General features: G+C 42.7%; 1 protein-coding gene across 1 annotated transcript; it reads right to left on the bottom strand.

Annotated features, from left to right (window-relative positions):
- Positions 1–8,834: 8,834 nt before the first annotated feature.
- man1a1 (mannosidase, alpha, class 1A, member 1) lies at positions 8,835–114,412 on the bottom strand. Its single transcript, XM_072362789.1, has 12 exons — positions 113,666–114,412; positions 90,215–90,311; positions 75,753–75,868; positions 70,789–70,869; positions 41,526–41,620; positions 27,738–27,861; positions 26,876–26,969; positions 21,653–21,768; positions 19,927–20,146; positions 18,319–18,491; positions 17,996–18,111; positions 8,835–12,970 (listed from the first exon to the last, which is right to left on the bottom strand). The coding sequence occupies exons 1-12, from the start codon at positions 114,161–114,163 to the stop codon at positions 12,841–12,843; spliced, it is 1,860 nt and encodes a 619-aa protein (XP_072218890.1). The 5' UTR covers positions 114,164–114,412; the 3' UTR covers positions 8,835–12,840.
- Positions 114,413–130,123: the final 15,711 nt, after the last annotated feature.

Below are 130,123 nucleotides of genomic sequence, written 5' to 3'. Positions count from 1 at the left end.
AATCAGGCTTTCTAATCTCTGTGCTTCACTGAGCCACAAAGACAGTGATAACAGTTACATAATGAATAATCTATGAAATGGATGATAATCTGGAGTCAACACAGTGTTTAGGGAACACACACACAGTCCGACACATCAGTGAAACCATTAAACTGTAAACATGGAGATTCATTTCCACGTAGAGCACTTTACAAAGTTAGAAACTCGAACCCTGGAAGCTGATTGGTTGCACTGTGACAGAAAATATTTAGTCTTTGAGGACGTGAAAGTAGTCAAAAGAATACACAAAGAAGCCTGAAGGCAGCGTCATTCAACCCCTCCGACTGAAGACTGAAGCAAACCCACAACTTAACCACAGCGGTGCAGATGAGGGGATGAGGGGAAGGTGTTTTGGCTCACGATTAATCAGGAAGTCAGCAGGAAAGTGCACCACACAGGCGCTGCCTCCTGATCCCATCTCTCAGTCTTCGATCAGTGCTTTAGTTGCTTCCACCAGAGGTGCAATCAAAGGAAACATTTATCGAATATTAAATCAAGTCAGCTGCATCATACCCCGATTATTTGCTCAGATGAGCCTTTAGATCAAACTTTCAAGGGGAGACTGATGTCTCACACCCTCTTTATGTGTCACAGATGTAGAAAAGTCCTCATCTGCAGCTCATTCGGTGAGCCTGGTCTCTCCTTTAGATGAAAGGTTGCAAACTGGGTAAAAAACCCCGGAAATATTTAAGTGGCAGCCGTGATAACAGCTGATTGAATAAGCTTAAAGTACATAATTATGTCTTTAAGTATAAGACGCACTGCAAACTTAAAGCACAGCTTATTGTAAGTGTGGTCAGATTCTTCATCTGAACAATAAACCAGTTCCTTTTCTGTTTTTAATATTCCCTTTTCTTTCACTTTCTTTGCTTTCTGACACTCTGCCACTGAAGTTTTTATGATATGGGTTAAAAAAAAAGAAGCATGAGCTTAATTTGGGGTTTAAAAGCTGAGCCGATCAGATAAAAAGAGAAAAACAGGGAAAGCAGCACATTTTTCTTTATGAGAAGACAAAACACAATCAAGGCTCTACATTTGATCCATCTATGTGTCTGCAATGAGATTGAATTCAGACCAAGTAGCAGCGTGTTATTGTGCAGAATATGGGCAACATGCACACCTCGTCATCCATCAAACTGTTTACAAGAACACTTTTTCAATGAAAACCCAGAGCCTGAATATGAGAAACCCCCAAAGTCTTCCTTGGCTCTGTTCTATAAAAGATGAGGACAAGAGAGAACAACGGCTCCTCCTTCAGGGTTAACGTGGCTCAGCAGATTCACTCTTAGTCCTTTGTCTCGACACATAGACACACAGATGCTGTGGTTGCGTCTTCTGCTGTTGTGTAATCTGCTGCTGAGTGAAAGTTGTTTACTATTTAAAGCTGTGCTCCATTCTTCTAGTTCAAACCGAGCGTAATCTGTGGGCTCAGCTGTTCTGCAGGTAGAAAAAAGCACGGCTCAGCTGAGTCTCGTCACGGGGATGTTTTTAGATCTGGAAGCAGAGTTATCATCAAGAGGGTCACTGTGGCCTGTTTTCATCTCTTTATACCTGCCACAAGACAAAGTCATTCACAGAGAACTGAGCAGCAGGCCTGCACAGTCCAAAACCTCCCAGAATGCAGTCTGTCTCACATGCAGTGAGTCACATTACTGGGCATATGTTCCAACATTGAGCTGAGCATCACACCTCCCCCCCGTGTAGGAGCACAGGGCAAAGGAAACATCCAACAGACCAACTCCCTCCCAATGTTCTGGGACTGTTCCACTGCAAGGACAATCACTCCTTCTGGTTCCACCCACCTTCATTCTCAGAATTGTGACTTCACAAACATAAATATAGATACAGAATATGAGGCAAAAACAGAGTTTCTAAGCAGCTTTAAAGTGAACATCTGGTCTGAGCTTTCTGTCATTTCTTTAAGGAGTCTTCAGGAATAGTTCTCCAGGCTTCTTGAAGGACATCCCAAAGCTCTTCTTTGGATGTGGGCTGCCTTTTGTTCCGTTCTCTGTCAGATGATCCCACACTGCTTCAATAATGTTGAGGTCCGGGCTCTGGGGAGGATTCATCCCTCCATAAGACCTGTTGCCACTGATTTTCAGTCCACTTCTTGTGTCATTTGGCATAGCTCAGCCTTTTCTCCCTGTTTCCCTTCCTTAAGAATGGCTTCTTGACAGCCACCCTTCCATGGAGACCATTTCTGATGAGGCTTGGGCCAACAGTAGATGGATCAGCTGAAGGTCCAGATGCATCTCTCAGGTCCTGTCAGGTCACAGCTGGATTTTTTCCTCTTTCTTAAGGACATCACTTTCAGATCCTGTTCATCTGCTGTAGATAGTTTTTTAGGCCTGACACTTCTTCTTTTGTCCTCCACTTGTCCAGTTTCCTCAAATGTTTTAAGGACACACTGCACACCATGCTGAGATATGCCAAGTTTTCAGCTAATAGCTCTTTGGGAATCACCTTGTTGCTGCAGAAATCCTATTTTCTGTCTGTCAAACTGTGTTATCTTTGCTGTTTTTCATAGATGCAACTAAAGAAATGGGAACAAATGATGTGACAGGCTGCTAGTAACAAAGTGCCTAAAGATGCTATTGAAAATTGGTTCTTTAAGTTGTCTGTTATGTGTCGATACAACTCTGGGTCATTCCTTGAGTTAGGAGCCTTTTTCTTAAATGTTAAATGTCTTTAAAAAAACTACTGGACTGACAATGAGTGAAAAAGCAGAAAATGTTCAAAGAAAAACTTTAAAAGACCTTCAGAAAGTCTGAAGAACAAATGCTTATGGCCACCTTAAAATATTACAAGAGTCTGGCTGCTTGGGAGGAAAATATAAATAAATGACGGCTGTCTCAGGACTTTTCCACAGTGTTGCATTAAGCCTTTTTCACAAGCTGACAATTTCATGATGTCCTCATGAATATCTGTGACATCCTCCTTCATGTTGACCTGTTTTAAGGAGGAGAATGACTCATTTCCTCCTCTTCAACCCTCTTTTCTGAGATTGGTAACACTCAGTAACCCTTGAAGCCCATTATTACCATAAGACAGTAAATAACCTGAACATTAGTGCACACACAGCTCAGACGACACTCCACCAGACTGATGGAAAAACACTCGTGTTCAGAGACACCTGATGGGCTCAACAGCTGGCAGATCATCTCTTTACATCTGGAAAACAAAAAGACAGACTGCAGGTGAGTCCCGGAGGGCCGCTCCAGTGCTGAGCCGAGTCCTGGGTTTGTCACAGTGATGTTGACAGCTGGATGGATGATGTTGGCCCTCACGACGATGAACAAATCAAAGACTCTGAATGGACTTCAGATAAATTGCTTCTGGATCCTCGGATGAGGGTTTTATTGAGAAACTTATGAGCAGCTTCAGAAAAACACACAGCGAGATGGACAAGGTCAAAGCTTTACTTTAGCCGTCTCCATGACAACAAGAAATACTGCAGTCCTGTAGAAGTGTATTATGCATCGGAAAGTCTTCCTTTGTTCACCCTTCGGTGCTGAAATGTTAAAACCACGGATCGGAACTCATTTTTTTTGCACCAATTCACAATACGTGTCATCTTAAGGTCAATTTAAAGTCCAGCCAAAGACGCCAACGGGTCACATCAAATCCTCAGTTTGATTCTTTTCCACCCTGAGCCTGGTGGCCACCATGAAGCGAGCCATTTGAATTCTGTAAATGCTAAGGAAAGGAGCTTAATTACATCTACATTTATGGCGACACGGTTGTTTTTTACATAGTTACGCTAACTGACATTCACTGGGTTTCCCACATCTGTACAGCCTGCATGAAATAACACGACGGCAGCTCGCAGAGTGACTTATTCAAGTTTAAAATAGTTGTAGTTTTGAGCGTGGTTTGTTTCTTCAGAGCTCACCAACAGCTCCACATAGATCAAAGCCAGTTTTCCCTCAGTTTAACCATGTTTCTGCCTCTGTCCGTGGTCCTGAAACCCAGTTCCTCTGCCTCTGTCCGTGGTGCTGAAATAGGATCCTTTTTTCTTTCTCCTTTAGCCTAACAAACACCGGACCGTCTTCTATGAAAGACAATGAGATGATTCTGTCCCATGATAACTTGCGGCCGTACCCCTCATCCTGGAGCTCGTCTCTTAGGGGTTTTTCCTCCCTCGTTGAGCAGATTCCTTTTAGATTGTTGTACATTTCTTAGTGCTTGTTAAGTGTGAGTACAGTCAGATACTTCTTCCATCTTTCCTAAACCTCATGACATTGGCCAACAATGTCAAATAGAAGTGCTCAGGAAGGTAATATATAGAACATTAGAAACAGCCCCAATGCTAAAAACGCAGTTAACAGGTTATTACAATACAGATCATGAGCAAAATCATTGAGGATTTCTGCTCTGAAGCACCAACTGAAGCCAAAGAAAGAATAACACAGTATTTATTCAGGAAAACAGTGAAATGAGGTGCAATTGAAGGCGAATAAGATGGAGTTCTAATTTGGCTTCCTCTTCTTGAGAATCTCGCTCCGGTTCCAACATTTATGGCTGAATTTATTCAATATTAGAAGTGTTAAACAGAGCGTAGCGTAAACAGAGTGGGCCCCTGTCATCTGCTGGCAGGTGGTGATGTCGGTGGGGCCAGATTAACATAACTAAAGACCACATTTAATACATTCATTTCAAGACAGTTTTCAGGGCAAAAACTTGACATTTTCAGAACAATCATGAGTTTTTAGGCAGTCATTAACAGCTTAAATGGGCATGGAAGTGTGTTATTCTATGTTAATGAGTCAGTCTGACTGCTTCACTTCAAACCTTTGTGCTGATGTACTGACACACAAATTATTGAACTTGTGTCACAGTCAAATACCTTTGGATCCTTCTCTCTTATTGTCCCAGCATTTGAAATCAAAGCAGATTGTTCCTGAAACAGTCCGACATGCACTCACCGGCCACTTTGTCAGGTACACCTGTTCAATTGCTCGTTAACACAAACGGCTAATCAGCCAATCGCATGGCAGCAACTCAATGCATTTAGGCATGTGGAGGCGGTCCAGACAACCTGCTGAAGCTCAAACCGAGCATCAGAAAGGGAAAGAACGGGGATTTAAGTGACTTTGAACGTAGCATGGTTGTTGGTGCCAGACGGGCTGGTCTGAGTGTGTCAGAAACAGCTGATCTGCTGGGATTTTCACCCACAACCATCTCTGGGTTTACAGAGAATGGTCCGAAAAAGAGAAAATATCCAGAGAAAATGCCTTGTTGATGTGAGAGGTCAGAGGAGAATGAGCAGACTGGTTCAGATGATACGAAGGCAACAGGAACTCAAATAAGCGCTCGTTCCAACCGAGGAATGCAGAAAAACCATCTCTGAACGCACAACACGTGGAACCCTGAAGAAGATGGGCTGCAGCAGCAGAAGACCACACCGGGTGCCTCCTGTCAGCAAACAGCAGGAAACTGAGGCTATAATTCACACAGGCTCACCAGAACTGGACAGTAGAAGACTGGAAAAACGTCTGGTCTGACGAGTCTCAGCAGCCCATTTCAGCTGCGACGTTCAGGCGCGTCGAATTAGTGGCGGAACAGAAAAATTCAATTTCCACTAACGGGTTAATTTGTTTTGATTTTGAAACCCCAAAATTAAAGCAAATTAACTGAAATTTAACCTTTTAACGCAAAATTAGCTTTTTAGGCAAGAATAATGTGCGCACAGTCTATAAATATGTCAATTCTATCTATAATTTTATATATATATCCCCATCTTCTGATGGCTGCTTCCAGCAGGATAATGCACCATGTCACAAAGGTCATATCATCTCAAACTGGTTTCTTGAACATGGAAATGAGTTCCCTGCACTCCAGTGGCCTCCTCAGTCACCAGATCTCAATCCAACAGAGCACCTTTGGGAGATTGGCATCATAGATGTGCAGCCGACACATCTGCAGCAGCTGCATGATGCTGTCATGTCAGTATGGACCCAAATCTCTGAGGAATGTTTCCAACGCCTTGTTAAAAGTACGCCACGAAGAATGAATGCAGTTCTGAAGGCAAAAGGGAGTCCAGCCTTTTACTAGCAGGTGTACCTAATGAAGTGAGTGTTTACTGCAGCAGCAGGGCTGTGAGATGCAAACAAACACACAACCCAGTGGCTGAAACGGGAACATCTGTGAACAATATGGGTCAGAAGTGCCCAACTCCCGATGGGACACCTCTCTGAAAGTGGATCCTGTGGGACTTCCAGTTTCAGACTAACAAGCAGCTGTTGGACAGCAAACCAGCTATAGTGGCTCATGAGGAGCAGGAGACACAGCAATCCCACCTGAACACCAGGCCCCAGCAGGTTCAGGCTTCAACATCTGATGAATCTGCCAAAAAGGGCAGGAAGAGACACTGCTCGGACCCAAAGGACCCAAAGGAAAGCGACCTAGAAAGATGGAAAAACCCTTCACACAGCAAGATGCATCACAGTAAAACACAGTCAGAATCTCTTTGATCAGAGACATCACTTACAATCGATCAGCAAACTGTCAAGGGAAATATGTCCCGATTTATAGGAGGATCCAAACACAAACCGCCTGACAGGCAGGAGCAGTTCAGTGGTTTTTGTTTGGGAGACGGCTGAAGCCTGCAGGACGCTTTGGAATCTGTTCACTAAACCTCTTTGACTGACATCAAAGTGGGAGATGAGGGCTTTAAAAACCTTCAAATATGTCCTTAAGTCTCATCTTCTTCACCACAGAAACAAACGCCCTCCATGCTTTAAGTAATCAGGTGCCGAGCTCAGACTTCTCTGGGCTTCAGTGGTGATGCTGGCAGAGGGCCCTCCCTCTTCGTACATGCAGAGAAGGTCGTCTCAGAGCCCGAGACGAGGCCGACTGAAGACGTTTGTGTGCTGAAGCAGAGCGTGAAAGTCATGAAATGCACAACATGTCATCAGGGGAAAGATTTCAGGTGATAACAGAATCAGAAGCGTTTGACTCACATCCTTGTGGTCCTCTGCTGCCCTCTGGTGGCTTTGGCAGGAAATTACACCAAACAAATGCACTCTGAAACCAAAGGCATTAACAGATGGTTTTCTCCACTCTTCTCTCAATACCTGAGCCCGGTGGTGTGGAGTTCTGATGATCTAAATTCAGGTCTGGGTGTAGATTTCCCGTCTCCTTCTGTGGATGAACCATAGACTGCATCCACATGTCTGAACCAGGAGGAAGTGCTCAGCGCTCTGCTTTTATTCCACCAAAGTTGCTTCACAATGAGAGCAAAACAAGATAATAAAGAAGACACGATAAAGAAGTAAGTGCAAAACTCATAAAAGTGACTTTTAATGTCTCTTTTTGTTTGTCTGATCTCCTTCATGGACGTCCAGGTGCTTCGGGTTCTGTTTTCTGACTGCATCCCTCCACAGCTCTGAGGTTCAGACTGAAGGTCGCCGAACAGCAGGAGCCCTGGTCGACGTGGATTTGGGATGTTCGGCTGTACGCTATGAGAACGACTGCCTTGACTTTTCAGCCATGACCTCAGAACACGCAGAAGTTGCTGCTCTTCAGACCAGAGGTGCCTCCTACTGTGTCTTATATGTCAAAAATGATTAATTCAAGAGGAGAAATGTTGAGAGCCAGCAGAGAGAATCTAAAACTGGTGAGATGTGTGATCTCTGCTGAAGAGAAGCACAATTAAACTCACTGACCAGATGCACCAGTGCCATCGGTTTTTCTTTCATATGTGGGTTTTATTTGGTTTGTGTATTTCTTATTTAACCAAATAAGTCCCAGTGAAGGGAAGGTGGCACATTTTGACAAGATGGAAACCTTTTTTCTCCTAAAAATATGACAAAAGAGTGATGCTGAATCTGTGAAATGCTCTTTTTGGTGGGACAATGCTTCAAAAAGTGGACCTAAAAAAGCTGCTCTGACATCAGAACTTTAATCTGAGTCTTAATATTTCACCATAAGTGTCTCTGATGTGTTCTTATCCAAACTTTGTGAGATGTTGAAGCTGGTTTTTGATGCAATCGGTGTGAACTGGGACCAGTGCTCATCTTAAAGAGTCCTGCGCCGGACTGTTTTCTTCATCCCGCAAAACATTTTACGAATTTATTCCCGCACAATAACAGAAATGCATTGATTTTGTGTCATTTTATAGGCTTTTAATAAAGAGATTAATGTGTTTTTTGTTTCGTTTTCATGTCTTTTGACGCACTGGTCAGTAAAAGCACTCCTATTTCATTGTTTTAATTGAGTTTTTAATTAAGTAAAGGCTGTTTCACATTCTATTCTCCTCCTCTGTATTTGATTTATTTTTTTCTAACTTTATATATTGTATGAGACTCTTTCCCGGCGACGAAGTCCTATGGCCGCATGTCTATCAGCACACTTCCACGCATTTCTCACTAGTTTCTTGTTTAATGTGTGCAGGGAGAAGTCGTTTATTCTTTAAAACATCTTGCTTTAACTGTGGAGAACAGAGCAGGCGTGTCGCCTCAGCCCAGAGGAGCCGGATTTGTGTCTGTTGGAGACTATATTTTTGGACATTTGTAACAACTAACAAAGTCCAGTTCGTTCCCATCTTGGTCACAGACAGTTGAGCAACTTCTCCAAATGTCAGACTTTGTGCTGCAAAGCTTCCTTTCCACTTCATTTATCAACATCCTGTCGCTCGGCTACATCCCGATCCCGCAGTGTTTTTTTTTTTTTTTAGCCGCCTGCTCTCGCGATATTTGAGTTGGTCAAATCTCGCGGGACCCGGCGGGATCCAATCCCAATGCAGCCCTCTTCTCTGCAGGTTGAAAACACAACACCGATCCAAACACACCACATATTAAAAGATGTTTTATTCACAATAGAAGTGTAACAAATATAGTTTATTAAAAAGTCTGCTGCTCATTAATATCATTTTAACCCATAAGCTCAGAAGATTTTATATAAATGTCACACGGCTCATCTGCCGCAGCTGAATATTTACAGTTCATCTCAATAATAACATTAACACAATAAAACTAATTTCCCCACAAAATTAAAATATTGCATTAAATGCAAACTATGTGCAATGGAATGATTATCAGCAACTTTTTTGTACAGATACATCTCCCAGGTTGGTTTAGATCTTCTAAAGGAGAATGCCAACCAGAACTGATGTCAGCGTGGCGCCGATCTCCTCAAACAGGTGGCGTTCTCCTTTAGGCGTCAACACAACATCAGAAAATCACCACAGACGGTCCAACCTTTTCATGAAAATAATTCAAAGAGAGTCTGAACATGAGAAGGAGTCGTGTCGGCGCTGAAGCTGGCGTCAGCAACCGAATACATTCTGCGCTTCTCTGTGTTCAGGCAGTGAAACGACCGGATCAGTGTCACGTGTGGAGGAAAACCGACCAAACGCACGGCTTAAACAGAACTTCTTCCAACTGGGAGTTGACGAACCTTTACACATCAGGTAAAATCACGTTTTAAATTAGAGAATTACATCAGCAAACCCCATTCATTCATTCATTCATTCATTCATTCATTCATTCATTCATTCATTCATTCATTCATTCATTCATTCATATGTCCATTAATTATTCTAATAAAAAGACTCAAATCTGCTGCAGGTAAAAATGTACAACTCCTATATCTGTAAAATGATTTCTGAATCTTCTGAATAAACGTATGAAAGCAGGTCTAAGCTGCAACTGTTCCTTCCCGCTGCTCTGTAGCCTGAAATAGACGTTTTTTTTAAATATGATCACAGTAACAGCATCAGTTGTTGCGGCGGATACTGCGTCCACTGTTTATTCTCAGCTTCAACCCAACGTGTAAACTTAATATCTTTGGAGTTCAAAGGACAAACTGAGCGGAGCAGAAAGATCCAGACAACAACTGAAGGGTCTTTGCAGGCAGAGAATACACGAAACTGCATGAAAACACTGCGATAATTTGGCTGACAGCGTGCCGAGCTGAAAGAGAGGCATGTAAACTTATCCAAAACCACGTAACCATGACGACTGGTTCAGCTGCCGCCTTGACGACGAAAGTCATAGTTTGGCTAGTTTGACACCACCTCGTTCCGAACGTTTCTGCCCAATGAGGTGAGAGGATGTGACGAAGCGGAATGATGTCACTCTGTGGTGATGGGACTGACGTTTCTGCACGTTTCACTCATCAGGTGGACAAACCACACCATAAAACATAAATGTACAGCTGGCCGATGCGCCTCATGTGACACGTTAGAGCCGGCGCTCAGGTGAACAGTCGCCTGCACGCATGGCTTTAACTTTTTGTGCTTTTAGAGATAAAAGAAAAGCTAAATTAAACACACTTCACATTGGATGGTACATTCATAGTTCTTTCCTCCATAAGGTCGTTTTAACAGCTGTAAACCACTGCTCAGGTGTGACACAGCATCTGTGGGCCTGAGCAGAGCAGAGCCTCTTCTTCTCTGACAGGTGGAGTGAACACACAGCGCCACCTTCAGGTCAGCTCCTGCAACCTGCTTGTCTGCCACCAAATAAATGAAGACAATCAGAAGAATCAGCTGCTATATCAGCACATGTAAATAAATGCTAAGCTAAAGAACACAACAGGAAGGCCGACCGAGCGATACCTCAGCGTTGGTGAAAACGACCGTTTTTAGCTTCTGCTAGTCTGTAAAAAGCTAACTAACTGATCCTAAAACGTGGCAAAAGATGAAACCTTTTCAATAACTGCTCCTTTATTTAGTATTTCAGTTAATTCATTAACCTGCTCTGTGAAAGCTGGACCAAACATCTGTGAAAGCCGGGGCAAACATCTGTCTCCACGTTAAACTGCGGCTCTGCTGAGTCGTTGGTTCTGGTCGCCAGAGGCCACAAGAGGGGAAAACTTAGGGTATTCTTTAAAAATAATAACCTAAATGTGTGCAGTTAAGTTAATGAAAGTGGAAAATGTACAGAAAGCAGATAAATCAATAAATACCTCAGCTTTTTAACGCATGTATGAACTGCAGTAATGGTCTTCCTGTGGGTAATTGGGATAAAACAACATAATCACCATCCTAATAGCACACTTTGTGTTTCAATCCGCTCTGTCAGAGCACCGTGAGACATAAAGACTAAAACTGATTCTTTCCTCATGTTTTTCACCTCACAGCCGGCTCCTGTGGGCTGTAATACGACCCCCCACCACTAGGTGTCACTGTAATAAAGGAAATAACTGGAACTTGTGGTGGTCTCAAATCTTTCTGACTCAGACAGGAAACAACAGGTAAGGAGGACTTCCAACTTTCACTCTGAGCTTTGTTTTATGACGTCTTTTGACGGACCTTCAGTGGTCTGATGTCTCACTTATCGTTACTTTTAACACTTCTTTTGTACTTTTCGAGCCAAAGATATGCTGAATAAAAATCAAAAAGTAGACATAATCCTTTAATCCACGTCTAGTTTTGGTTTAATCCTCACGAGAAGCCTGGGAACCAACATAAAGCTGCGTGACTACTCTTAAAACTCATGTGAGTTTGAGCTGCTTCTCCCTCTACAGTGAAGGCACTAGATCGAGGTCTAAACTGGATTAAATCTGGCTGCGGTTGTCGGCGGCGACGGGAGAAAATAAAAGCAAACTAAAGAGCAAATGAGCACAACTTTGATCACAAACCGCAGAAGCAGCAACACGGTCGTGTTTGAGTGTGTGAAGAATGAGGAAATAAAGTTTAAAGCTGTGTTGCATCAGTATGGCTCAGTGTGTGGAGGTGAAATAATAAAGCAAAGTTGAGTGTCTGGATGTCCTCACAGAGGAGAGACGATCCAGCAGCCGCCCGATGCTGGACCGGGACGACTGACACAAGAAGAGGTGACAGCGAAGCTTCAATCTGATCAGATCAGAGTCCTTTCTACTGATAACAGTCAGCATCAAGAACAAATGTTTTAATGCAGCTGTGAGGATCTGCTTTTTAAAATGTAACCAAACAACAAAAGCAGGACACACGGCAACAAAGAAGTAAATAAATTTGGTCAAAATACAAAGTCTGCTCACTTGCTCTTTCCTCAAACGCCTCTCGGTGATCTGTTAAAACTTTGCTTTTAAAAACCTGCGAATGAAACGAGGAAAACAGGCAAATTCAGCCGGAAAACAGCTGCTCTGGTGGAACCGTGGTGTGAATGTGAGAAAGATGCCTGTGAAAGAAGGTCAGAAGAAGAATGGCAGCGGTGTGTAAACGCTGTGGGGCAGAAGTCTTAACTCAGGCGGGAGCAGAGGCTTAAAAGTTCAGGGCGTTTATAAAACACACGTCTTTAGAAAAGCAAATCTTCTTTTTTTCAAACAACACGGCAAATCGAGGTGTGACGACAAGAAAAACGGTTCCTATTCAGATACTGAAGCAGCACAGCGGAAGAAGACAGACGTGAACTCAGCGTCCTTCAGTTCATGGCGTCAGCCTCATCGTGCTCAGCTGAGAGGGTTTTATTCCCAGAGTCTGGGGAGGTGGCTGGTTTCTCCATCACGGAAAAACAGATAACAGAGTCGTACCTTTAAAAAGAACTGATGAAAGCTGCTCAGTCTGAATGAGCAGGAAATTAAATAAAGACACCCAGAAGCAGCCTGATTATCACAAGGTTAGGAACCCAAACCCAAGGTTTTGGATGAGCTAAGAAAAATGTTGATCCAGATCAGCATTTGGACTCAACCAGAGGAGAGTGTTTGAAAAGAAAGAAATCAAAAGCAAAAAAAAAGGATCTACTGTTCCGATCCTGTCGAAAATACAAAGTAAATCCCATCAGGAGGCATCTGTAACCACTGGAGGATCCACAGACAGACAGCTGGAGGCTCAGATATACAGGATCAGAGGTTCTCACACTGGTTTCTGGGTGTCCACTACTCCACTTCGTTTGGTCTGTTGTCTGTTTTATCCTTCCTGATGACCGGCAGAGGGTGAGCCTCGGTGTTGAAGACCCAGTGGTCGAACGGCAGGTGGTCGTCATCAGAGAAGAGCAGGTAGAGATACCTGCAGGACACAAAGAAACAGACCGTAACACACTGGATATCCCAGCAAACATCACGGTTAATGCATCAGAAAGCCCTGCCAATAAGGTTTGGGAAGTCAAAATTCAAGATTTGAGCTTCTGGCTTACAGAGAGGGAGCCAGCCACAGAGGTCTGGTGAGTTCATTTCTTTTTAGACTTCACGCCCCCAGATTTCCCTCCGTGCAGATTTTCTACCATTAGCAGCGACACTTCTCAAGGCCTGTAAACGCAGCTATTCAATCGTCATCTGCTGGCTCATCGGGCTCCACTGGACTGGATAGTGTAGTGGTATGATTGCCACCTCTCCTGTGGAAGACCTGGGTTCAAATCCCCTGCATGAAATACCTCCAGTAGGTGTCCTTAGGCAAGACCTCCTTATCCCATCTGCCTGCCTGTAAGTTGCTTTGGATAAAAGCGTCTGCTAAAGGCATAAACATAACACTGCGACCGCATCCTGGTTTGTGTGGGTCACCACACCCCCTGGTGTGTTTCTTGTGTGTTTGGTGTAGTTTTGCTACACCTACATGAGCAGAAATAACAAAATATTTGGACACACCCACACAGTCCAACAGCTAAAGAACAAATGTTGGAACAGTGCTGCGTGTCAGGTCAGAGCTGCACCTCGGTCTGCCTTCAGTTTACAGCCGAATTAACTGGATGTTATCCAAAATAAAGCTGGAATTGTTAATCTGCTGCATGTTCTACTTGATTATTTGTTTCCAAGTAGATAAAATGCTTCAATAAATGGTTGAAAAATTAAAAAAAGGGATCCACCAATTAATTGGCCAGTTATCACATTTTTCCAGGAAGTGAATGTACCATGTGCATTATATAGAAAATTCAGATTTCCTGCCCTTTTTTGGACTGTGAACGCACCACGCACATAGAGAGCACCTCCACCCAAAGCTATCCACCTGTAACACCTATAAGGGGTACATTTTTATGTTTATTTTGGTTGGAAATGTGGTAAAACATGTGGGAAATGAAAAATAACAAAGACCATCTGCTGATGAGACAGAAATGCTTCTGTTTGGGAAGAGAAACGATGTTAAAAATGACCGACATCCTAAAGCTAGCTTCGCATTCCTCTACTTTTATTCCCTGCTACATTAGTTTTTGCTTTCATTTCTACGATGGTACAAACACAGCAGTTATCTGATGCTCCTTTATATCTAGAGATGATAAAAAAAGAGAGAAAACGATGTAATAAATGGAGATATAATCATTTTCTGTTGGATCCAGTGACAGAGAAGGCACTGTACCCTGGAGCAAGTACAACATACTGTTTAAAAAGGGCTAGAGACTGAAGCTTAAGCTCAAATTTAAGGCAGCTCCTCATATTCCTCCAGATGAATATTAAAACAAAGACTGGCCGGCTGCAGGAGGTCATCAGTATGTGTTGTAGAAGGTGATTTTGAGACCTCAGAAGTGTTTTAGCCCATTTCCAACAGCCACATCTGAAGAAGAAACACCCTGAATTATCTAATAAAAACCACTCACATCCATTCTGGTCATATTTTACAGCTTCTCCAACCAATGCTTTCATGTAGATCTGTTAAAATGGTTCTGTCTCTAATCTCATGATGCAACCTTGTGCTTTTTTACGATAAACTGAATCTTGGATTTCCTCACAAACATGACGCATTAGTTCAACTGCAAGTGTTTAGACACTGTTTCCAGATGTGTTCAACTTTTGCAATATTTACTGGTGTCCGTGCCAAGAAGACGGATGTCGAGCCAAAAGAGGAGGATGGGTGCGGCTTGTGCTCGGAGCAGTTTATGAAACCTCAAGTGTTGAAATGCTGCAACTAAAGATGGATTCAGGTAACGGTTAGAAAGGTGTAATCAGTTCGGATTTAATCCTGGGGGGTTAGGGGAAAACAGATCAATAAATACAAAGCAAATACGTCATCTAAGGGTTGTTTTTATGGGCAATGGTTGTCCATGAGGCCTCCAACCTCCTCCCTCTCCTCACAACCAGGCAGCAGTGAAGTATGGCTGTGTCCTTGGCAGCGGGGGGAAGATGAATACTGGAAGTGGTTGTATATGATGCCAAGATCCCCGAGGAGCATTAGCACGATTGCACTTATGGGTTTACAGCTAAATGGGATTGATATTTTCAGAGACTAGTTCAGTCTGTTTCTGGTAACATGGATGTAATAAAGCCTGACTGATGTGGTAACTGTTGTGTTAATATCCAGGTTTGAGGTGAGCAGCAGTTATTTTTCCTCTGGTTCTCCACGGGGGGCTTTCATGATGTTCTAATCTTCTTCTTTTTTTGTTCCTCTTCCAATGAAAAGCTTCCATCATGCCAATAAAAAATCGACTGAAAATAAACTGATTCCTAAAATAAATGCTGTGCTGAAGTCCCATATCTGGTGTGTGTGATGTAGTAGGAAGTTTAGGTGTTTGGCACGAGGCCCTCTGCGAGGTTCACCTTGACTTCCTGTCAACAGCTGGCTGACGGGCAGAAAAGCAGCACAAGGATGGTGTGAGAAAGGGGATGTAGGAGTGGTTGGTGAAATGTAAGCGAAGCTAAAGGAAACAGTAACATGAATTTATAAGGAACTCAACTGGGAACGTGAGGTTTTGAGGCTGAACTGATGAACTGTTGAGCTATTCAATGAACTGAAATCATGTGACATCATCTAACTGATTTCAAAGGGAATGATGATATTCTGCATGCTACTAATAGACATGCCAATGTTGTAGATCTGCTGCTGTGTTTGGGATCATTGTCCCGTTGATGAGGCAGTTTCAGCCCAGCTTTAGCTGTGGGACAGATGGCCTCACATTTGACTCTAGAATACTTTGGTATCCAGAGGAGTTCATGGTGGACTCAATGACTGCAAGGTGCCCAGGTCCTGTGGCTGCAGAACCAGCCCAGATCATCAGCCCTCCACCACCGTGCTTGACAGCTGGTATGAGGTGTTTGTGCTGATATGCTGTGTTTGGTTTCCTCCAAACGTGCTGCTGTGCATTAGGACCAAACATCTCCACTTTGCTCTGGTCTGTCCAAAGGACATTGTTCCAGAAGTCTTGTGCTTTGTTCAGATGCAGCTTTGCAAACCTAAGCTGTGCTGCCATGTTCTCTTTAGAGAGAAGAGGCTTTCTCCTGCAGCCCTTCCAAACAAGCCATCCTCGTTCAGTCTTTTTCTAACTGTGCTGTCATGAACTTTAACCTTTAACATGCTAACTGAGGCCTGTAGAGTCTGAGATGTAGCTCTGGGCTTCTTCACCTTGGGGTGAACTTGCTGGGACGTCCACTCCTGGGAAGATTGACAGCTGTCCTGAATGTTTTCCACTTGTGAATAATCTTTCTCTCTGTAGAATGATGGACTCCAGATAGTTTGGAAATGGCCTTATAACCCTTCCCAGACTGATGGGCAGCAACAGCTGCTTCTCTAAGATCATTGCTGATGTCTTTCCTCCTTGGCATCATGTTAACACACACCTGAAAACTGACAGAACTCCTGCTTTTATAGAGCTGCTCACACTGACTGATGATCAGTTAATCAGAGCATTGATCAGCAGCTCCTGGCTGCTACTTACCCTCTTTCCTCCTCTGGAAGCACTAAAGGTGTTTTACTCACAGTAACTCTGTATTTTGGCTTAATTTTTGTTTAATGACAGTGTCAGAACCACGTGATATTTCTTTACTTTGTCCAGTTACATAAAACCTTTTTTTTTAATAACTATACGATCATTTTAGGCCTTTCCTGTGCTCTGGGTTTAAAATCCCGATCGCAGTTTCACCAAACAGTGCAGCTGGGATTTTCCCCCTTTAAATGGACACTGTTGGAGAACCTAATAGCCAGACAGCAGCGTACTGTGTGGTTGATGGAAGATTTAACCAACCATTTGTGCTTTCACATCCACAGAAACATTGACACACACGTACTGAGACTTGCACCGAATGGCGGTGATGTAAAAATAACTGACGACTATTAAGAGGAAGTGAGAAATAGTAGCTGTGAGTCGTGTTGGAACGCAACATTTTTCACAGTTTCTGTCTTTCTGCTGATTTCCCTTTTTATCAGATTTTTCCAAGCAGGGGTTTTCCCTGTAAAATAGAGTCTGTTGTTGAATATAAAGGTTCTCACTCGATGCGAACATGTTCTCATACCTCCCACAGGAGCCATCATTCTACTTTACTGCCGGGAGATTTTCTCATAAAAAAGTGTCAAACAGAAATAAAAATGAGAGTGGTTTTAAGATACAATCTTATGATTTACCCTGTTGATGTTACATTACCTTCAAAGATGCACCTGGGAGGTTCCAGCTGGTTTCTACGGCCTATAACAGTGTTCTATGTATCATAAGAAAACACATTGTTCTCAACACTAAGAATATTTGACCAAAAAAGTCTTTGTTTAGACCCTTTTCACATCAGCCTGCAGCCATATTCTGCTTGTTCACTGATCTATTCTCAGTTCATTTGGGTATAAACCGTTGCCATCTGCACAGGTACACCCTCAAGCGTTTAGGAGCAAAATACTGAACAACCAAAACGGTGGAGAAATAAATCAACAGGTCACTGTTAACTGCAGTTAAACTGTTTTCACTTCTCCCAAAATGATGCTTTTCTACTACACGATACAGCTGGACTTAATTGATTTTTTCCCTGGCTTTTAATTGCATTTACTCTCTGGTATCGGGTGTTTTTTTTAGTACTACTTGAACTGTGACTCAACAGGGATGTGAAAAACCTTGCAGTTCACTAACGGCATTCAGTTTACAAACCTGAAGGTCAGTGAATTTGCACAAATTGTGTTTTTGAAGGACTTTTCCCTCCTGTTCCTGCAGTTTGGGTAGTTCAAACTGCAGGTGCTCAACATTGTTCCATCACATCGAGTCAAAGTGGGAGCCTGTTTGAGGTAACTTTGCTGTTAATCTCGGCCTCTTTCTGAAGCTCATCCCTGTCAGTTCAGGGCTGCAGGGTCTCGGGCCCTCAGTGAAGAGCCCTCACAGGCTGTGTGCATAAAGCTGTTTGGTTTGGGTCTTACTTCAGCGTCTCGGCCAAGTAGAAGCTCTGCTGCACGTCGTCGTGGTTTGGAGCTGAAGCGTAGACGTCTCTGATGCCGCTGTAGCCTGCTTCTACTCTACAGTGCTGCTCCAAGGCCTGATGGAGAGACGGCAGCAGGAAGAGAGGCAGATGTAACACGCGTCCAGCTCTTTAAGTACTTAACATATCAACCTTGGGGCTTATATTATTAAAATGAAGTCAAATATGCTGAGCCTGTGGAACTTTCTTCCTACATTCTTTATTTTCTGGAGGATGTGGACATCCAACAAGAAGCTATTCTCTTTTTGCTGAGCGATATCTTACCTGGACAGCCTCCCAGCCCCACTCTCTGTATTTGGGGTCGTGGGTGAACCTCCACATGTACATGTAGGTCTCGATGACTTCGGGGCGGAGGATGTAATATTTCTCGTTCTGTCGGGTGGCGATGGCCTCGACGCCGCCGTCGAAACGAAACGCTTCCGGACCAAGCTTCAAAGCTACAAGGAGGGAACAAATATCAAAGATATAAAGACACATATTGGATATTTTAACCCAGCTAGTGACTCACAACATGACTTGAAGATGGAGGCTGAACGTTTATGGTTCATTTTGAGGCAATAACAGGACAACTGATTGAAATATTACAAAGAAAATAAAAACTGACACAAAATACTGTGCTAAAATTCTTCAGCCACCCCTCATTTCATTATATGTTGCCAGGAAAGTGAGAGAAAGGTGCAGAGATTTACTGAAACATGGAAACAGAAATGTAAATACAGCATATATGAGGTAAAACCAGAGTTTGTTCAGTTCTAAGCAGCTTTAAAGTGAATATCTGGTCTGAGCTCCTTTATTCTCCAACACAGCCTGAACCCTCTGAGACAAGCTTTCTGTCATTTCTTTAAGGAGTCTTCAGGAATAGTTCTCCAGGCTTCTTGAAGGACATCCCAAAGCTCTTCTTTGGATGTCGGCTGCCTTTTGTTCCGTTCTCTGTCAGATGATCCCACACTGCTTCAATAATGTTGAGGTCCGGGCTCTGGGGAGGATTCATCCCTCCATAAGACCTGTTGCCACTGATTTTCAGTCCACTTCTTGTGTCCTTTGGCATAGCTCAGCCTTTTCTCCCTGTTTCCCTTCCTTAAGAAGGGCTTCTTGACAGCCACCCTTCCATGGAGACCATTTCTGATGAGGCTTGGGCCAACAGTAGATGGATCAGCTGAAGGTCCAGATGCATCTCTCAGGTCCTGTCAGGTCACAGCTGGATTTTTTCCTCTTTCTTAAGGACATCACTTTCAGATCCTGTTCATCTGCTGTAGATAGTTTTTTAGGCCTGACACTTCTTCTTTTGTCCTCCACTTGTCCAGTTTCCTCAAATGTTTTAAGGACACACTGCACACCATGCTGAGATATGCCAAGTTTTCAGCTAATAGCTCTTTGGGAATCACCTTGTTGCTGCAGAAATCCTATTTTCTGTCTGTCAAACTGTGTTATCTTTGCTGTTTTTCATAGATGCAACTAAAGAAATGGGAACAAATGATGTGTCTCTGTGACAGGCTGCTGGTAACAAAGTGCCTAAAGACACCATTTAAAATGGCTTCTTAATGCGTCGACACAACACTGGTCTCTTTGTATGCTTGAATGATTTATAGATCAGAGTTAAGTGGCTTCACAAACATGAAACACATTCCTCTGAAAATGTTCTGGACCGGACTGAAAACGAGTGAAAAAGCAGCCGAAGTCCAAAGAAATACCTTAGAACACCTGCCTGAAGAACTATTGATCAAGACCACTTTAAAAGATTACAAGAAAGTCTGGCTGCTTGGACTCAAAGTATAAAGAAATGAGGGCTGTTGCACAGTATTTTATGTCAGAGAGCTTGGCTGGAAAGAGGAAAGCCTGCTTTCCTCCTCACATATGCCCGTGTATATTTACCGGTCCTGGCGTAAGACTCGTGACAGGTGCGGGCGATCTCTGCTGCCTGCTCCATCTGGTGGCCCGTCTTGTCGCTGGGAGCCCCGTCAGCACCCAGAGCGATCATGCCACCTGCAAAGCACGTCAGGTGCCCCATCTTATGCTCCAGCAGCCCCCCCTTCCACTCAGCTATGTAAGTCAGCCCATTGCTCGATTTCCTGATCAGATTAGTTTCTATGGCCTGAAAGACAGACAGGATTTAGAAGTGTTAGCTTTGGCTTTTTCAGATTAATGCAGATTAAAACAACAGCAATAGGACCTTTTCTGCAACTGCATTTTACAGTTATTTCTCTGAACTTTGACCTGCAGTCGCTAACAGAAGAGCAGCTGATCTGTTATCCATTTTAATTCCACAAAGCTGAGGGACAGCTTACACGAGAAAAACAATAAAAATGTGACCATAACTCAAGAAAAAAGCAACAAGAACAACTGAAAACATTTAAGATCTAATTGTGTAAAAGTATGACCACTTTTTAAAAGCAGATGCTGATAAATTTTCTGCTCTTTTGTTCACTGAGTGAATGTTTTTGGCTGGATAATTTGCAGGATTATTCATGTATTTTGTATGTAGCGGCTCTTCACATCATACAAAAATTATCATTTTACCGTCATGCTGGGCTCCAGATAGACATCCTGCTGCTTCTCTTTCACAAATAAAATAAGAATGACTTTAATCCTCGCAGATCAACAGGGATTATTGATATGCTGAACTCTGTATTACAGCCGCCTTGTGATATATTTGCTCCCCAGTGTGCTGCAGAGAGGCAGACGAACAACCGGCTGAGACGCGTGGTTTGTCACCAGAAATTAAGTTGACAGCTTAAGTGTGTTTCAATGTCTTTTGACTTTGGGAGGGATGCTGCTACTCTACGATTCATCTGCTCCTCGTCTTTGTGTTGTTATTCACATGTGAGCCTCAGTATGAGGCTGCTTGCAAGGTTATTTGAGTGACTGGACTTCTATAATGTTGTCTGCGGGCAGAAATAAATACCACAGCAAGACCACTTTCTATTATCCAGAGCTGACCTCGCTTTTGATGCCCCTATCACCCGACAACCATTTATTATGACTCAGAGAGCGCATGAGGGATGTAAAACCCTGTGGAGTAAACCTGCACACTTCATCAGCTGGAAACAAACACCTGTGCTGTCCGTTTAGTGAGAACAACCTCTACTAAAGCTCACACGCTGTGCTTTGTCTGGAATATCCTCACAGTTTTCCAGAAGTTAACCACATATAGCTGCTGATACAACTTATCAGAGGCTTTGTGCACATGTGCAGCGATATTCCGACACGAACCCATCACACAAATAGGAGGATATTCTGATAATGATTTATATGAGAGTTACAGATGCCGTTCATGTCTGTTTACATGTTGCAGAGAATAGTCAGATTAATGACTTACCACAACTTCGATAACTGCGTCGTACTTATACCCAAAGCATGGCGCACCACTGGGGTTTCCCTCTCAGCTTTACTGCATTCTTCCTGCTGTGCACAGATCTCTGTCGCACCAACTCTGGTCCAGACCAAACATCTACTGACTGAGAACCAGCACCAGCTGTTCGAAACACTGATTCCACCTCAGTTTGCCTCTCTCTCAAAGTTTCGGAGTGAAATTCATGTGACGTTTCACTCACGAATCTTCGGCTGCGTGCATGTGCTGCCGGCAGCGTTTGAGTCTTACCTGCAGGGCATCGTAGTACATCTTCTTTGCTTCGTCGTCAGTCTTGTCAGACATCAGCCAGGCCTTGAGCAGGTACTCATAGAAACTGTCACCCAGGCCACCCACAGACACGTGATCTGCAGCACACAGATAACCAAAGGTGGATAAATCACACAAAGGCCTCCTATACGCTTCCAAGGTAAGATTACAGATGCTATCCAGTCTCAAGACACAAGGCGGTGTGTGTGTTTGCAGTCTGTGATCTCCTATAGCATTGTGTGTGATTCTACGTGAGCAGAGTTGTTTTTTAGTGTTTGTCCTAGTCAGCGAAGCCTCATCCATATGCATGTGTCATTAACAGAGTCCAGCCCTGTTTGTAGACTGCAGAGATTAAATGTCAGCTGTGATCATCCTGAAGTGAGGAGGAGAAGGGAGGCTGGTGATGAAGATGGTTTGGTGTTGAGCCAGAGAAACAACAACAAGGCCTTCTACGAGTTATGTGTTAGACCAGGAGCCAGAGCCCCAGCCAACAGGAGATGACAGGCTTAAACAAAGCATCAGCGATCTGCCAAAGAATATTTCAACAGTGTGTTCATGGTAAATTTGCGCAAACAGGCTTCGAATACATCTTCAGAAATAAGGACAGATTGGAAACTACGGCTCAACCGTTTGGATAAAACACAAACGCTGCACACAGAAAATGTGGTTTTATGTGGATAATATATCAAAACTATAAAGAAAACCAAGGATAACATCTCAGGGCACCAAACATCTATTCAAGAAAAGCCACTACTGCATCATTTCTGCAGAGATGAACCCTGCCCTCACTGAAAAGTATAAAAGCCTTTTTCTATGACTATTTTCCTGTGTTTCTTTTTAAAGCAGCTGTAATTGTTTTCATGAAATACCTACATGAAACACTGGTTAAAAGTGCCTCTTAAATGCCAATACTTATATCTGGATGTGCTTTCAGTAGTTTTACTCAATATTTTGGTGCATCGGGTAATAAAAGCAGGTAGACCAGAGTTTCAGATCCATATTCATCCATCAGAGATACCAGCAGACCTTCAATAAAAGAGCGGAGTGGCCAAATAATAAGTCAAATAAAAGCTGAAAACATGTCAGTGGACATTAAAACAAAACAATTAAACTGAATTAAAAGCCACATATTTCCAAACACGTTACCGTTAAAAGGTAAATTGGGTGCTAGAATACTCAGCATGAAAAATAATTAGTTAATTAAACTAATTAATGCTTTTCTAGTGGGCTACAGATCCCACTTCAACCATTGCAGCCTCCGGAGATTTCAATCATCCTTTCATCTTCTGCGAGCATCCTTACCCGCTGATTCAGACGCCACAGTCTCTTACTCTACTATTCTATGAAGAACGCGATGTTTCAAACAAAAGTTCACATCCTTTACTGGTGTAAATTGCAGATAATTTGCTAAAATACAAATGCAGCAGGTTAAAGGACAGTCTCTCTGCTTTTGTTGGTGTGTTTAATGCCTGAAGCTCCAACTTTCCTGCTTGAATTTATACAATAAACTGATACTATACAATACGTAAAGAGCTGTATATTGTATATGAGGCTAAGGCCACGAGATGGTTCACCTGAAGCAGCTTTAGGACTGACAATAGGGGGATGTAGCACATCTAAACTTACGAATTACCATTAAAAGTATTCGATGTGTAACTGTATGCGTTGGACTTTGTCTCTTTCCTTTTCAAACCCGGACTGATGCAGCTTTGTTGAGCATCGCCTCAATCGAGGTCGATCTGCTGCTGAAACGCACGCCGCTACCCAGCAGTGCTGTAGTCACTCAGCTGATTGCGCAATGTTGGTATAACGGGTGAAACGACACAGTGATGCGGGGCTGATCCGCCTCACTGTGGCATATGTGAACAACGGCGGGTTAACAAAGCCGAAAAGTCCTATGAGTGGCCAGAAAATGTTGATCTAAAACACAGCAGGGAGCCACAAACACTGAGCACAAGAGAGGCCAGTGTCTACCACACCAGACAGGGCCCCAGGTGCAAAGAGGCTTTGGGTAACAAGTCCTCAAGGCAAAGTGGGAAATACCTCCAAAGGTGGTGGAGAATAGCCAAGCTAAGATCTAGACTAAACTAAAGAGGAAGGCAGTAGTGATAGATGTATCAATTCCAACTGACAGCATCAAGAAAAGGGAACATGAGAGGCTTGAAAAGTACCACGGGCTGAAGGAGGAAGTTGAAAAGATGTGGGAAGTGATGCAAGAGTGATACCAGAGGTAACCTCTCATCATCAGTTACCTCGATGTAAACAAGCAGAAGCGGCCATTTAACCACAGGCGAAGATCGAGGTGTAACAAGAGGAATAAAAGAGGAACAGTCAAACCTCCAACTGCCGAAAACAAGGGGGCGAAAAGAGTTCATCACAATGAAGAGATTACACAGTAATAGCAGCATCTGTCTCCTGGCTGTAGCATCCTCTCAGCAAACTCTACATCTATGTCTCTTAGCTCTTCCTCAAATCTGACCTCTATCATTACCGTCATTACCTGCTCAGCTACTCGGTTTGAAGAGTCTGCTAATGGATCTAAAATTACACCCCATAAGAAATGTAAGCGTGTGAATGGATGCGTGCACACACTGGGGCGAGTATAAAAATACTGGACAATGACAGAGTAAATAGTGGGATCCAGGAATGTAAAGTGAGTCAACAAGGCTCAGTGTTGGCTCATTCTGTCATTTAACTTCCATAAGCCACAAATTAAATGCTTTTCAAACAACTGTGTTATTCCAGCTTTATAAAATGTACAAATATTGGGTCAATTCATCTTCAGCTTCAGTGAGCAAGTTTCAGTTCCTCTAAAATAACAAATTAACTCATTTTTACAGTCACTTTTCATAAATAAAACTGGATTAGAGAGGAATAAGGTAGGAGTGGAGCAATTTAACAGTCCGAGCAGCAGTAATAGTAGTAAAAGCTGATGAAAGGGTCATGTTTTCAGTTCAATTCTTATAGAGACTGATACATAAATGAAGCCTTTCGCCCTCTGGCAGCTTTTATGTGACTGTGGAGATACACAGGAAGCAGGTAGGCAGATAACATGCCGCAACTGGAAGGAATGGGAATATCCCTGTTTTAAAACCACTTACATTTTCCATCACAAAGCCTGGAGGTATGAGCAGTTATTTAAAACTCAAGGACAGAAAGTTCCCCCCCTCCCCTGCTGGTTAATGCAAGCTGCCAGCCGGCTGTGTACAAAGACTGAAGGAGAAGACCCGTCAAACCTTTCCACCCAGTTGGAAAAATGACTAAGGAAGCTGTTTGGGGGAAAAACACGAGGCTTTGGAGGAGGAAGGTAATCTGACACACAAGGAGGAGAAAACACTCGTGATTTCCTGTCTGCAAGAGCACCTCCTATCACTCTTTGTCAAATTCAAGGTAAAATAACCCCTGATGAGAGTTAATGTCTCCAGTATTGTGAAATAAACTAAACTACTAAGGCTGGTAATTGACAAATAAACCAGCCGACAGCAGCTTAACAGAACTGACGGTACTCCATTTTCAGTTAAATTAGTTAAAGGGGAACTCCAGTATTTTTTAAACCTGGACCTTATTTCTGGCATGAAATACGTTAATTTACTCACCGAGAACAGTTTGGTGAAAGTCGGCGTCCTTTGGAAGATATTTAGATAACTGGAGATCCATATAACGGAGTGAACGGGGCTTAGAGGATGCAGCCTCTAAATAAGGCATTATCTGTCTTTATTTCACCAATACTTTAAGAAGAATGAATGAATGAACGTGTTCTATAGCTCTGCCGCCGTCATTTATCAGCCGCCGCTGCAGCACAGTTTATTCACTCCTTGCTCGGTGACAGTCGGCTAACTTCACATGTAGTTTGCTGCTGATAGTTTTGTGCAACATGGCAGGATTTTTATCAGGTTTTGACGGAGAGAATGAGCTGTGCTGCAGCGGCAGCGTTGATGACATCATCCCAGTAGACGAGTGTGTAGAAAGCCCTCTATAAGCCCCCCGATAGCCGCCAATAACAACAACACAGGAGCTATGAGCTAACAGAGCTATAGCACACGTTCATTCATTCATTCTTCTTAAAGTATTGGTGAAATAAAGACAGATAATGCCTTATTTAGAGGCTGCATCGTCTAAGCCCCGTTCACTCCGTTATATGGATCTGGAGGAATCTAAATACCTTCTGAAGGACGCCAACTTTCACCAAACTGTTCTCTATGAGTAGATGAACGTATTTCATGCCAGAAATAAGGTCTAGATTTAAAAATACCGGAGTTCCCCTTTAAAATCAGTTAGGCCTCATTCTGCATATCAGCTTCCAGATCTGGATCCTGGTCTGATAAACAAAATGAGGTCAATGTGCGTAAAGAGTTTGTGGAAAAGGACCATTTACACCCACCAACTGCAGGCTTCTTCACAGACAAATGAAGCCATAATTAACACCGGTGACATTTTCAGTTTGAGATGGAGACAGAGTAAAGAGTTCACTGTGAACCCTCCTGATTTCAACCGGTGCAAATTGCAGGTGAAAAACTGTAATCTGTGAAAGATGGGCGTAATGTGCCCTGCTGTAATCTAGACAAGTTGCAATTTGCATGCATTAGTGTTCCAGTGTCACCTTGGATTAAAAGGGCCTACGCTTGGTGACAGTTGTCAAGTGAAGAATATCAGACTCTCTGTCCTCATAATTAGTAACTCGGTGAATTTTTTACTTTTATTACACTCTGAAGTTCTCAGTTTATGCATCAGATGCACCTTTTAATATGTAAATATGAGAAAAAAGTCTCGAGAGATTCGTGAAACAATGTTACTAAACCCAAATTACCAGGAAAATGAGCCAAATGGTAGAGGCACATAGAGAGAAATGTTTACCGGTTTCAGCTGTGGAGGATCAGAAAGGATCAACAACTTGTTTATAAAGATGATCCACTTTACAAAGCTGCAAAAACTCAGATTTCCAACAAGATTTTTTAATTGCATTTAATAGTTTATATCTGTGACTTGGGTACATTTATGTCAGCTAAGAAACATCTGGCATATCTTTTAGTACCTGGCGATTTACCCAGATATCTGAATCATTACTGTAGAAGCTGGCTTAACCAGTCGTTAAATTCGATTATAACAACAAATTAAGCTACAACTGTGTGTGCAGGAGTGTGTAAAAGCAAAAGGAAGAGACGGAGGACAATAAGGGATGAGACTAATGTGTAAGGGACGACTTACGTTGGCCCCACTGGCCGCTGTTGGGATTCAGGTAGTTGGGATAGAGGCCCTGAGGTTTGTCCAGGCGGTTAAGAACCTTCCTGATGTTCATCACCTGAAGATAAAAGAAACAGAAATTAAGCTTTATGCAGATGTTGAGCTGGACTTTTTCTCTGTCCGTCAAAATGGCCGACAGTAGATGTTATCACCTGACATTTCCCTCAGCTCCCTCGAAGCAACTAATACAGAAGAAATGTGTATATGAGGCACTCTCAGGGTCATAAGAGGCACTTTTTATGTCGACACCACACGACGCAGATGAAGGATTTTCCCCTTTTCCCGTAGTGACAGCGCAGGGGTTAAAAAACACTAAAGTCCTTATGGGTAAAAAGGCAAATACGAACATGAACAAATAAACTAAAAACAAAGTGAGACTAACTGAATGGATCTGTTGCAGCTTCAGCTGAACTGAACCTATGAAGGTGGACTGCTGTGAGGATTTGGATCAGACAGATGCCTCAACATGGCTCTTTTAATCAAGTTTAAGTCAGTTCCTGCTCTGCTGCCAAACTGGAGACAGGAAATAGCAGCACCGCTTCAGCCAGTGTTTTTAAATCAGGTTGCTTTTCTCTCACAGACTCCAGATTTAAGAGTCCCCTCTTAAAATCCCACAGCTGTGACCGGCAGTGATCACAGACGTGATCCTGGCCTCCGGGCCACTTATTAGCTAATTATTAACGCACACTCTGCCCCGGGTGGACACAGAACTCTGGTTCACTCAACATTATGATGCAGAGAATCACCAAATGTTCGGCTAATATAACCGAAGACTGTTTAACCATTTAAGCATATGATTACGCAGTATTTCCAAGACTCCTGTTACCTTTTGTTCAAACTCTGGATTTCCTGAGAGTTTGCTGAGGTGCATGAACTCCAAATGCAGGGTGCCATATTCTGCCAGGATGCTGCTACCACCTGATGCCCACGGCCAGTTTCTACCAACACCGCTGGAAAAAGACAGGAGCAGAGGGAGAGGAGGAAGTTTAAAAACAACAAGAGAGGGGAAAACTTTACACTAAAGCCACATTTCCAAATAATCAATTTTACATACTTGGTCAGATTTAAAAAACAAGTTCACGGTTCAGGAGGTTATTTACAGGCACACAGTCAGTGGGTCTACATGCTGAGATTAACTGGATTATAGCTATAGTTATTCCTCCTTATCTGAGGGCAATTATCCTTTGTTTCATGGTAGTGAATGAATTGAATCACTGGCACAAAGCATGTCAGACCCCGGTCCAATAGGTGGCGCTGTCCCCATTTCAGCTATCGCTAATAGAGCCACTTCCTGTTGACGTCTTCACCACCAACAACAACAAACTCAGGCATTCAGAAAGATGGCGAACGCAGAGCGAGATGAAGCTGCGTCCCTCTCCATCTGTGCTGAGCTGGTTATGGCACAGACGATGCCCAACGGCGCATTCTCCATCGCCTTGTTTGTTTCTTTCTGACGGCGGCGACAACAACAGTAATATCGTCTCCTTCGACTTCCGGGTGACGATCGCGGAGAAACATCTTGAGCATGCGCAGAACGCTCGATCTCAGGGTCTTAACCCGATCCGATCCGGTTTTAGTCAGATTAAGGTGTCTACATGAGCTGAATAACTCAGTCTTATTGTTATTTAGCCATTAATCCGACCCGATGGCACTCATCTAACCGCACTGAGTGAAACCTGAAAAAAATATCTCCTGAGATTCAGGTGTTATTTCAGAGAGTTTTTGCTTCTATGACATTCAAAAACAGATTCTTACAATGGATGAAAAATGAGGTTGATTAATGAGGCTAAAAGGAAACCAAAGTTGACTCTTTTTTTGTTAAAGTTATGGATGTGTTTGTTTTGTTCCTCTCAGGACTTGCTGGGGAACCTTCCCCTCATCGGAGGCTGTGACATCCGAGTTTACCAACCCTGAAACGCCTGACAAGGACAGAGGAGCCTGCAACGGTCTGTCTGCTGGATCATTAGAGGTACTGATGAATCGATTCAAGGCCAAGGACTGATGACTCTGATGGCGACGCTTCAAATAACTACTCATGAACACACAAGGACTGCTCACCATGTACAGGAGCCACAGAGACACGTACACACAGGAAGCTGAAGCAGGGAAAACATCCAAATAGGAAAAAGCAAGAAGAGAAGTGTGAATTGGGAGAAGCGCCACACAAACACATCTTTTTAAAGAGGTGGATAAACATACTAATTACCCTCCCCCTTCAACTCATCATGCTGCACAAGCCATAATTTGTTTCCCATTACAGCATGGATTTAATCAAGTCAGCCAAACACAGCGAGGACCACGGCAGCATCAGGCAGTGAGCGAAGAGACACATCAGGGTCACTGCTGAGATAAAACCTCATCAAGGCAGAACCTCATTAATTTAGGTGCTGTGTGCTTGTTAGCTTCAGGTTAAATTAAAGGCAAAAGTTCAACGTAGGCACAGGCACAAGGCTTACATATTACACTGTCAGTTTTATTCCAAACTACATGGTGTTGAAGTGTTCCACCTTCTCTCAGAAGAACGCCGTCCCCCCCCCCCCCCCCCCGCTGCCTCCATCTTCCCCTGTTATCTGCAGACTTGCCTGCCTGTCCATCTTTTTCCAATCCTTTTTATGAACCCTGTGATGAACAATAAATCGCTCCGCTTGGTAGGGCGGGGATGCAGCACACACCTTTCAAGCTCACCCCTGTCAATTCCAATCCCCCCCAAAGCCCTTCTGCTGAGAAACACTAAACCCCTGATAAGACACAGACCGCTGGGGAGGCTGATGTGTAAACCAAACGGACACATACCATTATGATATACAAAGGATCCTGGAGGCAGACAGATGAGAGCATGTTTGGGATAGTTGGAAGTCTGAATATAATCAGGAAGGAAAACAAATGTTTTAAGGTTTTATAGAATAAGATATATAAAAAAAAATCATCAAGAAAAAGTAAATAAACTTCAGATGAACAACACATGACATGTTACACTGTGTCATTATGTACTGAACAGGAACTAAACCAAAACACAGAAGCAGTGTGTGAAAAACTAAGTGAACCCCCCCATGTAGAAGCAGCTTCAGCAGCTTCAGCAGCAGTGAGCTGCAGTAATGGTTTCCTGTGTGACGTAATCAGTCTAACATGGTTGTGGAGGAATCTCGGCCACTCTTCTCTCCAGCGGTGCTTCAGCTCATTGAGGTTTGCAGCATTGGTTTCTGCACAGCTCTCTTAAGGTCCCACCACAGCATTTCAGTCAGGCTGGGGTCTGGACTTTGGCTGGACCATTGCAACACCTTGATTCTTTTCTTTTCCACACATTCTGCTGTAGATCTGCTGCTGTGTTTGGGATCTTTGTCCTGTTGATGAGCCAGTTTCAGCCCAGCTTTAGCTGTGGGACAGATGGCCTCACATCTGACTCTAGAATACTTTGGTATCCAGAGGAGTTCATGGTGGACTCAATGACTGCAAGGTGCCCAGGTCCTGTGGCTGCAGAACCAGCCCAGATCATCAGCCCTCCACCACCGTGCTTGACAGCTGGTATGAGGTGTTTGTGCTGATATGCTGTGTTTGGTTTCCTCCAAACGTGCTGCTGTGCATTAGGACCAAACATCTCCACTTTGCTCTGCTCTGTCCAAAGGACATTGTTCCAGAAGTCTTGTGCTTTGTTCAGATGCAGCTTTGCAAACCTAAGCTGTGCTGCCATGTTCTTTTTAGAGAGAAGAGGCTTTCTCCTGCAGCCCTTCCAAACAAGCCATCCTTGTTCAGTCTTTTTCTAACTGTGCTGTCATGACCTTTAACCTTTAACATGCTAACTGAGGCCTGTAGAGTCTGAGATGTAGCTCTGGGCTTTTTCACCTTGGGGTGAACTTGCTGGGACGTCCACTCCTGGGAAGATTGACAGCTGTCCTGAATGTTTCCCACTTGTGAATAATCTTTCTCTCTGTAGAATGATGGACTCCAGATAGTTTGGAAATGGCCTTATAACCCTTCCCAGATTGATGGGCAGCAACAGTTGCTTCTCTGAGATCATTGCTGATGTCTTTCCTCCTTGGCATCGTGTTAAAACACACCTGAATGCTGCAGAACTTCTGCTTTTATAGAGCTGCTCACACTGACTGATGATCAGTTAATCAGAGCATTGATCAGCAGCTGCTACTTAATTCCTGTGGAAGAGTTAGTTTTTCCACACACTGCTTCTGCATCTTGTCTTAGTTTCTGTTCAGTAAATAATGACACACTGTAATGTGTCATGTGTTGCTGTTCATCTGAGGCTGTATTTGCCACATCCTAAGAGCTGGTGAGGACCAAAGAATAATGAGAAACTGCGAGAGAAGTTCAGCTTTCAGTTCAGTTCCAGCCTCATGTCATCTAGCAAGGCCAGAAGGTTTAAGTGGGTAACACAGCTGTTACATTTAATTTCTGCAGAAGAAGAATCCCATACTGTATAAGCAGAGAATTATTCTGTAATGTAGTTTAAAGGCAGACTGAACCAGTTTCTTAATTGTGAATACAAATATACTGTATTACAGACTGCCGAAAATTAAATAGAAACACGCTAATCGACCTAAGTCTGACCCCTCCCTGTGGCTGCTTATGTAACAGTGGGGGAATAAGGGTTGAATTGAGGCATTAATGCAGATAAATCCAATAACTCGAGTCAGAGAGCTGCTTCTGTTCCACTTCGGACTAAACGAACCAATAGGTACTGATGGATAATCGTGTTGGTGATCTAATGGAAGCTCATTGTTGGCCCAGTCACCTCCTGTGCTGGACTGGAAAATTACATTAATCCACTGGCATTCCAAACAAAAGAACCGCATTAGTCTGCTGTTGTGTTTGACCGCCGATGCTCACGGCCCGGTGGCCCAGTTTCCGGAGCCCTGCTAACAACTGCCTGCTCTTTCTCACATGGAATGCAATGAGACTTATTAGCTCACAGCCTCAAAAGATATCATTTGGTTTTTGACCTGTTGCACTTGAGATTAATGCGGCCATATAATGCAAATACTCGTCACTACTCCTCTTGAAGCCTAAATTGGCTTTCTTTCCAGTATTTTGGAACTTATAGTATCTCACAATCTAATGAACTTTGGCTAAAATGAGAACACCTGACATAGGAAATCCTAAAAGCCTCAGTTATAGCAGCGATTCTCACTCCTCCGACGCCATGTTTACCTGCTGAGCCAAGCCTTTTAACAGTATTAATGCTATACAGCACGATGAAAAGATCTATTAATTCTCTTTGGAAGCCAGACTGGAAATATTAATCAAATGCTGCAGTGACCTGGAACCAGAGGACATTTAAGAGATTACGATGGAGCTTACACTTGCGTATCAAAGTTGATACTGAACTTTCATTATGAATGAGGGGATCGGCCGACATTATCCACCTCTGATAGAAGTGATATGATGAGGGTTGTTGGGCCAACAGCAGCGCTTTGTGATAGATTTGGATGCATTTGTTAAGCCTGCCTTTTGTTGTGTTTCACAATCATAATCATGCATATATTAGGTCAGGACATTGAGGGTTTTATCCCAGTGATATTTTTCTGTTTTAATATAATCTCAAATAGGTTATCTCAGTCTGAACACTGTATGCTCAGTCTGTGATAATCTCTAACCATCCTGGAAGCTCCAGGGTATCTGCTGCATGGTCAGTGTCATCTTCCTCCGTCAGCTTGTTTAATTGAGGTCAGTAATAATCTTTAAGTCCCTACATGCATTTTTTTCAACCTATACATACACTGCCTGGATTTAAGGAAGCTAATAGGCACCAGCCTCCAAATGGAAACATACTGTCATGATTAATGCGTTTCAGCAGTCAATTTATGATCCATCTATGATTATTTAACCCCAACTGAAGCAGTGAGTATGTCTGAAAACACGTGCTGTGGTCATGGAAACGATGTTTCTCTGTTTCAGAAAGCAAATATAACAACCAGGAGAATGATTAAACTGCTAAAGTTGGGTTAAAAACTGTCCAATGCAATCATTAAACACCGGAAGGATGGAGGTGAAACGCCATCTTTGATTAAATGAAATAGTTGGAAGACAATCTTGACAGTAACTGGAGATCATTTAAACAACCAATCCAATCCATTAAAACTAAAATGAAATTAAATGAAAAAATATGTTTAAAAGTGAAAGTAAGAGCATTTAGGTAGAATTTAAAGAGAAGTAGAGGGTGCTGGGACTCATAAGTGAAGGTAATGAAAGAAGGAAAAAGGATTCAATTTGCCAGGGAGGAGCAAAGATTGGACTGGGAACAATGGAAAGGTGATGTGGTCTGATGAGTTCAGGGTTACTCTGCTCCAGGGTGATGGGAGCACGAGGGTAAGAAGAGTGGAGGATGAAGTCATTACGCCTACTGTACAAGCCTGTGAAGGGGGCCATTATGATCTTTAGTTGCTCCAGCTGATCAGGCTGGAGTTCAGATAGATTACGACCAGGTTTTTCCCCCCATCGACAGACTTTTTTTCCCTCTCGGATGGCCATGGGTGCACTCAAAGATGACAATCTGAGGACTCAAACGGGGGCGTTTCAGGGAGCCTGAGACATAATTTTCACGCATGGATTGGCCACAGAGTCCAGAGCTTAACCCCACTGAGAGACCCCCCCTTCCCTCCACTTTCCTCTCATCACTACAAGATTGTGGTGAAAAATGAATGCAAGTCATGATGGAAACGAATGTTGTTACATTGCATTAGTTCATGGAAACGATACCATGGTGAACGTAGGCTGTAATCTAACGAAAGAGGGCTTTATTTTAGATAATATCAGCCACTAAGATTCACATATTTTACACTGAGTAAACAAAGGGGTCAAGAGGTTCCTTTGATGAAACGGATGCAAAGCTGGGTCATCACACACTGACACCACCGTGCTCTGCCTTGGAGGATATGTTGCCCCCCTCTGGGTGTTTTGCAGCCCCTTTTGTCCAATCTTTTTATCACGCAACTCTCTCACACCCACAGCCATTTCCCTGCCAGCTGTAAGACAACAAATCCCAGCCTGCTACTTTCATACCCTCCAGTACATTTTGCAGAGCCAACAACAGCAATTTTAGCTCTGTGGTGCCAACCAGTAACCTGGGGAAAAAGAAAAAGAAAGGCTTTTCATCTCCATAACTTATATTTATCGTGTCACATCCGGTCGTACCCTCTCAGGCTCCTCAAAGATATTGCCAGGCAGCAGTCTTCAAATTCATTTCTGCTCTGCGGCTGGTTCAGACCTATTTTAAGGCCCAATTCTCCTTTTTGTTCCCGACGACATCACCTCCACCGTCCTCTGGCCCGACCAAGCCGTGACCCCTCTTTTCCACTACTTGAATCTCTTCCTCCCCGTCCTAAAATCCATTGCACTTCTCCTCCTCCAGGCACAGAGAAAATGTGAATTGTGATAGTGTCACAGTTAGCAACTTAATTAGAGGCCTTAAATCATGGCTGCCTTCCACTGCCTTAGGTTACTGCTGCTCTGAGAGGGCGAGTGTGCGTTTGTGTGGTGTGTTCTTTAAAACAAATCTGTTTACCCTGAAAGTCTGGCTTTTCTTTGTTTCAAACAGTGCCTGAGGGCTGGGATTCTATGTTGCTAGCAATATCACATTTGTCTGGCTGCTGCATGTGTCTATTCATAACTGTCGCCATGGTAAAAAAATACTCCCCTTGTTCATCAGTAAGACCCCCAGAAACAGTCTTAGCTCCACATATCCAATCTAAGAATAATGTTTCGTCTCACTATTCCAACGATAAACCACAAATAATGACCACAGAGCAGGTTTACGGTTTTCAGGACCTCTTGTAACGCTTCAACCTGGAAAGTGAGTGGTTTATGAAGAGTTCTTGCTTAAAGGAAACTGTTTGCATTATCCAAAAAAGTCTTCACTTTTGTATGTAAACAGCCAGCGATGGCTTGTGCTGTGATGCAAGATGTGTCAGATTAAATCTGGACACCATAATTATCAGAATCTGCTTTTACGTGTTTGACTTCTATCTGTGAAAACATCAATTCTAAACAGAAAAGAACACTTGTGTCCATTCACTGGCTTTTTTGTGAGCTAAATCTCTTGATCTTGGTTGTTTACAAGTTCTTCAGCTTTGCTGTTACTGGCCAGCTTTGCTTCATACATTCCTGTTAGCTTCCAGATTAGTTATGATTAATGTAAACAGTGCACATGCACGACTGCAACGATCCAACTCCCACACTGATCAGTGTTTGTATACACAACATTTGTGCCAAATCCAGCTGATGCAGTCCATAAAGCTAACATTTCAACTGAGTAGCACTTAATTCGACTTTGGCTTGGACAACCGATCCATTTATCCGTTTTTAAATCTTTGTCATGCATGAGAGCAAACGTCTGCCCGTGCAAATATCTGAAGAGACGTTGTGTTAGAGTTAGCTCGGATGTCTGATGTTAGAGGTTTAAAAAACGCCCACTGCTTCAGCCTCATTAGTCTGCAGAATAAAACCATTCTCCATCTAAACCTTTAACCAAACTCCAACTTCTGTTTGAGAGTTTGTGGCTGACGAAGCAAATTTGCATCAAACTGACAACTTAAAAGCGTTCTCTCTGGGATAAAGAAGCAGAGCAGGGAGGGCAAAAGTGGGAGTTTAGTCCTTTTGCAGTTTCATGAAGATGATGACATCCGTTTATTCTCCGAATCTGGTGACAGCAGGTGATGACGGAGGAGTTAATGTAGCTTTTAAATCAGAATAAGTCAATAAAAGAGAAAAGAAACCGCATCCAAGAGGAGCAACTCTGACTCTGAATAGGCTGAACACTTTAAAAGGTTCCCATAAATTCAAACTGCACCAATAAACATCTGACTCAGATGTATCACTTAACCTTTCAAAGTGTTTTCTTTGCTCTTTGCCATTTTCAGATGTTCTTTCGCTACTTTAAGCAGCAGCAAACATTTATCCAATGCTTTATTGGCGCTTCAAAGGAAATAATTAGATGCATGTATGCAAGCGTGCACGGGATACAGTCATCGTCATGGTGGCTGCAGAGAGGACTGAACAGATAATCTTAGGGTGGAGCACAGGTTCAGACAGCTCAACAAACCCATTCACACTATGCCTGATCCCATTAAGGCCAGTCGGCATGGAGTGTGGTGGGAGCGATTTGCAAGGGCTTTATCAGTCTGAATGTTAATAGAAGAGCTGTGGGAAGCTGTGGCCAAAGCAGATAATAACGACTGGGTAACTAGTGTGTGTGTGTGTGTCAGAGGGGAAGAAAGTGTCTCAGGAATCAGAGGTCAGTAAAGTTCTTAGTACTCACAGCCATATTTACACTATACTACCAAGAGTATGGGCATTTATTAAGGATAAACTATGTTCAAAGACGTCTCTTACTTTTTATAATTAAGTTAGAGCAACGGCAAAAAGGCCAAACTGGGTTTCACTTGCATATGCGTCAATATTTTTCTTAATTTACAGATTTTTATGGAAGCTGGACTGAAACACTTCTGATACGAGGGACTTTGCTAAAAACCATTAAATCATCTTTATTGAATTACTGAGAGGCAGGAAAAAACCACAAATCCATTTCCGGGCTTTACTTGAATAAAAAAAAAAAGCTTTTACTTGGCTAATATTGATTGTTGTTCTTTGTAATTTCTTATGCTTTCTAATTAGAGTCCTTTCACTGGAACCAAAGACGTTCTTCTTTTCCATAAGTCTGTGATAAAACTTTGGAAATAAGTCAGCTTTCATTCAGGAAAAACCACAGAAAACGCTCCCTCGCAGTGTTTATTCGGCAGAAGCAACAAATCGGCCATCCCAGAAATGCAATTTTCAACATTTGGAGCACCCTGAATCGACTATTTAAAGCTTAAATCTAGCGACTCCAGTGCCACTCGATCTGCTATAATGAGACTCAATCTCTTGCAGATCAGCTGAATAAATCAAGTGGATCTCAGCAGCATTTTCCGCTCAGTTAGTGGCAATTAACGGGTTTATGCACACAGAGAGGGAGGAGGAAGTCAGGCAGGGGAAGAGAGTGAAGGTCCGGCGGATCTGTGAGGACAGGGCTGACAAATGAACCTTTACGAGGCTTTCCTGATTTATTGGTCCCCGAGTCTCGAGGATAAATTTAAAGTACATGAAAGGGGGTGAGATTTCCCTCCATAATGAGTAATACCATAACATGTTCTTTCTTACTTCCACAGCTAATTTAAATAGGCTTCCTGTGTAGCTTCTTAACACTGTAAGTGCCACCATGTGACAAGGTCTTTTCCACACTGAGCTGCCAGAATATTTCTGTTTTAGCCTGTTTTTGAGCTTATTCGAGTGTTTCCTACAGAAAAAATAGTGATGCGTACAGTATAGTGCACCATGGACTGGTGACGTCCCCGTTTGGTGCATCGGAGCTCATTTCAGATGCAAAACAAGCTTGAAAGCTTCGACCACAGAGTGCAAAAGAACACTTGTCTACTCTTTAAAGATCCAACAGGCGGTTAAAGTAGCGAATTTAAGCTGCTAATCACATGGGATGTTGCATTTCCATACTGCTGGAAAACAAGAACGCGGTGAAAGGGTCTGTTGACAGGCACAAAGGTGTCATCTTTAGAGTTGTATCAGAAACAGAAAAGACACTTTGGGACTTAATTTGGGTGGAAAACTACAAACCCGTAATTCCACTGGGAAAAGTGGCCCAGACGTGAGAGAAGGAAAGGCATTTATCTTGCAGGCAGGTTCACTTGTTGCCGGAGCAATAACACGTTTTAAACTGTGGCCTTATTTCTTGTTGCTCAGATTCTGCAGACAGCCGCAGGGCAGAGTGATGACACACGACCAAAAGGGAATAAAGGTAACCAGGCCACGGAGTGGAGTGGACTGAGAGTACCGAGCCCTGAAACAGCGGGAGACGACACTCAAGTTAAGATGGATGGAGTGAGCAAGGACAAAAGGAAGTGCACGAAAGTAGGAAAAAGTGAAAAAATGACCCAGAATGAAGGAAGTTAAAGTAAAGAAGTAACAGGGGATGACGGAAGATACGATGATCGCGATCGAGTGTTCAATATGGGTCAAGGTTACACAGGCAGCTCCAAACGGTCCTGTTCAAAAGAACTTCTCATCTCAACTTTTCAGTAAATTGATTTGATCTCCTCTCTCTCTCTCTCTGGTTCAGTCCTGACTGCACCTACTGTTGTAAATAAATTATATTCAGGAAGCCAACTGAAGGCCAAACAGAGGTTTTTCCCCATTGTAACTGAAAGCAACCCCTCATTATTGAAACGTGTACCCACATAATTATAAATACAGCATATATGAGGTAAAAACAGAGTTTGAACTACTCTAATGAGCTTTAAAGTGAATATCTGGTCTGAGCTCCTTTATTCTCCAACTCAGCCTGAACCCTCTGAGACAAGCTTTCTGTCATTTCTTTAAGGAGTCTTCAGGAATAGTTCTCCAGGCTTCTTGAAGGACATCCCAAAGCTCTTCTTTGGATGTGGGCTGCCTTTTGTTCCGTTCTCTGTCAGATGATCCCACACTGCTTCAATAATGTTGAGGTCCGGGCTCTGGGGAGGATTCATCCCTCCATAAGACCTGTTGCCACTGATTTTCAGTCCACTTCTTGTGTCATTTGGCACAGCTCAGCCTTTTCTCCCTGTTTCCCTTCCTTAAGAATGGCTTCTTGACAGCCACCCTTCCATGGAGACCATTTCTGATGAGGCTTGGGCCAACAGTAGATGGATCAGCTGAAGGTCCAGATGCATCTCTCAGGTCCTGTCAGGTCACAGCTGGATTTTTTCCTCTTTCTTAAGGACATCACTTTCAGATCCTGTTCATCTGCTGTAGATAGTTTTTTAGGCCTGACACTTCTTCTTTTGTCCTCCACTTGTCCAGTTTCCTCAAATGTTTTAAGGACACACTGCACACCATGCTGAGATATGCCAAGTTTTCAGCTAATAGCTCTTTGGGAATCACCTTGTTGCTGCAGAAATCCTATTTTCTGTCTGTCAAACTGTGTTATCTTTGCTGTTTTTCATAGATGCAACTAAAGAAATGGGAACAAATGATGCGATGAATCTATGCTAATTTGTCTGGTATTATCTACCCAAAACACTGATTCATCCCTTGAGTTAGGAGCCTTTTTTAATACTTGAATGTTTCATAGGTCAGAGTTAAAAACACATTTCTCTAAAAATGCTCAGGTACAAGAACTGGACTACAAATGAGTGAAAAAGCAGAAAATGTCCAAAGAAAAACTCTGAAACACCTTCAGAAAGCCTGGAGAACTACTGATCAAGGCCAATTTAAAAGATTACAAGAAAGTCAGGAAAATATAAAGAAATGAGGGGATTTCACAGGTGCCATGGTTGGGTTTATTTAGAAGGCAAATCTTAGCATCTTTAAGTTTCCCGTCCCCAGCTGCTGCGTTCGCATGCTCTTGTGTAATTTGCATTTGCTTCAAAGCTATCCCAGCTCAGCCATGCAGGTAAAGTCGTCACCGGCAGCAATCTGCTGGGTCTCTGGGGAACAGGTGAACACACAAGCACTGTCTTCTCCCCTGGGGGGGGCATGCTCACCCCAGGGAGAAGGACAAAGAGGTGAGGGCGATGGTTTCATTCATACAGATGGAAAGAAAATTAATTTGTCACAGAATTTATCGTCATGACAACCTGTCTTCTCATTAAAAGCTGACAGACAGCAGCGTGGAGTTCCTCTGGGGAGAGAGATGGAGGGAAAAGCTCCACCAGAATCTTTTTATCATGCATCCTAACGGCTGATACTTTATATGCCAGCTATGTATATCATTAAAATGAGTCATTCCTGTTTGGTAAACGGTCTACACTTATATAGCTCCCTTTTAATCTGATCAAATCATTTATTTTAACGGTGATCCAGTCAAGAAGGGAATAACATCTATTTAAATTTAGCTTAAATTGCTACTAAATTCCTCCTGGTGGATGAAAGTTATTTTGGAGGCGTGTTTGTTGGAGCTTCTTGAATTCTAATTTTTCCCTCCATTGCACATGCACTATATTGCCAAAAGTATTGGCTCATCTGCCTTTACATGCATAGGAACTTCAGTGACATCCCATTCTTAATCCATTGGGTTTAACATGACGTTGGCCCACACTTTGCAGCTATAACAGCTTCAACTCTTCTGGACAAGCTTTCCACAAGGTTTAGGAGGGTGTTTGTGGGAATTTTTGACCATTCTTCCAGAAGCCTGGCTCACAGTCTCCGCTCTAATTCATCCCAAAGGTGTTCTATCGGGTTGAGGTCTGGACTCTGTGCAGGACAGTCAGGTTCTTCCACACCAAACTGGCTCATCCATGTCTTTATGGACCTTGCTTTGGAACATGTTGGAACAGGAAGGGTCCATCCCCAAACTGTTTCCACAGAGTTGGGAGCTTGAAATGGTCCAAAATCTCTTGGTATCCTGAAGCATTCAGAGTTTATTTCACTGGAACTAAGGGGGCAAGCCCAGCTCCTGAAGAACAACCCCACACCATAATCCCCCCTCCACCAAACTTTACACTTGGCCCAACGCAGTCAGACAAGTACTGTTCCCCTGGCAACCGCCAAACCCAGACTCCTCCATCAGATTGCCGGATGGAGAAGCGCGATTCGTCACTCCAGAGAACGCGTCTCCACTGCTCTAGAGTCCGGTGGCGGCGTGCTTTACACCGCTGCATCCGACGCTTTGCATTGCACTTGGTGATGTATGGCTTGGATGCAGTTACCATGGAAACCCATTCCCTGAAGCTCTCAACGCACTGTTCTTGAGCTAATCTGAAGGCCACATGCCTGTCACGGGACCACGCTGGAATTCCCTGAGCTCCTGAGATCTTTCACAGATGTTTGTGGAAGCAGTCTGCATGCCTAGGTGCTTGGATTTATACAGCTGTGGCCATGGAAGTGATTGGAGCACCTGATTTTAATTATTTGGATGGGTGAGTGAATACTTTTGGCAGCATAGTGTTTATCAAATATTTTTCTTGGGATTAGTATCTTTAGAAACAGTCAATGTCTGGTTCCACTTAATTAACTAAAAGTTAAAGAAAAGTCAAACCAGCACAGAAGACAGAAGTTCAACTTTCATCATCTCATAATTGTTTATGTTTCTTGGACCGTTGATCAGCCAAAAACACAACTGTAAAGATGCCAATTTGAGGTAGTTACAGACAGACTGAATAAATCTATAATCCTCAGTACTACACACAACATGAGCCAGTGTTTAAGGCCTCCAGTGCAGCCAGAGTGTAACTGGGTAACGATATCAGGCAAAGACCTGCGATGTGCAGACGTCTGCTCATAGAGAATATATTACATAAATAAACATACTGATGCCACTCAGAACATCCAATATATCAGTGGGGGGAGGACCTTTAACAAAAGACGGTGTTACATCTCCCTCTCAAACATCGTGGGAACCCCTGACGGTGCGTCATAAAGGCTGACGTAGGTTTATACTCGAGGAAAATACTGATCCTGTCTGGCCAGTATTTTCTGTCATATTAAAGCATCTCAGCATGTGAGCGCTTGTGCTCGTCTGGCACAAACCGAGCCGCAGACCACAGCGCTCTTTAAAGCATGAGAGCATCAAAACAGACGTGCTGCCTCAAATACAGCCAGAGCGGTCGAGAAGACGGGTGCATGTGTGTGAGTGTTGTACCTCTTGAGGTTGAGCAGAGCCCAGGGGATGCCGGTGGGGGTTTTGAAGGCTGGCAGCAGCTTCTCACCCAACTCCACCGCCTTTTTACGGAACACCTGAGAGAAAAAGAGGGCGTCTCATTATAAAGGTTGAGCCACAAGAGGAATCCTTGAGAAAGACAATCCAAGGCATAAAAATAGTGAAATACCCCAAACAACGAGGTAAAAAAATGTATCGTACAAAGCGTCCACTTGTATATAATTAGAATACATCCTTAAAAACCCTAAAATAATACTGTAGTGGGATACTGGACCTGGAAATAAAGAAGATACAACAACACAAACATCTTAAGATCAGTTTAAACTGACAAAAAAGGACTAAAGTAGAGAGAAAACAGTCTGGAGAATCATCTTACATATGATTAAAAAAAACAGTCATCTTGTGTTCACTTAATTGACGAACTGCATGCATCCTGCAGAGGTTTGTCTTTCACATCTACGTCAATCATTGCAGCCAGAAAAGGAAAATCACCTCAAGGAAAGCATGATTTTTAAAGTTTGAATTATTCCGGGGTCACACAGTGAGTCAGCCCTCCATCCAAAGAAAGCTGGACTCACTCAAGTTTGATCTTCTTCATCCCTTTGCTGCGTTTTATGATAAAACATCACAAGCTGAGCTGGTAAACACGAGCCCCTGGTGTTTATTTAAGAGTTCTGAGAGCAGTTTGCACACTTTTAAAGTGCCCGAGTTCAATTTTCCATCGCAAGTAACCTTCAGCTCGATTTGGAGCCAAGTGCGCGGGCCTGGTGTTGCTTTAAATAACTTCATGAATATTCAATCTGAAAACGAAAACGAGAGCAAATATTCCTAAAAACTGGGACCAGCACAGATGTAGGTGGAGGGGTCCTCCAAGAGGGAACCTGTTACTGTGTGTTACGACTTTCAACTGCTCTGAATGGGTTTAATCACCAAGGTTTCCCTCAAATAAAATAAGATAAAAAAGTAGGTTTTTTACCACCTTTACTGAGTGATTTTAAAGGAATAATCACACTATTCTGATTAAGCATTTGTCATCTGTGGAATGAGGCTAACTTCTTTCCTCGGCCTGATGTTCAGCTGTTTTTCTCCACACATCTGTGTGCTTTTTTCCTCCCAAACTCATATACACAGAAGAAGAGTATCGAGGTCAGAGCCAATGAAAGGCAGGGAAGGGGAGGGTTTTTACCTTTAGACAGCTCTCTGAGAGCGATACATGCTATCTGCTCGTAAAACAAAGACACACGACAGCCGGTGGAGACTCAAAATCATTACTCATTACTTGAATTCATTCATTCATTCTTCTTAAAGTATTGGTGAAATAAAGACAGATAAAGCCTTATTTAGAGGCTGCATCGTCTAAGCCCCGTTCACTCCGTTATATGGATCTGGAGGAATCTAAATATCTTCTGAAGGACGCCGACTTTCACCAAACTGTTCTCGGTGAGTAGATGAACGTATTTCATGCCAGAAATAAGGTCTAGGTTTAAAAATACTGGAGTTCCCCTTTAAAACCTCAGTGGAAGTAACAGTAAAACCATCCTTCTACCCCAACCTTGTAAAATGGCTAAAAGCTGGTCGAACAACGGAAGTAACTCAGTCTCTCTGGCTCAGGTACAACGAAATGTTTAATATATGCTCAGCTTCTGTTGCAAAGAACGTTTTTCGCTCCCAGAGCCTCAATTTTCAGAACCAAATGGCTTAAAAAAAACAAGCGTATGTTGCGATATCTGTGTGACCGACAGCTGCATTTCAGCCTCAGGCAGCAGCAAACGGAAACAGTGAAATTAATGTAGGTAACAAATCCTCTCCAAACAGAACAGGTTTCATGTATTTACAAAGCAACCCTTCAAACGTATGGTGGCACCATAAAAAGGGAAAAATATAGCTGCACCTACATGTTGTGGGGTTGCATCTAAAACAAAAACCACTTCTGATCACCTGCTGCTGCTCACGTTTGCACATCCCCATCTTTTACAATCAAAGCCCGAATAGGAACAGGTTTCTAGCCAGAAAAATTCAAGATGGGGCTTTAATCTGACATGGAGCAGGTGGTGTTAAGTGTGTAGTAACAGCTTGTCAAGCTAGTCGTATGTTAGCCTGTTGGCTACTTTGTTGATCCAACTACTTTGGCACATCTCTCTCTGCAATCCACTGCAAAGGTTTGACTTTTTTTTACTCAGAGGGGAGAAGGCGAGTTTCCCTCAACTGTCGGAGAGACTGTTCCAGATTTCATTTTGAGGTATGAAGCATTGTAGAAAAACAAGTCATACAGATAATAAAGAAAATTTGAAATAAAGGCCCGTGTCTTATTAAGGCCCGAGGCCCAAAACAACTGCTGTAAATAAAGTCCTCAGCCTTTATTTGAGGAGAAATTCTTTAAACAGATAGCATATAGGATGCAGGCAGCTCTGCATCCCTGGGATGTACCACTCAGCAGAGTGAGAGAGTCGAAGCCAGCAGGGAGGACAAGATTTTCAGAAAAGAAAATCTCTAGAGGCTACTTGTCAAAACAATGTGGCAACTCTTCTAGAATTCCTTCAAAACTCAGAGGTTACTGTGAGCTGAACTGGGCAGAGGGAACAGAAGTGTGGGATTTATGTCTCCTGTTGGATGAATTCTGTATGAAAGCAGCCTGAAGATTGTTTTTCCTTCCACGCCTGACACATACGGTGTACTTGGGTATCTAAAAAAACACGATCAACTCCACCACACGAGTTTAGGGTTAGCTTCCGTAACCCCTTCATGTTTTCCAGTCAACACAGAACTGAAGGCTGACTGTTGGCTAAACAAATACTGTTTTGCAACAGTGAAAGAACGTCTTCCACTGGTTGATGCATGACTTCAGTCTTAGTATTTTTAAAAACAACCATTAAAACATCTTCTTTGGGGACAACGTAAGTAAACACCTTGAACTAACGAAGGTTACAAACTGTGTGGCGTCATCTAAACGAGGCGAAGCTTCACCAGGCCAAATACAATCATGGAAAACTCAAGGAAGAGTTGACCGTGAATCATACTGCAACTTATCCAGCATCACTACCAGTTAAAGGGGAACTCCAGTATTTTTAAACCTAGACCTTATTTCTGGCATGAAATACGTTCATCTACTCACCGAGAACAGTGTGGTGAAAGTCGGCGTCCTTCAGAAGATATTTAGATAACTCCAGATCCATATAACGGAGTGAACGGGGCTTAGACGATGCAGCCTCTAAATAAGGCATTATCTGTCTTTATTTCACCAATACTTTAAGAAGAATGAATGAACGAACGTGTGCTATAGCTCTGTTAGCTCATAGCTGCTGTTGTGTGGCTACTTGCAGCTATAGGAGAGCTAATGGAGGGATTTCTACACAGGAGCTCTACTGGGACCACGTCATCCACACGCCCCCCGCAGCACAGTTTATTTACTCCGTGCTCTGTGACAGTCGGCTAACTTCACACGGAGTTTGCTGCTGATAGTTTTGTGCAACATGGCAGGATATTTATCCGGTTTTGACAATGTGAACAACGACTTTGAGTAATATGGACGTTCTTAGCTTTCGAAGGACACCGACTTTCGCCAAACTGTTCTCGGTGAGTAAATTAACTTATTTCATGCCAGAAATAAGGTCCAGATGTAAAAATACTGGAGTTCCCCTTTAAAGGAAACCCATAATCCTCTATATTCTTAAAGGTTAACTTGTTGGTGGTGGTCAACAGAGCACCATGGGGATGATCCATTCCTTCACACGTGCCGGGCCTCTGTAGAACCTTTAAAGATGCCGTCATTTAAAGCAACCGCACTGCTGGCACCAGCTTGTGAGTGAGTGCGTTTTGTGCTGCTCTGTGGAGGCTTGAGTGTGTCGTAACAAGGCATCAGATGAAGAGATTAATGCCTTTAATAATGCTAGAAGCATGCTGAGGGAAAGAATAAAAACACTCCCAGGGACGCACAGACGGGTGAATTAAACACAGCCTGTGTCCTGAGCCATCAAGCAAACTGACAACAAGCTTTAATAAACAACTCGAGCACACGAAACCTAAAGAACACACCCACAGAACTCGGGGCTGTTGTCATTAGTGAAGGCTGATGTTGATATTTCACACCTTGGTACCTCTGACAAAATATCCACCAGGAAGATTTACTGCCAAACGTGCGTTTGTTTGGGTTTGTTAATCCTGGTAAGTAGATAAACCAGATAGCGGTATCTGAAAACTCACAAAGTCTTACATATTTACCACAGCTCTGGTTTTCTTAAGAGGCTGAGACTTGTTGAATGACTAAAATGCAACAAAAAATCAGTAGAAAAACAGTCTACAGCAATAGTTCCTCTGAGCTTTTCTTTGGACATTCGCTGCTTTTTCACTCATTTTCAGTCCAGTTCTTGTTGGATGTTGTGTCACTTAACTTTGAGCTATGAGATCCAATCAGAAAAAAGGATCCTAACTCAAGGGATGAACCAGTGTCGACACATAACAGACAACTTAGCAAAGATGTAGTTTTAAATTGGATCTTTAGGCACTTTGTTACTAGCAGCCTGTCACAAAGACACATAATTTGTTCCAATTTCTTTAGTTTCTTCTATGAAAAACAGCAAAGAAAACACAGTTTGACAGACAGAAAATAGGATTTTTGCACCTTTAAGGTGATTCCCAAAGAGCTATTAGCTGAAAACTTGGCATAATTATTCACAAATAGTACATTAAGATCAGGAAACTATGGCTAAAAAAGGTCTACTGAGGCGCTTTAAACCAAATCACATTGCACTCATCCCTGAAAGAGTCTCATCTTTCATGGAAATGCAAATGTTTTGAGTCGAGTCTGACTCTAAAGTCAAACTCCAAGTACCAGCTTGTTTGGGAGTTTTTAACTCGATTACACAGTAAAGAGGTCGGTGTTTAGTTGTTGTTTCATGGGTTCAAAGTCAACCCATGTGTGATATTTACAGCTTCTGTGGTGGAGCTCAAAGATTGTAAAAGATGCAAAGCTCGGTTTGGGATCAACTTTACAATTAAACTGTTTGAATAAGGTACGTAATCCAGCCTGAAGCTCTACTGATTATCAGGTTTATTTCCATCTTAGTCGTGCCCATAAGGAGTTAATCTACAGCTTAGTTTTTCTGTTGTAATGGTGGCTGACGTGTGTAAACATGTACACAAGTGTAAAGAAGCCACACAAATGAATAAATCAAGTCTCAGATCAGGGTTAAATGACATGTTAGGTTAAGACTTGTTAAAGGTGAGGAGATGGCAGCGGAAGGTCCAGACGAAAAGTCATAAAATATTTAGTTTGTGTGTTCAAGCTCCACTGTTCTGACTCGAAATGTTGGAGCTGTGTGTGATTATGTGTTGCAGTCCACAGAGAGTTGGCTGGACAGCTCCCTAACTAAGATGAATCACTCGGCCTGGCCTCTGTGTGACCAGCAGGCCCCAGATTACAGCAGCCTCTGTGGGACGCAGCGAGCCGCATGCTGACACCTCAACTGCCTGCAGGGTCCTGACTCGCTGCCCCTTCATCACACTCCTCCCCTCTGGTCACAATCAACCCCCCTTCCTTCCTCATTTCACCCACACTCCCCATCACTCCTCAGGACCCCCTGAAAGGGGTTTATTCTGTTAGCTCGGCTTATAAAACTACTATTTCATATCCACAATTCATCTTTATTAGCTTCAACACACAAATCTGTGGTCAACATTGTTGTGTTCTGCTGAAATGTGTGTAGCTGAGTGAGACGGGCAGGTTTCTATTAACGCCTGCTGCTCGGTATTCTTGGAGGAGCCTTGTTCGGATGAAGGTCACCCTGCTACAACCTGAGCATTAATGATCTGTATCTGGTTGAAGGAAAGAAACCTGCGAATGCAGAATGTAAATGCGCAACAGATCATGATCAGAATGCAGCTGGCGACGGTTTGGTTGCATTAACAGTGCGAGGTGTGAAAGAAATCTGCTCGGCGTGACCACATTCGTGAAAACAAGATCCCTACAGTCTGCTGAAAGGTCACCTGACCCCACACAGTCATGCCTGATGCCACAGTTACCACAGCAGCAGCAGACATCTTATTTCTGTGAGTGTAAACACACCAACGAGTGCATTTACATTCGGTCCTTCATGGCCAAGCTTTCAGAGGGGCTCACTGGCTCCACCACCAAATGTTACCCAATGGCAGCAGAATGCATATAAAGGTCACTGCGTGTCGGAGCGTTTCCTGATGAAACTTTTTAATAAATCTCAGGATCGCTTTGGGAAAGCAGCTGCTGCGACATCAAGAGAGCAGCCTCTTGGCTCCAGTGCTGCATAAATGCAAATGTGGATCAAATGTCATTTTCCAGCCAATGGAAACACTCAGATTTTAATATCTAATGACATCAAATGTGTCACAAACATGTTTCGATTCCACTCGATTTTGCTCCAAATCCCACAAAGAGTCGAAGATGCCTTGAGATCCAAAGTGTGGAACTCATTTGATGAAAAGGAAGGATAATTAGGGCAAATATCTGCGGACTTTGAGTGCAGAAGCAGCCCAACAGCACTGAACTCTCATCTGGTGAGACATCACAGGGCATCTCTGCATGCTAACACAGGAAGTCCAGACAAAAAGTAACGGAAATTAAATAAAAACACGCACTTTGGAGACTTTTTCTGACACTTTTCCCAATACAGATACATCTCTGCTTCTGCAGTAGTCTCCCTTTCTTCTACAAGTTATTTTTGTTGCCTCTTTGCCCTCACAGATTTGTACTCTTGTCATGTCTGTGGATGGAAAATTCCCCCTTTTCACTTCTGCTGCCGTGTTTATGGGGCTGAAGGCCTAATAAAGCACCTTTCCAGGTTAATCTCAAATGCAAATTTAATCATATATCTTTTCTGTTCTATCTTTAGAAGCATTAAAATGTCTCGGAAGTGTTTTATTACACCTCATGAATTAATCACCCCGGAGAAAGCGAGACTGAATGAAGAGGGCAGGCTGCGACTGGGTGTCAGCTGGAGGAGGCCCTGACAGCTGTATTGGAGAGGCGGCGGCGGCACACAGACACACACAGCACTCAGAGGAGGTGACAGCTTTCAGCAGTTAAGAAGCCTGCTGTTGTGTGAATGGCTGCTCTTGTCCTCCACGCCGCTCTCTGTCAAAGTCTCTCCCTCGGCCTCTCCGGGTTTAATAAATCATCTCCGAAAGGGAAAATACCGTAACTTTGACTTAAGAAGACAAACTTTACCAGAAAGAAAGAAAGACGGAAAGAAGGGGAGATTTGCGTTTGTCCTACATGCAAATAAGATGAAAAACCACTAAACTCTGAACAAAGCACCCGGTGTAAGGGCCCGAAATGCAAATATCTCTGAGGTAAATCACTTCTCAGCAGGGTGCCTCAGCACAGAATATTAATATCAAAACAACTGATGGTTTTACATGGAATCGCTCTTCCATGCACATGTAAAATCTATGTAAATGCTGGTAAAAATGAGCCTCAGCCCTCCAGTTCAGCTGTACATTTTCTGTAATGAATGCATTCCTTCTTGAGTGAGAGGGGACCTTGTCTTTTACTGTTCCAGGAACAAAATTGACTCAGCCTTGGCCTTCACTTCCAATGAGGCCCGCAGGAAAAGCCGAATGCTAATGAGACGGAGGGTGAGATCGACTCCTGAGCGAATGTGACATCAGGAGTCGCCAGCCGGCCACGATCAACCACAAAAGGACACAAAAAGAGACGGAGAGGTGGCTGTTGGTGTAAAATATGATAGAAATAAGTGTGATGAGCCCCTCTATCACACGCACTGAAGCCCTGAAATATTCGAGAGGCGCTCCAGAACGACGGCGTGTGAAATATTCACTCCAGCTTGCATCAGCAGGCGAGATGACGCGTGAACGTATTTTCTGCTACTGAGCAACAACAATCAGCACAAAAACGGTCGTTAAGGAGCCTCACCAGCTGCTTTCAACAAGTTAAAAAGAAATCAGTGATTTCCGCATCACATTTAGCCTTCTGAGGCAGAAAAAGACCTGACCAAAAGGTCCACAGACTCTTTCTTCACTGAAGGTGTGCTTCATCTCCACCGCTGCTCATGTCTAACAGACAATCTTTGAACATGTAAATGATTAATTAGGGAAAAAGTCACATTTCTGCCCTTAAGTGCACAGTTTCAGACAGGAAACTGCCCCGTTTCATGGGTCTGTCGCCCGATGTTGTGCGATTCAGTTTAAATGAGCTGAAACACCGAGTTGATCAATCGATAAGCTCCATCGATCGAGGCAGCGGGACCAGTGGGGGACCCCAGACATGCCTCTGGGGGATCCCAACACGTTCCCATGTACAATCTTTCCAGTGAGATCTGGGTTCTCCTCCAAAGAGAGGCGACCAACCAGCTCGCTGACCACTTTAAAACCGTCTGCTCGTCAGGCACAGCTCAAACGTGTTTCCGCTGCTGAACATTTCAACTCAATCAGCTCGATGTTAATAGACAGAAACACGGCTCTGCTGTGCTGTAAGTCCTTCGTGACTGTTACGAGTGATTTGGACATAGCTGAAAGCAACAAAAAGGAAAAACACAAAGTTACTGCCGGATGCCAACCAATCCATCGGCCTAATTCAACATCGGTCCTTTATAACGGCGAAGAGGAGACAGGTCTTTACTTTTCATTAGCCTTTCATGCTGTGGCTCCATCACAAGCTCCTAGCAGAATAATTCATCTCTCTATATGCTTACTGAAGAAGTTTGAAAGGGAGGTTTGAACCGGTAGAATAATGGCAGCATCAGTATTCTCTTTGCGTTGTTCTCCGTGTGTCTTTTGGATCAATGCAGCACAAAACAAGCAGAGATTTTTCCCACAAAATATCCAACTTCGTACGCTAAAGCTCACAGATATACGCTCAAAACAAGAACGACGTCCATAAAGATGACGTCAACTCAAATCAAATCAAACAGCTGGAAGCCTCCCCAGACTCTGAAAAAAGTCGACCAACTTTCTAAGAAAACGCTTCAGCATTATCCTCGCCTCACTCATCCATTTGCCCACATGTGGATGCATCTATGCAAGGAGATTCAGCTGCTGATAAAGTTTCTCTCCTCTCTCGTGGCACGGTCGGTGCTGACTCGGCAGCTTTTCTGACGGCGCTGCTATGGAAATGAGGAGGAAGTGAATTTACATCTCGGTGGGAAAGTTACAGTGCTTTGCACGAACTTAAGCATGAATCAGCAAATTTAATTTAACGGCATTCAGAAAACACATCAGTCTTTTACATGTGACTGTTTCAATCAGACTCTCTTTAAATTCACACCTGATGACCGGATCTTTGCTCCTCTGCTGATAATTGGATTTGATCTGTGGGGTGAAAAATAGGCTCCTCGTTTAAGGCCGCATGACACAAGGATGGTGGTGGAAATCTGAAAGTTGGATAATCAGTGTGGGTACAAGAGGGTTAATCCTCCTGATGACATTTCTTCACAAAGCTGGAGACTCATACATAACTTTACGGGCATCACAGTGTTTGCAGGGAACAAAAAGGAATCTGACAATGAAAACCGAGGCTGAAATGTTCATAATCAAAGTAAACTAACTACTTAACCCACTCTTCAGTGCTGAAGGATGATAAAAAGCTGGATACCACACATAAAACCTGCTGTTTTGCTGCTACTCTCTCAGATCCACTTGACACCAGATGCTAACAGATACAGCTGGTAAAGCATTAAGAGAACTGCTCACTGGGAACCAACAGACCTTCAGTTTACTGTAAGTCCATTCATTTGCGTCAGCAGCCACTTTGGGAATTATCAGGAGGGCTAATGGGATAAATATAACCCGCAGCAGATGAACTAATGCTGACAGTGATGCATTTTTCAGAACTATACTTTCCTGGAACAACAAACTAAAAACAGAGATGAAAAGCATCCTGAAAATCCCAGTGAAGGAGTGTGTGATGGGGAGAGTGAAGTGCCGAACAAGCCCATTATCAGACGAGCCCCGAACGGCTTCCATCTGTGGGTAAATGTCAAATATTCAGTCAAATATTCAGTTCAAGGAGGCCATTAAAGAGCCTGATAAGAGTCCGCTTGGCAAAGCAAATAGAAGCTCCTTTCACACCATCATGTACATCATGTTCTTTTTAAGTACAGATGCCCCGGGTCGACACAGACGCATTCAATGTGGTCATAAAACACACAAACCGTATTTAAAATGAAGCACAATGAATCCAAAATGAATCAGATGTGGTGATTTTAGCTTGGTTTTAGCTTTTCAAACAAAAAGGCATCCATATTAAGATTTCTCAAAGCTTTACGTTAGGTTTTGTGTCCATTTGTATGCTATTTTTTTAATTCAGTGTAATAAATGTTGAATTGAATAAACCTAAATCCACCCAGCAGGACGCACTCTCTGCTTTCCTAAACTGAGACCTTGGAAAAATCCATAGAAACTTACTGGATAAATGTACAAACAGTGAGTTAAATGTGACATCTTTCTGGGTTAGAGCAGTATTCATTGTTTCTTAAAGGAGGTAGAATGAAAAAGGCAGCACTAATGACACTGCAGGTCAATCTGTTCTCAGTATTTCTGCCTAAATCAGCTCAACAGGTGGACTAAACAGCATCTTTTTCCAGAATAAAGTGGGGTTACCCTAAAGGTACCCTATAGAAAACAATGCGCTTGCTTTCAAGCTAACATCCAGCTGTGTGAGCGGTTAACATCCGTTTGCTTCTCTGCTTTCATATACTGTGTTTTAATGCAGCTGAAGTCCAAATAAAGCCTCTTATTTCCTGTTTCGTTGTCTGTTATCAGACGACACAGTGACTCAGAGACAGAGAGTGAAATGACAGCAGTTAACGCGACACCTTAACCAGCAGTCTCTGATTTTAGAGGGACGATAAAGCCTGATAAAGCTGATGATTATTGATTATTCTGGTTGGACTTTGATGTGACTGAGAATATTAGTTCACATTACCAGCTTCCAGGCTGAAGCTGCTCTGATTAATGAACATGTGACGGTGTGCTTGTGCTAGCGGTGACATTTTCTGGTGACATCTCAACTAAAATTAGCCACTATTTGTCCAACACAAGTTGCCTCAGCTCTCTGCTCGCGTCCTTCTCAGCTAACAAGCCGACTGATTTCCATTAAAATGCTAATGTGAAATGTTCCCTCGTGTTTGCTCCACTCGACATGTGAACCGGCTGCTTTCTGCTGCGATGCTGTAGCATTGACGTTGTGCTATCGTGCTAAGCTAACTGGCTTTTCCAATGGACACACTGTACAGTATTTTCTCTTTTCTTTTCTTTGAAATGCTCCCAAACTTTAGACATTTTGCTTGTTTGCTCCATCAAAGCTGCTACAAACGCAGCACGTGCACACGCTGAAATAACCGTCCATGTTGAACAGAGCGACCACTGAGCCCAACAACGTGAATTAAACAGCAAATGATTTGCAGGATGGATTTTTTGTTGTTTTTTAGCTATTTGAGGAGAGGTTACAGCCCAAAAATGAACCAAAACTGAGCTGAAAAGTGCTAAAAATGTTCTGTGGAGCTGAGAGGGATCCAACCCATCAGCTGATTCTGTTGTTCACGCGGCACACACACCCTGCAGCGTTTTGCCAGATAAATAACTTGTAAATGTGAAGGGTAGCTGACAGGTGAGTCAGGTTTAAAACACATATGTAGGGAAAAACAACAGCAAAATAACTCAGGCAGCCAGACAGAGAACAAAGATCTGTTCGGAGTTTTGTAGCACAAGTGTTAAACAAAGCTTCCTGTCAAGCTGCTGTCTGCAAGAGAAGAAGAGGAAAAAATCTTCTCATCTTCACAGCTATACGAGACACATACTGAGACTCACCAAGAGGCAGGTTGGACACGATGGAGAGTCAGTCCTGCTGTATTAGTTCTTAAAATCACCAGCATCCCATCATAAAAACTGCAGCACACACACAGATGTGCAGATATACAGACGCACTCACAGGGGCCTGGAAACAAAGCCTGGGAGATAGCTGATGTAATTGGACTGTAAGTCCCACACAGGAGTGAGTAGCCTGGTGAAGAGCCAGGAGGCTCGCAGTGGGCATCAATATTGAGCGCAGAGCCTCGGGGCTCTTTCACCAGCTGAAATATGGGACTCCCCCCCCCCTCGCTGCACAGATCAGACAATATTGACTCAGTCAGGCTTGAAGCGAACCTGGAGACTTTTGCCCCTGGAGGAAGCAGCAGTTTAGATTTCAAAGAAAGAACTTTACTTTTTACTGTATTTTTCCACATACGAACATGTTCATTTGGTCTGTTAAACGACACCTTCAAGCTTCTTTCCCGTGATCTCAACATCACCTCCACCTGAAGGCCTCATTTAGCCGTGAACACGCCCGGGTAGTTTAACAGTTTAGTCCTTATTACTTCATAAATACAATCCCAGAAGCAGCCAAAAGTATAAAATATGCAGAACTTAAATCCAAGAAAACACCAACCAGGGTTTCAATGCTGAGTTTTCTTTGAAAATTGACTGATTTGGTGTCTGAACGTTGATGAAAATGTGGCGATAATGTGGAAACTTTCAACATATGCGATGTTTCATGGATAATCTTGCAGGGTTTGTGCATTATTTACGACACCGCTCAAATATCCCCGCAGATCAGCTTCATGACAGTGTGGTGGAGTCATTTGTTATGTGGTGGTTTAGCTCAGCGTTAGAGAGGAAACTCCTCTTTATGTTACCAGTCATGGTGAAATCTGGACCGAATGCAGGCCTCGACATCTAATACCAAACGTTTACTTTTACACCAAATTCAGCCCAATTTTAGCTGCGATTACTGATCACGTGAATGCTTTTAGACGATCTTTTCAAGCAAAATACGCTCATATTTCTTTGATTTAGGATTAAAAACGTCCTCTGAACAGGAAGGAAAGCACGATCAGGCATGATGTAACCCAAGTATTAAACTTACTGATGCTGCTACTGCACCAATATCCTCTTGTTTCTGGTCTGGGACTGTGCCGACTGCGAAAGAGCTGCTGGGTATATATATATATATATATATATATATATATATATAATAGTATAATATAATAATAATAATATAGATATATAATATCTATATAGTAGTCATAGTTTGTAGTTTAATGCAGATACGTGCAGGTTGGAAAAATACACAAAAATAAAGCCGGACTCCACAGAGTTCAGTGTCCCTGAGCAACTTTAGGGCCCAAGTTGAATTATTTTTACTTGTTAAATGTTCTTTTTAATAAAGGCCACAGGCAGACCTTTACAATTACGAGTTCAAGGTGAATTAAGAGAGCTGCCACCTGGAGCAGGACCACAGCTACAGTCATTTTTACACAACGGTGGAGAGAAACTTGGGTAATGCAATCAGTGTTTCTGTTAGCAGGGCTTTTCTATGGCGTGTGAAGACATTAACTGAAGTCTAGAGACCGCGGCCATTTCTCTGCCTCTGGTATGCCGGGCTAACGGTTCCTAGCTCTGCTGAGAGATGCAGTGTGACGTGCGAGCCTGCAGCCCTGCAGCCATGCCAAAGGAAACTCATGCTCTTTTCACGCCGCTGAGCACAGGCCTGGCTGCATTCTAATCCCATATTTAGGTGCATCGCGCTGGCTGCCGCTGTAATTAAAAAAAATGAGTTTGCTGGGCTGAGACTCTTGGTATTTTACAATCTGTGCTGAGGAAAACTGTTTGGGTCAATAGCTTTTTAATCAGCGCATTTGCTGGAACTGTTTCAAAATGAGTGCAAAAGCCTTCAGGCCACAGCTAAAATATTGTTCTGTAATGAGCTGGTCTGTGCTTCAGCAGCCGAAGTTTGTTAATTACACGGGTTTAAAAAGGTCTCGCAGCCAGAGAGAGGTGAGCTCCACTGATACACACACTGAATCCTAATTCAACAGGTTCCCCGTATGTTCGGCAAACCGAAAAGCCGAGGATAAGACAAAAAAGACACGAGGATGACTGACAGGCAGGCGAGGTAAGGATACAAGAGGAGAGAAAAGGCTGAACAATGGGCATGTCAGAGTCAGCTGCTAATCTGTGATTAGATAACAGCTCGGTTCAATAACATTAAAATGTGAGAGCAAAGAGAGACTATTTCTGCTTCCTCTTGTCACTCAAAGGTGCGTGCGTGCGCACACGTGTGCACGTGTGAGTATATTAACGAGGCAAATAGCTTTCATGCTTTATCTCCCTTGCAGGGGAAGCGATAAGGACCAATGAGAGCCGGTCTGGGAAGCAGTCTGGCTCCCTTCAGGCCAAATGACAGCAATAAGAAACAAAGCAGCAGATATGACCAGAGGGGATACTTCAGGGTTTCCAACAGGAAGCCGTCAGTCCCCAGCACACAGCAGCACACCTGAACATGTGTAGAAGTACAACCAGGGTAAATTTAAAACAACAAAGGGAACTCCATCAGCCAGGGATACGATGTACTTTAATGGGGTTGTTTGTAGGCAGAGCTTAACCCGAGATTTCCCGGTGCAACAATGGCAGAAGATTATTTAGCATAAATGATCCTGGGATTTAAAACAGGAAACACAACGCAGGCTTTGATCTTGTCCCAAGAGGCTTCCCACCAAATGAATTCTCCTGATAATAAGGCTTGCAACTAAACATTTCATGCGATGAAAATATGTTTTGTAGCAAGTTTAAACTCTTCGGATGATGAGAAAACTGATTTTGCACGCAGAGTGGTCCTCAAACCTCCAGACTTTTCCATTAAGCGTCCTCAGAAGAGTTTAATTGGTTCTTTGAACAATGAAACTGTTTCTGGGATTCTGGAGAATAGCCTCAAAAGAACAAAAACATTTTTAAAAATCAAGGCACTTTCTTTTTCACCAAAGGTGAAAATAAGACCACGAGTCTGCAGGGATTTAATGATGACAATAAGGAGAGCTAAAGCTAAATATAATGGTTATAATGAGTAAAAACCGAAAGCCGCAGCATTTCCTCCATCAGATGTGAGCGTTGCATCATTGTGGGACGCATCTCTTCATGTAAGCAGGAATGCTAAAGCTAACACACACGTGTGTGTGTGTGTGTGTGTGTGTGTGTGTGTGTGTGTGTGTGTGTGTGTAATGTTTATCACCTACACCAGACTACTGCCTTCATTTTTAACTGCTGCGGCATTAATGGTGGGCCCGCTTTTATCCTCCACAGTAAGCATTTTGACATGTGGCTTCTCCTGCTTTAGGAGGACTGGAGCTCTCAGATAACATGTTTAAAATGTTTAACCCTTCCCTCCCCTGTGCTGTGCCTCTGTGTCGGCTTGACCGGAGTAAAGAAGGCTCTGTCACGCTTAAAGTAAATTAATATAACTGTCACCGAACTCCATTTATTGTCTGAGACGCTGGATTGGTCAGCTTTTGGTTTTAGGGCCCTGATGCACTAAGTCTTGAATCGATGTAGCTGGAGAATTCATGATTTAACCCACTCCTTTATTCTTCAGTCTTCTGGTTTCTCTTCTTAAATACAGTAAATAAATGATGCTGGAGAGTTCTGACGCCTTAAACTTTATTCCCAACTATGAGGCGTATAGGTGAACTTCTCCTGCCGTCTACAAGCAAGCGGAGTGAAAATGGACCTGTGGATGAGTTTTGCTCACCGAATTTACTGCTCAGGAACAAAAAAACAGCAAAACTTTAGTTTAAAACAAAGGTTCAACGATCCTGAACTGTTCCAAGGCCTCCAAAAAACAGCGTCCACCACAGACTTCTGCCTGCATGAGGTTTAAACGTGCACAGAAAGAGAGAAACAATCAGGCAGGGTTAACCTCTCAGATTAAAAATGAATTGTGCCCGATCGGTTGAATCTGATCCAACTGAGTGTTTCTATTCAGACTGTTTCTCTTCTTAAATACAGTAAATAAATGATGCTGAGAGTTCTGACCTCTTTGGCAGGTATAAAAGGTACGTTTTTGGTTATAGTTGGGTGTCTTTGCGTTGTCTTTCAGTGCTGCGATGCCTCTTTGTATCGGCTGGTTTCTGATCAGGAAACCAAAGTTCAGACAGCAGCTATCGATGCAGTTTGAGCATTTGTTCCCTTTTCCAGCCTGAGAAGAGGTGGTTGTCGGGGTGTTTTGGGCGACGCTTCATACTTTTCTCCGGCATTTCTTACAGCTGAGGTTCAAATGTTGCTCAGTATGAATGATTTACAGACACCAATACGCCTTCCTGCTCAGAGAGTGTACACAAAGACCGGAGAAAAGGGGGAAATAAAGCAAAGTGTGGCGCAGCAATTACACAGTCTGTCAAAACACAGTGGGAGTGAAGGCCCGGTTCATCTTCTGACCGAGGGTGGAGTTGTTAGAAAGCTCCAAAGACACGCCACACAATTGGCTATATTACGTGCGTGCTTTCAGGAGAACACATACAGAGCGCTGCTAAAGGTTTTGGGAAGCCACCAGAATAAGCAGATTTAGCCCGTGTGTGAAGCTGTGGACCAAACCAATTTTCCTCTTGTCAAACGGCCCATTGCTGCGAGGGGCTGAGTGTGTTTTAAGGAGTGTGTGCGGATAACGCACCGAAGGAGCGATGCCACGGGCTGGATCAAATATAATCTTATAAAGGGTCCAAATCACAACCACTCTGTTGGCATGTGGAACACAACACAACACCACTGCCTCAGGTCACACTCACTCATGGGGCTTCCAGCGAACATGGACACAGATTACTGCTTTTAGCTAAGTTTAGGTTAAGGATGGTTAAGGATTAGGGAACTGAGCTAAAGGAGAATCTCCATAGGCAACAGAAGCTGGACAGTGTGTATAAGTGTGGTTAAAACAGCTCAAAGCAGTGTGTTGTGTGGCGTAGCGGAACGAAATTAGGAAAACATTAGGAAAACGGTTAAATAGTTTGATTACAATGAGGCTTGTGATTCATAAAGAAATGCTTTAATGTATGGTATTAATCTCAGATATAATAATGACCTAATTAAAACACCTGTGCTCATCTATTTCAGCCTAAATGTCCTTCCACATCAACACCGTCTCTGCGATATTCATAAGATGACGACGGCCCTTTTGAAAAACCTAACACGGTGCAAATTACTGCTGCAGCTCAATGGGCATCAAAGATTAGTTTGTCCACTTCAGTTAAACGCCAAGAGCAGTGTTTCCATTCGCCAAAAAGATGGATGGAAACTGTTCAGTCACACAGAGGGCAGGCCGAGGTCCCATGAGTTTCAGAAGGTGATAAATATATGCATTTACTCATCTGAAAATGTCTGTGGTGTCAGGCTAACAATGTAATCTGTCCCAGACTATGTCAGGCGCCATTTCCTGTTTAATTTGACAGCTTGTGAAGTATAACTTCTCATGAATATCTCTACAAATTAACTCCAGAGACACTAATGTTACAACCAGGTAAGAAACACACAAACAACACAAAAAATAGGTAAGATCTATTAATGTTTGTCAGTAAATAATCCATCTACTGCTGCATGTAATTATCTAACCGCTCTAAATCATTTTAAAAGCCAAGAAGGAGATGTTAAAACATCTTTACAGACCAAAACAAGGAAGCAAAGTTGTAAATGGCAGCCAAAAAAACCCCCACAATATATAATGAATCATAAACAGACGGAATGAAAAGAAGAGGATGTAAAATAATCTTCAATCTCACACAATGTTCTGGGTGTAAACTCATAAGAATCAAAGGTCCTTCCTCACAAAGGGTAAAAAACACTCAATACTTACAGTTTCAAAGAAAAAATGATTATCAGGTTAAATACAGTTGAGTAGACACAATGTTTACAACCATTTTGATGCCATCTTTAACCATTTTTATCGTAGCTGTAACTGCTCACAACATAAAAGCTCATCTGACTGTGCTCCAATGCTCATATCCAATTAATCTAATGGAAAAATAAAGTGGCTTTCTTCCCATAAATACCTCTTTACCTTTCCTTCGGTTATCTTTAGAAGCTTAAATGACTATTTTAAGCTGCACATTATGTTATTCCACCACCCCATCGCTGACGTAACCTCTCAGGTTCGTCGTCACTTCATTGTCAGGCACTAAAGTCGACAAAAGGCATCAAACCCACGAGTATCAAAGCTAAAGATCCACATGTATGCACACGTTTAATCCCTGCTCCATCTAATTCAGCACCTCTTTTACAGTCTTATATAATCAGGGATGACCTTGGCTCTTTAAAACCTGATATTTGTGGCGATGCGCAGTGGTTTTAAACAACCGTGTGGCATTGCTTGGTGTCACAGAGCTGTGAGAGTTGTGTTATTGTGGCTGTAATAACTACAAAGCTCCACGTTATCGTGTATTTCAGAGCGTGTTCCTGTGAACATCAACATGGAGCCTTTAAGAATGCAGCTCTCAACTAAAGCCCCTAACTGTCTAAGTTTTGATAGCTCCCCTGACTTTCTCATCACTCATACATTATTAAAGTTCAGTTGTGCCACAGAACCCCGACTGTCACTTGTTCCTTCTGCCCTCTGCAGACCGACTCTCTCCCTGTCACAGCTAAAGTGCTCTATTTTAGGCTGGATTTTCTCTCTGAAGTTGCTGTGATGGGAGTGTGACACTGCGAAGGAGCACAGCAAAGAATACGCCTCATTTAGACCCGTCATTTTCACATTTTTAAATCACATCTGGCGAGTGTTTCCAACACCAAGGCTTACAATGTTATCTGAACCTAGAGGGGCCTTTGTTAGAGCCTCAGCAGAGCCCCAGATGGCCGATTACTCTCCCCTGACAACTGTCTCAGTCAGTATCGATGACTGAGACGATAACTCGGTGGGAGGTGATCACAGCCACTGGTGCACAACAGACCCACAACAGCTTAAAGATAACTTAAAGCCAGAATATCGCCGTTTCTGTCCATTTTTAAGGCATTAAGTCCAAGATCTCCAAGTAGCCCTGTTGATGAGGTCATTCTGATTAGACACTTAAACTTAAACGAGAAAATCCTGCAAAGCATTTAATGGCTGTTAATCTGCAGAAAATATATGAAAAGAAGAGAAAACCAAACTTTATTCCCAACTATGAGGCATATAGGTGAACTTCTCCTGCTGTCTACAAGCAAGTGGAGTGAAAATGGACCTGTGGATGAGTTTTGCTCACCGAATTTACTGCTCAGGAACGAAAAACAGCAAAACTTTAGTTTAAAACAAAGGTTCAACGGTCCTGAACTGTTCCAAGGCCTCCAAAAAACAGCGTCCACCACAGACTTCTGCCTGCATGAGGTTTAAACGTGCACAGAAAGAGAGAAACAATCAGGCAGGGTTACCCTCTCAGTTTAAAAATGAATTGTGCCCGATCGGATGAATCTGATCCAACTGAGTGTTTCTATTCAGACTGTTAAACAAACATTTAAATGGATATTTCAAAGACTGATGAAACTCAAATCTTACTGATTTCCAACAGGTTTATTCAATACACCTGAGAACAGATCATTTAAGCCCTTTACTTAACAATTTCATTGCATTTCGTCTTTAACTCACACAAACGCCTCTTTAAACGGGGTTGAACGTGGGGTTTTACACCGTTTTCACCTTCTAATAACACGCTGTGAACAGCAGGGATGATGACTGCAGTGTAACGACGTCACATTCAGCAATGAACTGGCCATCAGTCTCCAAATCAAATCAACATCTCAGCCGACCTGTGTTCAGTTTCAATAAGTCTATAAACGCTGAGTATCTTTCTCTTTATTCTGCTTTTTTTAAATGTCTGACAACATAGATGTGCTATTACAAATACTTGGAATAGAACAACAAACCCATCAAGCAGGCAGGCAAATATCATTAAATACTAGCATAAGTCAAACATATATGAACCAGGAAGAAATACAAGGATTCTGAGGCTGAGAAAAGGATTTGAAGTAGTGTTTTATATTCGTCAGACACCTCGCCTTCCTGCTCCGAGTCCTCAAACTCTGTCCTTCTGCTGCAGCCCAGCTAACTTTCCTCAGCCCAGATTAGACCAGTCTAAAAAGGGATTAAGATGGATATCCAGAAAAATTCATTCTCTATGGTCGGTAAATAACCTTTACTTGGGCATGTGTGTGGATAAGTAAGGGGGCTTTACTCGAACAGATCAGGAGCAAAGCAGAGATGGCCAGCAGGGGAATGGGATGGGGTGGTTGTTTTTCTCTTTCAGGCCCTCAAGCAAAGCCAATTTTCTCACTGAGTGAAATGGATTTCCTGGTGACAGCAGATAAAAGCCGTCCGTCAGCTCCACCCAACACACTGCATCCCCCTGCATGTCTCACACGTCAGCGATCAACAGTGCAAGTTGTGGCGATGACCTGTGCGGCACGAGGTCAAAGACGGCATTAACCTGTGGGTGGCACAGAGCTGGTCCTGATCTGTGAAAGAACAGCCACTGAAACTATTAAAAGGGGGCATTTGATGCTCGTAAAGCAAAGTGTGGTGCAGCAGTAACTCATAAAAACACAACCCAGGCTCTTTATTTGCACCCCTTTATGTTAGAAAGTATCTCATTCAGCATGCAGCTCGAATCTGAAGCGGATTTCCATATTCCAGCCTCACCATCTTTACCTCCACCCAACTGTATATTCAAATCACGCTGCATTATTGCACCCTTTGTAAGTGGGAACAGTTACACACTTTGTTTAATGTCTTATATCCAGATTGGGAAACCTGACTTCAAATTGGCATTCTTGGAACAATGGTGGCGAAGCCCCGAGTTTCTTCACTTCTTTCTTCACCACTTCATCCACATGCCCCCCTGCAGCACAGCTCATTCACTCCGGTAAGAACGTCCATCTTGCTAAAAGTCGTCGTTCACATCGTCAAAAACTGATAAATATCCTGCCATGTTGCACAAAACTAGCAGTAGCAAACTCTGTGTGAAGTTAGCCGACTGCCACAGAGCACGGAGTAAATAAACTGTGCTGCAGGGGGGCGTGTGGATGAAGTGGTCCCAGTAGAGTGCCTGTGTAGAAATCCCTCCGTTAGCTCTCCTATAGCTGCAAGTAGCCACATAACAGCAGCTATGAGCTAACAGAGCTATAGCACACGTTTGTTCATTCATTCTTCTTAAAGTATTGGTGAAATAAAGACAGATAATGCCTTATTTAGAGGCTGCATCCTCTAAGCCCCGTTCACTCCGTTATATGGATCGTAAATTATCTAAATATCTTCTGAAGGACGCCGACTTTCACCAAACTGTTCTCTGTGAGTAGATGAACCAAAAAGAACCAAGATTGTGCCAAAAAGAGTGAATATTACCAGTGTTTGTGTGTATCTTTATCAGTTTGGTGGGGGGCAGTATGAGCTCAGTTGTGCTAGTGTGAGCTCTCAGGCTACAACTGTCTGCTCCGTCATACGGTAAAAATGTGCTTAAAGGGTTATTTAATGCAACCAATTTCAAAGTGGGTCACTCAGCACCCTAAAACAGGTCAATATTAATATATCTTGACTAAAGCTTGTCATCAATATTCCATTAAGATCTCAGGAAATTGTGCCAATTTGTTATGTCTGCTTTAACATTTTATCAAGTGTTAAACGGCTGTTTTTGGCAAATTACAGTAAATAGAGGACGCAGCATGATGGAAATGATGAAGAGGTGATTTCCAGCCACTCAACAATCTGACAAACACTACAGAAAAGTGTGAAAGAAGATGTGGAGAAGCTGGAGAGACTTCAGAGCTGCATATAGACTGTTCTAATTCATACCTCTTTTCCTGTTTTTAAATCTACGATCCGGTAACCGATGAGGCATTAATAAAGATAAAAATAGCATGAATGCCCAACTAATCCAAAAGCACAAGCTTGTGTTTCAAAGTCTGTTTAAAGCTTTGCTTGAAGATGGTTTTAAAGATGTATCTGTTGTCAGTTGGACGGGCTCAGTTGCAGAAATAATCTCAAATTCATCATGAAATCAGAAACGTCAATGTTATTCTAACAGATTTGATGGGGTTGGGATAAAATCTACCTGGACAAGCTCTATGTAAAGTGTACTGGCACACACAGAAGATAAATATAGACACAGTTTACCTGAGATGGACGTTTTATGACCCTGAAAGATGGAAAAAAAACATCACACAGCCAAAAAGGATGCTTGAATATAGGGAATGAAAATGCGAAATAGTTAAATTTTTAATGAACTGGTTCAAATATGCTCTGTGTAAAGCAATCCTCAGTAAGTACCTGAATGGGAACACAGACAAATATAGAGACATTAAGGTTCCTGCAGGGCTGCAGGGACACATGCCCCTGCAATTACGCCAGATTTTATACAAGATTTCTCCATTTGATGGATGCTTTAAAGTTACAGTAGCAGTGTTGTGTGCATCTGCAGCACAGCGTGTCGCTGCTGGACTCAGACCTGTGTGTGTCAGTGCCCAGCTTTCCCCACAACAACAATAAAACACTGGAGATTGAGTGAAATGTGAAGTGAAACGTCAAGCTGTTTATCCTCCCTGAGTTTGGCGGCGGCGGCGCACTGTTGTGGGTCGAGGTAAACTCAGAGCTCTACGGGAGTCTGAATGGACATCACAATCACAGGAGGTGGCGTGTTCCTATCACAGGCCGGATCGACTGCATCGCTCTCCACAATTAGACCTAAAGTAAGTCAAACTGCTGCCATCCTCCAGCTTCCTGCCTCACTCCATCCTCATCCTCCCTCTCGTCAATGTAAAACCATTTCCTCGTGCCAGCCAGCTACGCACTGCATTGCTACTTCTTTTGTTTCAGCTTCATTTTCCATTATCTGAGCCACTGACTAACAGTTGGACCGCGTTCCTCGTTTGCTGTTCTTAGGGACTGTACATCTTTTTTGGACAACTCTTCAGTGTGTTTTCGACTAATCTTAATCTAGACTTAATGTATTCTGTGTCTGTCTAATTACAGCGTGGCACGGGACATTATTTCCCTGCCAACACGAAGCGCTTCTTTTTAAAAGAATACATTATCATGCATCACCAGAGGGGTGTTGGTCGATGGCCATTTTTTAAGTGCACAGACAGGAGGGTGAAGTCGAGTTAATACAACATGCAGCGACCAAGCAAGACTCAAGACTGAGTTTGGTTTAATGTCATATTGAAACCTTTCACACTTGTGTTTCATAGCCATGGGCTGCCCTTAAGCCCACAGCAAACCCAAGCTAATATTATTTATTATTCATGATTCATTAACCGGGGGCTAGCAATAAACACTGAGTTATGAGTCAGACTTCGCCATTACAGCCCTGAGTGAACATACAGCCAACAGCATATCCTTTTTTGTTTGGACAATAGCTTAAATATCAAATATCTTATTTTATTTTGGGGTAAAACTATGCTGGAGAGAGGGCTGCGAGAGCCGTAAGCCTGAGGCGAGGCATCATGGAGAAGCTCTTTTTATATGTAGCTCACATGTGCTCAGCGAACACTTTCCTAAGACTATGGTCGTGGTGGAACAACAAAATCCCTGTTTGGGAGAAAACACACACCCTGCCATACATACGGCCGCACAACATTTAGCCTGAAGTGCTCACTTGTGCACGGACGTGTCACAGCCTGCCTTTGGGTCTCCCTGCCTGGATCGAGCCCTTACAGGCTCTGCTGTTACTTCTCATCATTGCGGAGTCCAAACACAGGCAGCAAAATATCAATAAAAATCAAAGACATTTCAGAGAACACAGTCGTGTTTATCCTGGAAGTAGGACTGAAGATATATGTGGTAAATCTCAAAAAGCAATCGAATCCAGCTGAGAATTGCTAGATGTTGACGTATGATTTAGCCTGTTTGACACCTCGGTAACCGAGGTGGACAAAAGGCCTAAAGAACCTCATTTCATTCTGTAGCAATAACCTGGAAATGGTTGTTTATACAACCAAGTGTGAGACCTACTGTACGGCCATTACTGCCGTCAACTCACTAATCATTGACTGTGAGTTTGGATCATGAAGGATGAGCATGGAAGTGAAAAAGCTTTCTGTGCTGCAGACTGAAATTTGTGAGTATACTTGCTAAAAGTAACCTTAATGGAATGTAATAAATTAGTGGAGGGATTGGCAACGGCTGGCTGAGCTCTCCTGAGTCAGGCAGCCCAGCTTCTTGAGCCATCTGATCAATCACAACAATAAAACCTTTCAGGAAATGGGCCGAGGCCTGGCAAGAGGACGCAAACATTCAGCTAATTTCTGTTGTTCGTGGCACAGAGATCCATGGAACAGCCCAGTGGTGCCAGCACACATCAGTCAAACAGATGTGAGCAGTGGTTCCAGTTGATGGCGACCTACTGCTTCTCCAAACTAATCACTCTGTGTCACAAACGGTCATTTGTGTTTCCTGGGGTTAATACAGTAAATCTATCTCTTTCTGCTTAAAGAAAGGCCACGATTGCCCGATACGTTACGCGTTTATTTTGCTTGCACTCAAATCTGTAATAAAGGACGAAGCTAATTCAAGCGGGTGCCTTTGTCCTGGCTGCTTTTAAAGAAGCCCAAAGTAACAACAGGAACATCTGTTTCACTACCAGCAGGTATCCCTGTTCAGAGGGAATTATTCTGACATGGCTGCGTCACTTTTAAGGCACTCTGAGTATTGTAATGCACATTCCTGGGCCTTAAACTGCTCCGGAGCAGTGGTTTCCAGCCCTGCATCGCACTGATTTGCTCACCTGACATCTTTTATGGGCTTTTGATGGCGTCTTTAACGCCTTGTCAGCAAACAACAAAGTCACGTGTGTGGCTGTACATGAGCAGGGCTCACATAGAGATGAGTTTTTATGGCGATAGTGTTACATCCCACAACTGTAGGGGGAGCTGAAGAGCAAAATATCTCATTTTGAAGGTATGTTTACGAGCAGTTTGCAGACAAAGACGACTGGAGCGTGAGTTTTAGGCTCCAGCAGACTCAGAGGAGTCCAGGAATACAGTGAATTTACATGATTCATTTACAGATAGAAGATGTGCTGCTCGCTTCTTCCCATATCCTGAGTTTTCACTAAACGTCTGACAGTTAAAAAAAACAACCCCCTGATATGGAAATACAAAGTCCTTCCAAGCAAATGGCCCAAGCTGGCATGTTGGAAAAGCCTTTGGATTGTTATTTCAGGCAGCGAACGCTGTAAAACCCACTGCTGTAAAATTCCAACATCACTTTTGGCTCCTCCGTGTGCGTTTTGAAGGAGCACATTTACATATTCAGTGGCTCCCTTTGTTCAGCCTCACGCTGCTGTTGGACAGCTGTGATCATCAGGCCGTGCCTTCAGATAACCTGCAAACTGTCCTTGTTTCAGTGGACTATTTGAATGGAGACGTAAGTAAGTGAAATTCCTTATTTTCTTTTTCTGTTTTGCTCTGTGATTATTACAGCATGTATTCAGCATGTGGATCTCACACATTATTGCACAACATTGTACTCTTTGCATGGTCGTATATGGAATAAATATAGGCAGAAACATCTGGTTGCAGCATCTGAAACAGCCCGTTTATCCTTTTTTTATAGGACTGCTTCAGACTGTATCTGTATTTCATCAGGTAAAGATTACATTGTTTACTTGGGGTTGTTTGATTGCATAAAAAGCTGCTCTCTGCAGCAGGCAGAAACCGGTTCTGTATGTACGGAAAGGGTTGTTGCGCTGTCCTGGGAAAGCTTCAGTTACACAGTTTGAAGAGGTGACACTTTCGCTGTTAAAGCAGAATTAGATGCAGCTGATCTTTGGCATCGTTGCTTTTAAGGAAGGTCAGCTTTGGTACCTCTGCTTTGGTATTATAAACTGTATTTTTGCTGTAATCTGAGTTGTTCTAAAGAATGAGGGAGACACCCATTCCTGTTATTAGATTGCTCTGGCAGCCACAGCGAAAGGATACGAGGATTAGTTCTGATTACAATCAAGCATCGCCATTTGTGTTCAGTTTAATCATTTTAGAATGTAGGAAAGGATGAAATATCCTCTTAGGAATGATATTAAATGTATGATATGTTGATTTATGGACAACACAATTCAATTAATACCCGTTACAGTTTGAAATGTAACAATGTAATTCTCTCTGAATGTAAAATTAAAGCGGAACATTAAAAAATGTCACACATCAACACCTGGCCAACACAATGTCTTCCTTCATGCACAGCTTCTTTGTTCTGTCTCCTTTTCTGTCCCTCTTTGGGTTTCTAGCTTTCATTTTCACTGCAGTCTGTCCTTTCTTTGTCCTTCCCACCTTGAAGCACTTAGCTTGGATTAGCAGAGTGACTCGTAGCCTTTTATTTAGTTCAGCTTTCTTAACTTGCTTCCTTCCTTCCATCCTTCACTCGTTCCTTTCTCTAGCAGATGAGGCTACATGCTGCGATCTGGTCCCAGGCAGAGATGCTAAAAGCCTGCCAGCAGGGTGCACACAGCCAGCACCAGCTGCACTTCTACTGATCAAATTTTAAGTCAAAGTACAGCTCGTCCAGTTGTTTTTGAGCCAGACTACAACCACCAGGGAGAGGATGGAAGTCGCTGTCCTTCTACATCTTTTCCCCGACTCCTCCTTCATCAAACTGCTTGAGAAAATCCTCCTAAAATTTGGCCTGTGGCTCGGCCAGCTGGCAGTGAAGTTATGACTTTCAACAGCACCTACTGGTGTCGTCACACAATGCAGGAATGTCACTGCTTCGGATGTACTGCACAAGTATGAGATGAAAGCAGGCGTGTGGCCTTTAAGGGAACACGAGCAGGACAGTAAACACAACTGGATGGAAAGTTATTAACATTTAGAGTGCTGTAGATCACCACCGGAACCTCAGGACCACTGAAGCTTCATCTGCTTCCAAGTTTCCATCCTCAGCTCAAACCCTGACGGCTTTCAGTGCTTATTTACAAACTAAAAGCTCCTAAATTAAGACCTTTCATCCACTTCAGACCTTTAAAGTCTTTGATTAAAGCGTTTCAGACACATTTTAACAGTAGAAACAGTTCAAGTGGAAATGCTAAATCATTTAGTATTTCTACTTGATGCTATGAGACTCAGTTATAGTCCCATAGCATCACTGAGACTATAACTAAGAAACAAATACCGATGGTGCTGTTTTACAGCTTCCTGTGTTGCAGTCCACTCATTAGTGAGGCCTGTGTGATGTAAATTTGATCATCTGAACCAATCTGCCAGGCTCCATGAGTTCCCTCTGCGGCTAATCAAGAGCAGCTCAAATATTTGCAACCACTCAGGACTGAGAGCGCCGACTGCCGCGCATCCCGACAACAAGGACACTTGTTCCATGTCTATTCATAGGAAACTGAGGCCTCGCTCACCTGTGCGGTCGTTGGAATAAGAGTATGCAGCTGCAGGCATTTAATCTTTAATTACTCAAGTCTCCACTCCTGATAAACACGAAGTTAAAGCTGAGTTCAGTATGTTTGAGTTGCTCAGTTAATGCAATGTAAGAAGCAGAAACCTAATGTCAATGCTTTCATTTCACTCTTTTAAAAGACTTTTCCCATCAGACAGCGACCCAACACAACGCCAAGAGGCTGAATAACTCCTCAGGCCAGCGTCTAACCCTCAGTTTTCCTCCTTCTGTGAACTCTGGGTTTCAGAGTTTAACATCTTCTCTGAAAGCCGGGCAACAGTCTCAGGAAAGGAAGTGACACGATGCCCCGGATGTTACTTATTATCTCCCAGAACACGAGAAAAAGTCCAATCAGACTCTCAAACCTAAAGTGCAGAATGTTGTAGCTCTTTAGTTTGGGTGCATGTGTCAAGGAATTTCAATAATTTAGACTAAACAGGAAAAATACATAATATATACTGATCATAACGCAGGTTTAGTGTAATATTTATCTATTTCAGAATGTCTCATAACCTTCCTGCCATTCTTCTGACTTTTTTTTATTTCAACTTAATATTAACTTTGTGTTGAAGCTGAAAAATGTAGTAGAATAAATTATTCATCTTCAATAGAGACCAAAACAGACTTTCTGTTCAAATAGATCTGCAAACTACCTCTGAAGCAACCGGCTGTAATGTGGTTAAACTTCATTGTGTTTTCTCACTGTTTGTTCAAGGCTCCTGCTGTGAAAACCTCATTTGTTCCCTTGAATCTCCCATCAATTATTTCACTGAGAGCAGCTGACATTGATGCAGTTTCAGCCCCGCAGCCCCAGCAACAGTCAGTCATTTTCTCCATCAAAAGCCTTCAGTCCTCCAAGGCCACCCATCAGCCATTTATCTGGCTCCTCTGTCCTTCAGTGGACCCTGACCCGGAGCTGATGGACCTCTCAGAGCTCTGATGAACTATAAGACGGCTGTGAATCTGGGAGCCTCACAAGCTCAGATGGCCTTAAAGCTACAGTTTGTTTTTACTATGAGTGCCAGTAAAGATCAGCAGAGGAAGCTCAATCTTAACCTTTGACATCATACTTTGTACTTATTGAACCACTTGTTTTTTTGTTTTCAGGTGAATAAAACAAACAATCTTAATCACAAATAGACCTACTAGAACCAATAAGCCTTTAAGATTAGAGAAATTACTGTAAATATTGTGAAGGGATTTTATTAACTTGGGTTTCAGACTTTAAACTTCACCAAAACAAAGTTAAACATGATCAATATTTACCGCTTACTGACATTAAAAACTAAAATGTGTCAGTAAACCTTCTTCATTTGTGCAGCCAACTTTAAGTGAGTTAATCATCAAATTAAATTACATTTAAGAGCTTATTTTACATGATTTGTGTTCAGTTGTTTTAGCTTTCTCTCACCTTTCAACTCCACAACCTTATCAGGTGTCCTTCAGACCACAAATTATGTGTTTATTGCTGTTATTAAAGCTAGTTTTATGGTACAATACTTACAGCTACCGTTCGATAAATGAGAAATGATTTTCTTTCAGGCTTTCTGTGTGTTCAAGTGTTAAAATGTTCACTGAACTCAGAAATGGGTTTTGCTCTCCGGGCTGACTTCTGCCTGCACTCTATCCCCGCTAATAAAGAAGCACTTAGTCTCACACTTCCGGTTCAATCACCGTTAAGATGGAGATGTAGATCGTGTGTGTGTGTGTGTGTGTTCATGTATGCATTAGTAAACACATTACAGCAACAATAAGAAAGTCATTCAAACTAAAATCCTACTTCATGACCTCAAACACAAGTGAACTTTGAAGTCTTTTGAGGGGCCTCATCGATAATTAAGAGACTTAATCATGTAATTAAACTGAGAATAAGGACACGCCTTCGACAGACGTTGAGTTAAACACACAATCTCCAGGTTAAGATACCCTGCTGATCAGATCTTCACAGCAGAATCATGAACATGCAAACACGGGCATTCATCTGTTCGACCACAGGAGGCAACATCCCCGTTCAAAAGCTCAAACCATGCAGAGGCAGCATGAGAAATCCCAACTTACCTCTTTTCCCGACAGGTAGTAGGCAGACAGCAGACCTCCGACAAACCTGATGTTCACCTCAAACACGGACACTTCTGCATGCTGTGGCAGAGACAAAAGAAACACAGTGAGATGACGGACACATTTCTGCTGAGCCGAACTCAAATGAGCTGAATATGTTGGATGCATCGGTTTCAGCATGTGAAGTTTGTCTGTTTTTCACGTTACAAAAGACTAGTGGCTCCAGCGATCAGAATATGGAGTGGACTGAGCCGTTATTCTTTAAATATCTGTGGAATTATCAGACTGCCTATTACATAAACCTCAGTCCTCCGGGACCCGCTGCCCTGCATGTTTGAGATGTTTCCCTGGCACCAGGCTCAGATCAGTGGGTCACTTGCAGGTTTGAGAAGAACTTAAAGACGAGGCGTTTTAATTTGAATCAGGTGTGTTGCAGCTTAGTAACATCTAAAACATCTCAACTGGGGCTGTAGCGATACACTAATCTCACGATACGATACGATACGATACGATACGATACACGCCTTTCAGCCAACGATTCGATACTAAACGATTCGATACGATTCAATTCATAATTTTCTAAAATATTTTAAACGGACAGTGAGATTTGACATGAATCGTCGCTGATTGGACTGCTGGTCTGACCTTTGAACCGGAACAACACCGCCAGACAAACAGAAACAAACAAACATCTCACAAACTGGTCTTGAGCATACGCAGACTCATGTTTATGTTGTGAATATTACATCATCAACCTGCTTGTTTTACTTGCTAAATACCATAAACACAAATCCAAATTCTATAATCACAAACCATCTTTTTTAAATTTTGAGGAGTTAAAACAATAAATTACAACAATCCAACACTATATAAACAGAAAAGACCACTGAGATATACACTTTATACAACAACTAATTTATTACTGTTTTGTATAATGTGACCCCCCCAAGCATTGTTTTGAATTATGTTAATTTTCTGTGTTTTCACTCATTGTAACGTCTGACTTTTCAATAAAGTTTGCTAAAAAAATATAATAATGATTAAAAACAAAAAATAAATAAATCGATACTCGCAGCTAAAAAAAAAAATCGATACTTTATTGGGAAACAAAATATCAATATATATCGCGGTATCGATAAAATCGCTCAGCCCTAATCTCAACGCAGATGAGGATCACTGATCTGGTGAGACAGTAGATCTGATTCTTCTGTCCATCCCACATTCATCCCTGACATATCAGCACCATCATCAGGTCAAAATCTTAACTTTTCTGACTTCTGACCAAAAAACATGAAATTTTAACCTCCACCTGCTTCAGCTAAACAAGGATGGTGAACATTATTGAAAGATTTAAATATGTAGCACAGCAAATGGGAGATTTAGCTCCTCACACTAACAAAACACAGATGCTTATATTCCTTTTATATGAAAACAATTGCATTTATGCTGACTCATTTCTCACTGCCAGAAGCAACATAGTTCCCCTCAGAGCATCAACATGTATTTAACTGTATCTATATAAACAATGGCTCCAGTCCCAGACTGAAATAATGGCAGAAATAATTAAAAAAAACTCTGCCGTGCCATTTATCCCTGCAGCGGAACAATGAAGTTTCATCTGGCTGCCACACACTCAAACCCTTTATGAACAGATTCCTGAGTCAGATGAAGTTTGGGTGCGTGACTGACAGCTCTCATAAGTCACTGCTGTCGAGCAGAGATAGGACACGATCCTGTCCTGTGGAAAACCAAATTACCTGCCAAACAAAATGTGTTCTTTCACTTTTCTCCAAGTCTGAATTGTTTGCTTAATCCCCGCCTGATTAAAACACTCAGCCGGCTGTCTATTAGCAAAGCAATTCTCATCGATTCCTCTTTTTCAGACTCAAATTGGACCGAACAAATGTTGAATTTAAACTCTCCCAGTTTGGAATAACGCTCTCTAATCCACACTTCTACAACGGTGACTCGGCAGCATTTTGTGGGACGGCTTTCAGCAGCAATCACTGCTTTGGACTGTTGGACAATGACCCGGTGAGTCAGCACTTATGTGATGTTATCTCACTCTTAAGTCCCCTGATGCTGCAACATTTAGTCCATTACACACCACACAGGAAACTGACTAAGCAAGGCCTCTTTTAAGCAGAGCACAAATTAAAGACAGCAGCAGGATAAGCCAGAGGGACTCCATCGAAAAGCTAATATCTGTCATGAACTGTCGTCATTGTGTGCAGCTTTCAGGTTGTTTCACAGAAAGTTTTCCCACAACACTGTTGGTTAATACATTCATCTTCTTCGCTGTTTTCTCCTTGAGGCTGTTGTGAATCAGCACATCTGTTAGCGTTAAAGTACAGCATCTGGTAGTTCTTTTTTCTGGCCACTGTTGTTATTTGACTACATATTTTTTGTGTGGTGACATTTCTTTGACTATTCTTCGCTTGAACTCCCACTGCTGCAGCTATTAATCTCCTAAAAACTCATCAGTGGTTCTCAAAATATGACATTTAGAAGCTTTGACACACAAAACGATGTTAAAATGCCTTGGTAAGGACCAGGAGATCGGGAGGCTCTCCGATGTTTGGATCTCTAAAATCAAGCTAAAGCTCAGATTCCTCAAAGGTAAGTGGAGGCGGGACAGCCAAGTTTTAGCATCTCTGGTCACTAAACTAAGGATCCCAAAGTCAGGTCTGATCTTAAAGGCATATATCACTGGTTTGTGGCATCAATTTTGTTAAAAGAAGCGTTATTTATCTGATAGGCTGTAATAAAAAAAGCTAATGGTGGTTTAATAGCAGCGGCCGACCAAAGTCTTCCCATTTAAAAATCTATAATTCCAAAGTACAGCCACAAACTCTGTTGCTGCCTCAGCAGATGAGCCGCTTCCACTGATAAAACGCTGGCTGAGTGACGGCTCCAGAACTAAAACGAACACAGTGAAGCAAGATATCAGCTGATCTGAAAACACTGTTGACCAAAGAACTGGAAGTCTCTGATATGTGTTCTGGTTCTGTCATATTCAGACTGGATACTTGAGCCGATAACCGCAGATAAAGTCCGATTTGCAGTCACGACTACACCAAAATGAATACACGTCTCTCTTTAATGAGGAGCTCTTAATCATAATGAGGCTGGCTCTACAATAAAGACAAACATCAAAGAAGAAGAGGCCCCGCTGCACACAAACATCACCGAGCTCACATGCCACGGAGCTCATCGGATCAGCGTTAAAAACACACGGATCAGGCTGCTTTTATGAGCTCTCCATTAGTCTAAATCTGACAGCATTATCACACGTTTATAGAAATGTGAGTAAGAACATCAGATATCCTGGTGAATCCTGTGGCTCAGACATTAGCATTAAACTCAGAGGCTGATTCCACTCTGCTTTTACACTGAGACACGTTTGAGAATTTGGGATTTATGGGCACTAACGGGTCCATTTGGACCTTTTACCTCCAGGTTTAAGGTTTCATTTTTCTTACCCAACACATGTTTTAATTACGGCCAATCATTTAATTTAAAATACTTTACACATTAATGTCCCTTTACAACCAAAGCGGTTCCAGTCGTTTGTGAGCTGGTTTTATACAGAACCGGTTTAAGATTTCCATAAATCCTAATTATTTATTAAGCTAATTCTTTTAAACAAGTCTTTTCTAACGTATATTTGACCTTCTGTAGAGGGAGACAGTTCATCCAGCCACACATCAGTTTTTCCAGCAAACAGCAGTTTAGTGAATGAACGCAGTTATCTTTTTCAGTTAAGTTTTCTAAACTTCGTTCACTGCTGCTTCAGTTTCACATCCAGATTAACATTTGTTCTTTGTTCAGTTAAACAGTTTAGACTAAAAACCCGTTTTCAGGGCAGAGAACGCGGCTCCACTGCTCTAAAGTCCAGTGGCTTTACTGCGCTGCATCCGACGCTTTGCATCGCACTTGGTGATGTATGGCGTGGATGCAGTTACCATGGAAACCCAAGCTCTCTACGCACTGTTCTCGAGCTAATCTGAAGGCCAGGTGAAGTTCGCAGGTCTGTAGCAGACCTCTGCACGCCTCAGCATCCGCTGACCGAGTTGCTGTCGTTCCCAATCATTTCCACTTTGTTATGATACCACAGCTGACTATGGAATATTTAGTAGACAACTTGTGGCACAGGTGGCATCCTATCACGGTACCACGCTGGAATTCACCGACCCATTCTTTCACAGATGTTTGGAGAAGCAGTCTGCATGCTGAGGTGCTTGCATTTATATACCTTTGGCCGTGATTATTTATCTGTTATCTGTTATTTATCATGTTATTTATCTATTTATCTGTTATTTATCATGTTATTTGTCTATTTATCTGTTATTTATCATGTTATTTGTCTATTTATCTGTTATTTATCATGTTATTTATCTATTTATCTGTTATTTATCATGTTATTTGTCTATTTATCTGTTATTTATCATGTTATTTATCTGTTATCTGTTATTTATCAAGTTATTTATCTATTTATCTGTTATTTATCATGTTATTTGTCTATTTATCTGTTATTTATCATGTTATTTATCTGTTATCTGTTATTTATCATGTTATTTATCTATTTATCTGTTATTTATCATGTTATTTGTCTATTTATCTGTTATTTATCATGTTATTTATCTATTTATCTGTTATTTATCATGTTATTTGTCTATTTATCTGTTATTTATCAAGTTATTTATCTATTTATCTGTTATTTATCAAGTTATTTATCTATTTATCTATTATTTATCAAGTTATTTATCTGGATTGGGCGAGTGAATACTTTTTGCAGCATAGTGCACGTCCTGAACAAGCAGCCCTCGGTGTCCATTGTACAGCAAACAGAGGAAGTTTGCTCCAACCGAGCTCAGTGACTCAGGTCTTATTGGGCTGAATTGTGGGGGAACTCCAGACCTTTCTGTTAAATCTCTGTTCTTGACCAACACACACATTCTTACCACATTGAAGTCCAGGTTCTTCTCTACCCAGGCAGTAGCAGAATCAAACTCTTCAAACATTTCCATGATGTAGAGGGTGTCCAGAGCGTCCACTATCGTCGCTCCCTGGATTCTCCCTGGAAGAAACAGAGAAAATATTGTTATTTTCCACAGTGTGTCGAACATGCAACTCATCTGCAGTTAAAAAAGAATCCCAGGAGGGGAATAAAGCAGGAGTTTGACTTTTAATGGCACGAATGACTCGAGTTACTGACAGGAAGGGATTATCCCAACTGATGGGATGCCTCATCTATAGTGATTAGCCCTATAACAGGAGGTTAGACACACAGAGACACATGGACCCTCATCTCAGTGCAGCCTTACTCACAAGTCCAACACCACTTCAACACAGCAGCCGGTGCCGAAGCAAGGGAGCGCAATACATCATTAAGCATGCAGAGCAGAGCCCTCAGCAAAGCTTTTAGACCTCTCATACTCATTATGAACACAAAACCTCACATGCAGGAGCCATCTGAGCGCTTACAGGTGTGAAAGGCAAAATATGGAAGTGCCGGATGGGGGCATAAAGGCAATAAGTAAGACAGAGAGAGCAAAAAGGAAATTATTAATGCATCAGCGACCTGCAGAGAGAAGAGTGGGAGTAAAGGTAGGAAGAAAAGGCAACCCAGGTCATCGGGGGAAAGCTCTGAACATGATGTGGCCAAATGAAAACCAGAAAGCTGCTGGTTTCTTCGCGCCTCTCAGTGTGGGGAAGATTTAAAAGGAGCTCAGGGAGCTTCCATTCTGCTCAATCATCAGCTTGAGGCACAGAGCAACCAGGAAGTGGAGCTCTTTCTGAAGTGACCACATTTCACGTGACATCTGAACATACCTGAGCACGGAGGTGCTCATGTGAAGCCGAAACATCACCAGATCATCAAAGTGCTGAAATTAGATCAAGAGAATCCAGATCTGACACGATACAACAAAACCGTGGCTGTCAAAGGTAAGTTAACCTCCAGTGAAGGTAAAGTCAGGTGTGAGTTTAATCTGAGGAGCGGGGATCTGGCAAAGTGTGCGCTGACATCTGATAACGCCACAGCCGTGTGAAAAGAGTTGTGCTTTGGACCCGTTTTGCTGCAACAGAGTGGATTCGACAGCAAAACCCAAACTAAAAGCACCCAAACTATAATTCTGTGGACAGATTAATCCAATTCCTCCTGAAAATCAGGGCCGGACTAAAGAGGAGAGGGAATAAGCAGCACTGAGTGTGTGATGGCATAATCAGTGCCTGTGAAAGGGGAAACCTGCACATCTGGAGAGGCTCCATCTTTTTCTGAGACATATTGCTGCCATCAAATTCTAAATAAATATCATGTTTTCCACAGCATCCGACCTTTTTGGGAGCTGGAGCTGTTTAAAGTCGAAGATGTGACCTTAATCCAGCAGAAATGTTGTGGATGACCTGAACTGAGCCTGCCATTGGACAACCAACCTCCAGCTTTTAGAAATACGGGTATACACCCTGCATTCGTTTAAGTACCGAGCTGCAGAAAGTGTTCACTTTAGCCTCTGGCTCTGGCCAGAAGAAGGAAGGAGGTGCAGCTGCAGTAATCTGTGTGTGGTGTTAGCTTGTCCTACCTCACAACATCTCACAAATGAGAAACTGTAAAACCTTTTACAGCTGTCGGCAGCCGAGTGTTTCTGCCTGTGTGGCTTCAGATTCACCCTCAGATCTACACAAGAATGCTGTCACTCCAGGATGAAGTTGATAAAGATGAGGAAGAAGCAAAGGCAGATGGATAATATAACAAGGAAGCACAGTGAATACAGATTAAGGTGGAACACCATGCTGAGGTACAGACGGGGACGGTAACTAGAAGCTTTGGTGGGTTCAGTTATTGTCAAATTCAGTTGTCCTTCCTGTTTTTTACCCATCTCACATTTTCAGTTCACTGAAGCCTGAAGAGCAACAAAGAGATGACAAGGCACTTCCTTTCTGCCCATTGTCCCATCAGAGCACTTCCTTCCCTCTTGCTGATCTTCCTGTATCTGTGTACAGGTCATGTGACAGATACCGATGGTCAGGGTGACGGGAATACTGATGTGAGAAAAGCAAAGGTTACAAAGCCGATGCCATTTGATCTTTTGAAGAGGAAAATAAATCAGAATTCATGGATAAATATTGAAATGTCACACGGACACGATCGAGTTTCACCCAAAATTTTCCAGAGGATTTCTTTTCTTGCTAAAAGTGCTTTCATCCCGGTAATCAGTGTGCAGCGAGAGGCAAAAGGAGCTGTCGTCAGAGCTATATCTGCAGGAAGAAAATCCTTGAAATGTGAAAAAGCGTGATGCTTTTCCTTTTTATTTGAGTGCCTCAGAAAAGGAAATGCTGCTGTAATTAAAACTAAAAAGCAAACTTAAGAATTGTGTTAAACCAGCATTTAGTGGATCGAAAGAGGAATAAATGATCAAATGGAAAACATTTGCTGCTTTGATTTGTCATACATGGAATTAAACTATGTTGTGTTTAAGTATTTCTAATTTGACCCAGGCTGATAATAAATAATTATGAATAAAAGTAACTGCTAGTTGCAGCTGTGGATGTGTTGATGCCTCATGGCTCAGCACTTAAAATATGGGGTGAGCCTGCTGTGCAAAGATGATACTCGGCCTCCAAGAGGAGCTTTTAGATCTGTGGATGAAGATCTGTAATGTTTGCCACCTTTTCCAGGCCAAGAGAAGCAACAGTCTGCCAAAAATCAGCTGCCAACCATATCAGGAACTTTGTGTCGCCCTCCAGATGGGATGAGTTTAAAAAAAAGAAATGAAAACCCTGACAGGACGCAGCTGAGGTCTGCGGGGTTGGGAAAGTCTGCTGAGCTCGGAGGTGAGGATTTTGCTACAGACTCGAGCACGGCGAGGCAGCAGATGGCACAGCAGAGGGAACGTCTATGAGGCTTGGGTACAACACGAGTCGTGGTGAACGAGGAGCAACGCCACGAAGCTGCAGCAAAGACCGAGCAGCAGGGACGGGCAGCTCCTCAAAGAACGGTGGGAAACAGACCTATTAGCGGAAATTCACCAACAGCAGCGCCACTGCCCTCAGCAACAGGCACAACCGTGTTAAACGCCGCCGTGCTGGAAGCTTCTTCCACAGTTAAAGGGACAACACCTCGTCCTCTCATGAGCCCATCTGAAATAAGACCCTGTCTTTATACAGGGTCCGAGACCTGATGGCAAATCCCATTTCCAGCATGTTATATCAGGTTCAGGGCGATAAACCGAGCGTGCAGCGGTCGAATGAAGACATCACACAGCTGAAAATAATACTGAGACTTAATGAGCAGTCTGAGGCTTTAATTGCACCACAAGACAACTATAAGGCTAGTTAAAAGCATTTTGTTTATTTCTCCGTCTCCACAAAGCATCACCACATAAAACTCTGCAGCAGTGTTCTCCTGATAATTCTCATCAAGCTAACAAACCGAAGGAGAGCAGAAGCTTCAGCTGCAGCTCAAACTGTTTTATCTCCTTCGTTTGGTGCAGATGACGCACACGTTTCTCCGGTGATGTTCAGACTTGTGTTTAAAGTCATGTGGATATGCTTCTCGGGTCGTTGCAGAACTGACGGAGTGAAGAAAGTGCAGCTATTCCAAACAACATCCAGCAGAGCAAGAACGCTTTGAAATGACCAAATTAAGAAGTGGATGAGAAGAGTATTTAGAGAAAATCCCAAGAAGAAGATTTCCATAAAAACAACACTGGCGACAGATCTGGGTTTGTAAGACTGGTTCTTATTCTAATACACGGTGTCTACGTGACATGACTTAAGGTGATTTTCAGGCCTCTCTTAGGTCCTTGTTAGCGTTTTCCGTACATGTTGCTGTATTTAAAACTGATTAAACCAACGCTGTCACATTGAACTGATAGAGTTCTTCTTCCAGAACAATAAAAGATGACATCAACATGCTTTATCTACCCCTGGAGGATGATTAAGTACAACACAAACCTGCTGCTCGTCCCTTCTGATGCGTTCAAGTGCTCCAAGAAGACAACAATGAGGAAGAAGTGGTGGAAAGATGAAAAATGGAGGCGCTCGTGTCCCCATAAGACAAGAATCATCAGTTTTTGTTCTGTGATGGAGAGTAAGAATAGACTTGAGGGGGGGCAGTGGGGCAGAGGGTTAAAAGTGGCAGACTGGGGGTTCAAAAGTCCGTATCCAACAGTATGCTTCTATTCCAGGGAAACTAAATCCATCAGTTCACCTCTGATAGCGTAGCTGTCAGTCTTTAATTCTTCTGCTGTGCCACTCAAAAACAACTCAAATCAGAAGGATATTTAGCTAAAAAACATGTCGGTACCCCCCATGTGCAGTGGATGAAGCAGCAGCAGTTCACATGTTGATTTAATATCTGGATATATGCCACGGCTTTCTTTGCTTTCAGAAACAGAAGAAAAGAGTAAATGTCACGAGGATGACATCATGCTATACGGAGCACAAAGTGTGCCCTCTAAAGTCAGCCGGGCCCTCAAGCTCTGGGTCACGCTGAGCTCTTCGGAGAGGCTCTTTCGCTTTTATTTAGAGCCCTCTGTGGCTCCTAATCCAACCCGAGGAGGGAGCTGTAAATGATGTCACCGCAGCCGTGTGAAGCACACTTCCTCTCCACAATAAAGTCGCTCTGTAACCGTCCAGGTTTGGACTCGGTCTGAGGTGTTCTTTACCCTGAAGCTTTCTGTTTGCTTATGTTCAGGCAGAAACTCTCTGGAAACACTGCGGGACTGGTGGACGAATGAATCAGCCGTCATCTTCTTTTGCACTTTCTAAGTGTTCTCATGTTGATGAAAGACCTTCTTTCTTGATGGGGGTCATATTATGCCTCCTGGGTTTTTTCCCCTTCCCTCAGCACGACATGTAGCTGTGCAAAACGACACCAAAGTTACAGCCCACACCGGAGGGACTTAACTGTGGACGTCCAGCCTTCTCTGGGACTCGATTACACCAACATGTAGCATCAGGCCTTCAAACAAAGACTGAGAAGCTGCCCTTTTGTCTCTGAGGGGTTACAATAAGGACATGATAATAAACATGAGGGAATATAAACCTACTGTAGCACAAGCTGGTAATTAAACACGTCTTTATGGCCCTCTGACGATGTTGGGCCGACTGCTGGACAAAAAAAAACAATTTCATCGATTAGTTAATCTCTGAAAATCAATTTTCTCTTTGACCTCCACCGCTGCTGCTCCCTCTGGGCTTCCACACTTCAGGCCTTGGCCTTCTCTCTGCATCTATTCCCCACAGGGAAGTAAATAACATCTTCTGCAGTGTAACAAACACTGGTCCATTGCAAAGTTGTTCAAAGGTTTCTGCAGCTAACGGCAGCATCCAGCAGAGAGGGAGAAAGTCGAGGTAACTTTAGTGGGATCATTTTCACAATGTATGACAACAACGGGACCCGGAGGAAGGAGGCGATGGAAGCATACTGAAGTATTTTAACTGAAAATACATTCACCAGAAGGGAGAATCACTTTGATATCATTCATTTTATTGCTCAAATAAACACAAAACTCTTTTAGAACAATTTCTTTGCCATTTGTCGTCTTCTTTTAAAGAAAAAATTTGATCAGATTTCATTATTCGCCCTCGTAAGATCACTTTTAACACGGTAGTGCTGCGGTTCACATTCACAGACCGGCGCAGTAGTTGTGGGTTGATTTGACGTAAACATACACTTGAAATTCAACAAGAAACAAGTCTTTGTTATAGATTTTCAGCTACTATTGAAAGCTGCTGAGTCATGCTTTGTGGCATTGATCAGAGGTGCTTTCCTTCCACCATTTTCCACCGTTATTATGTGATGTGGAAGAACGCAAAAGCAATGTTAAGATCAAGTTTTGGACATTCACTGTGTGTGTGTGTGTGTGTGTGTGTGTGTGTGTCTTTTTCTTCTGTCTCGGGAGGGAAGCGTGTCAAATAATAGCCCGAGATTATTTGAGCTTGTTCATTTTGCCCACAAAATAACTGGAAACAACATTTTTCCACCACCAACAAATGAGCACAGGAAAAGGCTGCAAACACCACCTCCTGCCAGCTTTACAAGTGGAGTTATATGAATGTTGAAATGACACGCTGACTCAGCAGTTTCACCTCCAAAATAGCAGCCTCAGCCTTCAAAAGACTGACAGCGGCCAAAGACTTACTGACAGTCTCATCTTGTGAAAATTCTCCTCAACTCGCTGCTTTTCTGCTTCTGCAATGCAAACTAAAGCTCTGATCCCAAATCCTACAAATTGATCCACATCTCAACACTTCGGCCTCGCTGCTGATCCCGTTTAGAGCCAGAAACCATCTTTACATCGAGTCCACGTTAGTTTTTCAGGAGGTCACAGAGGGGCAGGGAGGACAAGCGACGGCTAAGCCTTCGGCTAATCGTGTTATTGAAGGTGGAAAGCACAAAAACACACAGTCCAAAGTGAGTTCACCTCTTGGCTTTGGCTTCCAGAAATGAAAGCGTCAACCGTTTTTGTCAAAGTCACAGCGAAAGCAGAAAATATGATGGCGCTACAGAAAGCTGTGACATGGCTGCTGCTTTTATTCAGGTAGCAGACTGACAGCGTGTGTGTTGTCGTTAACACACAGTAAATGTGTTGTTGCAGACCTGCGGGGGGGCTGGTTCAAAGCCCAGGTGAGATGGTTTGCTGCTCAGTGTGTGTGTGATTAATTACGTAGCTGAAGACCCACGATTCTGTAGGAGAAACCCAGTTAGCATGTGTGTATTCATGAGATAAAACCTCTATTTCAACTCCAGATGTGCCCCCTTATCTGCGTCCCGCCCACCTCGCTGCAAAGAGTGATTTACATCAATTCAGACACAAGCAAACTCGACCCCCACCTCTTCTTCCTCGCACTGACACACACCCACCTGAGGGAAAGCCACGGCAGAATTACTCCATCCATCTAAATTATAAAGAATACATATCTGATGCACACACACATGCACACACAGAGCAGCGAGGGAGCTCAGGCTCCAGAATTATATAAGCAACTAAATGACTTGTCTGAATGATAGACACCAGAAACATTCGTCCTCCTGACTGGTGGATGAGAATATTTTTAGCTGTGCTGGTGACGGCGCAGAGCGCTGAGGCTGTCAGCGTACAGGAAACACAACACTATTATGGGATTGTGGCCAAGAGGCAGTGTGGCACACACAGGCGACATGTGCACACACCTCATTCACCTGCGCCTGATCCAGCATGTCCTGAGAGAGAGTTGGTTTGCATTCTCAGGTCTAAAATCTGTCAAATCTCATGTTAATTTACTGTAAGAAACCCTGAAAACTGTCAAGTAAACACCGGTTTTCTTCAGTCTGAGTCCTGAAACATTTCAAATGGTCCCACAACAAGGTTGGATTCTAAAGACATTTGACATGAAAATATCTGGTCCGTTTCTGCACGTTTTTAAGGCGCTCAAAGACCCCCCCGACCTCCTTAAATTTTCTTCTTATAAGACTTAAGAGTTTCTATTTCAGAGCAGGTCTCACCTCAAAACATTGTCAAAAGTACAGTGAACGGCACCAACATTTTCTCTCCTTCTTTTGTAGCTGCAAACATCAAAAGAAGCCACTAAAAAGTATTTTCTGCAGCTCCTTTGCTGCTATCCTATCACGTGTCATCCCTTAAAACACGTGAAAGTGAAAACCGTCACCATGTGCACAAAGATGTGCCGTATTAGTCGTGTTTGTGCTGCTCAAGGACAAAGGACGGAGTTTTAATCAGCCGGTGGAATAGCCAGCTGGGGGAAATCTAGCGGCATATTAGACCTCAGTTAACAGGCATCTGTGCTGGATTTAAACCAACAACCCAGATCAGTTTCTGGCAGGCAGCTTCCTGCATCCAAAGACCGGCTCATTCTCAATCTGTGTTCTCAAAGAAAACAATTAAAAGTGCACTTTTTAGCACACAAGCATCAGCAGTTCTACACTAACCAAAATGTACTCGGGTTGCAATGTAAACTGTAGATTTGAAGGTGAATAATAAAGGGTTTATGGTGAGGCTTTATTACCGCAGTTACTCCAACTGGGTCCTTCCACTCTCATGATTAAGTACTGGGAGAAGCTGCAGCATCATTCCAGGCGACAAGAGCAAAAAAAAAGCCATTGAGGGGTTTGACATGGACATGGAGGAAAGGCCACAGGAGAAGCAGCCATCACAGCAACCTGGCAGCATCTATGGCAAAGCCTGTCAGTCATCCAATGGCCTTTGAAAGCCCTGCAGGCAGGCAGATAACCTCCACTGGAAAGCCTCCGTGTCTCAGGAGGAGATCCAGGCCGTTTACTTCGTCACACTGCCTGTAGCTACCGCTCCATCCAACTGTCCACAAATATATAACCTATATTTTAGGACACTGTCAACATGTGTCCAACCGAACTGAGGGAGAAAAAGTCCATTCTGACAGTAAAAAAGCTGCCTCGGTTCGCTCATGTTTTTATAAATAAACCAGTGTCTGTCATCTGTTGTCTTATGGTGAGTCGGATATGTGCCAAAACAGCGAGGCTGCCAGGATTTCCTGCATTTGTTGGACTGGTTTCTGCTGCTGTGCATAACCTTTGCTCTGTTCCAGCCTGATGTGCTTCCTTGGTCACCTTCATTTCAGAGGTTTAGATGGAGTCGAACACTTTCAGTTTCTGTTAAATCATGTGATGTGACCCTGCACTGAACTGAAAACAAAAGGTTGCACATGTTGAGATGTGGATGAAGCGTGAACCACGGGTCTGTTAAAAAAGAGGAAACCAAACAAACTCAACACCACAAACATAAAAAGCCTAACTGCCAGAGTGTGTCCTGAAGTCGACTTATTGGTCGATGCGTTCTGGGTAGACTTATTCTGATTGGTCCATTTTTTTTGCCGTGTTAATTTCATACAGCCTGTGGTTAATTTAATCAGGGGGAAAGTACCAAGTGCTAATGGGGGTGTTTTCAGGGACACCCCCCTATGTTTTCACTATTTTGGATCAGCCCAACCCACTACAGGCAGGTAGACTGAAGAACTTCCACGTTATCCAACGTCCGGTGGTTTGCTGAATATTCATTTTTATTTAAGCGTTTCATTTACACTGAGTCCTCCTCTTCCATCCATCAGCAGTGTGGCAGAATTTTACCAAAGTAGATGGCAAATAAATGAGCAAACAACAGTTTGCATATCGCAGCTCGACTAAAACATGGCGTATCATCTAAAAACGGTAATATTTAAATATGATAGGCTGTTAACATCATATTAAACATGTCTTTTTAGTCTAATAATCGTTTATTCGTGTTAAAACTGCAGGCGCCGCAGCAACGGCAGCTTCCCTCAGATACACCCAGAGCACGCTGGGTGTTGAGCCTCCAAACGTAATGCAGTAATGCACAGCTTTATTTCCTTTGCACTTGTCTTGATCTGTTTAATAAAGATCATTTCCCCTGAACTGCCTTTTGTGTTTAACTGCCTTCTTGTGCTGATATCAGTATATTTTCGTTAATAATGAACTATTATATGGCGCAGATGCACGTGATGCAAAACGCTGTCAGAGCCGCCCGAGTCGAGTTCCCTTCTTTCCAATACGATTGACTAATAACGGGGATGACTTTAAATTGAGTTACATAATATAACAGGAACCACTGTACAGCTGGAGGGAAGGTGGTAACTCAGTGGAACTGAGATCTAAATGAACTAAAGACGATACAAAGAAACTTTATGGACAATAATTCAGCCTCCAGGGGACATTTTACTTATTGTGGTCATCAATATCCAGAAGAAAAACCCTTCAATGTATAATGTTGTTAGGTTTTAAGGACATCCATGAGCCGAGCAAGGTTTCTGTGAAGGTACGTCTCAATATTTCTCGAACCTGCAGTATCATAATCAGAGGATATATTTTTAAAGTCTGGCATCTTTACGACCAATGAGGTCGTCTTCAGGCACTTCTATTCGGCGTCTCCCTGAAGCCACAGAAGCCCTGTGCTGGCTGGACGCCTGCATATGGAACCAGGAAAATGCACCTATCCTTGATGGTATGCTAGCAACAGCAATATCCTACTTATAGACAGCTGAGCAGAGAGCTGAAAGATGGAGAGATGGAGCGGAAACGACAGAAGGAGAGTCAGATGCCATCAGCGCCTCTGGCTGCGTTTAATTTTAGCAAACACCATGAATCTGCAACAACTCGAGGGAAGGGCTCTGACACACTCTGGTCTACTTTTAAAAGAGTCGTTGCAAAAATAAACGTGTTCTTCAAAACTTTTTACTTAACAAACACCGTCTGAAACATAAAAAAAGCAGATGAAGATAAGAGAGCAGTTAGATGTTCTGCACACGAGCCACAGCACAGAGGACACAGCAAATGAACTCGATCAACTCTGAGCAGCTTTGACAGGAGAGCAGCTGAAGGGATGGTTTGTGACTGAAATACCACAGAATTCAAACCTGATGACATCATGCTGCTCTCGCTCAATATCTACTCGACACAAACACACATCTGTTGGGAAGCCAGAACACACCAACTGTCATCACAACGTTCCTCCTATTTTCTGACATCTTCATGCAACTAAATCCTGGCTCCTGTATCAGCTCTCCCTCTATGGTGCTTTCATGAGCTGGATGGGTAGCCTCGTGTATGCATGTTAGCATGCTAACATGCTAACCTAACATACCTGTTAGCATCTCAGCATGCTAACATGCTAACTTAACATACCTGTTAGCATCTTAGCATGCTAACATGCTAACTTAACATACCTGTTAGCATCTTAGCATGCTAAAATGCGAACCTAACATGCCTGTTAGCATCTTAGCATGCTAACATGCGAACCTAACATGCCTGTTAGCATGTTAGCATGTGATTAGTGTCTCTAAATTGTCCAAAAAAAAGTGAGTGTGAGCGTGCACGGTTGTGTGTCTTGTTTGTCTCTTGTGGCCCTGTGACGGACAGCTGCGATAGGCTCCAGACGCCCCCCCCCCACAACCCTAAATTGGATGAAGCAGGTAAAGAAAATGGATGGATGGATGATAGTTGAAGTCCATCTTAAATCCCAGTAAAATGCACAACTACAACCAGGGGATAAAACATGTAAACATCATAGTTTAGGCAGAAAACAACAAACATGCTGAGCTTTCACAGATCAAACCTTCACATTTTTTAATAAAAAAAAGCATCAGGTAGGATGGTGAACATCCCCTCAGCCCTGACAGCTGCAGTGTGCAGACGGCTGATAAAGTGTGGCACTTTATCAGCATCTTGATCTTTTCTGATACTACAAAGACGACCTGCGTACTTCCCTATAGCGTGTCACTTAAAACAAGAGTCAGAGTCTGAGGGAGCTGGCTTCAGGAGATTAATGGAAAGACGTTGGCAGGACTATTTAATTAGATGGTGAAAGTCAGAGCTGATACAGGATTTAGAGCAGACTAAACCCTTTTAATCATTTCTGGCACTTTCTTGCTGAAGTGTTTGGGTTGAGAAGGCTTTGGTAATGTTGTTTTATAGAGCAAACCCAAATCAGGGTTGGTTCCCTGCCAAAGTGGTGGATTGAGAAGACAAATATAACTGCCTGCCAACATCTTTTCAGTTTGATACACGGTCAGTTTCTACAGCAAGAAAAACTTTTATTTCTCAAGAGTTCTGCGGTTCTGCACAATTTTCAAAAGCATTTTAACAACATTTACCAAAGGAAATCATAACATAACTAAAGCTGAATTACATTTTTGTTCATGTGTTGACTTACTTCTTATTTACTAGTGAAAAAAACTGAAATTTCGGGATGAACAGTACATTTTGGTAAATATCTTTCAGTTGGAGAGTGGACTCACGTTTGTAGTATTGGACAAATATCAGAGAATTGGTAGAAACCAAATATATAGTGAACACTGCATTAAGGCATCCCTGAATTGGAGGAGGAAACAGCTGATGGAACAGCTGGCGTCTGAGACCGTGGTGTTTTGCTCCTTCAGGGAATAATCACAGCGAAGAGAAATCCGTCCCATCTGCAGTTTCGTTCCAGTTAAAAGCTCCACAGAGAATATGCCAATCGGCCACAACATTAACACCAGGCGAAGGAGTAACCTCATATATTCCATCAGCCCCGACACTGCAGACCTCACCTGGAGCCACTTGTTTTTATTTATGAGCTCTGAACGGGATATTTACTGGCCGAGTTGACCAAACAGAGGAAAAAATCTCATATAAGACACAATATGCTCATTAGGAATATTTAGTAATAGTGTTCACGATCTATAAATAAGTTATTTAAACACATGAGGCGTGTTTAACTCGTGCTCACATAGAAACTGGCTCCATTGTTCACATATTGTACAACACCTGGTACCGGAGGGGTCCACCAGGGGGCGAACCAGTGACAACTTCCACATGTAAACAATAAACATGTTTATGTTTATGCTTTAAAAAAACCCAGACGCTTTTATCCAAAGCCACTTACAAAAGAAAATACTACGTGTCAGAAGTGGGAACAAACATGGAGACCATAAAGAAGAAGTTTTAATCTGGTTAATATCTGTCACATTTGACCAACACTGCCCCCTTTGGTCACTTCCACATTGCAGCTTAGATGCTCGTAGCATTATTTCTCACACAAACGCAGGATTCCCTGCATTCATAACCAGTGATTGCTCGTCATTTAAACAATAAAAGAACAGCCTCCCTTCTTCTTCCTGAAGTCAGTAAAGTTTGATTTGTCAGACGAGTTCTCTGCATATGATGGAAATCACCACAGATATGGACAGTGATGATGCATCATATTTCAGGTCAGGCTAATATTATCATAGTACATCATGTTCTGCTAGAGCTGGAGAAGGCTGTGACAAGATCCTGGGGCCAAACTGTCTTATTTACTGATGGAGGCGAGTCTGCTTGAGCTGCAAACTAAACCTATTTACTTTCATTACAGAACAGATGTGAGGGATTAATACTGAAACAGAAACACTGAGAAAAACTAACAGAAGGAGCTAAAGAAGCTAGTCTAATAATTACTATTCATACAGCAGCAGCATTCCTCTCTCTTTCAGCTTCTTTTGCATATGAAATATCCTCATTAAACATAGGAAAGACATCAAGAAGGAGCGAGTGGTGTTTTCAGGGCAAAGACTGCAGTTATGTGCTAAATATGAGAAAAACATCAACTTGTAGGGCTTTTGTCTCCATTCAACACTTTAACAGATACTCATCACACTCTTTACTCGCCTGATGATTAAAGACATTAAAAGACTCAAGAAGATCAGAGAAAAATGAGGCTACGAACCTGGAGGAGTCACCTTGATTCGGTACAACAAAACAGGGCATTGATGCAAGCTGCAGGTGAGCAGAAACAAACAACACAAACCCTGTTTCCACAGATGCTACAGTCCAATTTCCTTTGTCGATTCACATTTCAAGCAAACAAACTTTTAACACTGCTCAAATGCTCTTTCAAGTAAATAGCAGCTGATTTAATAATGCTTTGATAAGCAGCCTGTGTGTGTGTTTAAGAAGCCAAAGTGAGTTATCATTGAACATATTTCAGCTTCTTGTTTTGGCTGTTTTGGATTGCTCTCACCACTCCTCGTGCTGTCCCAGTCAGCAGGAAGTCTATGTAGAGGAAACACAACCTACCCACAGAGAACACACAAAAATAGCAACAATAGAAATAAAAAAGTTGGTACATTTAACCAGAAAACAGCCAAATCTTCTCAAGCTAAACAGAGAAAAGAAAAGGTGAAAAAGCTGTTTACACAGATGTTCTCTATAAGAACTTAATTAGGTGTTAATGAGTCTGTTTTTTAGCTTTTACTGCTGCTACCGAGCCAAAAAACACCAGTTTATGCTCCTTTTCCCTTCAGCAAACACGTCTATTTCACTTTCAGTCTCCTCTTAAGAACAGATGTAGATCCACTGTTGAGGTGAAACGGGACAAACAAATATATAAAAAGCATCTTTTCTGCTCAGATTCAACACAGAGTAAATGAGTCAACTAGATCCAGTACGTTGGTGTGTCTCCTTATCAGCAGCAGAGGTCCAGCTACTTCCTTCACACATCAACGCCATCTTATCAAAGGCATGCAAAGGCGCCGCACCGCCCCAAACTGAAACCTACACCACCCACGGATGCACACGTCCCCCGTGGTGCTGAGCGCCACTTTCTGTCACAAAGCGGCTGAAAGAGACTTAAAAACTTTGTGTGAAGGTGTTTTTAAGTTACAAAAGAGTAAAACAAAGACAACAAACACTCATTAAGAGTGTAAATGCACGATAACATTAAGAGACGCTCAGATGGATGACAAACTGATGGACATTTTGGCTGCTAATCCAAAGGCCGAGGCTTCGGGTGGAGGGACGCAAGTTCAGTCCTGAGTGCGTTAGTGTGTGTGTGTGTGTGTGTGTGTGTGTGTGTGTGTGTGTGTGTGTGTGTGTGTGTGTGTGTGTGTGTGTGCGTGCACGGCTCTCACTCACCAAACAGATTGCTGGAGTGGCCTTGCTTGGAGATGGGTCTGAGCTCATTGAAACCCCAGGCGTAGCGACGGTAGCTGTCCCAGGCGTGCTTCATCATCTGACGGACGGGAGGAGAAGAAAAGGAGGAGGAGGGAGGAAAAGATGACAGACGAAGAGTTAAAGAGGACAAACAACTCTGAGCTGTAACAACAATTCAGGGTTCAGGCCTCAACTTTACGGTTCAAAATGAAAAATAAAGCACTTTACGCCCACATGAATGCTGCCTAAACATGGCCGCTTTCACCAAAGCATGTGGCTAATGAGCCAAAGAGGCTCCGTGTCTCGACCTTCATCCGCCCACATCCTGATAAAAACAACCAGATGCTCAGTGAAACCACATTTCATCTGAGCTTCACCACATGAATCAGGGTGATGTTTTAAAAAATATGTATTTTAGTTTGAGTAATCTCTGTTTTCCCTCCTTTTTTCGGCTAATAGGGCAGAGCGATTCTATTGATACCGCGATATATATCGATATTTTGCTTCCTGATAAAGTATCGATTTTATGCTGCGAGTATCGATTTATTTATTTTTTTCTAGCATTTTTTTTAATTTGATCTAGCAGATCAGAAAGTTTGGAAGGTGTTTGTGTGTCCGTTTTTGTTTAAAGGTCCGCCTTCCATCAGCTGTTCAAGGTAAACACATTGTCAGGAGTGGAGGGGCGAGGACTTGTGTTGAATTCAAGTCAAAACTGTTTCTTTGTGCTGCTGCCGTGCTTCAGTTTTGTTGTCTTCGCTAAACAGAACAGATTTTTTTTCTTTAAAACAGAATATATTTTATTAAACAATAATATTATTCACAATTCACAGATTTAACAGTTTGGAAGAGTAGCAGCTCATTTAATAAATGGCGTCTCGTCTGCTGAATATCATCGAAGTGCCTGCTAAACCAACACATCCCGCAGCTCCCTGCAAAGTCTGCCGAGTCCCATTATGTGCCATCGAAGCCCCTCAACTCACTGGCAGGAATCCCTAAAGATTAACTTCATCCTAATCGAATGTTGGCTGCAGGCTTTATTGCAGAGCGAACACTCGAACTGAGTCACTTCGGTCCCGGATGGAGACTCTTGTTCTGTGTCTGCAGGTGTCTGTTCTGCTAATCCAGGTTATTCAGCATTGTCCCAGAGCTCTGCAGAACCTGCCTCCAGATTAGACACACTAAATCCCTTTATCCTCCACCTTCAGAGAGATATGTTAACTTTCAGTTCACTGATTGTGTGCGGTTGTCATAAACAGGCTGTAACCAACAGAAACTGCAACTCCCGAATGAAGTCCACTGCACTCCTTGTATATCTTAACTGTAGTCTGGATAAAACAGGAAAATCAGCAAACTACATGTCGTGCACACAACATTACTGTCGCACTGACACAGATTGTTCAGGTGTGACCACTCATTTGCATGTGTAATGCGCTTTCACCTACAACCAGCAGCAGGACTTTCATTATTGCTGCTGAGTCACTCTTAGTCTGCTCTTTGAAGGACAGACACACGCTGGTAATAACAATAATTAAGGGTGATTATTTGCACTGACTGGTACAAATGGTCACAGCAGCCAGTAAACCAGTGGGTCAACAAGTGATCTGGTTCCTGTGACGCGTTTCCAGGGAAACCAGAGTTATTAAAGTAAGTCAGCGAAGCTGTCAAACACACAGACAGTTATTTAGTAAGTCAGTGAGGCAGGAAACAGGCCTGGAAATGCATTTTCTGGGCGGTTATACCACCACTCTACCCCAAAGAACCGTTTAACACCTTTCTATGACCTGCACATACTCTGACCACCAACATGCACATATAATCAGCCTATATACTTTTCTCAGTGACCTGAGGTCTGATTGGGAAGAATTCCTGTGCAATGTTGTTGCAGGAGAACGGCACACTACGAGCAGCGGAAAGAGAAACTTAACGCATCGCACAGCTGCTGCGCACCAGGAGGGAGAAATAAAACCTCAATCACTCATTTCTTCATATTCTGAGGATGAATAGCCTCTGATTTAAAGCTTTTTCAAAAGACAAATAGTTATCAGACGGCACCACATCACCAGCAAAGGAACAGAGGGAGCATGATAACCATGGCGACCCCGTCTGTCAAAAACACGTCACATGCTCATATCCTTTTTCTGAAGACTGCAGCATTCTCATGTGGTTATGGACACACACTAATTGATTTGTGGCTGCTGTGTTTTTCTACTTTTAAGAGTTCAGTCGCAGCTGGACAGGGAGCTCCTCCCCATCCTGCTGTTGCAGCGGCCCTGAAGCTAATTCAGCTGGCTTTCCAGTGAGTCTCTTCTTCAGTGGATGGTCTCTAACAAGTATCTTAAGAATTACCTAGCTTAGCTTAAGCTGTTTAAAATAAAGCAACTTCACTCTTAAATTGCTTGACAGCATTTGGGATGCAGGAGGCCAATTAGAGGTCTGCAACCAGGCTATGACTTCCAAAGACTGTGATGAAACCTAGACGTTAGCAAACAGTCATTATAAAGGCCAGCAGTTAGACGTAAGAGTATCTCACAGCACAAAACATCCTCCTGTGTTAACTCGTATGGTATTTAATGCCCAGGATCCCTATGTGTTGGCTCTAATTGGATTAACTGCTTGGGATTTTCAAGGCTTATTAGGATCTGGTGGCTGAAGCTATTTCAAACATACAATGGCTCAACGCTAATTGGCTCCGTGTTTAAGGTGCAATGGTTTTCTAGGGCACTAATATCAAGTCCAATCTAGGAAAATTATCTTGAATAGCAACACACCTGCTGTTTGCTAAAGAAGCTGCAGACACACACACACACACACAGAGGCTGAGGATATGATTACTTTCAGGAAAAATGCTGCTTGAGATGTACAATCCATTCTTATTCTGCATTATCTGCTCAAAACACTCTGCTGTGGAAGTTATACTGGGGTCAAGAACAAAGAGGAGAGCCCTGTAAAACAGCAACACATTTTCAAAATGATTGACTGAAAAACTGGAACATTTAAATAGGAGATCCTTTTCAAAGACAGATGCTTACCGGGCAGCACCAAATCCAACATTTAGGAGGCAAACCTGGCGTTCATCTAGTATAAGAACTCCTAATCATAGCAAATTGATTAACTGCTGTGCAAAGATTTAGGGTCAATGACCTCACTTGATCCAAGATGCCTTAAATAATCTGCCACTGAGAAAATGAGGGTAAAACAGGAAGGAAGTGTGGGTGTGTGAGTAACTGAAAACTAAAGCCAAAACTCCGGAAACGTATGTACCCAACCGCCTTGAAACAGGTGGATTGTGTCGAAGGAAGTGAGTGTGAAGAGATCAGGAGAGGCGGGAAGGTCAGGAAAAGGGAGTGTGCAGCTTGGTGACAACATGGTTCTGGGGTAGAAACGAACATCACACGAGGAAGACACCCTGCGAGCGAGCAGTGGAGTATATATGTTCAACGGTTTCATTTCCTGCTGGGGCGGTCAGACCAGCGATAAAGATACATATGAGGGAAAACGCCCAGCTCGCAGGGAACTAACTGTTTTTACAAATGAACCGCTGTCCTGAAACGTTTCAGACGTGCTCTGTAGGGGCTGTGAATACAAGCAGCTTTCATTCCTCCATGTGGACACAATGCAAGCTTCCTTGTGTCCTCCCAGGTGTGAACACAGCATCCCATTATCCACAGCATGTACAGCTGGTAGCGCTGTTTGCACACCAAACGTGGTGCGTTTAAATGGCGTACATCTGCTTAAACAGGCTGATTAAATCTGTTCCCACTGCCAGAAGCAGCTCGTTTACCCTCAGTACTGTGAAGGCAACACTGTATTCAGAGCTGCTCCCTTAACTTAGCCCATCTCCCAAAGGACAAGGCTGTGAGAAAATTAAACTCCTTTATTATTTTCCACTGGATCGGGCGTCTTCATATCGATGAAGTGTCATCAGGGATCCTCCTTCACCACTGATGATGTGCAGTAAACAAAACACAGCGACTTACAGACACCGCGCATATTTCTTGTTGTGAAAACGCATTTCCAGCAAAGAATTTCCAGCTTTTAACGCCACGTCTCAAAGACAACTGCAGAGTGAGTTTGGAGCCAATTCTCTGCTGTTCTTGAGTAAAACTGGGTCACAAAGGTCACAAAAACTGCATGTCAACTGACCAAGAAGCACGAGTATCAGCTCCACAAAGTAAGTGGAAGAAGAGGAATTATATTTAAAGATTATTTGATCAGAAAACACATTTAATTTGAATACAAAGCCAACACATTGGCTGTGATCAATAAGAGAAAACAAACCAAAAAGACGAAAGAAGTCCAAGCTTCACGGATAAAATGCCAGGTGGTGTGAAAAGGGAAGTTATTCATGAATAAATCTCAACATCTCTTCTGCTTTTATAGCAGTTTGTGTCCAAGCACACAGGCAGCAGCTCCTTCTTTTTATAATTTCCCTGAAAGCAATCTGACTTCCTGTTTATCTGTGAGGAAAAGCACACATCAGTATAAACACAGTAAATAATTAAAAAAGCTGAATTTGTCCAACTCTAACGAGCTTTAAAGTGAACATCTGGTCTGAGCTTTCTGTCATTTCTTTAAGGAGTCTTCAGGAATAGTTCTCCAGGCTTCTTGAAGGACATCCCAAAGCTCTTCTTTGGATGTGGGCTGCCTTTTGTTCCGTTCTCTGTCAGATGATCCCACACTGCTTCAATAATGTTGAGGTCCGGCTCTGGGGAGGATTCATCCCTCCATAAGACCTGTTGCCACTGATTTTCAGTCCACTTCTTGTGTCATTTGGCATAGCTCAGCCTTTTCTCCCTGTTTCCCTTCCTTAAGAATGGCTTCTTGACAGCCACCCTTCCATGGAGACCATTTCTGATGAGGCTTGGGCCAACAGTAGATGGATCAGCTGAAGGTCCAGATGCATCTCTCAGGTCCTGTCAGGTCTTTGCTGGATTTTTTCCTCTTTCTTAAGGACATCACTTTCAGATCCTGTTCATCTGCTGTAGATAGTTTTTTAGGCCTGACACTTCTTCTTTTGTCCTCCACTTGTCCACTTTTCTCAAATGTTTTAAGGACACACTGCACACCATGCTGAGATATGCCAAGTTTTCAGCTAATAGCTCCTTGGGAATCACCTTGTTGCTGCAGAAATCCTGTTTTCTGTCTGTCAAACTGTGTCATCTTTGCTGTTTTTCCAAAATTTACAAAAACAAATGGGAGCCAGCTTCTGGTAGCAAAGCATGTAGATACAACTCTGGTCCATCCCCTCAGTTGGGTGCCTTTTTTATGCTTAAATGATGATAAGTCAGTGTAAAGTGGCTCAACAATCAAAAACAGACTCTATGAAACCATGTAAAAATGAAAGCAATACTTATTTTCATGTGCACAGTAAGGCAATATCTCAAATTATGTGGTTTTGTTAAAATGAGATATCGCAGAATGATGAATTCATAGAAGATTGACCTGATTTGTGTCAGAGGGAATGGGCTGCATTAATTACACAGCTGATTGGGTTGGCAGACAGAGAGTCCTTCTGCGTAATATTGAGCTGAGAAAGCTGAGAAAAGCAGCCACAACTGATCACAATCATTCTGAAAGGGAAAAGCAGAGAGAAGCACGCTGCTGATAGCAAATTTACAGCTTATGAAGCTCCCTTTTGAGGGCCATTAGGCTTCAACACAGACAGCAACTTATGCTGCTTGATTTGTTGATGCGCTTCTTCTTGGGTTTGTTTTCCAGGGACGTGTGTGTTTATGTTTCCCAGAATTAAAAAAACTGTTACTGCTTTTCTTTCATCCATATCTCTGAATACAGACAGCCACTGCTGCTGGTTCACGCAGGCTGTGCACATGGCTGGAGTTACTCACCCCGCCTTTATGGGAAGAACAAAGATCTCACTGTGATCAAGTCTTTGAAAGAAGCCTCACAAAAACATCCATCTTATGCGGTGCAGGTAACACCTCCCGGATATATTCGTGGATCTCAGAGACAAAGAAAAACACCTGAATACATTTCAGGTGGATAATGAGACAAAGACTGACAGCTTTAGCATCAAAACAACAGAGCAACCTTACGCCTGCACAGGGGATACTGTCAAAGGCCTGGAAAATGTTAGGAAGAAGCATCAAGATAAGTAAGTGCTGGTAACATCTCACAGGCCGGTTCAAGGGTTATTCCTGGCCTCCAGCGGCAGAAGCAGATAACAGCCACACACACGATGGCGTTTGTTATTTTAAACATGCCGCAGCACGTTTCAGAAGCACGCATCTCGTCTTTTTTGGGATGGCAGCCACGTTAAGCTAATCGGAGCAGATGTGGTGGGAAGGGCACGAATGGAAAAGAAACTCAGGTCAGCTTTATAAAAAGACTCCATACTGTGTTATGCTGTGGAGCGACGGCGCTAACCGCCGTTCCACGTGCAGCTCGAGCTTTCTTTTCCACTATAAAACACGTGCATTCGTCTACACCCACGGCTAAATTCACTGAGCCGAATCGTAGCGTTCGGGCCACGCCGACGGGTCCAATGACCTCTGAATTAAATCAACACTTTCTCATGACAAATAAGTTCCGCCCACCACGGCAGGACAGTGAAAGCAGCACGGTGCGTTTACATACACTTCATTTATCTGGACAGCAGTCTCAGCATACACGTGCAGGAGGGGAATCGATGTATTGATCAAAGAATGTCTGACTACACCACGGCAGGTGCTCCCTCCCAGCTTGTTACCGTCAGGCTTTTTTATGTTCGACACCATAAAAAGCTGGAGGAACACTTTGTGCTTTTCATATATGCTGTGCACTTCTTTTTTTACCCCAAGATGCATGCTATCTTCTTCTGTTATGTCCCAGTTCCTTTGGTTTCTTTCATGTCAAGGACCGGGACTGGAGCGGTGAAGCCTGTTATTGTCCCATGAACTCCAGCCTGAATGAGGCAGAAATACATCCTCACATGTACACATCTAAACCTAAACATGCAGATGAATTTTAATCTCAGTGAGAGGGTGAGACTGAAGCAGAAATCTGTTCATCACGGCCCACCGACCCTCCTTCTGCCTTGTCCTTGTTAAGAGGGACATCATTAGGTTTCGCACGTCGCGACAGATGTGGAAACTTCATCGTTAGCACGCCGGGAAAGAAAAGCTCCTGCCCAACTTAACTCTTTCTGTGGACCAACACTGTTTACACTGAGTTTATTGTACATTTTAAAAGTCCAGTTAAGGTGCGATTATAACTCATGTCACATGAACATGCTGACCCGTTATAAGCTACAACGGTGTTTAATGGTCCATACAAGTACAGCACAACAGCAGCTGCGGATGCAGTTGGTGGCACAAGCGTCTTTGCATCGTTAAATTTAGAGCAGCATGCAAATTAATTCATGTACAAACAGTTAGAAGAGCAAATAAAAGGGCCGTTAACCCGGGAGCAGCGGCTGAAAATGAAGTTTGCACAAGCAAAAAGGAGGATACGCTAATTTCAGTCCTCTGGTGTGAAGCAGGTTTCACCAGATTCTTATAAATCATGCAAACTTTATACAGTTTCATTGAAGAATTCATAGATTTCGATCATTTATCAGCATTATGACCAATATAGAGTCAGTACAGATACCTGCAACTCTAAGGGAACATTCAAATGCTGTGGTTTGAAAACTCTGCATCAAACTATGTGGATTGTGGTGGAACTCGAGCGCTGTGCGGAAAACATTATGCACCGAAAAGGCGTCCAAATATTCACAAAATGATCAACAGTAACGTCCAATCATGGCAGCAGGTACGAAAGGTTTTGGCCTCCAAAGGTTTTTGAATTTGAGGTGAGAAAAGATCTCCAACTGCTTTATTTTTATACTGTCAACACAAAGGCGTGTTCAGTTAAGCTCAGATAACCCTGTCATTTTTCAGTTTTTTTAGCACAATCAGCCTGTGTGGCGAGTTAATTAAGCAGAAAACAGGAGTTCTGTTGTAACAGCTCCTTCTGGGCCCACAGAGCTTAATTTCTCACCATTTTCCCACCTCATCTCCCAACATGTTCTCACCCCCCAGAGTGGGACAATACCCTCCTGAGCGACCGGCTCTTATGGGATCAGAGAAGGATCTCCAAAGCAGATTAGTATTTCTACAGCCACGTACGGGTCAGCATTGCACTGCAGCTGCTGCGATGTTTGCATAAGTCATGAGGACGCACAGATAGGAAAGCTATTTTTCAGTAATGAACAGCAAACTCTGCATCGTCACGCACGCATTCACACAAAGGACCCAACAGTGTTTGTTGAGAGAATAGAGTTCAGAGGTTTTCGTCTCCGTTTGGAAGACTTATTCCACCAGTAGTGATAAACAAATTATATTGTCAACTCCTATTTGTCTTTAATTATTTAATGGAGTGCCTCAGTTGCAGTGCTTCCAATAAAAACACGCCAACATAATTCTGTTTACAAAAAGAGGTAGAAAAGAACTTCAAGGCTTCGCTTTATATCCTGAACAAATAAGCAGCGAGCAACAAAGAGATCAAACGGCAGCAAATGGAGCAAATTATAGCTTTTGGGGTTTATCTGATTGGTTCTTTCAGGTTCAGCACTGCATCAGATTTCCACGTCCATCATTACTTAAAACATTTACTTGTTTCTTTAGTATTTCTGTATCATTTGCAGACTACTGGCAGGAATACATGTATTATCAGGCTGAGTTAAAGCTTGTTTCTGGTGTGAAAATAAAGTGGAAAAGCTGCTTTTGTCTGTTGATTCTGGATTTTAGCATCAACCTATACATCTTAAAAGTGCTTTTTAAAGAAAAGATGAAGCTTGAGGTCGAATCCAAAATCAACTGGATATAAATTGGAGTTAATAAAAAGGAAGTTTCTAATCAAACCGTTCTTTAATCGCATTGATCCCCTCAGTCCTCACAAGCTGCGCCAGAACCAGGACGCGCTGACCTGACAGGGCTCATAAAATGTGTTGTTTCCAATACCCTGATTGGTGCTTAACAGCGCTGATAGCCAACAGACCGAGCCTACCTACAAAGCAGCATTGCACACTAATCAATATTAGCTGATGGCCATCAGGGGAGGAGAGGGAAGACTGATGAAAAGAAAACTGGTTTACGTGTTAAAAACCTGGCTGACAGTGAAGTGAACACGCATACTCATCGTGTGATTCCTATCATTACCATCAGAGTTATCTGTGAGAATGTGTGTGGTGATGATAAAACGTGAGTGTGGCTCCTCGTGCTCACAGAGGTTATCTTCTGTACACATTAGATAATCTATGCCAGGTCATGTTCCACTGACTGGGACTGCAGTTTGACCCCTTTGCTGTTCCTGGAGCTAGATGTTGGCAACCCAAAGTAAGTCCAAATAGGTGAGCCTCTCGCTTACATTCGTTCCTGCCTGCACACACATTAAAGTTGGTTATTCATTAAACTACGGTATGTTTCACTTTTATCTGCAGGGTTTCCCCACACAAAGGTAACACTTGGACAGTGCTGTGGTTCAAACGGTAAATAACTTTTTAGACTCCTTCACGAAACTGGAAGCAGGAATCTAACCACCGACCTCCTGATTGGCAGCTGGATCACCTGAGCCAGGTTTAGCAACTTTTAGACCTCTCTTTGAGCCTTTATTATTTTCTGTGAAATCCTCTCTGCTCCTCCTCGTATCGCTGCATCACTGATAAAAATGTCGACGTGACAGCTAACAATCAAAGTAAATCACGATATTAATGAGGAAAACCTGCCTGCTTATGAGTCCTAACGTGCTGATAATGTTTTCTGAGAAGTTACCAGAGATGAAGCCATATGAGACGGGCTCAGGGTTTTGCATCTGTCGCGCTTTCGCTGACTTTGAGACTCTCAGGACCCAAGTTCACCCTTTCACTGGCCTAGATCTACAATCTTCTCCTGCTCCTGGCAAAGCGAGATGTCCAGCTGTCCCCCGATATGTCGGTTCCATGTAGGAGGGGGGGGCGATATAACGATATTAAATCGTGAAGACGATCCGTAACGATCTGTCAAACTGCAGAGATCGTGGGATCGTCTGGGGCACAGTCTATAAATTGCAGTTCTATGCTGACGCACCACAATTATTACGTCATCAACCTGACCGACCAATCACAGCGAATTACGAGCAGCGACGCGCTGGAGCCGCATGGAGAGCCGTGGCTGAAAGCCAAACAAAAAATAAATACATTTTTGGTTTGGATTTTCCACAACTGATCAAGCGAAAACAAATGCAATCTGCAAAGTTTGCACAGAAACTGTTCGCACGTCAAACTGTTCAGTCACTTGAAGAGGAAGCATCCCAAACAGTACGCTGAGAGCCAAACAGCGAGGGGCCCGGCGGCACCGGCCCGGCGGCACCGGCACGGCGGCACCGGCACCGCAGGCGGAGGCAGCAGCTAGCTAAGACCAAAACAGACAACATTAACTCAGGCATTTGTTCCTGTAAGCAAGCGATAGAAAGAGGCAACAGAAGCAGTTACCCTTTATCTTGCAAAAGATAAGGTACGGTTCAAGCCGGTAGAAAAGGAGCGGTTCGAACGCCTGCTTCAAGTAGTCGACCCGCGGTACGAGCTGCCCAGCCGAAAATACTTCTGCAACACTGTCTGTTTTTCACTTTTCAATTTAAGATTGTGATAAAAATAGAATAAAATCGTGAATTTATTTTTAAAAAACTGTGATAAGATATTTTTGCCATATCGCCCAAACCTATTTCCACGTACAGAGGCCGGTCCGGGTCCGGTCCGGTCCGGGTCTGGGTCTGGGGCCCGGCCTGACGCCCCCTTTGCTGCAGATCTTCCCCCACTCTCTCTGTGCCTTTTCCTGTCTATCCACTGGTAAATAAAAGGCCGCCAGCGTCCAAAGAAAAAGAAACGTAAAACTGGCACACTGAGACACAAATATTACATCGATATCATCTCTGCATCTATTATTAATTTGATGCCGGAAAGCAACGTTTACTTCAACAATGACAGCTTTCAGACTGCTCCACGAACGTCTTTTAAAGCCCATAAAGTCCTTTAAACACACATTTTACATCTGAACACGTGAGAAATCTAATAAGGAGCGGATCCAAACCTTTATCAGGTGTGAATCGATTTAAAATCAGATGAACAACAAGTCTCTCATGGAGCAAACAGAAAGAAAACGTCTGGCATCGTTTCATATGTACAAGTTTGACCTTTTCACTTCATTGTGATATCAAAGAGTGAAGTGCTTTGTGCAACTTTATCAGAATTCACGCTCGTACTTTTATTGGCTTGACCTTTCTCTTGGTTGTTCAAAGCAGCACAACTGAGTTTGACCCAGCCGCTTCACAAAAAGCAAACTAATGAAGACTTTGCGAAAGGCAAATTGATTTTTCTCCACCTTCCTCCATTAGATCCATTGCCTGCTTGAACAGAGCAGACAGACGGCGGCGGAGCTCGAGCTCATCGCTCAGTTGTTTAACAGGTTGGCAGCGATGAAGACTGAGCAGAAAATACGCCCTCTGTTCCATTCAAATGATGATTAGAAATGTTTGGAATATGAATCGGCTGGATTGAAGGGCAATTTCGACACTGAAAAAGGCTTTTTGTCCTCTCAGCCACATGATGGTGGCTTCAACCCTTTGATCTAAGAGTTTTTCAAACAATTATGACATCTATAATAAAACTGCACTAACGTATCTGTTTCCAGAAGGTTAACTTTTTGGTTTTAGTGGAAGGAAAGAGGCCTAATTTAGTTTTTCCCCTTAGTGCATGTGCAGCAGACCACATCTGCTCACCCAGACTAACAGACGGTTGAAATATTAAAAGGAAAATCCAACTGCGTGCCACCAGAACAGCTTTGGTGCGCCTTGATTTATACAACAATTCTGTGGAAGTCCAAAAGGAAGGAGCACCATTCTTCCATTTTGGAGGTTTGATTGATGGAGGTGGTTCTTCCACTGGTGTTCAGCTGCTGACATCAGGTGACTGCAGAGCCATAAAAGGTGATTCAGTGACCCACCGATCCAGCTGACTGTCTGAGCCAATCAGAAGAAAAATAAACTGTTGATTTTACGAAGAAATAATCTGAAAATGATCTGGAAGCGTTTGGCTCTCACGTAATGCTGTTTCTCCTATAAACTGTGAAGTAAAATGTTAGTGTTTGATCATATCTATGCGATAAAGTTGAATTGAATGTAGGTTGACGCGGATGTCAACAACTACTGCAAAACAGCAAGATGTGAAAACCGTCCACTAAAGTTCAGAGAGGAAAGCGTCTGTAGGTAATCAAAAGCACCTTCTTCAGCTAAAACAGCTGGAAACCTTCCATCTGGGAGCAGATGCATAGTCTGCCCAAAACCCCGTGAAACAGGTCAGTTCAGGCCAGTCTTCCTTTTCCCAGAAGGACGGCAGTGGATTTAGGAATCGGCTTATAAAGCAGTCGAACTGAAGCCACTTCCTGCTTGTAGTCTTTGCATTTTCGTCTTCTAAATGAAAAAAATACCTCGTGAACTCGGATACACTGCAACACACCATTATTATGATTATTGATTATGTCACAGCACTGACTTCTGCTGCCCTTACTTGTTAATGTCATTATTAAATACGCTCGCATTGGTTCTGCAATGACAAGATGCATTGTCTTAAATATATACGGTAGATAACGATTTTTGGGCTAAAGTTTCCTCCAGCAGGGCTTCAACTGCTGCTGTTATAGACCGTCTAAGTTTAGATAAAGATATTATGACTCAAATTGATGTTAATTTTCTTAGATTCAATGTGGATTCATAAACCAGGAGATCAATATTTAATGTATGCACTATCTCTCCACATATTGACGACTCTTTGATGAGTCAACAGCCATTCGAGCTCATCTGGTGACCCATTCCCGGCTTTTGTTGTCGAGCTTCAGGTCACCTTTCATCTCAGTGCACATAATCACCAACTAACCGACTGTCAATAGATTTAGAAAAGGCTCCTTTTGAAGCAATACTTCCTATAGAGGCCAATCTGTGGCAGTAACAGGGACGTAAGGCCTCTGCTTAATGCATTTACACCAAAGGTCAGAGGAGTTTGACCACACAGATGCACCATCTGACTTCACCACAGCCAACTCAGGTAGGGGCAGACAGGACAAGGAGACTCAAGCCTTTGCTTCTTCTCTTTATTGTCTAACTTTATCACCTTTCATACCTTCATAGGTTCACCGCTGGCCTGTTAGAAACAGCCCAATCCCCCAAATCAAGTGTACAAAATGCACACAAATATGTGCTCAAGCTATAAATACACAATATATTACATTATTGAATTATTTTCAAAACATACGGAGAGCAACTGCATAATTACCAGCATCTATTACCATCTGTTGCAACACAGACACTCATCTTCCCTCCTTCAGCGTGTTAGGGTGGCTGCAGGATGCCGGCTGAATTATTTAGCTGGTGTACTTGGCTTGCCTCACTCCACAGTAAATTGAACTGGGCACACCACAGCACAGAGCCAGCTCATGTGTCTGGGAGCAAAGAGGAAAACAAACCACAACAAGCCGGAGTTCAAACCACTGGGAGAGAACACAGGAGGGGGGGGGGACTCACCTGGCAGCGTTCAGGTGGTCTGCGGCTGACTCATTCAGGTTCACACACAGTGTGGCTTTAACTTGTCAAAGTGAGCAGGTAAAAATGACAGTAAGGATGAGAGAAATACAGAAATGCTGCATTGAGTTTGAGAAACCGACACACAGCAGTAACACGAGGAGTTTATGACCATTAAACCTTTTCTAATGTTTGACTCCACTTCTGAGCCTGCTGATCTCTCACAAATTTCAGCACTTAATCTCTTGCCGCACGCATCCAGAGGGCAACGTTATTTGCTAATTGTTTAATTACCGGCAGCATCAGTAAGTCAAAAGCTAATCACACAAAAGTGCAAACACAATTGAGGTAAATGCTTTTCAAGTATGCAAACCTCCCCTTTAACTTCCACTGCTCACGTTTGGGTGCCAGTATCTGAATGTCTCATTCTTTACATGAACACCCGAGCTTCTGGGTACAGTGAGCGTCATCCATCCGGGTTTGGATCCAGTTGACCATCTTCCTGTTGCACACTCTCAAAGTCCAACAAACCACATTTTTTTCAAGCCTTAATAAAAAATAAAAAAAGAAGAAAGAGCTGATATAATATTCAGGGTGGCAGGGTTGCAGTTTTAAAATTCTGGCCCTCACATGGAATAAGGCGAGAGGGAAGGATGGCGAGATTGAAAAATAAATGGAGTATGTGATTGACAGCCTGTGATTCTGGGTATTAGACTGAATTGGATTAGGGGGAGAGAATCAGCCGACCATAACCCCGTAGTGCTTGAGACACGTTAATATTGAATATCCGAGAGTATTCGCCACCAGTGGGCTACAAGGCTCGGTGTCAAAATATATCCCATCCGGAGGCCACAGCAGAATCCTCCAAACCAGCAGCAGCTACCAACCTGGAGAAGCTTTTATAACACGAGGTTTTAACGGCGGGTGAATTAGATATTTCCACGTCTGACAGAGGAGAGTTTTACACACAGATGGGTCAACATGAAAGCAAACCACTGAAAGAGGAGGAACCCTCAGAGAGTTGCTGCCTGACCCCTGGACAGGAAATATGATCGGCTAATAATGCACCCTGAGCTCATATCACATTACAGATGTGTGTGAATAACGCTCTGAATTCTGGCTCATATCCCAGGTATTATCCCGGTGGAAGAAAAGGGAACTTCATCACTCATTAATCTTTCCCAAAATAACACGACGAACATCATTTATGGCTAAAACAATCAGAGCTGTCTGGAGTAAAAAGAACACCAGCATGACTGATGAGACTCTAACAACAAGCCGTGACATCAGATGTATTATTGCTGCTGACTTTAACGGTGACACTTAGTGTTTTATCGGCTTCTCAGGGATTAAACGAGACAAACTTCAGACAAAACTAAGCTAAATATGAGCTCCGGTGTGCTTTCCTGCTACTTTCAGATACACACTGCATGTAATGTCTTCTTCATCTTGAATTGAACAGGAAAAAAAGTGTAGCTTAGTGTGGACAGGTGCTACCTGAATTCTCTATATTTTTGACCATTTGTGACTTAAATGATGAGTTTAATACAGTCAGTATCACACATGCATGTATTTCATCACTGATGTCTAAAGGTTTTGCCTCCAAATCAACAACAACAACAACAAAAAAAAAAAAAACAGATTCAGAGAATCACATGGGACTGAAATTGTTCATCTGGCTTAAGAGTTTTTATCTAAATGCAGTGCCGCAGTTCTTTATTGGATTGGGACATCACTGTTCTCTGCATCTGTTCCTGCAATCCCTAAAATACACAACTCCAAAGTAACCCTGAACCTGACTGACAACTTCCTGCTCCACTTTAACTCAATCCTTCAGCTGTTCTCCAGTAACACACATTAAAATTGTTCAATGAGGGACTGAAAATGTAATAACTTCTAATTGTTAATAAGAAAGTCTCAGCTCTGAGTGAGAAAAGACAAATCACACTTGCGGACCTCAGTAATCCAAGAGCTACGACAATTACGCATGGTCATTAGCGCCAACGCCAGCCCATAGATCTTATATCCGTGCACTCACCCGGAGCCCCATGACGCTGCATTGGCCTGCATAAATCACTGTCTTTAGCAGAGGGAATGCTAATATTCCTGCAATCCAAGTGTAGACTCCTAATGATCCGAAAAGCAATGCAAAGAATGTCAAGTCTGAACCAGGAGCTGGGACCTGGAGTCCTCTCACTGGTTTCTCCTTTGCTTCCTGCGTCCAAATCCCACAGATTCTTCAGGAAAAGTCAAGTTTGTGAAGAGGTGCTAATTAATCAGAATATAAAGCCTGCCTCCAATAAATATCTAACATTTGAGTTTAATGTGAGTATACAGCAGAGATGATTGAGAGGAAAAGAGGACAGGTATCTGTTGCTCACACTCAAACACATACATGTGCACACCCCAGAGAACTGGACTCATTTCCCACCGCCTGTGGTGTATTGACAGGATTCTGTAAATAAAAGCCAAGCTCCAAAGCTTACCTTTTGCTGAAAAGGTCACAGTGTACTTAGAGGAGGTCGGAGTATGTAAGAAGACATTGAACCAACCCCAACGCTCCTCCCCGACCATCAAATCCATTTCAGATTTTGTGATACGAGGCTAGCAGCTTACTATGCGTCTTTAAACTTATTCTTTGGTATTTTAAATCGCACGTCCACCGGTTTATGTCAGGCTGTTGGTCTTAAACCAGCTGTAAGCAGAGGAAGGCGAGGTATCAGGCGCCCTGATGAGCAGAAGGAGCATGAGGGGTTATTGACGACTTGACGTTGCATTTAGCTAGCTTTTCACTGACTAATTTCTCTTAGTCTTGTGTAAAGTGAAGGCAGAGCAGCATTAGCTGACTAACTGTCAGCTGAAGGCACATTCAAACCTCCACAGTCAAACAGTGACTCATGCATTTGTCTAAGAAACAAATTCAGTCTTTACAGCTTCAGTGGAAGCTGTAAAAATGCACATAACATCCAGTCCACATCCCAACGTCTGCATTTACAGTTTGAACACGCTCAGCTGATCAGCCATTACCTGATCAGTGTCATTGATGACGAGATATCAAACCATCCAAGGCTGTTTTCACAACGGATGAAGCTTCTAGTTGTCCTAAATGAACAGTTTAACCATGCTCATGATTTAAAATGTCCCTAAAATAACTTTAACTCTCCCTGAAAGACAAAGCAAAGCAGCTTTTATTTATTTTTTTTACTGATAATGGGGTACATTTCTTGCAGCAATCGCTTGACTCTGGTACCAAAATTGAATCTAAAGTTAAAGTTAAACTGCTGCAGATCCATTACTGAGGGCATGAACGGTGTGTATAGTTTAGCATGCTGCACATGTACAGTTCTATAGTCTTAGCAGTGCTGCAGCCTATCCACACTGCAGGGGATTGCTCGTGCTTTGACCCAAAGTACTAAAACTAGATGATAGCAACAGCGATTCATCTTATTTATTTTGCTCCAAGCTTTCCAAATCAATGCTCAGTGACTATGCATGAGCAGGAAAGGAGCTGGGAGAGTCGATACGGCGACAGCAGTGCGAGGCTAAACGTACCTTTGAGATGGATACAGCCCACAGGAAATAAAGTTTAATATACCATCAAGGCCGGTGGTATGTGGGATGCTGGGGCCCACCTTGGGCTATGGCTGGATAATACAAAAACTATGAAAGACACACAGTTTGACTCAGTCAGTCATTGTTAATGCAGAGAAGTCGGAGCCAGGAGGCAAGAAACATTCATCCTCATCGTTCCTCAGAACTCCCATAACCTCCAGAAACCCAGCCACTGGACCGATCCATCAACACTGCTTTCCTGACAGCGCCGCAGAAACACTCATCATGAATATACGCATCAAATAAGCTAAAGTTTGGCGGCTTTACACTTACTACAGATGCACCGAAGTTTCTTGGCCATCTCCAGTGTTTTAAAGCCTGATCTCCTGATTCTAAATCTTGTGATTAAGATTTCAGGAACTATAGCTGTTCCATACAAACATTTTTTTTTATATTTCCTTAGTGATAACACTACATATCATAAAGGTTAATACATTATAAAGGACAGCTTGTGTCTAGACCCAGATTTTGGGTTCAACAACAATTAGAAACATTAGAAACGCTCTGAGAAAAGTTACTCAAAAAGAAAAGAAAAAGACTGAAAATAAGTTTTTCCAGTCAATTCAATCTTTAATTGAATGAGTTTTTATCTGGCAGATCACCAGAAATTCACCCACCAAGAACTTCATATTGCTAACTGTGCACAGCCAACACCAAGCGCGTGGCTAATTAAGGTATAATTACACCTTACAAAGCCATTGACTTTTATTCTCTGGTGATATAAATATGTTCAGATTTTAATCATATAACGTTAGTGGCTAAAAGGACTGAGTTTACAGGCCTGAAGCTTCCCTGCAGCTGTCCTCAGTGATAAATCACACGCCTCTTTAGCTCCGTCTCTGAACCACAGCCACAGAATAATTCACCTTTAGATTTAAGCACTGATCTGCTGCACTTCCCCTGATTTTTACAGCATCTCTTCTTTCAAACAAGCCCAATGATTGTCTCTGATAATGACAGCGAGTGACACAGCTGGTGAATGATTTCTGTCTAATTCAACTGTGATTTACAAAAAAAAACAGATGTATGGTTAACTATTTCATTCTGGACAAGCATGCAAAGACAGAGTTTCATTTAAGAAAATGAGCATTCAGAGGATTTCCATTCATAGATGTGAGAAGGCTTTTGAATTACTTGCACTCTGACTGGGCTTTGCGTATAAAAGCCCCGGCTTACAGTTTTCTGTCTTGCATGAGTACATTTAAAAGAGGAAGAGGTGCCAAAAGAGTTGATGGGCTGACAGGATGAAGAGCGACTGTCCTTCAAGACGCTTCCTGCCAGCACACCGCACTCACAGCAAGCCAAATGCTCATTTGCATCTGATTTACAAGGCAACAAGCTCCACACATCATCTCACGCACACATGAGTCAGATAGGACAGCGGCGGCTGCTCGGAGCAGAAAAGGTGAGCGTGCGCACGATGGATGGCAACGAGTCTGTCATTACGTTCAAATGCTGCACGGCTTCAGCCACGCTTCTGGAAATAAAATCCAGATTTTCCCACGGCTCCGTGCGGGAGCTCCAGGAGGCAGGAGATATATCACCGCTGTAATTTTCATGTTAGCAACTGGTGGCACCGGCGTGGATCTTGAGCCAATAACCAACACAAACAAGCCATGAGCAGAGATGGTGTTTTCTGCTTAACGGCACGCCTTTCCAAAGGAGTACAGTCCGCCATGAACTGTCAGCATGTTTACGTGCACAGTAAGCTCAAGTATGTGCCTGTAAGTGTGTTGTCTTTAAGTTACCCGAAGAGTGATTTTTATCAGATGAGGTTATAAAAATGAGGATTTTAATAGAGCAGAGCGACAGTCTGGAAATGATTTAAGTGACCGTGAGCTGATACGTAGCCTTAATGGGCTGATTTTTTATCTTTATATGCAGAAAGAAAGGGAATTCAGCTGTATTTATTATCGTTTTTATTATCGTTATCGTTTCTTCTTGGGTGAATTGAACGGTAACTGTGTTCAGAGCACCAAGGCCGGTTTGAGCCTAGTTGAGCATGTAGTGATTAGACCTCCAACTACAATATCTGAGTGTTATTAGCTTTGAAAGCATCAATGACTATTGCGGTAATTCTTTTCTCTTCCCGTCACTTCCCCGGTGCATCAGAGTGAACGTCTGCCATGAAAACTCTCCTTCATCGCTACTCTGACACGCCATCGAATGCCTCCTCCTCTGTATAACAGACACTTTATTTAACCTGTAATTGTTGCTAATAAACTGTTTATTTCTGACATCGACAGGCAAAAAGTAAAAGAGTTTGTCACAAGTAAAAAAAACAAATCAGGACATCATATATGAAATATTTCAGTCAGCTTCCACCTGTGATGTAAAACTAAGCCAGTTTACGCTCATTAAGCAACGATGCAGCACCAGATGGATGGGAGGATCCCTCTGGCTATGATCACCACGAGGTGTGGTTTATCCTTTAATCCCAGCTGTCTCCTGTGAAAGTTTGTAAACCCGGCAGGTCACTGCAGAAGCTGGCTCTACCAATTTAATCCACCCAGTCTAACTCCAGTTCCACGACAGCACATGAAGCTAGAGAGCTCAGCACAGCCAAGTCAGCTAAAGTCCTTTTACACCTCACTGCTCCTCAGAAAGTTGAGTAAAGAGCCCAAGTTGTGATGGATATTCTGGCATCCAGAGAAGATGCACCTGAGGGTCCTGAGAGTCCAAAATCCATTAGCAACCGTTTTATTTGTATCCACAACGCAGCACAACTTAGTTCTCAGTCTTATCATGATTTCAAATCTCCCTTCCACGTAATTTTCGGATGAATAATTGATCTTGTCTCAGCTCAGGGTGTTTACCGATACGACTGCTTTGTTTTTTCAAGATTTACGAGGTTCATGAGGACGCTGTCAGGCTGGAAAAAGTTACGCTGAAGGGTTGACTTCATATTTATCACACAAAATGTTGAAATTCTATGCATGGAAACCTTTTTTGACACAGAGGGAATATTTCAGTTCCTGTTGAGCCACAGCTTTTCTGAATACCCTGGTCTCAATGGTGCTTTAGCTAGAAAATCAGCACATTTGCATTTTATATTTTCTTCTTTGCTTGAAGCGAATGGGGCCCATTTCCATTAAACATGCACGTAACGAGGGTTTGTCCTTTCCCCAATACTGCTGCAGGTTCATCTCTGCTCATCAGCGTTCAAAGAAACTTCACTCTGAAACACTAATCCCAGAGTTCTAACGCTTTCCGACCAAATCACACTGAATTATATCACACTGACATTTAAAAATCAACATAATTCAACTGTGTGTGGATCTGTAAAGACGGCCTGCAGCTTGACTGGAGTGCTACTGTTTCGTCAGGGCCAAACAGTGCCGGGGAAATCCCTGGATAACCGGGTCGGGCGGTGGTGAAGTCGAGTAAGGAACCGGCAGCGCCGAGCTTTATCTTCAATAATTTAAAAATCCATCTCTAAATACCAGCAGGCCACCAAAGATCGGGGGGGGGCGTGTGAGAGTGTGTTTGTGTAGCTGTGTTTGGTCAACAGAGTTATTGGTTTGCCAAACAGAAGAGGCCAGAGGAGGACCGGTGTGCAGACGATGCGAGTCTGAGCCGCCGTCACCTGCAGCCACGCTTAAAATACCTGAACAACAGTCAAGGTCGAGAAATGATCCTGTCCCACTATCAGCCCGTTTGTCCTTTGATTAATATGCACACTTTAATCAGATGCATAACAATGTGCAGAAGCAAAGCAAAGCACAATGCTTCATAAAACAGCCCCTCTCTCTCTCTCTATATATATATATATATCTATAGATATATATAGATATGTGTCAATACATGGGCCTGAGATGGAAACCAACCAATCAAGCTGTCTCTTAATTGTGAATATATCCCTTCTGTAGTGTCAGTACTCCTCCAACTTCCTGATGCTGTGACTAAAAACAAAGGCTTCCTGAAATACTGTGCAGGTGTGAGTGATAACAGCATGTGGCATTTTCATGAATTCACCTGAGATTCATCTGGAAAATGTTATTTCTGAGCAAAAACATGAAACATTCTCTGTTTTTAAGATGAGATCTGGGAGGGCTAAAGGCTTCCATTTCTCTTTGATGACTGTGAAGTGAATACCTGAATATTTTTACCACCTATTGGTTGTACAAAGCTGCTGCTCTTTGCAGGAGTCTGACTATTGTTAGCTTATTTTCTTCTGTTGGTGTCACTTCTATTTCTACTTTGATCACTGCTATAACCTCCTGTCCAAATCCTCATCCATAACATCTTCAACAGCAATTATCATATTTACAAGCCTTGACAAAGACTAATTAGAGCATTGGTAGCTTCCTGAGAAAACCAGCCAGTGAAGCTAAGGAACATCATCGTGCTTTGAATGTAATAATATGGAACCTGGAACTATTTAATGGTGGTAGGTAGCAGGTGAATCTAGCATTGAATGTTTACCTGACAACTGAAATCCTCAAACTACACCCAACATATCCAATTATCTCCATCCAGGCAGAAGAGGTTACGTACATCTCACCGTCCCTGCTGACTGTTCACCCCTCTGTGAAGTTCTGACCAAAGGCTGCGACATACAGACCAATAGAAAGTTACCTCTGCTGACATTTCTCATGCCTGATGTTGGTGTGTAACCAGCTCTGCTGTGTCAATACTTCTCCTCAGCTCAACAGACTTGTCAAAACCAATCCACACTGCTCTGACACACAAGGTTATGCATTAAAAAGGATACAAACAAACTGTTTTGCGGCGTTTACACGTTATAATCACAGATGTGTTCAACTTTCCTCAAACTTTCTCCAGGTTTGAGCATCTGCATTTAACCATGAAGCATGCGGTTTATTTAGTTTTTAAGTAACAATCACAACTTACTTCTACCAAACACCTGTTATCTGATTGTTTAAAGCAGTAATGGATCAGTCATGCCCACCATCTCTAAACCAAACAGCGTGTCTTTAACACCAAACATAACCAAAATGATACAGGGTAGCATTTACAAACGGATGCCTCAGTGATGCAGCAATTTAATATCTGTGTAATAACATCCGCCAGTCCAGCAGACTCCCAGGGGTTATAACTGATACATTTCAACAACCTTATTATACATCTATATGGAATAAATCTCCCTAAATGTGACACAATAATAAGTATTTGTGTATGCAGTCAAACACAGTTTGTATGATGTTTCACTCTATTAATATCGCCTGTAACTGCACATATGATCATATCCTGACCTTATCAGCAGCTCTGAGCCACAATAACCCAAAGATATCTGAATTATACATGGTCTTCCATGAAAGGCCAATATCCCCACACCTGAGTATGACACCAGCCTCACATGTTCAGTCATGACATTAAACCCTTATCCGTTCACTTACTCTGCAATTCTCTGAGACTTGTGTACATTTATTCCTCCAACTGAGCACATTCACAGAAACTGCTCTGCAAAAGCTGCAATTCTTAAAAGACTACGAAACAGAATAGCATCATGTGTCCATATATGGTGTAATATCTTATTATCAGGGACAGGCGAAGCAGCAGGCTGACTGCATGCCTTCCACTGCCACCAGAACCACCTCTGAGACTTCACCTGTGGGCTTTCCACTTGTTTCTCCACACTGAGCAGTGAAATAACACAACAGCAGACATGCCGCAGGCTGCACGGGTTTGCTTTTTTAAAGATGAAGTCAGGGAACACAGAAAAGCTACTGAAGAAAACGACGTACTGTGAGACTAACTCCATATATGCAGCAAAGGTCAATTCTAACGCCAATTAGCAATAATTAATATTATTAAGTGTTAGTATGAGTGCGCAGGTTAACTTGTCTCCCCCTTCAGGTTAAGGACTACGCACTACATTGAGAATATGTGTCATCTATTGCCACAACACGGGGAAACTTGTGAGACGGGTTGGGCAGTAAATCATCAAAGCATTCGTACCTTTTCACCATGTTGTGGAAAGACAAGACGTCACCACGAACTCCGCTAGAAAATCAACCAAATCAGAAACCAAATCACCGGCAAGCGACGGCAGAACCCAGAACATGGCCGAAAATGTTTAACCTAACACTTGTATAAGCTCTTCGCATATCGGCATCAAGTGAACCTCGATAGTTTTTGTTGGAAAGGTAAAAAGACAAGTTGTAAACTTAGTATGCATATCGGCTGTTGTAACTATAGAACATTCACTTTGAGATAAAATCTCTTGAGTGATGTCGTTGCCCATATTTGTAGAGGCAATGTGAATGATTCCCGTAAACGTATTCAGTCATGTTATGTAATTTCTATTAACTGTCGAAAGAACAAGATCCTTACCTCTTTGACTTTAGCCCGTCTCTCTCTGGTTTCGGGGTCCTGAGGTTCGTGTCCAGTTGCCCCGGGCGGCCGGTGATACTCAACGAAAGGTAAATGATTGACATCCTTCCCAGCGTCCTTAACAACTTTGCCCTTGTCATTCAAAATGTCAAGTTTAATTTCATCGGGTTGTTTTTTTAGAGTATCCTTGGCTTCCAGCAGCGCTTCTTCGTGGTCTTTTCTGATTTTAGCCAGGACCCTTTCGTCGTTTCCAGCCGAACCGGAGTCGCTGCTGTCCGGGCCGGTGCGAGTGTTGGTTTCGACCGCGGAGGAATGAAAGAAAACTCCGCTGAGCAGCTTTGACGAGTCCGGAAGGAAGAAAATTGCCCCGAAACATAGGGTAATAAAAGCGCTAAACACTAATAACAAAATAAATTTCTCTGTCAACCTGAAAGAAGTCGGGCTGGCAGACTTTCTACTCGGGGTAGCAGTAAAAGGCAGAAGAGTTGCAACTGGCATTTTCCCTCTTCCTTCAACAACTTCAAACAACAAAACAACAAAAAAAATGGTTTTAAACCGTCGGTTTCACTCACGGAAGGCTCGGCTGGGGCTTAATCCGCTCAGAAGTCCATTTCTAAATGATATAAACCGTCCTAAGTGAAAGATAGCAGGGGTAAAATCTCCGGTGAAAAGTTGAGGAGTCGGGCTTCTATCCATACCGAAGTCTCTCTGCAGACAGACCGAGTTCAACGGCTCACTCAGACAGGAAGCCGCGGAGGATAGGCGTGACTGACAGCCGTGATGAGCTAATCACTTTCCGCCCTGTGATTGGTTGGAGCTCAGAGGAGGCGTGGCTTCACACGGAGGGGTATAAAAGCTCTGACAGCCTCGGGCGAACGTTTAAATGCCCACAAATCGTACTGGCGAAGCTATCTTTATTACTTCGCTGTGTTTTTGGTAAATTAAATACTTTTTTTAGACGTTTAATAAAATGTAGTGTTCATCTTTCCATTTTTTTTGGTCACAGTCTCTGCATAATACCTGATAGTGTGCCAAAAGAGCATCTTAACTTAAATAAGAAAAAGAATTGGACTCATGGAAATAATGTCACTGAATGGTCCCTTTTGTATTTCTTCTTTAGCATTTGCACATCCAAGAGATTCCGAGGCCCCTTGGCAAAACTGACTTAATTCCCAGCCAGGCTAGTCACCTGTCCCGAAACTCCACTGGCACCCAAACTTGTTGTTTAATCTGTTCTTTATGACAATTGGCTCTTACTGTAGTGACTTTACCCAAGGTCTACCTCAACTGCTGCAGAATACAAATAGAGCGAAAAAAAGATTTTAAACATCAACATAAACTGTTACAACAGCAGGCCGAAACCTCACTTACTTCAAAACAATTTAAAAGACATTAAATACTGAAAAACTGTGGCAAAAAGTCACCTTACTTATTGGTGTAGCTGGAGCCTATAAGGAACGTGAGTTCTTAATGGAGTTATCAACTGGCCACTGAGCATATTTCACTACATGAGATGGTCATCATATGATTAGTGATAAAACTGTGTCTGATAAAGGAATCAGTAGGCTACTAGCTGTTCTAGGTTCACATGCAGATGAGCTGAATATAAGTATTTCAGAATAATTAGTATAAGTTTGGTGTGTGGACTGAGCTCTCAGACTATTTACTGAAAAATGGTGTGAAATAGTGGATGAAAAAGGAGCTGCTGTCTGTGTTAATTTAACCAAAGCATGTCACAGACGTTTCATTAAAACCTCAGGAAATTGTGTTTGCTTGTCTTTTTTAACTGCACACTAAAACTAAATAAAAACATGTGAACACAACATAAACGTACATTCTTCACCTCTAGCTGAATTCCTCATTGGCTTACCCTCTGGCCATGTCATGAGTCTTTCTGCTGGACCTTTAATCCTGCGACCTGGTGATTTCTTTGAGAGTGAGAGTTTGGCTTCAGGCCTATTACTAATTTACAGGGAGGTGATGTGGAAAAAGCTATGATCGCGCTGTTGCCTGTTACATTATTCAACATCAACACCTTAAATCACATGATCTGCATACAATGAATCGCTTACTTGCAATTATGACAAAAATGCTTATGCAGAGCAGCATCAGTCATCAAAACAAACAGCTGACTACCACTGAAAACCTCCTCCATCACATTTGTGCAACATATTTATTATTCATAGGCTTGACAAATACACAAATGCTCCTCCTGACAATGCACAAGTAAAGGCATACATGCATGGATGAACACATTAATGATGACATCCGTGATCTTTCTTGTTTTTTTGTGGGAATGTGGGAGAGAAATGTGAAATCATTTGAATTGTCTCAGTTGCTGGGTGATGACAGTTTGAGGAACCAGTCTGTTATATACACGAAGCATGCAATTTAAACTAGAATAGAGACTGAGATGATGCTAAATACGAGGTTTATACGAGGGAGAAAAAAGAATCAATTTCAGTTATCACTGATGAACAAGTGGAATGATGTGTTCCTGCTTTCTCTCTTTATATTTCGTCTGCTCGGTGTGATCTGAATGCAAACTCATTTGTAGGCTGCTAAGCAGTTTTGACCAGCAAACAGCTGTCACACCAGCTCAGATCACTGAGCAGGATGAGAATCGTAGATATGGAAAGTCTAATCTGTGGCTGATAAATGCAGGCTGAAGTTCTAATTCTGAGGTGACAATTTTTCCTGAAGAGGGACACGAGTCCATATGATTAGTTTTTTATGACACGATTCAAGCTGAAAATGAAACCGTGGAGTCTCTTGTGGAAACAGATTTAACTGCCAATGTTATTTCCTGCATCACTGCATGATAGTTGGCTTGTTCTGTGAGATTTGTGTTCAACCTGAGCAGCCGGTTTCTTTCCCTGCAGTGTTGCAGTTTTCTTTGTTAAGGAAGAACAATGAATCCTTTATTGTTGAGTTGGTTTTAGGCTAAACCCACTTTTAAAGGCTTTTTCATTATTTACTAAACAAAAACTAAGACAAAACACAGAAACAGTGTGTGAAAAACTAAGTGAACCCCCTGATCCAGCAGCTTGTAGCAGCAGCTCCAGCAGCAGTGAGCTGCAGTAATGGTTTCCTGTGAGACGTTATCAGTCTCTCTCATGGTTCTGGAGGAATCTCGGCCACTCTTCTCTCCAGCGTTGCTTCAGCTCATTGAGGTTTGCAGCTTTGGTTTCTGCACAGCTCTCTTAAGGTCCCACCACAGCATTTCAGTCAGGCTGAGGTCTGGACTCTGACTGGACCATTGCAACACCTTGATTCTTTTCTTTTTCACACATTCTGCTGTAGATCTGCTGCTGTGTTTGGGATCTTTGTCCTGTTGATGAGCCAGTTTCAGCCCAGCTTTAGCTGTGGGACAGATGGCCTCACATTTGACTCTAGAATACTTTGGTATCCAGAGGAGTTCATGGTGGACTCAATGACTGCAAGGTGCCCAGGTCCTGTGGCTGCAGAACAAGCCCAGATCATCAGCCCTCCACCACCGTGCTTTACAGCTGGTATGAGGTGTTTGTTGGTTTTCTTCAAACCTGCTGCCTGGGAGACATTAATCAATATAATGTTGGAGGCAACGTGGGACACAATGTCTTGCCCAAGGACACTTTGGCACGTCATCTGGAGGAAGCCGGGAATCAAACCACGGATCTTCTGATTCCAACCAGACAACAATTCTTCCTTCTCAGCTGCAGCTGCCAACTGCTTCCGTTATTGCTGCTAAAAGTGGTTTTACAAGCTGTCAAATCATGGCATGTGGTGAGGTTTTTTCACACACCGCATCTCCAGTTTGTCTTTTTGTTCAATAGATAATGACACAGCATAATAAGTGATGTGCTGTTCCTCACCCATCAACCTAATTTTAAGACCTGGCAAAGATCAGGTGTATTTTTTACACATAAAACACGAGGATTGCATGTCTGTATTTAGCTTCATGATCACATCTTGATTATCTAGCTCCCTCAGAGTCATTTTGGAAATAAAGACTTGTACTTCAGCTTTTAGTTTCACTTATTTTTATTGAACTCATTGAGGGAAACCGTCCACCTCAGCCTTTACGTGGCAATTACAGTTAGTACATCGAACATTTTTGTGGACTACAATATTTCTCATTTCCCAGCATACACACTGCAGGCAAGCACTCCACTAAATTTACTGATGTCAGCAGTCCCATGGAATAAAAAAATCAAATGATTCATTGCACTAATACAACCTTACGAAGAGAAAGTGAGATATTTGTTGTGTACATAATGTATTTCTGATTTTAAATTCATAAGCTGCTTTGATGTGGCTGTTCAGATAAACACATAAACTCTCAAACTGCAGCAACTGGACGTCCATTTCATTACATTGCAATAAATTCTGGTTTATAGTAGCAACTGCTGGTGCAGACTTCACTCTCTCTGTCTCTTCTGTAGTCCCTGTGTGATTTCTGAGTGTTGGCACAGGATTATGGCTCGATAATGAGGTTGTCTTTCTCGACTGTGAGGGATATATACTATAAAATCTAAATTTTCACGTGAGGCTATGATCAGAAGATTAAACATATTTTCAAATCCTAAAACTGAACCGAGGGCCTCATCTGTTCATAGACTGTAGACTGAACAAGGTTAGCTTGAGGAACACAATGTGTCAGGAACTTGGAAAGGTAGGACCCAGATGCAGTTCTCTTTAGTTCAAAAAGGGTTTATTCCAAACAAAAATAGACAGAGAGCACGAACAAAAGGCGCAGCAGAGCCGGATCATCAAAATACTCAGAACTATGGTGAACAAAACAAAACTATGATTTATAAATAGCAAGACTAAGGAAAAATAACAAACCAGACTATGAATAACGAGACTATGACTATGGTGGCAAAACCTTACTTGACAAGACGTGGAGAGCTCTGGAAAGGGTAGTGAGGATTCTGCAATGAATGAAAGTAAACCAGGAAGCTAAATACTATGAAGGGAGTGATCAGTGACATGAGGTGCAGCTGTGAACAATGAACCAGGTGACTTGAGTGAACTGAACGTGACAGGGAAAAAACATGGCTAGAACATAACATGATTAAACAAACTGTGACATAACCATACATAAACATAAACTGATAGTGCAGACTGTGACACAATGAAGGGTCTCGAGCTTTGACCTCGCCTTCGAACTCCAGATCTGCAGGATATGTAGAAACCAGTCAGATCCAGGAAGGCCCGGCCACAAACCCACAGGCTGCAGTGGCTCTGCTGCCAACATGCTGGTGCCGGGCACCACAGGACAACCACGTTGTGGCTGATTGATGGATGTGTCCACTCACCAAGGGAATTTTCCCTTTTTCATGTTAATTTTGACTGCAGGAGCTTCTTTTCCTGCTTCTCTACCTCATGGACACAGAACTGAATTAAGGAGAAGGAAGATATATAAACGGGCTACCTCCAAGTTCATTTGATTATCTTTTCCAGAAAAATCAATTATGTTCTAAAACACAATTAGAAACCGACAGAACCATCCTGCAACATGCTCTGCCAAGCCAGTCGAAGCCCACTTCGGCTTTAGCTCGGTCTTTGTATTGTAGCTAAGCCCTGCTCCTCAAACAGACCCACAGTAGCAGGGAGGAATGTCCACAGACTTAATCGCCACATTTTGGCAGGGAGTTTGACCCCAGTGGAAATTCAGACGACCCTGATCTGAAGAAACCTTCCCAGTTCCTGTAACTAAAAGTAGCAGGCTTTTGTTGGCTTGGCAGTCGGTGGGATAGCAATGAATGCCGACTTTAGAAGCTAGTTTCAGGAATTATGTTAAAATAATAAGTGACCTCTAATGGTCACAAGAGCAGCTGCACGTTTGGTGTAAAAAAACATAAATTAAGAAGATAACCAAGTAGTTTTAATTTCTAACCCTAAGAAAGTGATGTTACTGCTTGTTTTTATGACACTTTATTCATTTTGCAGTGTATGTAAGCTGTGTGTCTCTGCACTAATATAGAAAGCAGCTACAACAGGTGCAGAGATTCTGTGTCAGCTTGTTTCTATGAATGACAGGCACCATGCTAATATACAGTAAGTAGTCTGTGCATGTTATTTTGGGCACGAAACTGTTGTGGTAATGTGCTGACATGTCACCAAAGCAGCCAGCATAAAGATAGTTTGTCCTAATCGTGTTGTTTTCTAACCCTTACCAAGAAATATTATTGCCTAAACGCAACCAGGAAGTACGTGTTGCAGTGATATCGACTGAAAGTAACGCAGACACATGTCTGATAGCCGAAGGTGCTGTGTGCAATCCATCCCCCTTTAACGGTTCTTATACACCAAAGCCACATCTCCCTCCTCCTGTAACTCAGCACGTTGGCAGTGTTTGGGATAAAATTGCTCTTGAACACAATGCGCATGTGCATGTGAGGACACAGCTTCGCCGTGCAGAATGGAGCAGGAGTCTATAAATGGTCCAGCAAGATGAGAAGTCGAACAAATCAGTGTTTTGTGTTAAAATCAGGTCATTTCGTTGTTGTTATCCAAGATGATTCTTGCTCAGTTACAGGCTGTTCAAATGTGTTTAGTCTCAAAGGTCTGTGTTTTAATTCAAATTAGACCTTAACACATTGAATGGGTTCTTTTGTAAATGTCTGCTTTTATTAAGCATTTACGCCTCATATGTAGAAAAATACTTTGTTCCTTCACTGCCCCGGACAGCCAATCAGAGACATCTCTGTCACTGCCTGACCCCACTGCAATTTAACATGAAGAATAGGCTCACAAAAGCCTGGATGTGGTCTGACGGAGCCGACGGTGCGTTACACGTTGAAAAGAGGGCCGACACTTCAGACGGCGAGTTGTCAGCTTTATGTGAAGGAAACACTAGAGGAAGACGTTTTCTCCAATTTAAAAACACCAGCTTTCGAAGCTTAGTTTACCCCTATTGGTCTTATTAAAGGGTATGAACAAACTATGTACTTGATTGTTTTGGTTGGAAGATTGGACGACTTGAAAAGTCTGGTTTCTCAGAAAAAATAAAGAGTACGAGCTGAACTTTTTATGTTCTGTTGACTTAAACAAGGCTTTATTTTGAGTTTTGGCCGTCATCTTAATCTGAGCAAGGAGATTCAAATGAAATAAAGAACCCCACAAATGGTTATTTACAACTATTAGTCATTCCAGCTAAGAGGCACAGTTTTATCTGAATTTTGTCTCCCACTATGTCATGATTGTAAGTCATGTGTGTTGATGCTAATTAGTAAGGAAGCTCCATGGGTTTATTAAACTAATAATGCTAATATTGTCAGCTGAATGTGCCCTGAGAATTCACTGTCAGCCAATTTGTTAATGTAAAATAGGCCACGCTGCCATCACCCAGCTGTTTGATGCTTCTCTCCCTCTTGCCACAGTCCAAATATAACCTTGCCCCAATCTGATTTAACCAACGTGGTCTCATCCCTCGGGCGAAATGGACTCATTTGTGCAGAGAGGGGAAAAAAAAAGAGGAAGAGGCGACGTGAGGGAGAAAAGAAAGTCCAGTGGAGAAGAAATGAAAGGGTCCAGAGGATGGAGGGATATGAGGGATATGAGGGGTGGCGCAGAGAATAGAAAATATGATGAAGAGAGGAGAGAAAAAAGACAAGATGTGCTCAGAGAATGAGGTCACTAATTGGGTTGAGACTTGTAGCTCCCATGCAATCCTCTCCTTGTTCCTGACAGAAATCAAATCATTTTGAAATTCTTTAATAAGGGCAAAGAAATGTGTCAATTTACACAGTGTGGAAAGGAAGAGACTAAAAGAGTGGGAGAGCGTTGCTAAAACAAAATAACAAGTGTCCAGTATTAAGGTGTTTATGAATGCACTGGACAGATTCATGTGCACTTTCTGATGTTCTGGGTGCTTTTTCAATATTCTTTTCACACTTTCTGTTGTGGAAGATGAATTTAAATATGGGGAAATGAAGACTGGAGAAACAATGCCACGACATATCGTCTCAGCTTCTACACTGTGAAATGTTTTAATACTGCGATATATAAAGTGCCACATGAATAAATGTTTTATTACTGCTGATGTGCTGATCTCCCGGAGTCTCACGGCCTGGTGACTAACACGGACTCAAGAGCAGACAGAGTGAGTCAAGGTAAAAGAATTTACTAGTAAGCCATGTGGGTGGAGTCTCGGAGCTCTGCAAGAGGAGGGAGAAGGTTAGAGGGCACTTCCAGGATTGGGGAATGATCCAAAATAGGTTGGCTTGTCCTTACTTGCTGTCCGGAGGGGATCCAAGTCGGAGGGGAGAGTGCTGGCTGTGTTGCTTGGTTCCGAGCAGGCAGGTAAGTGATGCAGGCTGAAGAGGGAATCAAACCATGGATGGCGAAACAGGCACGAGGAAAGCAGAACACGGAGGGTGGAGGAGGGAGACGAGAACTGGAGGAAGCAGGTTAATGTAAGGTTTTCGCAGAAAGTAAACTAATAGAATCACTGGAGTCTCACTGGCCTAATTACCATAATGAATATGAGACAATGAAGAGTCCTGATGAGGGGCAGGTGTGATGGCACGCCCAAGGCTCCCAGGAAACCTGCTCAACCCCGCCTAATGCTGGGCTCACACCAAACGATTTCCACAGTCCCAGACTAAAAACTGACAGTCTTTAGGAGTCTAACTGGAGTCTCGGCGCACTCCCATCATCTCGATCGTTCAGTTTAAGGTGGTAATCTGTAGTCTTTCCCTAGTCTTGGGCTTCGGGTCATATCAAACGTTTAATATTATCACAGGTCGCAGGGATGTAACACAATCAACAACCAATAGATGAGCTCTGACAACATCGGAAACAGGAAAGCAGACAGTCAATAACAAACATGTTGGCGGACGTTGAAGAACGAGCGATATTCTGTGGTGTTTTCTCTTCTTTTTGTTGGGTTTTTCACTACAAACCACTGCACAGACAAGAGCAGCTGCAGCTAAAAGCTGCTTCTCCTCCATTTTTGTATAACTTCTGCTGAGCATGATGGGAAAAAATCTAAAAAATCTAGTTGTAGTCTTGTAAATAGTGACCCTACAAGATTTTTCTTTGTAAAATCTTTAGTCTGAGGCTAGTCTGGGACTAAAAACTCTAAACACTAGTATTTAGATGTGAGCTGATAGTCTTTCAGAGTCTTTTCTAAGTCTTCTGGTGTGTGGGGAGCATAAGACTCAAGAGCCAAGCGTGATCGTAACACTGAGTCTCAGTGGCCACATTTGATTCTCTTGGGAATGAAAGAAAGTTTCTGAGCAGCGTCATCAAACAACAAATGTGGAGGTTTGTTACCTTCCACAAAGCCATTTCTGTCACAACCCGGCAGGAAACAGGACACAGATGCAGGGTTTTCTTCTCAAAAAGTAGTTCTTTTATTTTCACTACTTATAAATCTCCAAGACAGAGAAATAAATATGTTATGAAAATGTCTGACACACTTCTTCAAATAAATAAAGAGGAAAAAGTGTAAAAATAATCAAAATAATAATCACTCCACTCTAGGAGGAAAACAAAAAGGACTATAAACTTCATCAATAACCAAAAGCTCTCTTACTAAAGACAAACAAAACAAAAATCACTCCTAATCACACGGAGGCACTATGAAAAGTTAACAAAATCAAAATCTCTCTGAACAGAGGAAACAAAAAGCTATGAAACACAAAGCAGAGCTAAACTAAATCTATGAGACAAAACTTTACAAATCGAAACCACTCTGTTGGAGGGAAAAGAAGCAAAAAGCTTTGGCTGTGACACAAGGCTTGGTGTAACTATGGAAACGCGAGGATGAACATAAGGCTGGTAACGAGCACACTGGCACCGGACAAAGGGAGACGCAGACTGTAAGTAAACATGTGGGGAAGAGGTGGAAACAATCGGGAATCAGGGAAGACAATCAGGCTGGTGACACATGAGGAAGGGCAAGTGATCTGAAACGACAGGTGAGTTAATCCTTCAAAATAAAACAGGAAATGGTGAGACAACCAGACAAAATAAAACCCAGATGACCTCACTGCAGTGTGACAATTTCTATCAAAAGCCATCATACATAACCGCCTGCGGTAGGAAAAGATGTTGGCGTCTATCTGAGTAATCCTGACTGAGGTGTGGAAAACCTCAACAAGAATATGCCCTCAGATCTCAGAGAGAAACATCAGCCTTGGTTTATGTAGGATCCTGTTAGGCTTTTGAGCCGATATTTGTGGTTTTTTCACTTCCTTTTTACCTTTTTCATGCCAGATTGACATTTCCTGGTGGAGATGAGATGGCTGGCTATCTAAAATATGACCAGGCTCTGCTATCTTAGTCCATCCATTGTGAAAGCTCAGAAATCTCTCTGCAAGTACAGGTAGAAGTTTTTCCTTTTCTGTATTCATTTAAGTAAAAACAAATCACAGAATGAAATAATAGAAAGGGCCAAACAGCAGGTAGGAAAAAGATGTTTGCTTTGTTTGTAAGCCGAGAGGTTGAGGAGCAGAGTCCTGCCTGGCCTTCAGGGATCTTCCTCTTTGCTGCCCTGTCACTGCTAAAATGGACTCCATCCCTGATCTTGTCCTGGGGCTAGTTTTGAATCATTTAACATTTGTAGGGCATGACGACAAGCGAGCACATCTGCTGCAGTGGAACAAATTCCCAATTTTACTTTCACTTAACAGGGAGCAGAATCAGTTTCTGTGGCAGAGCGAGTCTCAGAAGCATTTCATTTAACCCCGTTTTACCGGAAAGTTGGGAAAATAATGTGAAAATGCCGTCAAGTTCAACAGAAACGAAACAGACCTACTTCCACCTACTCAGAAACAAGTCAAAGGCTTGATTGTTAAATTTGAACAAAGCTATCTGGGCAGTGTCTGAGATTTTATATGAAGGCGACTCAAAGTGACACATTTCAGATAGATAGACTCAAGGGTGTAACTTTATTACAAGTTTGAAAAAGCAGCATTGAAAGTGTTATGGAAGGTTTTGGTGTTTATTCTATTAAAAGTGCAAACAGACCAAAAAAAGTCAGCTTTAATAATCACCAAAGAGGAGAAACTAAGCGTGCAGGGAAGTCTAAGATGAGCAAGAAGAGCAGACGTGATGAAACTGGAAACTACGATGACGAAAAAAGGATCTCACAAGAAGCTAATAAAGCCAAACAGAATAGAAACACTCAGCAACTGAAACCAGGTGGGAGGCAAGCCAGGGAAAAAAGCACAGAGCAACTGGAATGAACCTGGGGAAATCCACTTCAAAAGAGAACAGAAACTCAGGCCAACAAATAAGAGAACCAGAACTGGAGCCTATGACTCCGTTAAGGACTAATGATCACTTTCACGTGGATTGATCTGTGGATAGTTCATCAGTTTATTCAATTCAATTCAATTCAATTTTATTTATATAGCGCCAGATTACAACAATTGTCATCTCAAGGCACTTAAGTAATATAGTCCAATTCAAGCCAATTGGAATTCAATTCATTGTAATCATAATCCAATTAATTCATATAGAGCCAATTAAAAAATTAATATCCCAGCTAAGGAAACCAACAGATTGCACCGAAACTTGTCTTCAGTCCAATCTCCCGTCCTGAGCCTGAGGGACTGTGGAAAGGAACGACTCCCTTTAACAGGAAGAAACCTCTGGCAGAACCAGAACCAGGAAGAAACCTCTGGCAGAACCAGAACCAGGAAGAAACCTCTGGAAGAACCAGACTCAGGAAGAAACCTCTGGCAGAACCAGGAAGAAACCTCTGGCAGAACCAGACTCAGGAAGAAACCTCTGGCAGAACCAGAACCAGGAAGGGTGGCCATCCGCCTCGACCAGCTGGGGTTTGAGAAGACAGAAAAGAGGGAAAAGAGGGGGGAAAAACACCATAACACCATTCAAAGGATATCTGTTGGAACAGGGAAACACAAGTTAATAACCACAATAATGTCATATGTACATAAAATCAATTGTGAAATTAATCAGGGGGAAAAAGAGAGCAAAGTGAGGAAAGGTGTGACAGATGAGGTCCCCCAGCAGTCTAAGCCTATAGCAGCTTAACTATGGGATGTTTCAGGGTCACCTGAGCCATCCCTAACTATAAGCTTTATCAAAAATGAAAGTTTTAAGCCTAGTCTTAAAAGTGGAAAGGGTGTCTGCTTCCCGGACATTTACTGGCAGCTTATTCCACAAGAGAGGGGCCTGATAACTGAAGGCTCTACCTCCCATTCTACTTTTAGAAACTCTGGGAACAACAAGTAAACCTGCAGTTTGGGAGCGAAGTGCTCTGTTAGGAAAATATCTTACAATGAGATCTTTAAGATATGATGGAGCTCGGTCATTAAGAACTTTATATGTGAGGAGAAGAATCTTAAATTATATTCTGAATTTAACAGGGAGCCAATGAAGAGAAACTAAAACTGGAGAAACATGATTTATGGTTTGATTTGTCATCCGGGGCCATAAACACATTTTCTGTTAACTCAGCAAGTTAATTATGAATATTTGGTAGATTTATTTCTAAGTAAGTACAGTTCCAGCTCTCCATATGTGCCGTGCGCTAAGATGAAGCTGTAAATAAACTGTTAATTAAAACAAATCACAGAACAACCACTCAAGTCCTGCTTGTTACTCTGTTTGACCACAACAAGCATTAACTTTCAGAAAAGGGTCTTTTTGTTGTGTATCAGCCCCTCTCACAGTGGCTGTATGTGAATATATGCGAGCAGAGAGTTGGTCACATGGTTTTAAGACTGAATCTGTCTGTTTTTCTACTTACATGCTGGTTTTCCAAAGCTGTCTGTTTGATTTACTGTATCGTATTGATTTTCATGTTGGCATCTTTAGGCAATATGTGCACCTATCGATGCTCTGGAGGCAGAGCTTATTGAACTACAATCCTTTGGACTTCTCATTAAACCACAGTTTCATTGCGAGTGATTGTGTCCTTTATTATCTGTTCCTCCCGCACATCAAATTCAAAATCAATCATTCATTATTCTTGTATTTCTGGTGTTTATCTCACAACTTCTGCAATTTATTTCATTCCTCTTATATTTGGTTTGTTTTGCTGGTTCGGATAGAAATCTGGAAGCCAGATCCGGTCTCTGTGTGTGATTCAAGCTGATAAATAGGGTTCTTCCTCAAACTAGGTTTCTTTTTTCCTCTTAGAATCCAGAGTAAAGGGAACACCTTCATTATGAACCCACAGAAACATTCAATGGAAATAAATCTCATCTGTTTAATTGAGCACGACTCTGTGGGATTACAACTCCATGCAGAACGAAGGGGAAATTTCAGAAATCTTTCTCCCTCTCAACTCTAAATTGAGGATTTAAGTAGTGTGACTGGCTTTCCACACAGAGAGCCGATTGGACAAGCTTTCAGTCTGAAGAGCTCGCCATGAGCAGAAACATGCCCTGGCATGGTGATCTGCTTCTAAATGACCTCTTTCAATGGCTTTCTAATACCACAGACTCAGTGTGTGCGTGTGTCCTTGGCCTCCAACTAAGCCTCCTCCATCTTCTATTACTCTTGAATTCGCGATGCAATTCCCAACGATAGCTACAGTACGACTTTCCGCAGATTCTGTATCCCTCGCGTGTGCCTCTGATGTAAATATCTTTGGATTTCTGTTTAAGAGTGTGTAACATCAGCAGGCGACCAAACACTCCACAGCTCAGCACCTGCAGCATCTGCCACCTACCTGCTGTGCTCACAGCTCGGCTGCCTGTAATTCATCATCGCGGCTTACGCTCTGCCATCGCTTGCAATTATTTGGCGATTAGCAGACACACACAGTCGCGCCTAACTTTGCATCAATTCACGTTGCCTCACCGCGCATCGTGGCTGAAAGAGGCTGCTGTAGATGTAGAACGGTTGAGGGGAGAAAGCATTTACTAATCTCTCTGATAACTGACAGTGAAGGGATTCAAACTAAAACGATGTCAAGCCAAACTCAAATTTGTGGCTGGAGTAAGTTTTGTTTTGTTTTCCTATTATTTTCATTTCACTGGAAAGTTTTTTGGTTGCTTTATATTTGTGAGGTTTCCCATCATTAAATTACAGCAAAACTGGTTAGTTTTAGGAGAAGAAAAGTCAGATTCAGTGTTTGTCTCATTTTCACTTGGTGTTTTGTTGATGGTCTGGCACTGGCAATATTTGCCTCCATTCCTCTTGTTTCCAGCCTTCTACCCTGCTGTTTGCTGTGTGCATCCCCCCCATCTGTCTCCCAGTGTGGTTTTGTCTTCCTGTTGCTTTCTGGTACTGCTCCTGCTTATTAATCCACACACCTGTGGCTCATTTCCTCCATGTAGTACACCTGCCTGGTCTCTTCTTCACTCATATCCAGTTCACCTCGCATGATACAACACAGAATGAGCACTAAGTGCTTCACATAATTCAACGATTGCTACAAACTTTGTTCTTCATTTGCTTTAGGATCTCTAGCAAACACCTGTCTGCCCCGCTCTGCCTTTCCAGGTCTCACCTGGAAGATGCATCCCCATCATCGTCAGAGAAGCTTGTTTTCTCACCAGTCCATGCTAAATTTAATGCTAAAATTTAATGCTAAAAGCGTCGATGACATCATCCCAGTTGACGAGTGTGTAGATGTTACCGGTTAGGTTCTAGTGTTGTCTGCGTTGTGTTTTTATGTACATGAACAGGCCCAGACCAGGATATCTTTCTCCTTTTATTCTGACGAAAGGTGTAAAAAACGACAAAATCCTCCGGTCAATCATGCTCAACTACAAATTAAATGACACAGAAATATGTTAGCGCACTAGCAAGTTAACAGAGGCTAAAACTCTGAAATTTCTGTGACCACAGTGTCGCTTTCCTCTCCCAAGGAGTACAACAGCAAAAAGGGGAGAGGCAAAAGCGTAAGACACATATATAGGAGGGACCCTCGAAAGTGAACGTTGAGGTACAAAAACTGAGTCTCAAACGTTCCACATATTGACTCAGGAGGTCAGACATGTCAGGTAATAACTATTTACACAGATTTTGTGTAATTACAAATCTACATATTACTGCTGTATAACTGACTCTGTTACATAGAAAGCACACAGCAGCTATGAGCTAACAGAGCTATAGCACACGTTCATTCATTCATTCTTCTTAAAGTATTGGTGAAATAAAGACAGATAATGCCTTATTTAGAGGCTGCATCCTCTAAGCCCCGTTCACTCCGTTATATGGATCTCGAGGAATCTAAATATCTTCCGAAGGACGCCGACTTTCATCAAACAGTTCTCCGTGAGTAGATGAACGTATTTCATACCAGAAATAAGGCTTAAAAATACCAGAGTTCCCCTTTAAAGGTGAATATCTCTGAATGTGACAGGTGTAGTGTGAGGCATCTGAAAAACTTGTTTACGGTTAGAGAAGCGTCCCAGCTGCCCTTGCATCAAACCCCATCACCAAGTCAGTGTACAAATAGATTTGTGACAGCCCTACAAATTACTTTGAGAGTTTTGTCTGGCTTTATAGCGGAAAAAGGTGTCCACAAAAGCATCTTCATAGGTCCTCTGATGGTCCTGTGACCTCTGGTACCAACATGTAGGCAGTGGACCATTTGGGTCCTGGGGAATCCAGGTTGGAGCTTCCATGGATTGGACCTGTGCCAGATACTGATGTGGATTATCTCAAACCTAGACAATTTGGTGTCTTTGGCGCATTTCTTGAGCCATTCTGGCTCGTCTGCAGAAATGAGTGAGTGTGCAAAAATGTGTAGCTTGGTGTTATGCATTAGAGCTGATTGGTTTCTGAATCACCCGGGCTAATGATTCGAATCATCATAAGGAATCACGAGTCTGAGGTCTCCATTAACCCTGATCCTATGAGTCATCTGGCTGGCTGCCAAGGACACAAGGCAAATTAGCGGAATCACCCGAGACACAGCGGACTTGGTTGATGATTTTGATGAATATTGCAATAAACGAATGATAAAACACTCTGGTTGTTGTTATTTGGCTGATATATTCTCTGCAAATGCAATGATGGTGATTATCATCAACATTATTATTATTATTATCATCATCGTTGTCAGTCGTCATGGTCAACAACACTGACTCAAGTGAACCGGATCCCTTTCATGAGTGAGTCAGAGTAACCCGAGTACATGAAACTGATCGAGTTTACCACCACTATTATGCATCAAATCCATTCATATAAAAGTCAGGCCTCGATGTTTCCCAACAGAACAATGATCATCAGTGTTATTCACACCAGCTTCTGTTTCTTCCTTTCACAAAGAGATGATGCTATTATGTTAGAAAAAGCCTTCGCTCCTTCACACTGACCAACCAGAGGCAGTGCTGCTCCTTTCCACTGTGAGCTGCCAGCATGTCACAGAAGAGCATCAGCTTCATGCCTTAGGATGGCGAGCTCTGCTGTGCTGGCTTGGGATTAAACACACGTTTGCCACCTGTGAGCATGTCTGCTGCTGGCCCACAGGAGCATCAGGTTTGATCCTCTTTCTGTCTCCGTACCATACGAACACAGCAGCCAGGCTGAACAAAG

This window comes from Leuresthes tenuis, unplaced genomic scaffold (genome assembly GCF_036924035.1).
Source record: "Leuresthes tenuis unplaced genomic scaffold, fLeuTen1.0.hap1 SCAF_13, whole genome shotgun sequence".
Classification (NCBI taxonomy): Eukaryota; Metazoa; Chordata; class Actinopteri; order Atheriniformes; family Atherinopsidae; genus Leuresthes; species Leuresthes tenuis.
The sequence above is the reverse complement of the archived record's forward strand: the minus strand, read 5'-3'. Positions and strand labels throughout refer to the sequence as shown.

Coding starts and splice junctions, on each gene's coding strand:
- man1a1 (XM_072362789.1), bottom strand. CDS start 114,163: ATGCCAGTTGCAACTCTTCTGCCTTTTACTGCTACCCCGAGTAGAAAG. Junction 70,870..75,752: donor AGAACCTGGACTTCAATGTG/GTAAGAATGTGT, acceptor TCTCTGCCACAG/CATGCAGAAGTGTCCGTGTT. Junction 41,621..70,788: donor ACTACCTGTCGGGAAAAGAG/GTAAGTTGGGAT, acceptor TTTTTCTCTCAG/GTGTTCCGTAAAAAGGCGGT.